At 52.8% G+C, this 121,008-nt stretch overlaps 5 protein-coding genes, 1 non-coding gene and 2 pseudogenes across 42 annotated transcripts; 5 read left to right on the top strand and 3 right to left on the bottom strand.

The window, feature by feature from the left end:
- Nucleotides 1-13,338: 13,338 nt before the first annotated feature.
- Nucleotides 13,339-23,155, top strand: BSG (basigin (Ok blood group)). 2 transcript variants are annotated; one of them, XM_059697485.1, is made up of 8 exons: nucleotides 13,339-13,497; nucleotides 19,753-19,909; nucleotides 20,564-20,649; nucleotides 20,809-20,945; nucleotides 21,020-21,293; nucleotides 22,010-22,034; nucleotides 22,194-22,262; nucleotides 22,350-23,155. In XM_059697485.1, the coding sequence occupies exons 1-7, from the start codon at nucleotides 13,434-13,436 to the stop codon at nucleotides 22,252-22,254; spliced, it is 804 nt and encodes a 267-aa protein (XP_059553468.1). In that variant the 5' UTR covers nucleotides 13,339-13,433; the 3' UTR covers nucleotides 22,255-22,262; nucleotides 22,350-23,155. The 2 variants fall into 2 exon arrangements, with proteins under 2 accessions (XP_059553468.1, XP_059553467.1); XM_059697484.1 differs by having other exon boundaries at nucleotides 22,194-22,271.
- A 6,126-nt stretch (nucleotides 23,156-29,281) lies between these two features.
- On the top strand, nucleotides 29,282-59,452 carry HCN2 (hyperpolarization activated cyclic nucleotide gated potassium and sodium channel 2). The gene is made up of 8 exons (XM_059697483.1): nucleotides 29,282-29,971; nucleotides 39,679-40,102; nucleotides 40,698-40,859; nucleotides 42,173-42,391; nucleotides 43,554-43,700; nucleotides 55,278-55,518; nucleotides 55,751-55,915; nucleotides 58,088-59,452. The coding sequence occupies exons 1-8, from the start codon at nucleotides 29,328-29,330 to the stop codon at nucleotides 58,780-58,782; spliced, it is 2,697 nt and encodes an 898-aa protein (XP_059553466.1). The 5' UTR covers nucleotides 29,282-29,327; the 3' UTR covers nucleotides 58,783-59,452.
- Nucleotides 59,453-59,532: 80 nt separating this feature from the next.
- POLRMT (RNA polymerase mitochondrial) lies at nucleotides 59,533-90,823 on the bottom strand. 3 transcript variants are annotated; one of them, XM_059697479.1, is made up of 21 exons: nucleotides 90,687-90,823; nucleotides 90,077-90,175; nucleotides 81,653-82,248; nucleotides 69,499-69,629; nucleotides 69,125-69,317; nucleotides 65,963-66,112; nucleotides 65,512-65,676; nucleotides 65,254-65,424; nucleotides 64,761-64,985; nucleotides 63,727-64,515; nucleotides 63,177-63,299; nucleotides 62,714-62,836; nucleotides 62,255-62,434; nucleotides 61,856-61,942; nucleotides 61,648-61,761; nucleotides 61,499-61,551; nucleotides 61,278-61,376; nucleotides 60,173-60,245; nucleotides 59,899-59,990; nucleotides 59,757-59,815; nucleotides 59,533-59,650 (listed from the first exon to the last, which is right to left on the bottom strand). In XM_059697479.1, exons 1-21 carry the CDS (start codon nucleotides 90,772-90,774, stop codon nucleotides 59,601-59,603), a joined length of 3,660 nt encoding a protein of 1,219 aa, XP_059553462.1. In that variant the 5' UTR covers nucleotides 90,775-90,823; the 3' UTR covers nucleotides 59,533-59,600. The 3 variants fall into 3 exon arrangements, with proteins under 3 accessions (XP_059553462.1, XP_059553464.1, XP_059553463.1); XM_059697481.1 differs by lacking the exon at nucleotides 62,255-62,434; XM_059697480.1 differs by lacking the exons at nucleotides 59,533-59,650; nucleotides 59,757-59,815; nucleotides 59,899-59,990; nucleotides 60,173-60,245 and adding an exon at nucleotides 60,364-60,597.
- Nucleotides 83,711-83,818, bottom strand: LOC132236227 (U6 spliceosomal RNA). Its single transcript, XR_009453192.1, has one exon. It is a non-coding gene; the product is annotated as a U6 spliceosomal RNA (small nuclear RNA).
- On the top strand, nucleotides 84,151-85,492 carry LOC132234412 (riboflavin kinase-like; annotated as a pseudogene).
- LOC132236093 (large ribosomal subunit protein P1-like) lies at nucleotides 90,773-96,364 on the top strand (annotated as a pseudogene).
- A 3,919-nt stretch (nucleotides 96,365-100,283) lies between these two features.
- On the top strand, nucleotides 100,284-104,892 carry FGF22 (fibroblast growth factor 22). Of its 2 annotated transcripts, none has more exons than XM_059697477.1 (3): nucleotides 100,284-100,639; nucleotides 103,202-103,308; nucleotides 103,395-104,892. In XM_059697477.1, the coding sequence occupies exons 1-3, from the start codon at nucleotides 100,426-100,428 to the stop codon at nucleotides 103,587-103,589; spliced, it is 516 nt and encodes a 171-aa protein (XP_059553460.1). In that variant the 5' UTR covers nucleotides 100,284-100,425; the 3' UTR covers nucleotides 103,590-104,892. The 2 variants fall into 2 exon arrangements, with proteins under 2 accessions (XP_059553460.1, XP_059553461.1); XM_059697478.1 differs by having other exon boundaries at nucleotides 100,295-100,639; nucleotides 103,205-103,308.
- A 759-nt stretch (nucleotides 104,893-105,651) lies between these two features.
- Nucleotides 105,652-116,808, bottom strand: RNF126 (ring finger protein 126). Of its 33 annotated transcripts, none has more exons than XM_059697443.1 (9): nucleotides 116,262-116,798; nucleotides 109,861-109,919; nucleotides 109,435-109,561; nucleotides 108,652-108,799; nucleotides 107,504-107,572; nucleotides 107,361-107,430; nucleotides 106,645-106,779; nucleotides 106,288-106,403; nucleotides 105,652-106,200 (listed from the first exon to the last, which is right to left on the bottom strand). In XM_059697443.1, the coding sequence occupies exons 1-9, from the start codon at nucleotides 116,426-116,428 to the stop codon at nucleotides 106,051-106,053; spliced, it is 1,041 nt and encodes a 346-aa protein (XP_059553426.1). In that variant the 5' UTR covers nucleotides 116,429-116,798; the 3' UTR covers nucleotides 105,652-106,050. The 33 variants fall into 33 exon arrangements, with proteins under 33 accessions (XP_059553426.1, XP_059553429.1, XP_059553427.1 ...); XM_059697446.1 differs by having other exon boundaries at nucleotides 109,435-109,537; XM_059697444.1 differs by having other exon boundaries at nucleotides 106,280-106,403; nucleotides 106,645-106,738; nucleotides 108,652-108,896; ... (1 more) ...; nucleotides 109,794-109,919; nucleotides 116,262-116,797.
- Nucleotides 116,809-121,008: the final 4,200 nt, after the last annotated feature.

The following is a 121,008-nucleotide window of genomic DNA, read 5'->3' as shown; positions in this document are numbered from 1 at the left end:
TACATATGCAAATTAACTGCCATCTTGTTGGCAGTTAACTGCCAATCATAGTTGGCAGTTAATTTGCATATAGCCCTGATTAGCCAATGAAAAGGGTATCGTCGTACGCCAATTACCATTTTTCTCTTTTATTAGTGTAGATTGATTTGAGAGAGAGAGAGAGAGAGAGAAACATCAATGATGAGAGAGAATCATTGATCAGCTGCCTCTTGCAGGTCCCCTACTGGGGACCAAGCCCGCAACCCGGGGCGTGTACCCTGTCGGGGAATCAAACCATGACCTCCTGGTGCATAAGTCAATGCTCAGCCACTGAGCCACGTGGCAGGGCGAGGTTGCACTTTTGAGGCGGCTGCAGGGAGCCCAGCAGCAGGTGAGGGCAGGCTTCTCCCAGGAGGGGCTCCAGGGTGAGGCCCAAAGGGTGGCGGGGGATGCCACTGGGCACAGCTGGGAGCCACAGCCAGAATTTGGCTGGCGGGGGGGGGGGTGCTGGTGCTGGGGAGCCGGGTGGAGGTCACTGAACAAGCATTCCAGAATATTCTTCTTTTCATTTTTTTAGTAATATCTTTACAGCATTGAGAAATAATTCACATGCCTTACAGTTCATCCATTTAAAGTGCATAATTCAGTGGTTTTTAGTATGTTCACTAAGTTATATAACCATCACCTCTAATTCCAGAACATCCCATTACCCCAAAAAGCAGCCCCGTCCCCATCAACAATCACCTCTAGCCCCTCCCCAACCCCTGACACCCCAAGTCCACTTCCTGTCCCTGTGGATGTGTCTGTTTTGGGGTTATCACATGATGGAATCACACACTGTGGCCTTTTCCACCCGCATTGTAGTGAGGGTCAGCGCTTCGCTCCTTTCCATGGCTGAGTGAGTGATGTGCCAGTGTGTGTGTTGTCCTTGAAGGACATTTGAGTGTGTCCACCATTTGACTGTTGTGAATTCACTGCCATGGACACGTGTGCACGAGTATTTGTGTGGACCCACCTTTCAGTTCTCCTGGGTGGGCACCGAAGGGGGAGATTGCTTGGCTGTAGCGGTTGTGGAACTGTTTGAGGCACTGCTGTTTTCCAGCAGAATCTTCGCATCATGAAAATCTGAAACACACAGCCAAATTGAAACAATGATACAGGGAGCACTTCGGTGCGTCACCACTTCCTGTCCCTCTGTCCCTCTGTCCCTCTGGCTCAGCTGTGGACGCTTTTCACGGCACAGTTCCCCAAACCCTTCAGCAGGGGTTTGAGTCCTTCCTCTTCCTCTGTCTCGCTCTGTGTCTTTGTCTCCATCTCTATCTCGCTCCCTCCCTTTCTCTCGAATACAGTAAAATGCATAAATCTAAGTGGATGGCTTGCTATTTTGACAAGAACTGACAATTGCTTGAAATCCCAATCCCAGCAGAGATGTGCATTAGTCACCCACAAAGACTCCACTGCCGCTCGCAGTCTTGCCTTAAATTTAGTTTTTAGCCGGGGAGCTCAGCTAGTTAGAGCATCGTCCTGCTACATGAAGGTTGCAGGTTTGATCCTTGATCAGGGCATAAATAAGATCAACCAATGAATGCAAACACTATCCACTTGGCTGGGCCTGGCTGTCAGCAAGCAGGCCTGCCCCAGCCCCAGGGCATGTACCAGGAGCCTGAGCTGTCACCTCCTTTCCTCCTGCCCCTCACTCACCTCACCGTCATGATGAACCTGCCAGCCCAGATGTGAGGATTGCTGCGAAGGCTGGTGCTTCTTTTTATTCTAGTCCCAAAATAGCAGTCATATTCACTGAGCACTTACTAAGTTTCAGTCCTCTGCAAAGTATCAGGAAACATCAGGAGACTCCTTCCTTCTTTATCTATTACAGAGCAAGGGTGAGAAGGAAGGACAGACACGGTGCAAGGACAGGACGGGGAGGATAGAAAGTGCAGGTTCTCTCTCCTTTAAAAAAATGGTTTTTATTTCAGAGAGAGGAAGGGAGAGGGAGAGAGGGATAGAAACATCAATGATGAGAGAGAATCATTGATTGGCTGCATCCTACACACCCCCTTCTGGGGATTGAGTCCAAAACCCGGGCATGTGCCCTTGACCGAAATCGAACCCAAGACCCTTAAGTCCACAGGCCGACGCTCTATCCACTGAGCCAAATTGGCTAGAACAGGGTTTTTTTGTGGGTTTTTCCCCCCATTTATTTTTAGAGAGTGGAGGGGAGAGAGAGAGAAACATTGATGTGAGACACATCGATTGGTTGCCTCCCAAACTTGCCCTGACTGGGCTGGGATCAAACCTGCAACCCAGGTACATGCCCTTGACTGGGAATTGAACCCGTGACCCTTTGGTGCATGGGCCAACACTCCAACCACTGAGCCACACCGGCCAGTGCTATAAGTGAATTTTTAATGTTTAACTTTCTACTAAAGCATCACCTTTGCAGATAACACACCCAGGTCACAACAGCCTGGTGACTTCTCACAAACCAAACAGTGATGCTGTGAGTTAATCAGAATGTATGTTTGGGCTTCACCCACATTCCTGGCACAGGGCTTCTAAAACCTTAGGAGTTTCCTAACTGATAAGACCAAAGGGGTCTTTTGTTGATAACCACATCTAGGACGGGGCTAAAAGTCAGAGAGACCCAGGGGTTAAAACAGCGATTTTCAACCTTTTCATCTCCCGGAACACACCTCTACTAATATTTGTGGCACACCAAAAACCATATTATATTTTTTGCCTATCTGACAGAAAACAAAAACAAAACAGGTGTAATTTTGATTCATTCACACTGGACAGCTATTGTGTGGGCTGTTGCCATTTTTTTTCTTTTTTTATATATATATATTTTTTATTGTTGCCATTTTTTAATTTGATACTCTAAGGCAGGGGTCCTCAAACTTTTTAAACAGGGGGCCAGTTCACTGTCCCTCAGACCGTTGGAGGGCCGGACTATAGTTTAAAAAAGAACTATGAACAAATTCCTATGCCCACTGCACATATCTTATTTTGAAGTAAAAAAGCAAAACGGGAATAAATACAATATTTGTATTTGCATGTGGCCCGCGGGCCGTAGTTTGAGGACCCCTGCTCTAAGGGAAAAGAGGTCAGTGCCCCTGACTGAACAGTCAGGTAGTGCATGTTTTAAAAGTTCTTGTAGCACACCGGTTGACAGTCGCTGGCTTAGAAGGTTGGAATTTTCAGTCCCAACCTGGGAAGGGAGGGTCTGCCAGTTGAGCGCAACCCAAACTCACACCCCTGTTCCTCGGAGACAGAAGCTCCTGCACTCGCGACCTTCTGGGTCTCACCCCGTGTGGCTCCTCTGCTGTCAGTCCGTGCCCTTCATCACCGCACTGCTTATTATTCTGTACTAGAGGAGATTCGTGCTCGGGGGAGGGGGTCCCCCTCAGGCGGGCCTGCACCCTCTTACAGTCCAGAAGCCCTCAGGGAGGCCTCGCAGGGAGCAGGCCTAAGCCAGCAGTCGGACATCGTTAGCGCTGCCACAGAGGCGGGAGAGGCTCCCACCACCACCACTGTGCTCCCACTGTGCTGGCCAGCCATGAACCCCGCTTCTGGCTGAGCAGCGCTCCCCCTATGGGAGCGCACTGACCACCAGGGGGCAGCTCCTGCATTGAGTGTCTGCCCCCTGGTGGTCAGTGTGTCTCATAGCGCCCGGTTGTTCTGCCGTTTGGTCAATTTGCATATTAGCCTTTTATTATATAGGATAATAAGCAGGTACCTACATGTAAGGAAGTCTTTCCCTGAGGTCTGTGAGCAGCTTGAGCAAATTAATCAAACCCAAGGAGGGGGCTGTGGAAACCTCTGACTGTAGTCTGTCCATCAGAAGCACAGGTGACAACCTGGACTCTTTTTTAAAAAATATGTTTTTATTGATTTTTAGAGAAAGAGAAAGGGAGAGGAATAGAGAGATAGAAACATCGATGAGAGAATGAGAGAAGAACATCATCGATCAACTGCCTCCTTCACAGCCCCACTGGCTCCCGCAGGGCCCCCACTGGGGATTGAGCAGGGATTGAGCCCACAACCCAGGCATGTGCCCTGATCAACTGAGCCACACCGGCCGGGCACAACCTGGACTCTTGACTGACACCTGAAGTGAGGGCAGTCTAGAGGGACCTGTCCTCCTCCCGCCCCACCTTTCATGGTGTGCATTTTCAAGCTGAAAAGTTGGAAGGTTTTATGGACAACAGTATATCCTGCCTCTGGATTGGGTAACATTTTGCCATATTTGCCTGACCAATTATCTATATATGTAAAAGCTAAGCGACCATAATGACTAGTTGCTATGATGCTCACTGTGGCTGGCCAACTGACTTGACTGGGGCCAGGCCGGCCAGACCCCACCTGTGCACGAATTCGTGCACTGGGCTTCTAGTGTGTATATATACTTTAGAGGCTGAAGCATTTTAAAGTGAGTTCTGGCCCTTCATCCCTACATTAATTTACTTGCCTCTTGTCCCAGGAGGAGTGAGCACCCCCCCCATCTCCCCATGAGGCCTTCACTAGGGGTCACCGGGAATCCCACCCAAATTCCAATTCCTTTGCACTTAAAAAAAATCTTGTTAAGCTCTAGCATTGGTTAGAGTGTTGCCCAATGTGCCAAGGTTGTAGGTTTGATCTCCTGTCAGGGTACATACAAGAAGCAACCAATGATGCATAAATAAGCAGAAAAGACTGGCCAGTGTGGCTCAGTCAGTTGATCATTGTTCCATGCACCAGAAGGCCCCCAGTTCAATTCCTGGTCAGGGCACATGCCCGGGTTGTGGGCTTGATCCCCAGTGTGTGGCGTGCAGGAGGCAGCCAACTGATGTTTCACATTGGTTTTTCTCCCTCTCTCTAAAATCAATAAAACAAACAAACAAATAAGCAGAGCAACAAATCGATAAAAACTTTAAATATCTTTTTAGCCCTTGCTGGTTGCTGAATGGTTAGTGTATTGGTCCGTTCACCAGAGGGTCATGGGTTCAATTCCTGGTCAAGGTCACATATGTGGGTTGCAGGTTTGATCCCTGGCCCTGGTCAGGGTGCGTTCAGAAGGCAACCAACAGATGCGTCTCTCTCACATGGATGTTCCTCTCTCTCTCCCTTCCTCTCTCTCTGTCTCTTCCCCTCCCTCCCACCCTTCCTTCTATTCTCTCTAAAAAAAAAAAAATCAATGGAAAAAATATTCTGGGGAAAGGATTAACAGAAAAAAGGAAAAAAAAAATTAAAAAACTGTGGTGATATTTACATAGCAAACTGTTGCGGATGGGGGACTATTTCCTGCTCTACCCTCCTTTAGGGCTTGTGGCTGAACTAGTAATAAAATAATAAATCTACACAAGACTAGATCAACAGGAGAAACATCAATTCAATACATGTGCATGGGAGAATCAGAATATGATGCTCGGATCATAAGATGAGGCTAAAAAAATGATCGAACCAGGCTCTTTTTACACTTTTTAGACAAAGAAGCAGTGCATTTGTGAGAAATCACAGGAAGGAATCAGAGCAGGGCGTACGCATGGTGGGAAGTCAGCGATGTGCTTATAGAAGCTCTTTGGTTCTGGACTCTTTGCTCTGGTAATGAGGGGAGAGTTACATACTGAGTTCAGGGGGACAGGGAGGTCAGGGTTCTCTTCTTGCGCAAGCAGTTTCTCAAGTAACTTTGATGCAAAATAATTAATGTGCCATTAATGTGGGACATCTTGGGGCAGCCCACCCAGGGCCCTGACAATAGTAGTTACTCATTTAAAGTATACAATTCAGTGGTATTTAGTTCATTCACAATGTTATGCAACCACCCCTCTATCTAATTCCAGAACATTCCATCACCCAAAAAAATGCCCCATCCCCATCTGCAGTCACTCCCTAGTCCCTGACAACTACTGATCCACTTCCTGTCTCTGGATGTGCCTGTTCTGGACATTTCACAGAAATTGAATCACACACTCTGTGGCCCTGTGTCTGGCTTCTCTCACTGAGCATCATGTGTTCAAGGTCCATCCACGCTGTATCGAGTGTCAGTGCCTTGTTCCTTTTCTTGGCTGAATAATATTCCACGGTGTGGATGGATATATTGTGTGTATCCATTCATCCACTGAGAGACACTTGGGCTGTTTCTCTACCTTTTGGCTGCTGTGTACACGGTGGCTTTTCCTCTGACTGCTGGTTTCCCCCCGTTAAGCTTCCAGAGACTGGCTGTCATCCCTGCCGGCCCCCCTCAGCCAGCACATGGTCCCTGACTGTCTTTGCAAGAAGCTTTGGTTTTTGTTGTTCTTCATCCTCCTCAAGTGAGACCGGATTTGGAGGCACCGCAGATCTGAGAGGCACTGGACCAAGATCAGTGGAGGCCAGGCCTGTGTTTGCAGGGCGGCAGCCACCCTAAGGGAGAAAGCTTATCTTGCCTTCTCAGCTGTTCCTTCCTGGCCCAGCTGGGTCCCTGCTCCACCCCCAGGTGTACAGGAGGTCTGGGGTTGCTTAAAGGGACAGAGGAAGCCACCAGCTCGATGAGATCCTGCAGCTCCCTCGTGCTGGCGGGCTGGGGGGCTGGCGGGCTGGCGGGCTGGGGGGCTGGGGGGCTGGCGGGCTGGGGGGCTGGGGGGCTGGCGGGCTGGCGGGCTGGGGGGCTGGGGGGCTGGCGGGCTGGGGGGCTGGGGGGCTGGCGGGCTGGCGGGCTGGGGGGCTGGGGGGCTGGGGGGCTGGCGGGCTGGGGGGCTGGCGGGCTGGGGGGCTGGCGGGCTGGCGGGCTGGGGGGCTGGGGGGCTGGCGGGCTGGGGGGCTGGCGGGCTGGCGGGCTGGGGGGCTGGCGGGCTGGGGGGCTGGCTGGTGGGCTGGGGGGCTGGTGTGGAGGGAAGGTGCTGAGCAAGGCCCTGCACCCGGTGCCCTGTCCTGCCTGGGGACTCAGAGCACCTCCCAGCTGGTTTCTGAAGGTGCCCACGGCTGAGTGCGCTGTGCTCCGGTTTCTGATGCTTCCAACTGGACAGCTAGAGAGGGGAGGGCGACAGTGCCACCCAGTGCTGCCCCTGGGGGGCCAGGCAAAGCACCACAGACCAGGTGGCCCAGAGCAACAGACATTTTCTCCCCACCTTTCCGGAGCCACACATTGGAAATCGAGGTGTCGGTGGGACCACACTCCCTCCCGCCTCCCGAAGCTCCAGGGGAGGGATGCTCTTGCCTCTTCCAGCTTCTGGGGGTTCCCCCACCCCTGGGCCTGTGGAAGCCTCACCCCAGTCTCTACCTTTTGGTGGCTTATCCCTGTGTCTGTGTCTCATTTGTTTCTTTAAATATGTTTGTATTGATTTCAGAGAGGAAAGGAGAGGGAGATAGAAACATCAGTGATGAGAGAATCATTGATTGGCTGCCTCCTGCACGAGCCCCCAGCTGCCACTGGAGATGGAGCCCACAACCCGGGCATGCGCCCTGACCGGGAATCAAACCGGGACCTCCTGGTTCATAGGTCGACGTTCAACCACTGAGCCACGCCGGCCAGGCTATGTCTCATCTTTGGTCTCCTATAAGGACACCAGTAACACTGGATTTAAGGCCCACCTAATCCAGGACGACCTCATCTCAAGACCCTAAACTTAATTACACCTGCAAAGACCATTTTACAAAATAAGCTGCCACAGGTTCTGGGGGCGACCATTCACCCACTGCACCATCCTGTCCCCTACCCCAGTCCACTCCCAGCGCTCCCGGCCCCTCTCCCCTCAGTGGTACATACAGATGACGACCCTCCCTTTCTCCAATCCCTCCCAGGGCTCCCCGGTGCCCAGAGAATAGAATCCACGCTCTCCCCCACCCCTGGAGTCACCACCTGGGGAGGGGTTGGATTTCAAAGTGCCACCCTTTCAGAAAAATACACAGAGTTAAGCTGGAACATTTTAGGATAAATGGATGGAGTGGGTGTGAAGAGAAGAAAAACCCTATGCCCTCTTCTCTCCCTGTGTCTGTGAGTACGAACGGTTTTATAAGAAAAAGTAGGAAGCAAACAAACCGAAGCCAACACACTGTGACGGAGCCGTGTCTGGTGTCCTGAGTATGAGGCACTTGAGCCAGGACCGGCAGGAGGGGCCTCTGCCAGGAGGTGGCCAGTACCACAACATAAGGAGGGAGCCAGGCTACAACTGGGGAGGGCATCCCTGGCGGCAGGCCAGCCCGGGCAAAGGCTTGGAGGCAGGAAGCGGTGCCAGTGAGGCGAGAGCCACGGCTTCGAAGAGACGGAGGGTGCTGGCACCCAAGGGGTCAGCAGGGGCCAGGCCTGTGGGCTGCGGAGAGAACCTTGGCTTTTCCTTTCCCTGCACGAGGAGCTGGAACAAAGAAGGAAGGGCTGCCTGCCTTCTTCCGTGGCCTCTCTAACCAGGGAGGCCTGTCGTCTGCCCAGAACAAGTTGGAGAGACAGGCTGAAGGAGAGAGTTGCTTGCCCAGCCAGCGAGGGTGGCTCCGTGGTAGAGCATCGACCTTTGAACCAGGAGGCCGCGGGTCGATTCCCGGTCAGGGGCATGCCCGGGTGTGGGGTGTGCAGGAGGCAGCTGAGCAATGACACTTTCTCTCATCATTGATGTTTCTATCTCTCCCTTTCCCTTCCTCTCTGAAATCAATAAAAATATATTTCTTTAAAAGAAGAAGAAGAGAGTTGCTTGTTTTGCCCCCTGTTGGAGGAAGAGGTCCAGATCTATCCCAGAGGGTGCAGGCATCAGAGGTGGGGCAGGAGCAGGGGGAGGGGGGGAGTGAGGACCACCCACAGCTACGCAGGGGCAGCTGTTGTGTGCAGATGCGTGCACAGCAGGAGCCCAGATGAGGTGGGGGTCTCTGACCTCACACTAGGTCAGAGCGTGACCGGTGCCATGAGGGCGATTACAAAGGGGGATGGAGCCAGGCTGCCTTCAAGTGGGTCAGAGATGCCAGGTGAAACACAGGGTGGCCAGTTAGATTTGAATTTCAGATATAGAGCCGATAACGTTTTTAGGGAAAGTACGTCCCAGATACTGTGTGGGATTTACTTATACTAAAAAAAATTACTGCTGTTTTAAAAATCTGAAAGGCAAATTTAACAGCGTGTCCTGTATTTTTACTTCCTAAGTCTGGCCACCCTGATGGGGGTCCTGAAGGCCTGTCCCTGGAAGCAGCAGGGGACTCAGACCCTCCTGCCCTGGGGTGGGGCCAGGACTGAGCCAGGCAGGGATCTGGGGAGAGGGGGGGAGGGGGCACGGCAGGCTTTCGAGGGAGAGGATCAGGAAACTGGGTCTTCAGGAGACTGAGCTTTATTTTGAAAACAAAAGCAAAGGCTGTCCTCAGCCCGGCCTAGGGAGGGCAAGGGCGCAGGCTAGGAGAAATTCCACCTCCCGGGCTGTAGGGGTTTTGAAGCCAGCTGGCCGTCTTCCTCCCTCATTCTGCACGTAGCTCTCGACCCCCATCTGTGTGGCCTCGTGGCCTTGTTAAGCCTGGGGCTTTCAGTTGGCTCTGAGGCTCCCAGGGCCTGAGAGTGGATCTGCCAGGAGTGAAATCCTCACCCTACAGTCCCATTATCAGCAAGTTGTGGCCTATCTGCTACATCCTCCCAGCCTTTTCCTTGAATGTCCGCTGTAGCTGGGACTCCACACGCTCTGCCCAGCCTCCTCTCTGGATGCTGCCTTCCCCACCTGACAGGCTGTTGTCAGACTACCACTCACTCCTTCCCATGGCTTCTGCCTCCTCCTCATTCTTATGTCACCTCGTATGTCATTGACAGCAAGAAGCTGCCTGACCCCTTCTGCAAAGCAGCCTCCCTTATATCACCCTATTATTTTTTTAATCTTCACCTAAAGATATGTTTTTATTGATTTCAGAGAGAGAGAGAGAGAAAGAGAAACATTGATGTGAGAGAGAAACATGGATGGGCTGCCAGGGCCACCCCTTTTTGTTGTTCATGTTCACTTGAGTATAGTTTTTCCATTTTTGAAATTATTATTATTATTGACCAGAGACCTGGTGCACGAAATTCATGCACGGGTATGGTCCCAAGCCTGGCTGGCGATCGAAGCGCGGGTGTCTGACGTGGAAAGGCAGGTCCCAGCTGACCTCTGGGCTCTGGGCAGCACCTGAGCCCCTGGGCCGCCATGCATCCCCCTCCGCCCGAGTCCCCACACGGAGATGTGGTGAGTGAGGCTGGACACCGCAGGCTGGTGAGCAGCGTGGGCCTCTGGGCCAACCAGCAGCGCCACATAGAAGCCGGGTCGGCCTCGCAGACTGGCTCCTGCATGAACTCACAGGGAGCCAAACTGGTCCCTGTGGTCCTCGCGGCTGCAGTCCGGCTCACCTGGAAGACGCAGCACGGGTGAGGGGTGGGTTCCTCGTGGGCACCCAGCAACTGAGCACAGGGGCTCCCCCTGGCATCCCGGGGGAAAGTAGCAGGGGGAGTGAGAGCGAGCTTGGCGGACACCCCAGATTCTCATGGCACCTCTGTCCCTGTCACCTGCCCCCCCAACCCCCAGGTAGCCAGGGAGAGGTTTCTGAGCCCACCATGTTCCGGGCCGTCCCCTGGTGGTCAGCACACGTCATACCAAGCTATCGAACTCTCATTCTCCCATCAAACTCCCAAGGGGACACTTTGCATATTAGCCTTTTATATATATAGATTTCAAAGAGGAAGGGAAAGGGGAGAGAGATAGAAACATCAATGATAAGAGAGAATCATTGCCAAAACCGGTTTGGCTCAGTGGATAGAGTGTCGGCCTGCGGACTGAAGGGTCCCCAGGTTCGATTCCGGTCAAGGGCGTGTACCTGGGTTGCGGGCACATCCCCAGTAGGAGATGTACAGGAGGCGGCTGATCGATGTTTCTCTCTCATCGATGTTTCTAACTTTCTATCTCTCCCCCTTCCTCTCTGTAAAAAAATCAATAAAAAAATATATTTAAAAGAGAGAATCATTGATTGGCTACCTCCTACATGCCCCACACTGGGGATCAAGCCCGCAACCCAGGCATGTGCCCTGACCAGAAATCAAACCGTGATCTACTGGTTCATAGGTTGAAGCTCAACCACTGAGCTATGCTGGCTTGGCTGCTTGTGTTTTAATACTTATCTGAGGGTATGTTTTATTGATTTTAGAGAGGGGAAGGGAGAGAGACATCAGTCATAGATTGCCTCTGGTACACTCCCTGACCGCGGATCGAACCAACACCTACACACCTAGGTATGTGTCCTGACTGGGAATCGAACCTGAAACCTTTTGGTGTACGGGATCATGCTCCAATAACTGAGCCACCTGGCACTGACAGGGCAATAATTGTGTGTTTAACTGTTGGGGTATTTTTCATCAGTTGCACCATTCTGCATTCCCACAGCAATGCATGAGGGCTCTAGTTTCTTCACCTTCTCCAACAATTATTATCTGCCTTTTATTTTTCTTTAAATATATTTTATTGATTTTTTACAGAGAGGAAGGGAGAGAGATAGAGAGTCAGAAACATCAATGAGAGAGAAACATCGATCAGCTGCCTCCTGCACATCCCCCACTGGGGATATGCCCGCAACCCAGGCACATGCCCTTGACCGGAATCGAACCCGGGACCTCTCAGTCCGCAGGCCGACGCTCTATCCACTGAGCCAAACCGGTTTCGGCTATTATCTGCCTTTTAAATTTTTTAAAATTTATTCTTTAAATCTCCACCTGAGGACATGGAGAGAGAGAGAGAGAGAGAGAGAGAGAGAGAGAGAGAGAGAGAGAAACATGTATCTGTTGCCTTCCATAGGTTCCCTGACAGGATCAAACACAAAACCCAGGTATGTGCCCTGAATCCAATCAGCAACGTTTTGGTGCACCGGACGACACTCAACCAACTGAGCCACTCATTATCTGTCTTTTTATTACAGTCATCCTCATGTTTGTGAAGTAGTGTCTCACTGTGGTTTTGATTTGCATTTCCCTGATGACTCATGATATTGAGCACTTTTCATGGTCTTATTGTCCACGTGCATGTTTTCTTTGTTGTTTTTTTTTTTAATATATTTTACTGATTTTTTACAGAGAGGAAGGGAGAGAGATAGAGAGTTAGAAACATCGATGAGAGAGAAACATCGATCAGCTGCCTCCTACACATCTCCTACTGGGGATGTGCCCGCAACCCAGGTATATGCCCTTGACCGGAATTGAACCTGGGACCTTTCAGTCCGCAGGCCGACACTCTACCCACTGAGCCAAACCAGTTTCGGCTGCATGTTTTCTTCAGAGAAATGTGTATTCAGAGTCTTTGTTCATTTTTAAATTGGGTTATTGTATTTTTAAATTAAGTTGTAAGTGTTCATTATATATACCCTAGATATAAGTTCCTTATCAGATACATGATTAACCAGTATTTTCTCTCATTCTATGAGTTGTGTTTTCACTTTCTTGGTGTTCTCTGAAGCACGAAAGGTTTTATTTTTTTAAAGTCCAACTTATTTTTTCTTTTGTTGTGTGTGCTTTGTCATATGTAAGAAATTGTTGCCTAATCCAAAGGTCACAAAGATTACATTACCCTGCTTTTGTTTTAAATTATTTTGTAGTTTTAAAAATATTTTTATTGATTTCAGAGAGGAAGGGAAAGGGACAGACAGAAACATCAATGATGATTTCAGAGAGAGGAAGGGAGAGGGAGAAAGAGAAACATCAATGACGAAAGAAAAGCATTGATCGGCTGCTTCCCACACGCCCCACACTGCGGATCAAGCCCCCAATCCGGGCATGTGCCCTGACTGGGAATTGAACCGTGACCAGTTCATAGGTTGATGCTCAACCACGGAGCCACACCAGCCTGGCTATTCTGTAATTTTTTAAAAGTGTTTGTTGAAAAACATTGGGAACTCAGGGTAGGTTTTCCAGAAAAAAATACAGGACTGACAGTTACATTTGAATTTCAAATAAATACTGATTATTAGATAAATAACGAATACTTTCTTTGCATCACTATGTCCAAATATTGCATGGCATAGTTTCATTAATAAATTACTCATTTTTTACCTAAAATTCAAATTTTAACTGCCTTCAAGGTGTTTTCACGAAATCTGGCAGTCCCAGCCAGAGGACTTACCCCACTTGTTCACAGGGATCCATATGGGCCTCCTTAGTGTTTTGTGTGTCTATTTTTGGAGTGTGGTAAAATACACATGATACAAATTGAGCATTTCAACGACAGTCACAGTTTAGTTGTCAACACAAGTCTGGACAAATGAAGGCCCCCCCCCCCCCCCCCCCCCCGTTTCCGAGCAAGGTAGCCGCACCCCCAGCTCGCGGGGCGTGGCCCAACGCGGTCACGTGACGCGGCCGCCCCGCCTTAAGCAGCGCAGGCCTGCGGGTGTGCCGGGGCTTGCGTGAGTACGTGCGTCTGCACGCGTGCGCAGACGGCTCCTCCCTGTGCACCCCGGCCCGGCCCGCCTTCCGGGTTCTTACAGCGCCGCGGGCGGCGGTTGGCGACGGGGACGACGGCGGCGACATGGCGGCGGCACTGCTCTTGGTTCTGGGGCTCGTCCTGAGCGTCGAGAGCGGCTCCGGGGCGGGTGAGGACTGGGAGGGGCGGGCAGGGGCCGCCGGTGGGCGCGGGCTCGGCCTCTGGGGCGCAGGGGGATACCGGAGAGCTCCGCGGGCGGGAGTGCCCGGGGTCAGGAGGCGCCCAGGTGTTCGGAGGCACCCACGGGACTCCCCGCCGAGGTAGTGTGTGGGGAAACCTTGCCTTAGGGGCCTGAGATCCGACAAGGGAGATCCCTGGAGGTGAAGTCCTAGATTTCCGACCGCCTGGAGGAGGGACGGGGCCCGGGAGGCGCCTGGCCCCTTGGGAGGGATTCAGGAGGCGGCCTCCCACCCTCTCCCTGCGGGAGAGGGATCCTGGGCTGGGTCTTGCTGCGTCTCCTTTGAACGGGAGCCCAGGAGCCTGGGGAGGTAGCTTGAGGGTGGGCCCCCGCCCGGGGTGTGCTGGGGCGAGGGGTGCGGCGGCGGAGGGCCCCCTGGACTCCCCGGACCCTTGGCTCGCGTCTGGGCAGCAGGCTGTTGTTCTTAAGTGGACGCTGGAAGCACATGCGTGTGAGTGTCCCTGAGGCAGGCGGCTCTGCAGCTGGCAGGGATTGTCATTCTTGCCGGGATTGAGGTCTGAGTCTTGCCCCGGCTATGCCCCTGCTCCTGGTATCCGCACGAACCTTTGAGCTTAAACCCTGGTAGAGAGCCAACAGGCTCTGCCGCCTGTTTTTCTGACTTCTCAGCACAGATAAAAGGTCTAGTCCACACCTCCCACCTTGTACAGGGGTGGAGTGGGCCGGGAGGGAGGGGGGATGTTCCAAGGTCACCGTAAGGTCGCCCTGGCCACTGGTAAAGAGCAGGAAGTGGAGAGAGTTTTTGCCGACTATCAACAGGCATTACATTTTGGAGCTCTTCTTGGGGGTGGACAGATGTGGTTTGAATGCTCCTGAGAAATGGACGGAGGTATCGTTTCCCAGGGGAAGGCCTGAGGGAGACGTTCCCCCCCGCCCCCCCATATGAAGACTTCCCATTTGGTTCAGGGTTAAAGATTTCTAGTGGCCAGAATGGAGGGAACAAAGTGCAGACCAGAATGGTCTGGGCCTCTTCTGGGGAGGCAGGACCTGTCGGGCTCTGAGAGGCTGGTCAACTGCCCTGGGCAGGAGCCCAGAGGGACTGCCTCTAGTGGAAGCTTCGCTGGGGTGTTCCTGATCTGTTTTATGATCTCAGTTCGCCTCTTTTGTCTTCATTATCATCAAAACAGCCATGTATTGAATGCTTCTGGGTAAGGGCCTGGCTTCCTGCCAGCCCTCTCTGGAAAGACTCAGGAACCTGTAGACAAGTGAATTAGGAGGCTACACAGCTGCGTTTGGCAGCTTGAGCCCTTCGGAGATGGAGCCCTCACGGCTGCGGACGGCCCGTGGGTGGAAGCCCCTGTGGTCTCCCTCTGCTGGGAGCACAGTTCCTGAGCATGTGCCTCTCTCCTTGGAGCAGAAGCACTGGGTGCTTCTGAGCCCCAGCCAGGAAGCCAAGAGGATCTGTGCCGTTTTGCATCTTTGGAGCTGTTCTTCACACTTGCCTGCGTCTGACTCCCCGGGGACTCCTCTGTGTTTTGTTCTCTTTCACTTTGGACAGCTCTCCTTTTCCCAGGGTATCTTGGAAAGATCTGAAAGTCTTTCTGAGGACGTCACCACATGTCCTTTTTCTGCCTAGAAGTGACTTAGTGACAGTGTTTGCCTCTCCGGGCCAGGTCAGCGCCCCAGAAATGCTTTGGGGGCCCTGCCAGGAACAGGTTCCTTGACCTGAGCATCAGCAATCAGCACCCTGTCCCCTGAGGCCCTGGGTCCATTCTCCTGCCAGAAGACCCTGGCTCTCCCTGAGATTACCCAGAATCCTGGCGTGTTGGCCAGAAAGGTTGGGAGGGCACGGGCTTTCCAGCTGATGACTTGGCCTCTCTGAGCCTCAGGTGAGGGGAGCAGGAGCTGCTTCCTGATGGGATGGAGGGAGAGGTGAGGAGCCACAGCTGGTTTCCCGGAAACATTCTTGGCTCCTATCTGAGCCCTGCAGTGAGGCCATGGGTGGGGAGAGGGCGGGTGCCTTCTGTCTCATCCTGCAAGCTCCTTGGCTGTTTACCACGAGGCCTGCCTGGCCCCACGCCCCGGCCTGGCTGCCGAGTGGGCACGGAGGAGGGGTAGCTGTTTTTAGATGAAGGTGACTTCACTTGAGAACGTGGGTTACAGTCACGGGGCCAGAATCACAGGATGGAGTTTTCACTTTTCTCCCCGTCTCCTGGTGTAGTGTCCTAAGGGTGGAGGCTCCTGCCTCTTCTCCCTGTGAATTCTAGGGGTGCTTCCCCCAAGTCACCTGGGCACTGGGTTTGGTCAGGGGTTGCCAGAGGATTTGCTTTTCAGCCTTTCTCCAACATTGCTCAATGCCCTCCACCACCACCCCCCCCCCAACCCCCGCCCAGGAGTCTTTTGAGACTATTTTTCCTAATGGCCCTGTCCCAGTGATATTTTAATATCACAGATTTTAACATCACTTACAGCAGCAAGTCTCTGTGTGTGGTGACCCTGGGTAGGGCCACAATCATTGTAATGCCTAAGACACCCCCCGCTTCCCCCTGGGAGTGATGTGGCCCTATTGAGGATGCATGAGAGAGATGTGGTGTCATGGTGGCCAGCTCATAGGAGACTCCATGGTGGGAAGGCTGGCAAGTGGCCCAGGTGGGGCCTTGGTCCCCTGCTGTACATGGCCCTCAGGTTGGAGCAGGGGGGGTGTCTGCCTAAGGGGCTTTAGGCTCACTTTTGAGCCACCTCATTCTCCCACAGGGAGGCAGGTGCAGCTGGGACAAGATCTGACTGACCTCCTTTCTAGCAGCGCCCGGGTGAGGGAATGAGAGCACAGACGGGGGTCCCAGGCTCTAGAGTAGAGAGAGACAGGCCTGTCGGAGTAGGGCTGCCTTGACCTCACTTCCTACCCTGACTGCTCCCAGCTTTTTATGTAGCTGCTGTTATGCAATCTTGGAAATTTTGATTCCTGAGAAGTGTGGATTACCAGGAGGCTTCCAGATCAAGCAGTGGAGCTTCTAGCTTCACACCCCTGTCTGGTTGTAACTGTGCCTGCCCTGAGTCCTGTGAGGTGCCTTCGGGCCACCGCAGGTGGGGAGACCTGAAGGTCCACTTGTTCCTGGGGCTTTGGGGCCACCTTGCCCCAGAACAGACAGCCTGAGGCCCCAGGACCTCCTGGCCAGCAGTCTGTGCTCTCCTACACGCAGCAAGGGAGCCATGTGCATGTATGCACACACATATGTATGTTGGGACACATACATGTGTGTGCCTGCCCCTATCACCCACATATGCACACATGTAATGGTGCATGTACGTACATGGCCTGGGATCAGATGGGTGCCCCAGCCCCAGAGGCCTCCTTCTATTTTCTGTCTGGCTGTTGAACTTTTTTTTTTTTTTAATATATTTTTATTGATTTCAGAGAGGAAGGGAAAGGGAGAGAAATAGAAACATCAATTATGAGAGAGAATCATCAATCTGCTGCCTCCTGCACATCCCCTCCTGGGGATCAAGCCCGCAACCTGGGCATGTGCCCTTGACTGGTATCAAACCTGGGACCCTTCAGCTCCCAGGTGGACGCTCTATCCACTGAGCCAAACCAGCTAGGGCTGGCTGTTGAACTTTTTGCTTCATCTCCTGCTTGCCTGGAATTCTGAGTCATCCTGTCCTCTTCTAAAGAAAGAGCCAGCAGGTGGCCAGTGGTGGGTCAGGAGGACTGGTCTGCTCAGGAAGAGGCCCTGCCCGGCTGTGCGTGTGTCCTGTTCACAGGCAGGCCACCATCCTCCCAGACCAGAAACACAGCTGGGCAGCTGGGTCTGCATGTGTCAAGTTCGCAGTGGCACAGGGTGGGGGTGCCAACAGCCCACTGAGGACATAGTGCCAGGCCCCTAGCTATTGCCCTGGGACCCAGTGCAGGTTTGGGGTTGGACTGCACCCTCAGGGCATGCTGATCTCAGCTGCCCATGGATCGTGCCAGATCCAGCTGTGATGTCTCTTGAATAAAGTTTTCCTGCTGCCCTTTGGGTTTTGAGGTTTAATTTTCTTTTGTTAATCATCTGGGGATATTTTTTCCATTGATTTTAGAGAGAAGGGAAGAGAGAGAAACATCAATGTAAGAAAGACACATCGATTGGTTGCCTCCCACACATGCGCCAATTGGGGTTGGTAATTGAACCTGTGACCCTTTGGTGCCCGGGCTGATGCTCTAACCCAGTGGTTCTCAACTTTCTGGCCCTTTAAATACAGTTCCTCACGTTGTGACCCAACCATAAAATTATTTTCGTTGCTACTTCATCACTGTAATGTTACTACTGTTATGAATCGTAATGTAAATATCTGATATGCAGGATGGTCTTAGGCGACCCCTGTGAAAGGGCCGTTCGACCGCCAAAGGGGTCGCGACCCACAGGTTGAAAACCGCTGAGAACACTGGCTTGAGGTTTAATTTTCTTAATGACTAACCCGGTCTCTCTGTGGATGGGTGAGACTGAGCAAGCTTTGATTACATAGTGAGAACCTGGTGTCCAGTGGATGCAGGATACCTTTCCTGTCATTTCCTCTGGATTGGCAGTATTAGGCCTGAGCCAGAGGTTTGCTGCCCAAGGAATCAATTTATACTGTTGCTGTGTTCCAGGCAGCTAAGATAATCATTCAGACAGGGGTCACTACCTCTAGCAATTCTGCCCAATTTCATGTGTTTTGTTCTGTGATTTCACAGTTTTGCTCTAAAAAGTCACTATGTGAGGAAGCAGGGGTCCAGGTGGGGCAGGCCTGCTGAATGGCTGCTAGACTGCTGGATTTCTTGTAGCTGCTTTTCTGGAATGGTTGACTCTGAACAGAAGTTGTTCAAATATAGTCTCGTATTCTGCTTTTTCACCTAACTTTATACCACAGGCTTCTCCCCACAAACTAAAAGGAAAAGAAGCTCATTGCAAACAGTTATGGCTGGATCTGTTTATGCTCAATCCTGTGGGCATAGCTTTTAGAAGGGATGCCTTGCCTTAAGCGTCATCCCAAGCATCAAAAGGTTGCTGGTTTGATTACCGGGTCACTGTGCAGGTTGAAGGCTTGATCCCCAGTAGGGGGCGTGCAGGAGACAGCTGATAGATGTTCTGCTCTCACATCGATGTTTCTCCTCTCCCTTTCTCTCTAAAAATAATTAAACCATTAAAACAAAAAAGCCCTAGCCAGTTTGGATCATTGGCCCGTGGACTGAAGGGTCTTGGGTTCGATTCTGGTCAAGGGCACATACTCAGTCACTGGCCCCAGTCGGGGTGCATGCGCGACATCTCCAGGGTTCTAGCCTGTGGGTGACCAACCTGGAAAAACAGACACTTCTGAGTAAAGCTCTGCTTTGGAGCCATCCCAAAGAAGGCAAATGGAGGCCAGTGTGGACAGCCCTGTGGTGCCTGGGACCCCATGGTGGTTGGGCAGGGCTCCGGTGTGGACATGGATGTGCTCACTGCCCCACCAATGGTGGTTAGCATCTGGCATGGCTGGGCGGTGGCAGACCCTGCCCTCAGCAGAGGTCTCCATTTCCCTCACCCTCAACTTCTGGTCCGTGGAACACCTGACTGACTTTATCTGAACACTGGGAGGGCTGGGTTCCACCTCCCATCCCTGGTCCCGAGGAGGAGTTCTCCCAGCCCACCTCCAGTCTCTTGTGCTTCTCACCTTCTGGTTCCTAGTGATTTTCACATTTCGATTCTTCAAGAGACCATCTGAAACTAACGGGACGATTTGCCTAATTGGAAATTGAGTTGAAGGGCCTTTACTGATTGAGTCCACCCTCAGTGTCCTGGGCAGGACAACATACTGTCTCCTGTACAGTGATTTTGGGGCAGTTGTGAGTGGTCTGTGGGAACTCTTGACCTTCAAGGAAATTAGGATCTGTGCTGGGCTGGACCCACGAGTTGGGACCCTGGGTGTGTGTTGTTCTCTGTCCCCACACCTGCGATCCATGTCTTCTTGACAAAACCTGCCTTGAGCCCTGCATCCTGCCCAGTAGCCCATCACACCCAAAGTCCATTAGTTCTGTAGGAGGTTTCCTTCCTGAACATGCCAGTGCGATTCGAGACTTGTTCACAAGGCCGTGGCTTCCCTGCCAGGAGGTTGCTGTGACTGTGTGGAGGAGCCACACTGGATTAGTTGCGGGACAAGTTGGCAGGTGGCTGTGGGGGTCACAGGCTTTGTCCCCCTCTGATCCCTTGGCTAATCTCTCGTTTGGCCACACAGGGAGCAATATCACAACTTCCAAACTTATTGTTGACTCCAAAACACGCCTCACCTGCACCTTGGATTCCAGTGACACTGCCATCCTGGGACACCGCTGGACGAAAGGGGACAAGGTGCTGCAGGAGGACTCGGAGCCCGATTTGACAACGCAGTATGAGTGCGTGAGGCCCATGGAAGCACCCAAACCCCATGTCCCGCTGGGCCTAGCAGGAGAGGGGTGGGCCTCATTTCAGGGAGCTGCTTTCACCCTGGGCCCCCTATTGCCCTGTTTGCTCTGATGTATTCTCACTGATAACAGCCATGTGGTCAGCAGGAATGAAGACTGTGATCCGTGGGCTCACTTTGGACAGACGTTAGGTACAAGCTCTGTTCATATCCCTCAGTTGTGAAAAGCTCAGGAACCAGGGAGGGACATCACGGCCTCCATGACCCTTTCTTTTTCTTCCAGGCGCTGAAGGGGAGGGGGCACTACATGAGTCCCCCTCAGCCTGGAATCCCTGTGTTCCCAATTTATTAAGGTCTTGGGCACTCAAGGCTGCCCAAGCTGAAGCCTTGTCTTAACTGAGCCCAAGCCAGCTCTGGAAACACAGAGCTCTGTGGTTTATGGGCTTCTAGGGTCACGGTACAGAAGCTCATTGGTTCGGGTGCCGGGTCAGGAGTGGGGCCAGACCCATCTGCCATCCCCAAAATCACCTTCTCCCTTCTTGATGGGACATGGACAGGATGTGCCCTCCTGCAGGATCTCCTGATCATGACCTTCGAGGCTTGCTCTGGCCCCGCAGGCTCAACTCAGGACTGCGTCTGCTTGCAGGGTAGACACACACGAGAGCGCAGGACAGTACTTCTGCACCTTCCTCTCGGAACCTACAGGCAGAACCGCTGGCGTGAATGTGGAGGGTGAGTGAGTGTGGAGGGTGAGCGGCTTTATGGCCCCCAGATCACGGAGGAAGGGGCAGGCTCATCCATCCCTGGGGTGAGGGGAGCCCGCACACTGAAGGGGGGTTGGCTCCTCCAGGCTGTGGGACTCAGGCTCCGCTGTGCTCTGCTCCCCACCAGGGCCCCCCAAGGTTAAGGCTGTGAAGAAGTCAGAGCATGCCACTGAAGGAGAGACAGTTGTGCTGGCCTGCAAGTCTGAGTCTTTCCCCCCGGTTACCGACTGGTTGTGGTACAAGATAAACGACAATGGGGTCCAGGTGAGGGCTGCACCTGCCTGGGGTGGGGCAAAGGCCTGGGCCTCCGCCCTACTACAAGGTCTGCCTGTCCCCAGATTTTCAACAACGCGTCCCAGAACAAGGTTGTGATGTCCTCGGAGACCAAGACGGAGTTGCACATCCAGAACCTAGACCTGGAGGCAGACCCTGGCAAGTATGCCTGCAATGGCACCAATGCAGAGGGCACTGACCAGGCCATCATCACGCTGCGTGTGCGCAACCGCCTCGCTGCCCTCTGGCCCTTCCTGGGTATCGTGGCTGAGGTGCTCGTGCTTGTCACCATCATCTTCATCTATGAGAAGCGGCGGAAGCCGGACGAGGTCCTGGATGGTGAGCTTGCCCCATGCCCTCTGCTCCCCACCTGTCGGGGACCTGAACACCGTCCTGGAATGCAGTATAGTGGAGGGCGCTTTGGGGTTGAGGGACAGCCCCCTTTTAAGGTCAGGTCAGGTCCCCAGGTTTCTCCTCAGGAGGTGCTCCACCTTTTTTATTTTTAAAATTTTTATTTATTTTAGAGAGAGAAACATCAATTTGTTGTTCTGCTTATTTATGATTGATTCTTGTATGTGACCTGACTGGGGATTGAACCTGCAACCTTGGCATATCAGACAGTGCTCTAACCAACTGATATACCCAGCAAGGGCCTCCTGCCCCACCTTCTGAGGCTGGGATCTGCTTGCCCCCACAGCCTCACTTGGCTGCTGGCAGGCGTCCTCTCGAGAGCATCTGCTCTCAGTTGCTCAGCCTCCCCTCACATCAGCTGCTTGGGTCCAAGGGCCAGAGCCAAGCAAGCCTGTGACTACCTGATGAAGCTCAGGAAACCTGAGCCGCCCTGGCCAGGTGAGGGCACCTGCATGCCTACCTGCAAGTGGACCAGGAGAGCAGGCAGGGCTCCCAGAGCCCCTTGGGCTGACCCCATAGCTCATTTTGAGGGTCCATGTCCCAGGGATGGGACTGCCTCCCCACATGACCAGTCCCTGCAGCACAGGAACCACCTCTGACACCTGTTCTTCTCTTGCACATGACTTGGCTGCGCGTCTGCACAGATGAGGACACGGGCTCTGCTCCACTGTGAGTCTTGGCCTCGCCGAGTGGGGTGGGGTGGGATGGGGTGGTGGTGTGGGCAGGATTGGAGGAGCTGCTGACCTGGATGCCCCTCCCTCTGTGACTGGGGGTGGGGGGCAGCTGTCTTGTCCTCCTGAGCACTGAAAAGCCCCCTCCTGTCCCCAGGAAGAGCAGCGGGCACATGAATGACAAAGACAAGAACGTCCGCCAGAGGAACGCCAACTGAGTGAGCAAGTGAGTGAGGTGAGGAGCGTGACAGGGTGGGAGTGGGGGCTCCTGCCCTGGCAGAGCTGGCGTCTGAGTGCCCCTTCCTTCCTGCAGGCAGTGAGGAGGAGTCTGCACAGGCCCGAGCTGCTGCCCAGAGGAGCTGTGTTCCAGGTGTTCCTGGTGTTCGCACCATTCCAAGTCCTCTCCTCTTAAAGGAAACCTACCCTGCAAAGTAGACCACACTGTTGATTCAAATCACATGTTTTCTCTTATTTTTAAAAGAAACTAAGCTAGGGTTTTCTCTATGTAGAATTCCATTCCTTAGGGGTTTTGCTTTTTTATTTTTAAGAGCACTCCAGGGGAGCTGCGAGGTTCTGTGGGGAGCCCCTGCTGTCCCCTGTCTATCCCCTCCATGTTCCTTCCTTGCACCCCCAAACCATACCCTTGGTGTCCCCTGGGCATTTAATTTAGCCTCTAGTCCATCATGCTGGGGGCTGTGGATGACAGACTGGCTTTTCCCTGAGACTCCTCCTTCCACAGCTCACCTCCTGAGGCTGCTTTCTGCTGCTTCACTGCCCTTTTCAGGAGGCCACAGGTCCCAATGCCTGGCGTCCTGCCTGCCTGAAGCAAGTCCTGTCACATCACCGCAGGTCTATGTGACCTAGTCCAGCCTGACTTCATGGCCACCCCTCAGAGTATCCCCCTCACTGCTCCTGCCCTCCCCACGCTGGGGAGGGGGGTCTGGATGACCATCATGGGGTGGGAGTTGCTGTAACAGCCCCACGCGCATCTGTGCTCATGGTGACTGAAGAAACCCCCTCCCCAGTGGGGCCTGAGGCTTCTTCCTTCACAGCATCGGACTGACATGGGAGCCCCCAACGCCACCCGCCTGCTCACCAATAAAGGCTGACCCACCTCCCCTCTCCTGGCTCCCGTCTGTGCCTGTCCTGAATCTTACCAGGAGAGTTCATAGGGCAAGCGCTAAGCTGTGCTGAGGCCCAGAGGTTGCAGTGCACGCAAGGGCCAGGGCAGGATAGGAATGAAGCGGAGCGCTTGGGTTGGGAGCTTTGTTCCTAGGATAAGGGGTAAAAGGAGGGGTGGGCAGGCCACAGGACCATGGGGGGCCTGTGCCAGGTCTGAATGGGATGAGTGGTCAGGTTTTTGAGGCCCTGGACAATGCCTGGGATCCTTCCCACTGGCTGCCCAGTAAAGGCTCGGCAGCCTCTATCCACCCATCCTGTGCGGCCGGGGACTCAAGAGCTGTGTAGGGGAAGGTGCAAGTGGGAGCACCTGGAGCCTGGCCTCTTGGGACTGTTCCAGCTGAGGAGGGCTGGGGCCTAGAAAGCAGGAAGGGGGTGCCTGCTCATCCAGACTGCACCCCGACAGGTAGGAAGTGTGGACAGGTTGAAGGGCCAGGGAGCATTCTGATGGAGCAGGAGGTCACAGGAGAGAGGGCCTCACTGAACCCTGGACTAGCAGGTACCATCTGGGCCTCCCACCTGGTACGGGGGGGGGAAACTGAGTCCAAGAGGGGAAAGAGCTTGTCCAGGGTAAGCCCATTTCTACACCGAGGGAACTCCTCCTCCTGGACACGCCTCAGACTGTAAGCAGGTCTGGGAGAGGGTCGTGGGGAGCATTGGACCAGCTCTTCCGGGATCTCCAGAGAAGCAAGCTTTTTCCGGTGTTGGGGACGGTGCGGCATAACTGCCACGAAGCTGAAACAATAGGCTGAGCCCACCAGGCACTTCACTGAGGCCTCTAAGGCCACACAGCCGTCAGCTACGAGTCTGAGTTCCCCAAGCTTCTGGGGGAGGATAGGGGGTTCACCCTGCTTATCCTGCACCCCACAGCCTGGGGAAAGCCACCCTTTATTTCACAGAAAGGAACCAAAGTTGCTCCATGCCAGAAATCCCAAGCCTGGTTATTGGGGACTGTCCCTGCCCGGCCCTACCCTCTGGCCGCCACCAGAGGGTGCCACATGCACACTGCTGAGTGGAATGGGCCAGGAAGTAAATTCACAGAGCCCCTTGTTTTTTATTTTATTAGAATCTTTTAAAAGTGTTTCTATTGATTTTGAGAGAAAGAGGAAGGGAGAGATAGAAACAGTGATGAGAGAGAAACATCATCTGTTGGCTGCCTCCTGCATGTCCCCCTGCTGGGCATCCAGCCCACAACCCAGGTATATGCCTTCATCTGGCATCCAGCCAGCAACCTCTGGATTCATGGGTTGACGCCCAACCATTTGAGCCACATCAGTCTGGTGAGAGCCCCTTGTTTTTACTGCCTGGCCCTGTGTGCCTTCCAGCTGGACACACCTGAGTGCCAACCTCCCTTAGCCCAGGGGTCCCTGAGAACACGCCACTAACTTTTCTGTGGCCCATAAGTTACACATGCCTACTCATGCTCAGCAACATTGATTGGACGCCAGTGATACACATGGGGCTGAGGAGTCTTTGGAGAGGCCCGAGGTCCAGTGGGAAGATCCACTGGTGACAATGAGGCTGACCCTTCACTAGGGATGGCTTGGCTAGGCCTCCTGGTCAGCCTATCCTCCAACTCGGGGGGCTTGAGTGGGTGTTTGCTTGCTCGGGGTCAGATGAGGCAGCTGCACTGGGTTCTTCATCAAGATGGGCCGTGCCGCCCTAATTGGGTGGCTCGGAGCATTGACCTATGCACCAGAGGGTTGTGGGTTTGGGGTACATACCTGGGTTGCAGGTTTGATCCCTGGTTGGGAGTATGGGAGGCAACCGATCAATGTTTCTCACATCAATGTTTCCCTCCCCCCCCCCTTCTTTCTAAAATCAATTAAAGTTATTTTTAGAAATAAAAGGTGGTCAGTGCTGTGGGGTCCGACGTGATTCTGTGGAGCACAGAGCAGCAGATGGAGGGTGTGGAATGGAGAGGTGAGCGGGACTCGGCCTCCAGGGAGAGATGCTGCTCATGGCGTGTAGATCGCCATCCAGTTCTTGTGCACATAGAAAATAAACATTAGCACCTGGGCTAGCAGCCTGGTCCCTTTTCCTCACGTTAGGTATCCTTGTCCCTTCACTCAGCAAGCAGCCCTGTGCCACTGGGAATGTTCTTGGTGACAACTCACTGAACCTACCTCCGTGTCCCCAGGGGTGAGAGGGAGCAGTCCAAGCAGCCAAGTCGATTTGTGAGAACATCTTTGGCAAGTGCTTGGAGGGTTCCGGAACCAAGGTCTCGGGGTCACGGCCTGCGGGGGCGGAGGGGCTGTCAGATGAACCAGGGCCCATCCCCCAGGCTGCTTGGGGATGCTCCACCTGCTTCCCTGGGACACCGTGAGGACGGGCTGTGGTGGAGGCCTCTGTGGGCCTCCCCGAGCCTCGGCATCAACCCCCGTCTGGTGCCATGACCCTCAGAGTCCCTCTACCTGAAACGAAGGGCTGTCACTGGTCCTCCCACCCCTCCCGACCCCACCAGAGGTTCTGGGGGCAGTGAGCTCAGCAGGGAAAGGAAACCCAGATGAGTCCTAAGTCTCCAACTGCAGGCCCCACCCCATGGTGCAGACGGAGGCCCCGGGGAGGGATGCTCTGCCTAAGGTCACTTGCCACTTGGGGTGGACACCAGGGCTCTGCCCTGCACAATGGTGTCTAGACATGCCACCCCCCTTCCTAGAGGTGAATGTGGGGTCCCGGTCCTGCCATGCGTAGCTGACTAGACATTCAGTATTTCCTGAGTGTGGACATGGACTTTCCAGGCAGCTCTTGAAGCTTCAACTCCAGGGCCCCTCACTGGTCCCCAAACTATGGACTCTAGAGCTTTGGATCTGGACCTGCCCCAACTGCTGAGAGGGGTGTGAAGTGGTGGCTGACAGGTCATGACCAGTGCTGTGGGGTGGCCTCCATGGAGGAGAACAATAGAGTAATGGCCTGGGGCCTACTGGAGGCTCAGTGTGGGGAGGCCTGTGTGCCCAGAGCTCGGGATGGTGGGAGAGACGGGTTCCTTTCAAAGGCACTGGGGAGTCAGGAGTTTTAGGCAACAGCATTATAAACTGACTTAGAGTGTTATACCTGTCTACACAGTCTAGCCCCATGCTGCCATCTCTGGGTGTCATCTACACTCATCCCCTAGGTCGTCAATATCCCTTCCCACACAGGCAGGCACAACTACCTCAGGGCATTTACACAGGCTGTTCCGTCTGCCAGACACTCTTCCTGCAGATGTCCATATAACACTGTCCCTCCCTCCCCCCAGGTCTTCATGCAGACATCACACCACACACCTTCCTTACCCCTTTCATGGCTCTGAATGGTTGTGTAGCACTTACCACCTTCTAAAAGACAATATGTTGCCCTAAGCTGTTTGGCTCAGTGGAGTGTTGGCCTGCAGACTGAAAGGTCTTGGGTTCAATTCTGGTCAAGGGCACATGCCCAGGTTTCAGGCTCAATTTCCAGTAGGGGGCATGCAGGAGGCACCGATCAATGATTCTATCATCATTGATGTTTCCATCGCTCCCTCTCCCTTCCTCTGAAATCATTTATATATATTATATTTAAAAAGGATGATATATGTTAAATATATATCAAAATATTTATTTTAAAAGGACAACATGTCTCCTAAACATAATGTTTGCAATATTGGTTATCTGTGTTCTCCACTCAACTGTCAGCCCTACCAGGGAGGGGTGGCCCATTAGGCTAACTTTTGAGTCCCAGCCCCTGATCAGATGCTTAATAAATATTTTGGAATGAATGAATGAGTGAGTGCATTCAGTGCAAAGAATCCTCTGACCTGGCCAGTAGTGAGAGTGAGTGGGAGAGATGGGGGAGGCTGGTGGCAGCCCAACCCAGGGTGGGACCTGTACTTTCTGGAGGAGTCACCTGGCTCTGGGGACAAAACTCCAAGGCTGAGAGAGAGGCTGGAACCCCGTAGGCCCCAGAGTCCTTTGACTTGCAGGCCCATCCCAGGCTCCTAGGAAGCAGTTGCAGGTCTGCCTTTCAGCTGCCAGGCGTGGTGGGTTCTCAGGCTGGTCGCACAAAGTTCACTTCCCCACTCTCAGCAACCAACCCCGGGGGTTCTGGCGGCTTGCCCAGACTGACATCTTCCCAGGGCGCACATAAAAGATCCCCCTTCAGCAGGAACACACATCTGCCTGGGGAGGGGGTGGGGGGCACAGCCTGGCACTGCCAAGTCTGCCCAGCCTCTCTTGCTGCCTCTGGACAGACAGTGGCCCTGCCTGCCTCCCCAGGGTCTGGCTGAGGGCAGCACAGAGGTGGTCCCGGGTGAAGGCGTAGGAATTCCTAGGGCTCAGGGCAGCCTGATGGAGGCAAGAGATGGCCTAGCTCAGCTCACCCGTTGTCCAAATGTGCAGGGACAAGTCACATCTCCACTCTCATGGCCCTGACAGCTGGTGGGTGGAGGCACCCAATATGACATCAGGCTGAAAAGTGCCATGAAGGCGGGAGGGTCCCAGGAGGTCAGGGCTCCTGTGTCCTAGGCTGAGGTGTTCCTCCCACTCTTTGAGACCCCTCCTTTCCTCTCCTCCCTCTGTCTTTCCTTTGTGTCCATCTCTAACTCTCCATCCCTCCATCCTCCTCTTGACACTCCCTGGTTGAGGGGGGCCGGGGGGGGGGGCAGAATAGGGGAGGGGAGAAGGACAGAGTCCTGTCACCTAACACCAACTTGGCTCCAGCCCCAGAAACAGAACCTCAGGTGCCTCCTCAGAGGTGGAGGCAGAGGGGCTGGAGGCTAGTGGCCTGTCTGGGGCAGAGTAATTGGGCTTCTGGTGAGAAGGGATGGCAGGCTCTGGGACTTCCGATTTTTTAAAATCTTTATTGATTTCAGAGAGGAAGGGAGAGGGGGAGAGATAGAAACATCAATGATGAGAGAAAATCATTGATTGGCTGCCTCCTGCACGCCCCCCACTGGGGACGGAGCCTGCAACCCCGGGGCATTTGCCCTTGATTGGAACTGAACCCGGGACCCTTCAGTCTGCAGGCTGACGCTCTATCCACTCAGCTAGGGCCCAATTTTTTTAATTATTTATTTCAGAGAGGAAAGGAGAGGGAGATAATGATGAGAGAATCACCAATCTGATGCCTACTGCACACCCCACACTGGGGATCAGGGATTGAACCTGCAACCTGGGTATACACCCCGACCAGGAATTGAACTGTGACCTCCTGGTCCATAGGTCGACGCCCAACCACTGAGCCACACTGATTTTAAAGCCCATTCATTTTGTCCTGGTTGGGTAGTCAGATGGTTGGTGCATTGTCCCAATACACCAAGGTTTCCGGTTTGATCCCTCATTAGGGCAAGAATCAACAAATTAATGCATAAATAAGTGGAACAACAAAGTGATGCTTCTCTCTCCTGTCCTCTCTCTAAAATCAACAAGTAAAAATTTTAAATGCCCACTAAACTTACACTGTGGTCCACTGTGGTTGAGGACCCTGTTGAGGGTGTGAGTCACCAGCACCCTTAGGTGGCTCTTCCTCTTGGCCTCAGTTTCCTTATATGCAGAAGGTGGGGGGGAGGGGCGACTGAGGAATGAGACCAGCGGCACTGACCCCACTTTGCCCCTCCCCCCATAACACATTCTCACTTGAGGGGGCGCTAAGTGAACCAGCAAGGCTCTCGCAGCCTTTAAAATCAGCCTTTTATTATGGAAATCTTCAAACCCAAAGGAAGGAAGGAGGCTGGCACGGGAACGCCCCCTCTCCGCGTCCCGCCGGGAATGGTTACCGCCCCGCAGGGTGCTCTGGAAAGAGGAGAAACCCAACGCCAAGGTCGCGTGCAGAGGTTCAGGCCCCGTGGCTGGGCTCGGTGACCTTGAGCGCGTCCTGCGGTTTCGTGGGCCTTGGGTTCCCCAACTTCTGGGAAGACACATGAGCGGGTCTCTCAGGTCCCAGGCCGCGTGACCTTGGGCTGTCCCCGACGCTCAGCCTCAGTTTCCCGGCGCGTACGCGGGCAGAGGCGGGACTCCCGCCCCTGCCCAGCCCCTGCGAACCAGGCTCCACCCCACGCGGCTCCGCCCCGCCCCGCCCCCGCCTCCCCCCCTCCCTCGGGCTCAGGCCAGCGGCGGCGGCGGCGGCTCCGCTCCGCACTGCCCGGCGCCGCCTCGCCATGGACGCGCGCGGGGGCGGCGGGCGGCCTGGGGAAAGCCCGGGCGCGACCCCCGCGCCGGGGCCGCCGCCGCCGCTGCCGCCCGCGCCCCCCCAGCAGCAGCCGGCGCCACCGCCGCCGCCCGCGCCCCCTCCTGGCCCCGGGCCCGCGCCCCTCCAGCAGCCGCCCCGTACTGAGGCGGCGCCCCCGGAGGCGGCGGACGAGAGCGGCCCTCGGGCCCGGCTCCGCAGCCGCGACAGCTCGTGCGGCCGCCCGGGCACCCCGGGCGCGGCAAGCACGGCCAAGGGCAGCCCGAACGGCGAGTGCGGGCGCGGCGAGCCGCAGTGCAGCCCCGCGGGGCCGGAGGGCCTGGCGCGGGGGCCCAAGGTGTCGTTCTCATGCCGTGGGGCAGCGGCGGGGCCCGCGGCGGGCCCGGCTCCGGGGCCCGGCCCGGCGGACGAGGCGGGCAGCGAGGAGGCGGGCCCGGCAGGCGAGCCGCGCGGCAGCCAGGCCAGCTTCATGCAGCGCCAGTTCGGCGCGCTCCTGCAGCCGGGCGTCAACAAGTTCTCGCTGCGGATGTTCGGCAGCCAGAAGGCTGTGGAACGCGAGCAAGAGCGCGTCAAGTCGGCGGGGGCCTGGATCATCCACCCGTACAGCGACTTCAGGTACCGCCACCGGGAGGGGCGGGCAGGCGCGGAGGGGTCGCAGCGAGCGGAAGCGCCGGGGCTGTCCTTGGAGCGTCTCCGGGAGGGCGGGGCTCTCGCCCCGCGGTTGACCTCGGGGCCCCTCGGTGACCTCGGGCGCGCCCAGGACCCGCCTGGAATGACCTGGGCGCGCGAGGCTCCGCCCTTGGAGGGGCACTGGGAGGTGCGCGCAGACTCCTGCCCTAACCCTGGCGCTCCCCCTCCCACGCACCCACACATCCCCAGCCCTGCCGGGAGGGCGCACGTCACGGCCGCAGAACTAGGGTCTGAGCGCGGAGGGACGGAGAGGACGAATAGAGGGGAACGTGAGCGCCAGGGAGGCGGCAGAGCGGAAGGAAGGAGGAAGTGCGCCCTGGAAGGACGCGCCTTGGAAAGGCTAGCAGAGAAAGGGTTAAGCGGCCACGGCCCGCTCCACGATTTCCACCTGCGCTTCACATCCCTGGGAGGTGCGTCCCGTCCCGAGCCTGGGAATTGTGCGAGGAGGGGGCGCTGAGCATCCCGGGGTCTCCCGCCGTGTCTTCTCTGAGCCTCTCAGTCTCTGGGTGGTATGCACATGTGTCAGTGGGTGTGTAGATGTTATGGATAAAACCGGTTGATTGATGCGTGGAAAGGCTCAGAGCGAGGTTAGGCTTAGGGTCACCACCGTGCCCCCGCGCCACCCCTTCTGCAGCCAAGAGGAAGCCTAGGGCCACCCAACAAGACCTATATTATTGCGGTTCTTGTTCCTTGGCTTGCGCTCTGTGGCCTGCGAGCATGGACACTGCAGACCGTGTGTGTGATCACGAGCATGTGACTGTGGGAGGCGGGGGTCCTGGGGGCTTGGGCTGAGTAATGGGGAGGAGCGTGTTCCTAGGTGTGTGTCTGTGTGGTGGGGGGAAATGGAGGTGTGTGTGCGTGTGCCAGGGTGGGTGTGCACCGGTGGGCAGTGTTTGTGAGTTGTATGCACGGTGTGTGTGAAGTTTTGTGTTCGCGAGTGGGGTCCGTGTGGGACACCTCCAGGCTTTTCAGCCCGGCTCTCAGGGCGGGCGATTTCAGCACCACGGACAGCACCCCAGCCGCGGCTCCCAGCCCGCCAGAACTCCTCACCCAGAGGTTCTCCATCTCCCCGCCATGTCCGAGGTTTCCACTTGACAGCTGGGGAAGCCCAGGGGCACACAAATCTGGAACAAGCCTGAAGAAAGCCTGGGATTTCAGCTCCTCAGCCCTCAGACCTTCCCTGGGAGGTGAATATAGCCTTAACCAGTGGCTTGAGTTTTGAGAGAGGCCGTGGAGGGGTGAGGGGTGGGGAGTGCAGGACCTAGGGGCAGTCCAGATGGTATGCATCTGGATGGTCTTGACCTGCGTGGAGGCTCAGCATTCCTTTGTAGATGGTACAGGCCGGGAGAGCTTGGGTCTCAGCTGTGAAGGGTCATGTTCCAGTCTATGAAAAGGGGGAGCTAGTGCCAACTGGCTGAGACAGTGCGCTGAGGACATGGTAGGCAGGGGGAGATGGCTGAGAAAGTAACCATCCCCTCAGCCCTCCAGCACTTAGGTGGTCCTAGGCTTCCTCTTCTTCGCAGAAGGGGTAGTGTGAGGCGTGGGTGAGGGGTGCTGGGGGGAGCAGTTGGGCTCCCCATCCTGTGTCCCTTGAGCACAGTTGCCTGTGGGATCCTGGGCAGGCCATGAGGTCTGGGCTGGTTAGATAATTGTAAAATAGGATGAGCAAGTGGGGGGTGGCCTGTAGTTGGGACTAGGGGAGCCACAGTCAAATTGAAAAACTTAGGCTGCTGCCAAGTTGAGGTGCAGCAGGACCTCTACAACCCCCATGCTTTCAGAACTGTGCCACATCTAGAACCTCTGATCCAACATGGAGACAGACTCCAAGCACATGACCAGAACAATGCTTCCTTAGCCCCTCCTGGGCCAGGTGTTGTAGGAGCACCTTGGGAATATTGATTTAGTTCTCACATCAGCTGTGAGGTGGTGCTGCAGCTACCTGCATTTTACATATGAGAAAGGTGGGGCACAGAGAGGTAAAGTCACTTGCCCAAAGCCACACAGCTAGTCAAGGGCAGATCAGGTATTTGCACCTAGGCAGGCTGGCCCCATCCATGTTCTTGACTACTGGGCAGCCTGGCCTCTGGCCATGTGCCATATAGGCCAAGAAGACATGGAAGGAAAAGGCATTCTGGGGATTGATCAAGATATTGGGAGCACCTGGATGTGTTGCTAAGTGGTTAGAGCGTTGTCCCTCACGAGGAAGGGCTGCAAGTTCAATTCCTGGTCACAGGCACGTACCTGGGTTGCAGATTTGAGCCCAGCCGGGTCAGGCAAGTATGAGAGGCAACCAACCAATGTGTCTCTCTCACTTCCATGTTTATGTCTATCGCTATCATCTCTATATCTGTCTCCCTCCCTTCCACTCTCTCTAAAAATCAATGGAAAATCCTCGGGTGAGGATTAACAAAACAAGAACAAACAGTTCACAGAGCAGGGGGAGGGGCCTTTCTGGATCCACTTTTCCACTTTGGCTTCCCTGTGTCCTCAAACCCCGAAGATGCAGATACCAGTTCCAGTGGTGTCCGTGTCTGCACACCATTCCTGATTGTAAATGGAAATTGGGGCGGTGAGGTGGACGTTCCCTCCTGAGCAGCCCCCAGGGTCCCACCTAGGGCCACAGTCTCCACTTCCTTGAGCTATGACTTCTTTGCTTGCCGTGGAGCCTGTCCCTGCACACTGGCCTGGCACTTGGCTGGCACCGAGAACAGGACAATGACTGTTTGGTACTGGAAGAGCCCTGGCTGTGCCTCATTCTGTGCGGGCTGCATGGCGTGTGCAGGGAGGAGGGCATTTACAGAGGCCCGTGGGCGGGACGCATCTCAGCCAAGACGGCACTGTGGAGGGTGTCTTCTGCAAGCCCCCGTGTCATCTATGACTGGTCTCGAGTCCTTTCTGGAACTCCCCGCTCAGTTTCCCAAATGTGAGATGGTGGTGGTATGAGCAGAAGGGGGTATTCTGGCTTTCACAGCTATGCCAGCATCACGCCAGGCCTCAAACCTCACACGGTTCTCCTCTCCTTCCTGTGGAATGATAGCCTTTGTACAAGCTGGTCCCCCTGCCACACATGTCCTCGCCCCAGCGCTTCTGATTTCCAGCTCCCATTTACAAGCCCCTTCCCCCAGGATCCCATTCAGCACGCGCGCCTGCTGTTCCCACCCGCGTTGTGCCTGCTGCCTTTTCACTTGGGGTTGTCTACTTGCCCATCAGTCCCCCACCATGGGCATGAGGGTCTATAGAGATCCCTGTCACGGTGGGTGCCCACGACATCTCTGAACTCCCTGAGGGGCATGCTTGGGTGCTGGGCAGGTTGAGGGGAGCTCTCACCTGGGGGTGGAGTCCTCCCAGAGAGAGTTTAGGCAAGTGGCTTCCTTGCTGCCTTTCATCTGTTCTTAAGTCTGTACGTGCCTCTGAGATCTGACTTGAGTCTTTCCTATTGCTGTTGATTTTCAGTATAATGTTCCTGAACTGTCTATTGCTGGGAGGCCTCATATGGGAGGAAAGAGATGAGTTGGTCCCTTTCCTGGCCCTCTGAGCAGTTTCTACAAAGCCAGGATCTGCGGATGCTGACTTGTTTTTGTGTCATGTCCTCTGCGGTCCCCCAGACTGGGGTAGCAGGGGAGGCTGACTTGAAGAAACTTACAGGACTGAACACCCTGTCCCCCCGCCCCCCGATGGCCCAAAGGATCAGCTGGAGATCAGGATGGGGGACTCTCTGCAAATCCCTACACTTTCTCATAGGAATAAACCCCACTTTATCCAGAGTGGGTGGGCCAAGGGCCAAGGGCCAAGGGCTAGCTAGGGTTTCCCTGGCTCCAGACCCAACATGAAGCACTTGGAGTTGGGAGCAGTGAAAAAACCCATTTCCCAGGTGGGAGGATTGAGGCCCGGCCCACCCTCCATCTGGGAGGAAGTTAACTCCATGATCCTTGTAAAGGGGTCAGGGCTGGAGTTAACCGAAGCCTCTCTCATCACTCCAGAGGCTTCCCGCTAGAATTTCAAACCTCTGGTCCCGGAATTCCCTGCTTTAAACTCTCACCTCCCCAGGCCTTCTCAAGGGGATGCTTGGGGTTGGGAGGGAGGCGCTTCCTCAGCCGCTTGCTTGCTTAGGCCAGACCCTGCCGCACTTCCCCCATCAGCAAACCCACTTCAAATCCAACAAACACAAGTTATCTCATCTGTCGAATGCCACCCTCTGCCCACTTCCTGGCCTCTGGCTGCCAGCAGAGGCGTCGCAAGGTACACGTAAGTCCATCTTTCCCTCACTTAAAGCCTCCCTGGCCCAAACTCCCAAGGCCCTTAAAGCCACCATCTGTCCCCTCCCATCATCTCCTCTCACCTCCTTTACTCCCCTCTGCTCAGCCCCAGGCCACCCAGCCAGCCTTGAAAGGGGAACCCACTGCAGCCACAGGACCTTTGCACTTCCTGCTCCCTCTGCCATGGTGCAGTGCCTCCCACACTCAACCAAGGGCTCCTTCTCCATAATCCGTTCAAATGCCACTTGCTGCAAGAAGTCCTCCCAGACCACCCTGGCTAAAGTGGTCCCTCTGAAGCACCCCTTTTATTTATCTGTTTTATGGAACACCTGTCTCCCCACCTGAGTTTGGGCCTTGAGGGAGGGCCAGGTCTGTTTGGTCACTGGGTGTCCTCATGGCCGGGCACACCTTCAACCCCACAGTCCGCCCTGTCTTGGGATAAGCTGGGAATCCGGCATCTTCCCTGGCAGGACTATCCCTTTCCTAATCCCTGACACTCGCCTCTCTTATAGCTCTACATCCGAGGGCTCAGGCCCCTAATCCTCCGTCCCCGCTCTCCCTTAATCACAGACCTGGCCCCTAATCCCTCAGATTTGCCAGATATGTAATTCCCACGGTTCTGGATTCTCGCATCCTGGAGGGAGGGAGGGAGCCGGCTGCCTCCACCAGTGGCTGTGGGGGCCTCAACCCAGTTCCTGCTGGGAAGTCTGGCTGCCTGGGTCCTGTCACTTAGCACCGGCCATGCCTCAGATTGTCTGAGCCAAGAGAATAGCTGGGCAGCTGCTAGAGGAGAACTGAGCTCAGGGTGGTGGCAGCCAGCAGGGCCCCACTGAGGTCACCAGCCTGTGTGGGTGCTCCTGGAAGAGGCTGCAGGCCCTCTCGCATCTATAGGGTGCAGGGGCTGAGGGGCCTGGGCCTGGGGCAGGGGTCATTGCTGATGAGCCTTCCCCTCCCTGTGCCTCTCTGGCCTGCTTTTCTCTGTGTGAACCGGCCAGTCCGTCCACTGCCCTCCTGGAAGGAGCAGCGGGATATGGGTGCTTCCACAGAAGCAAGGGCTCCACTGTTATTTGTTAGGAGACATTTTAAAATACAGGACTTAACTGTGGTCATTGGAGGTGCTGAGTAACTGAGGGCTGACCGTGCATCAGCTCCTGCTTGGCTGCCTGACAGTATCCCAGTGGTCCCTGTGCCCTGGTGGTACCTGGGGTGCCCGATGAGGAAGGGGCTGCTGGGATTGGGCGGATGAGGCATTGGGGCTCAGAGAAGGAGAGTGACTGGCCCCTGGCTGCACGGTTCAAGGGGGTGGGCAGGGTGCTGGGGCACATACCCTGGGTTCCTCTACCTTCCACCCAGTTCCTTTACCCCCAGTCTCAGTTTCCCCTTGGGGGGACCAGGCTGGCTGGAGAGGACAAGGGACAAGCCCCACGCCAACTTGGGGGCATCCAGTTGGAGCAGGTGAGATGTCCTGTGCATGGTACCAGGTCGTCCTGCCCATCAGCCCCTCTTCAGTCCCCTGCCTTCTGCTCTAGCACCTTAAAAGCCCAGGGGACACCACGCAGAATGGGAAGACAGTGCACAGCATGTGATCGGGCTGAGGCTCAGAGCCTGTGGGCAGAGTTCCAGACAGCGGGACAGTAGACAGAGGACAGGCCCTGGGGGTGGCAGTTCTGGGTTCCAATGCCTTGCCCCAATTCCCTGGCTGTGGCACCTCTCTCGTCTGTCAGTGGGGAAGTGTGGTGCCTGTCCCTACCTCCCCCACCCCAAGAATAAAAGGAGAGAATGTCTGGAGAGTCACATGTCAAGGATGCCCTCATGCTCTGTGGTCATTTAGATAGTTTCTAGGCCCCCTGGTGGTTTCTAGGCCGCCCTGGCCCTCTGTTACTCTTTCTTGCTTGCTCTGTAACAGGGTGTATGCCCCAAAATGGGGGTAGAAGTTCTCATTTCAGAGAGGGTGAGGATGGGATTAGGAACTCTATAGTGGATGCTCTGGGTATTGGGAGCAGGTGGGGCCCCTCAATCCCATTGGATGTTGAGGCCTTGGGGTCTCAAGGATGAGTAGGTGCCTCAGAGGGGGGGCCTGAGCCCCACACCTTGTCTAGATTCAGGTGAAAAAAGGTCTGGAATTTCTAGTAATCATTTGATTTTGCCCTTAACACCCACCCCCAGATCAAGTCAGCCCTTCAGTTCCCTCCAGGTCTTTAACCCACCCCAGATGGGTTTGTCCAGGGCTCTCCCATAGGACCGGTGCCCTCCCATCATGGCCAGAGCACCCACCACCATTGCGAGAAGGTTCCATCACATGTGGGCGGGCGGTTCCCTGGGAGGACCCTCAAAAGCTGCCACGCCCTGGGCTCCCCCGGGATGAATAGAAGAGACTGAGGCTCCCAAGGACTGGGAGGACTTGCCCAAGGTCACACCTGCCAGTGGGCAAAAGTGGGTGTCGGCCGGCTCTGGCCACTGCCACCACAGTGTTAGATGTTGGGTCTCTTCCAGCCTTTGGCTCTCCCAGGCCGAGCTATTGTGAATATGTTGGTGCAAATAACTTTTTAATTTTTTTCTGTTCCTCTTGGACAGTTTCCTTGGGATCAATTCCCTGGAGTGGAACACCAGCCGGTAGGCGTGGTGTTAATAGCTCTCACAGCGCCATCAGAAAGGAGCCAATTTACAGCAGCTACCAAAATAGGGAGCTCACTGCAGCCAAGCCAGTGCTAGGGCTTACGGCTTTTTATTTACGGGTGCTCGTTGGGGCGAGTCCCTCCAGCCACTGAGAAGCTCAGTCTCTTCTTCTGTCCATCCGGGAGGAGCCCAGGGAGTTGCAGGCTTTGAGGGTCCTTCCGGGCAATGCCCCACCTACATGTGACAGCGCCTTCCCTCAGTGAACGTGGGGTCTCCAGCCATGATGGGGCGAGTGCTGGTCCGACAGGAGAGCCCGCACAAACCCACTTGGGGATTGAAGACCCCAAGAGACACCTGAGAGGCCGACATGATGGGGGGGGTGCCTTTCCCTCCACATTAAAGGAAAAATCAAATAATTGTTCAAAATTCGAGACCCTCCTTTGCCTGAATCTAGGCAGCAGGTGTGGTTTCAGACCCATGATCTGGGGCAGCTGCTCATCACTGAGACCCCCAGCCTTCGTGTTTGTTTGTTTTTTATAATGTTAACATATGTATGTGTGTTAAAATTTGGCATTTACTCATTTGAAAGTGTACAATTGGCTCAGTGGATAGAGTGTTGGCCTGCGGACTGAAAGGTCCCAGGTTCGATTCCCGGTCAAGGGCACATGCCTGGGTTGCGGGCTTGATCCCTAGTGTGGGGCGTGCAGGAGGCAGCCAATCAATGATCCTCTCTCATCATTGATGTTTCTATCTCTCTCTCCCTCTCCCTTTCTCTTTGAAATCAATAAAAATTTATGTTTTTTAAAAAAAGCGTACAATTGAGTGGCATTAAGTACAATCACAGTGTGTTGTGCACCCCTCATCCCATCCATGTCCAAAACATTTTCATTTTCCAAAACGGAAACTCCCTATCCCCCTCCTCACCCCTGCAACCATGAACCTACTTCCTGTGTCTATGGATTTGCCTGTCCGGACATTTCACATAATTGGAATCACACGCTGAGTGGCCTTCTATGTCTGCTTCTCTCACTGAGCATCGTTTTTTCAAAGTTTACACGTGTTGTAGTGTCAGTGCTTCGTTCCTTTTCATAGCCAAGTAATATTCCTGTGTGTGGGTGGACCACAATCGCTCAGTGATGGACATTTGGGTTGTTTCCACCTTTTTGGTGTTATGAATCGTGATGCTGTGAACATGCGAGCACAGTACCTGTTTGAGTCTCTTCTTTCAATCTTTAATATATATATATATATATATATATATATATATATATATATTTCAGAGAGGAAGGAAGAGGGAGAGAGAGATAGAAACCTCAATGATGAGAGAGAATCAGTGATTGGCTGCCTCCTGCACGCCCCACACTGGGGATCGAGCCTGCAACCCGGACATGTGCCCTGACTGGGAATCGAACCGTGACCTCCTGGTTCATAGGTCGAAGCTCAACCACTGAGCCACTCCAGCCGGGCCCTTCTTTCAATCTTTTTTTTTTTAAATGTATATTTTATTGATTTTTTACAGAGAGGGAGGGAGAGAGATAGTTAGAAACATTGATCAGCTGCCTCCTGCACACCTCCTACTGGGGATGTGCCCGCAACCAAAGTACATGCCCTTGACTGGAATCGAACCTGGGACCTTTCAGTCCTCAGGCCGACGCTCTATCCACTGAGCAACCCCAGCCGGGCCCTTCTTTCAATCTTAAGATGGAATTGCTGCATCGTATGGCGACTCAGTTTAACTTTTTGAGGAACTGGCAGTTCTCCCTCCGAGTGGTTTTGATTCACATTTGCTTGATTGCTGCGAGCCGGCAGTTTGTCCGTGTGGCCTTTCGCTGTGTCTGTCTGTCCTCATGACCACTTTATTCAGGACACCGTGCTGGGCCAGCTGTAGCTGTTCCTCGAGGGGATGGGCCGTTCTGAGGGCGCTCTCCAGGTGGAATTTAGGAATTGACCTCGGGGTCTTGTATTTGGGAATGGAAGCAGCCCGTCATCCCTTTTCCAGGCGCATTTCTCGCACCAAATGTCCGTGCAGTTGCCAAGTCCTGTTGCTCAGCTTCCTCCCAGTCCCGGCCCTTGCCCCTGGCCCCACCTGGTCTTTGCCACCTTCCCCAGCTGGACTGGCACCCCTCCCTGTCTGTGGCACTCGGGGTGCTTCCTGCAATGGAAATACAAGCACCTGGACGCCCACCTGCTGGTGCTGGTGTCCTGGATCCCCAGGTCAAGCTGACATGTCCAGCTCCCACCCTGCACTCTCCAACCCTGGGCGCCCCCACTGAACCGGCCATCATGCTCCTTGCACTGCCACCACCACCCCCTCCCCACCACCCTGGCCTCCCTCTCCTTTCTTGTCCCTTGGACTCCACCCTTACGCCAGGCACATTGGGTGTTTTGGTCAAAGGAAAGTTTTAGTCAATTTTTGGGCGACCTCTTCCTTAGGCTTTGTGAGGCCTGGAGCTTCTTCAGGGAGGGAAGGTCAGAACTGAGCCAGCGAGAGGGCCTCGGGCTGGGGGGCTGGGGCAGCCAGCGGGCTGTGGGGTTCTGTAAGGAGTTCATTCTGCCCTGTAAGAGGAGGAATCCACTCCAGGAGGTCCCCCGCCTGGAGACAGAGTCCACATTGGCTGCACTGGCGCCACCGTCTCGGATTTGCTGGAGGAGGAGAGATCTGGGCTGGTCCTCGACGGCGCAGGTGCACAGCGGGGAGGGCAGGCCTCCCGAGCGCACGGCGTGGGCCGGGCTCCAGGGCTGACGCACGCCTCTCCCCAGGTTCTACTGGGACTTCACCATGCTGCTGTTCATGGTGGGCAACCTCATCATCATCCCGGTGGGCATCACCTTCTTCAAGGACGAGACCACGGCCCCGTGGATCGTGTTCAACGTGGTCTCGGACACGTTCTTCCTCATGGACCTGGTGCTGAACTTCCGCACGGGCATCGTGATCGAGGACAACACGGAGATCATCCTGGACCCTGAGAAGATCAAGAAGAAGTACCTGCGCACGTGGTTCGTGGTGGACTTCGTGTCCTCCATCCCCGTGGACTACATCTTCCTCATCGTGGAGAAAGGCATCGACTCCGAGGTCTATAAGACGGCGCGCGCCCTGCGCATCGTGCGCTTCACCAAAATCCTCAGCCTGCTGCGGCTGCTGCGCCTGTCGCGACTCATCCGCTACATCCACCAGTGGGAGGAGGTGAGGGCGCGGTGGGAGGGGCCGGTGCTGCAGGGGCGGGGCCACAGGAGAAGGCCGGCGGGGTTCCGGGGCGCAGCAGAGGGCGGGGGTGGGGTCACAAAGTCTGCCGTGAAGGGCCTGCACCACAGGGGATAGAACTTGGGCGTGGAGTGGGGCTCGGTGGGGTCCCAGGGGCCCCTGCAGGGCGGAGCCACGGGCTGTGGTCACAGGGAACACAGCGGACTCTTGACACATCTGCTCCCCTTTCCTTCATTCTGCCCTGTAAGAGGAGGAATCCACAGCTCCGTGTGGCAGTGGGGAAACTGAGGCCCAGGGAAGCGAAGTCATGTCCCTGTCCCCCAAGTCGGGACCGCCCATGCCCAGTGATGTCACCCCCAGTTTCCAAGGCAGCGACAGGCTCCGAGGGGGGAAGCAGGCAGGGACAGGGTAGCTGGAAGGGGCAGTGGTCCTGCCTACACGCCCTCCGGACATTTCACTAACCAGAGAGGTAGCAGGGCCTCCTGGGAGTGTGGGATGCTGGGAGGGGATTTGGGTCCTGCGGGGCGAGGGGCGGTGTGGGGGGGCTCCTTTCTACCTCACTGCGTCCCGCCCCCAGATTTTCCACATGACCTACGACCTGGCGAGCGCGGTCATGCGCATCTGCAACCTCATCAGCATGATGCTGCTGCTGTGCCACTGGGACGGCTGCCTGCAGTTCCTGGTGCCCATGCTGCAGGACTTCCCCCGCAACTGCTGGGTGTCGATCAACGGCATGGTGGTAAGCGCCCGCCCTGGGCCGCGCCCGCCCGGGCCTCGTCCTGGGGACCCAAAATAGCGCCCCTCTGGGGCCAGGAACAGGCAGCTCCTTGATCATTCCAGTGACTATAACAACTCCCCCCCCCCCCCAGTCTACTTTCTAATGTACATCATTTATTCAAAAGAAAAAAAAAAGAAAGAAATGAGAATGTGGTATCATGGCCCGGCCTATATAATAAAAGGCTAATATGCAAACTGACGAACGGCAAAACGACCGGTCGCTATGATGCACACTGACCACCAGGGGGCAGACGCTCAATGCAGGAGCTGCCCCCTGGTGGTCAGTGCGCTCCCACAGGGGGAGCTCCGCTCAGCCAGAAGCCAGGCTCAAGGCTGGCAAGTGTGGCGGTGGTGGCGGGAGCCTCTCCCGCCTTCGTGGCAGTCAGACATCCCCTGAGGGCTCCCAGACTGCAAAAGGCCCAGGCTGGGCTGAGGGACCCCCCCCCACACACACACCCAGTGCATGAATTTTGTGCTCCGGGCCACTAGTAAAATATAACAATCCATGGAGAGACCCAGTCACCAATTGCTGCCCAGCTGAGATGCCCACTGTTGAAAAGGGCGAGTCTTGGGTGCTCTTTAGCACCACAAGGAGCCTTTCTCCCACCCCTGGAGTGCTGAGCTGCTGGCACTGGTGGGGTGGGTAGCACTCGGAGCTGGGCAGGAGAGGGAGGAGGGATGGGGGCGTTGATGGGCGAGAGACAGAGAGGGCACATCCTCAGGCGCGCACCCAGCGCCTGGCACAGCTGCTGGCTGAGGCCTCTCATTGTCTGGCCGGACACCCGGGCATGCTGTCCTGTTTCCTGAATGGGCCCCACTGCCCCCTCCCACAGCCGGGTTAACTGAGGACGGGCGGGGGGCGGGGGGGAGAGCATCCTCCTGGCCCTGCCAGATGCCTCCACCCTCCTGCCCTCTGATCGGATTCTGGTGTCCCCAGCTCACCGTCCACAGGGTCCCTGAACTTTCACATCCTCTGACCCATCCTAAGCAGAGGCTGCACAGGGGGGTGGAGTGGGGCTCCTGAGCACCCAGGGCCGGACTCTGGCCCCCCTGATCCTCAGTTTCTCCGGGAGTGAAGTGAGGAAGCAGCTCCAGACCTGCTCCTGGTGCTGACTCACTGTGACACGCGCACACGTCACATCACCTGCCTGAGTCTAGTTTCTTAGTTGTCCCTGGACATGGGAAGCTCTCCACCTTGGATGCCGGGGGGAGGACAGGCAGCTGGGCCCTGGGGCTGTGAGCACCCGCCCACTGCCCACCTGTGTGGCTTTGCAGAATCACTCGTGGAGCGAGCTCTACTCCTTTGCGCTCTTCAAGGCCATGAGCCACATGCTCTGCATTGGGTACGGCCGGCAGGCACCTGAGAGCATGACGGACATCTGGCTGACGATGCTGAGCATGATCGTGGGTGCCACCTGCTACGCTATGTTCATCGGACACGCCACAGCCCTCATCCAGTCACTGGACTCCTCGAGGCGCCAGTACCAGGAGAAGGTCTGGGGGGCCCACCCCACTATTCCTCCAGCTCCTGGTGGGGGGTGTGGGGGCCCCAGAGGGAAGTCTGGAGCCCGGAAGGGACATATGCCGAGGAGGGGGATGGAAGTGAGGGGGTCCAAACAGGGCAGGGCCAGCCCATGAGGCATCAGGGAGCTCTCTGGGAGCAGGGAACACAGGGGGGCCTCTCTTGGAGGTGAAATTCTGGGGTTTCAGGCTGGCTTGGGGGAGGCTATGGCAGGGAAGGCACTGAGCAGGGTCTAAGAGGACTGGGGTCACTTGCGTACATGCTGGTCAGCCAGGTCTGTGGGGGGAGGCCACTGGGGGAGCAAATACGTTCAGCCACTTGGACCTGGCCTCAGGGTTGGGGGAGCCTCCATGCGACTAGTCCAAGGGCCCGGGGACTGGAAAAGCTGAGGGAAAGCAGGTGCTGGCCCCGTAGACCAGCCCTTTCTGGAATATGGCCTTGATGGCTGCCCTGTGCCTCAGTTTCTCTAAGGGCCAAGGGTGAGCTTGGCCCCCACCCCATTGCTGCCCCTATCTATCCTGCACTGCTGCCAGCTGGCTGACCCTGGCTGGGCAGCTGTGAGCACCCCCAGCAGTGCCAGTCGGGTTAGCCGGGTCAGCTGGGCCCAGTGCCAGGTGCCCTGGCTGTCCGGAAGCCACGGCCTCACACCCAAACATGAGCTGGTGCTGCCACCCGCCCACCATCACGGGTTCTGCTGAGCTCAGGGCAGCTGTGGCTGGGTGGGGCCGGAGTGGAAATGGAGCTGGGGCACCCCTGGGGGTGCCATCCTGGGGACAGCAGGGCCTGGCACCTCTGCCACATCCCCAGGGTTTATAGAAAGATCCTGGGGGAGGGGGCACCAGGGCCATAGGCAGAGTTGGGGGTCTCTGGAATGGGGGACCAGCATCTTGGGGGCCTGGGGTCAAGCTGTCAGGGATAGGACACAAGGAGTAACTTCTGTTAGCATCAGCGTAACCCAAGTATTGCACAGGATCCACTTACACGAAACATTTTTGCTGTTGATCTGAAACTCAGATGTAACTGGGTGTCCTGTGCCTGTTGTGGTTGTAGTTAAACTTGGGGGCCCATTTAGGCTGAGGCAGGGGTTCCCCGAACAGCAGCCACTGACCTCGGCCCCTCATGCCGCCCCTACAGTACAAGCAGGTGGAGCAGTACATGTCCTTCCACAAGCTGCCTGCGGACTTCCGACAGAAAATCCACGACTACTATGAGCACCGCTACCAGGGCAAGATGTTCGACGAGGACAGCATCCTGGGCGAGCTCAACGGGCCCCTGCGAGAGGTGAGGCGGGGCCACAGGGCCCTCGGGTTGGGTAAGGTTTGAGACTCCCCTGCTATCCAGCTCCCAGGCCCCAAGATGAGGAGGGACTGGCCCAGCTGCAATATGAAGGACTCGAGCTAAATTGTACACACACCAGTGTCCCTCCCTGGGCCTCTGCCTCCTGCACTCCCATGATGCCCCAGCCACCCTGGGTCCCTAACCCTGACCTAAGCCCATACTACTTACCTTGTTTGGGGCTGTTAGACAGCGGGAGAAGGCAGAGGAAGGAAGGCTGGAGCCAGTCAGCTTAGGAGGGTTGTGGAGTCAATTCCAGCTCTGCCCCTCAGCCGGTGCGACACTGGGCAAGATTCCTGGGGCAGCCGTGAGGGATGACCACCCACTGGACAGCTTAAAACAACAGAAATTTAGTGTCTCAGATTCTGGAGATCACAAGTCCGAGATCAAGGTGTCACAGGGCTGTTTCACTACGGAGCCTCCTGCCAGGGTCCTTTCTGCCTCTTCCTGCTTCTGGTGTAGCCAGCAGTCATGGGTGACCCTGGGCTTAGAGTTGTATCACCCGGATCTCCACCTCCGCTTCCTGTGTGTGTGTGTCTGTCCTCTTATAAGGATGTCAGTCATTCAGGGCCCACCTACTCCAGTGTGACCTCATCTTAACTAATGACAACTGCAAAGACCCTATTTCAACATAAGGTCACATTCCCAGGGACCCGGGGTTCAGGACTTCAGCGTACCTTCTGGGGAGACATGATTCAACCCACAGCACTCACCAAGCAGCTACTGAGCGAGTCTGTGAGCCCTGCACTGTGCGCTCAGGGAGGTCCAGAGGGCGGAGCTTTGGGAAGGACGGGATCACAGAGGGGAGAAGGAGGTGACATCTTGAGGTGTTGTGACCCTGTGGGTACCCCAGGTGGAGGGCACAGCTAGGAAAAGGCCTTGAGGAGGGAAGATGTTTTTTTCTAATGCTTGTATAGTTTCACTCATTTTTATTTTTTAATCTTTATTGTTGAGACTATTACAGATGTCCCTCTTTTCTCCCCCCATTGCCCCCCTCCACCCGCTTCCTGCCCCACCCCAGGCCTTCACCACCCTATTGTCTGTGTCCATAGCTAATGCATATATGCATATAAGATCTTTGGTTAATCTCTTCCCGTCCCCCTCCCCCCTTCCCTCTGAGATTCATCACTCTGTTCCATGTTTCCATGCTGCTGATTCTATTTTATTCACCAGTTTATTTTGTTCATTAGATTTCTTGTTCATTTGATTTTTAGATTCAGTTGTTGATAGATATGTATTTATTGCCATTTTATTATTAGCATTTTTTATCTTTATCTTTTTCTTCTTCTTAAAGAATACCCTTCAACATTTCATTGATACTGGTTTGGTGGTGATGAACTCCTTTAGCTCTTTCTTGTCTGTGAAGCTCTTTATCTGACCTTCTAAATGATAGCTTTGCTGGGCAGAATAATCTTAGTTGTAGGTCCTTGCTATTCATCACTTTGAATATTTATTGTCACTCCCTTCTGGCCTGCAGAGTTTCTATTGAGAAATCAGCTGACAGTCATATGGGTGTTCCCTTGTAGGTAACTAACTGCTTTTCTCTTGATGCTTTTTTCTTTTCTTTTCTTTTCTTAAATATATTTTTATTGCTCTGAGAGAGGAAGGAAGAGGGAGAGAGAGATAGAAACATCCATGATGAGAGAAATCATAGATCGGCTGCCTCCTACATGTCCCCCCCAGGGATCAAGCCCACAACCTTGACCGGAATCGAACCTGGGACCTGCAGGCCGACACTCTATCCCCTGAGCCAAGCCGGCCAGGGCTCTCTTGCTGCTTTTAAGACTTTCTCTTTGTCTTTAACCCTTGGCATTTTAATTATAACGTGTCTTGGTGTGGGCCTCTTTGGGTTCCTCTTGTTTGGGACTCTGCGCTTCCTGGACTTGTAAGTCTATTTCTTTCACGAGGTAGGGGGTTTTCTGTCATTATTTCTTCAAATAGGTTGTCAACATCTTGCTCTCTCTCTTCTCTTTCTAGCACCCACATAATGCAAATGTTGATACACTTGAAGTTGTCCCAGAGGCTCCTTACACTATCTTCATATTTTTTAATTTTTTCTCTTTTTAAAAAAATATATTTTATTGATTTCTTACAGAGAGGAAGGGAGAGGGGTAGAGAGTCAGAAACATCAATGAGAGAGAAACATCGGTCAGCTGCCTCCTGCATATTCCTTACTGGGGATGTGCCCGCAATCAAAGTACATGCCCTTGACTGGAATTGAACCTGGGACCCTTGAGTCCACAGGCCGATGCTCTATCCACTGAGCCAAACCGGTTAGGCAGTGGTTCTCAACGTTCTGGCCCTTTAAATACAGTTCCTCATGTTGTGACCCAACCATAAAATTATTTTCGTTGCTACTTCATAACTAATGTTGCTACTGTTATGAATGGTAATGTAAGTATCTGATATGCAGGATGGTCTTAGGCGGCCCCTGTGAAAGGGTCATTTGACCACCAAAGGGGTCGCGACCCACAGGTTGAGAACCGCTGGGTTAGGGCTTTGCTTTCTGATTGGATGGTTTTTGCTTCCTCATATTTCAAATTGTTTATTTGATTCTTGGAGTTCTCTGCTCTACTGTTGAATCCCTGTAAATTATTCTTTTATTTTTTAAATTATTTTATTTATTTTAAATATTTTTATTTATTTCAGAGAAGAAGGGAGAGGGAGAGATAGAAACATCAATGAAGAGAGATAATCACCGATCCGCTGCTTCCTGCATGTCCCCTACTGGGGATCGAGCCCACAACCCAGGCATGTGCTATTGACTGGAATCAAGCTTGGGACCCTTCAGTCCGCAGGCCAACGCTCTATCCACTGAACCAAATCAGCTAGAGCTGTAGATTATTCTTTATTTCAGTCAGTGCATGCTTAATTTCTGACTGGTCCTTTTTCATATCTTTGACATTCTCATTAAGATCCTTGAAAGTCTCACTAAGTCCCTTGAAGCTCCCATGAAGATCCTTGAGTAACCTTATAACTATGGTTTTAAACTCTATATCCAGTAGTTTGCTTTCTCCATTTCTTTCATTTGTGACATGTTTGTCTCCGCATTTTGGCTGCTTCCCTGTGTTTGTTTCTATGTATTAGGTAGAGCTGCTATGTCTCCTTGAGTTGATAGAGTGGCCTTGTGTCGCAGGTGTCCTGTAGGTCCAGTGGCTCAGCCTTCCCAGTCACCTGAGTTGGGCACTCTAGGTGCACCCCTGTGTGGGCTGCAAAGTCTTGTTGTAGTTGAGCCTTGATTGCTGCTGATGTCACTGGGAGGAATTGACCTCCAGGTCAGTTGGCTGTGAGCACCAGCTGTGACTACAGTGGGAGAGCTGCTGTGCAGGAGACACCCTATGAAGCAGGACTTGCTTCAGTGGGGCTTTGGTGGTTACTGAGTCTGCCCCCTGAGTGTGTTGTGTGTCGCTTGTGGGTGTGTAGAGCTGTAATCTGGTATGGTCTGACTGGCTCTAGAGCAGTGGTCCTCAACCTTGGCTGCACATTAGAATCACCTGGGGACCTTTATAAAATCCTGATTTCTGGGCCTTATCCTCCGGAAATTCTGTTTCTTTGTTACTAATGTTGTGACCCCAACCCATAACAAAGAAACAGAATTTCTGGAAGATGAGGCCCAGAAATCAGGATTTTAAAAAGATTCCCAAGTGATTCTAATGTGCAGCCAAGGTTGAGAACCAGTGCTCTAGAGTCTCCAGGGCGGTGCAAAGTCAGCCACTGCCTGGGGCCACCCGGCAGGAGCTACAGAGAAATCTGCAGATGCCTGCTATTTGTATTGGGCTAGGAAGTGCCCAGGCAAGACCTAGCTGTGAAGCAAAGCAGGCTGGTGCTAGTGCCGGGTCTTTGGCCTTTTATTGTTAAGTTTGGGGCATGCTGACCCCAGCTGCAGCTTATTTGAGAGGTTTTAACAAAGTCTGAAGCCTGAGCCAGGACAGGCCGTTCATATAGAAAAGCTGCTGCAAACAGCTTGGATGGGCGGGTTCTCCGGAACCACCAGGTGGAGCAAACAGTGTGTTCTAGGCCAGCGTTCACCAACCTCTCGGACCTCACGGGCCACCAGTGGCCCACCGACCACCGGTTGGCGACCATGCCAAGGCTGATTGAGACTCAGCTATGGCGCCTGCCAGTCAGCCCTGCGACAGGGGCGGTCTGCGCACAGGAAACAATCCCCATCTGGGAGAAAGCGCCCCGAGTTCCTGCCTCAATGCCAGACAATCCAGTTCTTCCCGGTATGTTTCTGGGTCCCCCAACACCTCCTGGCGCTGGAGCTCAGAGGGATAGAGTTCAACTAAGTTTGTGCACTGGCTCTTTAAGATTTGCACCTGGGTCTCCAGCAGCCTCCCTTGTCACTGAGCCCCAATCCCCACTGGTTGTTACAGCCCGAAGTTACCGGGAGCCTGGGCTGGGGTCTGGTGTGGGGCTGGGCCCTCCGCTCCTCACAGGCAGCCTCTGCAGGGACAGTCTCCCTGCCGACTGAGAAGAGCGGTCCACGGGGGGTGTCGGGCCCTCTGGTTCTGCCCCCCTTCCCTCCTGCCAGTCTCAGAGTGCTTTCTTCTCTGCTCCTCTAGTCGTAAGGCTTCATTCAGCCAGCTTTCAAGGTGGTTCTGAATGATAGGTGTTCTGTACTGCAGTTGTAATTGTGATGTGGTTGTGGGAGGCCACAAGTACCAGTGTTTTCCTATGCCACCATCTTCATTCTCCTCATTTATTTTTTTATTCCCTTTCCCATCCCCACCCCTCCGGCAACCATTAACTTGTTCTCAATATCTGTAGTTCTGTTTCTATTTTGTTTTGTTTATTCATTTATTTTTTATTTATTTTTTAGATTCCATATGCAAGTGAAGCAATACAGTATTTATCTGTATTGACTTATTTCACTTAGCATAATACCCATAATAACCATAGACATACATGTCCATTCATGTTGCAAATGGCAAGATTTCATTCTTTATATATATATTTAAAATTGATGTTAGCCCTAGCTGGTTTGGCTCAGTGGATAGAGCGTCGGACTGTGGACTGTGGGTCCCAGGTTGGATTCCAGTCAAGGGCACATGCCCTGATTGTGGGCTCGATCCCCAGTAGGGGGTGTGCAGGAGACAGCCGATCAGTGATTCTCTCTCATCCTTGATGTTTCTCTCTCCCTCTCCCTCTCTGAAGTCAATAAAATACACACACACACACACACACACACACACTAATAAAAGTGTAATATGCTAATTAGACCGGATCGACCAGACATCTTCCAGACGTCTGAATTCCTTCTGGACAAAGCCACGGGGCGGGGGCTGAAGCAGAGGTGGTCAGGGGAGATCAGTCCGGCAGGGGAGCAAGCAGTTAGGGGTGATCAGGCCGGTGCGGGGGAGCAAGCAGTTAGGGGAGATCAGTCCGGCAGGGGAGCAAGCAGTTAGGGGTGATCAGGCCGGTGCGGGGGAGCAAGCAGTTAGGGGTGATCAGGCCGGTGCGGGGGAGCAAGCAGTTAGGGGTGATCAGTCCGGCAGGGGAGCAAGCAGTCAGGGGAGATCAGGCCGGTGTGGGGGAGCAAGCAGTCAGGGGAGATCAGTCCGGCAGGGGAGCAAGCAGTTAGGGGTGATCAGGCCGGTGCGGGGGAGCAAGCAGTTAGGGGTGATCAGGCCGGTGCGGGGGAGCAAGCAGTTAGGGGGCGATGAGGCTGGCAAGGGAGGGCAGTTGGGGGTGATCAAGCAGGTAGGCAGGCAGGCAAGTGGTTAGGAGCCAGCGGTCCCGGATTGTGAGAGGGATCCCAGATTGGAGAGGGTACAGGCCGGGCTGAGGGACACCCCCTCCTCCATGCACAAATTGTTGTGCACCGGGCCTCTAGTTTTAATATAAAAAACATTAAAAAATAAGTAAAATAAAATTGATTTTAGAGAGAGGAAGGAAGAGAGAGAGAGAGAGAAACATCAATTGGTGACCTCCTGCCTGCGCTCTGACCGGGGATTGAACCTGCAACTTGGCTGTGTGCCCTGACTGGGAATCAAACCTGCTACCTTTTGATGTACAGGATGATGGCTCCAACCAACTGCGCCACACTGGCCAGGGCTCATTATTTTATTTTAAATATATTTTTATTGATTTCAGAGAGGAAGGAAGAGGGAGAGAAACATCAGTAATGAGAGAGAATCATTGATCGGCTGCCTCCTGCACGCCCCCTACTGGGGATCGAGCCTTCAACCCAGGTGTTGTGCCCTGACCAGGGATCAAACCATGACCTCCTGGTTCACAGGTCGATGCTCAGCTGCTGAGCCACGCCGGCCTGGCTCATTCTTTCATTTATTTATTTATTTTAAAATATATTTTATTGACTTTTTACAGAGGAATAGAGTTAGAAACATTGATCAGCTGCCTCCTGCACACCCCCTACTGGGGATGTGCCTGCAACCAAGGTACATGTCCTTGACTGGAATCGAACCCGGGACCCTTCAGTCCACAGGCCAATGCTCTATCCACTGAGCCAAACTGGTTAGGGCTCATTCTTTTTTTTCTTTTTTTTGCCAAGTAATATTCCATTGTATATGTAGGTGTCCCCCCAAAATGTATACACACTTTAACAGCTGATAACTCAACTGATGTTTCTTTTCAGATTTAACCCATTCGAATTAATAATTATTCAGAGTGTATACATTTTTTGGTACAATCTGTATATACCACTTCTTTTAAAAAATATTTTTTTTATTGATTTCAGAGAGGAAGGAAGAGGGAAAGATAGAAACATCAATGATGAGAGAGAGTCATTGATCAGCTGCCTCCTGCACATCCCACGCTGGAGATCAAGCCCAAAACCCGGGCATATGCCCTGACTGGGAATCCAACTGTGACCTCCTGGTTCATAGGTCAACCACTGAGCCACACTGGCTGGGCTACTTTTTTTATCCATTCACCTATGAATGAACACCTAGGTTGTTTCTATATCTTGGTTATTGTAAATAATGATGAAATAAACAGAGGTGCATATGCCTTTTCAAATTGGTATTTGTTGTTTTTTTTGGATAAATACCCAGAAGTGGGATTGCTGGGTCATATGGAAACTCTATTTTTAATTATTTGAGGAACCTCTATTTTCCACAGTGGCTGCGCCAGTCTGCAGTTTCACCAACAGGCACAGGGTCCCCTTCTCCACACCCTCACCAACCTCACTCTTCGTGTCTTTTTGTAAGAGCCATTGTGGTAGATGTGAGGCGAGGCCTCACTGTGGCTCTCATTTACACCTCTCTGATGACTAGTGACATTGGGCCTCTTCGTGTCGTTGGCCACCTGTGCGTCCTCTTTGGAGAAATGTCTCTTCAGGTCTTCTGCCCATCTTTTAACTGGATTGTTTTTTCTGGTGTTAGTTGCATAGATTCCTTATATATTTGTTTTGTTTTGTCTTGTTTTTGTTTCTTTTTCTGTTTATTTTCCCTTATATATTTTGGGATATCAATACCTTATCAGATGTATCATTGGTGAATACCTTTTCACCTTCAATAGGTTGTATTTTCATTTTGTGGTTTTCTTCAGTGTGCAAAAACTTTAGTTTGCTGCAGTTCCATTTGTTTGCCTTTTGTTTTCCTTGTCCAAGGAGACATACCCAAGGATTGCTTAGGCCCTGGCTGATGTGCTCAGTGGCTAGAACATCAGCCTGCCCACTGAACTGTCTCAGATTTGATTCCCTCTCAAGGGCACATACCTGGGTTATGGTTTCACTTCCCACCCCTGGTTGGAGCATGTGCAGGAGGCAACCAATTGATGTGTTTCTCTCACATCAGTGTTTCTCTCTCCCTCTTCCTCCTTCCCTCCTTTCCACTCTCTCCCTGAAAAGTAATGGAAAAAATATCCTCAGGCCCAGCCATTGTGGCTCAGTGGTTGAGCACTGACTCATAAATCAAGAGGTCACAAGTTCGATTTTCCATCAAGGGCACATGCTCTTGTTGTGGCCTTGGTCCCCAGTAGGGGGAGAGCAGGAGGCAGCCAATCTATGTTTCTCTCTCATCGATGTTTCTCTCTATCCTTTTCCCTTCCTCTCTCCCTAAAATCAATAAAAAACATATTTAAAATTAAATAAATAAATAAAATATTTAAAAAGGAAAAATATCCTTGGGTGAGAATTAACAACAAAAGATTGCTAAGACCCATGTCAAAGAGTTTACTGTTTTCCTCTAGTAATTTTTTGGTTTCAGGTCTTATGTTTAAGTCTTTAATCTGAGTTCATTTTTGTATATACTGTAAGATAGTGATCCAATTTATTTTTTTATTATTTAAATCCTCACCTGAGGATATTTTTCCATGATTTTTAGAGAGAGTAGAAGAGAGAAAAATCGATGTGAGAGAAACACATTGATTGGTTGCCTCCTGCATGCGCCTGACCAGGGTCTGGCCGGGGGAGAATTCTGCAACCAAGGTACATGCCCTTGACCAGAATTGAACTCAGGACCCTTTGGTCCGCAGGCTGACGCTTTATCCACTGAGCCAACGGGCCAGGGCAGAAAGTGATCCAAATTTAATTTTTTTTCATTTATCTGCCCAGTTTTCTCAATACCACCTATTGAAGAACCTATCTTTATCCCATTGTATATCCCTTTTCTTCTTTATCCTACATTAATTGGTCATATAAGCAAGGATTTCTCAGCTCTCTATTCTCTTCCATTGATCTACTAGTATATGTCTGTTTTTATGCCACTACCATGCTATTTTTAAAAAAATTAAATGTATTGGGGTAACATTGGTTAACATAATTACATAAATTTCAGGTGAACAGCTTTATTATATACATCTATCCTAGAGACCTAGTGCACGAATTTGTGCACTAGTGGGGTCCCTTGGCCTGGCCTGTGGGATCGGGCTGAAACCAGCTCTCCAACATCCCCTGGGGGTCCCAAATTGTGAGAGGGCGCAGGCCAGGCCGAAGGACCCCACTGGTGCACAATCAGGTACCTAACACGGGAGGTTAGCCAGCTGGGAAGGGACAGCAGGAGGGCTCCAGGGCATATCCAGCTCATCTCACTCAGTCCTAATTGGCCAGACCCCAGCAGCAAGCTGACCTACCGGTCTGAGTGTCTGCCCCCTGGTGGTCAATGCACATCATAGCAACTGGTTGACTGTCTGCCCCCTAGTGGTCAGTGCACATCATAGCGAGTGGTTGAGCGCCCTTAGCATATCATTAGCATATTATGCTTTGAACGGACAACCATATGACAGGTCGCTTAGTATATTAGGCTTTTATTATATAGTCTATTGTGTGCTCACCACCTGAAGCCTAGTCTCCCACCATCACCATATATTTTACCCTCTTTGTCCCCCCCCCCACCTCTTCCCTTCTGGTAACCACCTTCCTGTTGTCTGTATCAATTACTTTGTTTATTTGTTCATTTGTTGCTTTTTATTTTACATCCAACATGAATAAAATCATATGGTTCTTATCCTTTTCCATCTGACATATCTCACTTAGCAAGGTACTCTCAAGATCCATCCATGTTTTTGCAAATGGCCATACTTCATCCTTTTTATGGCCGAGTAGTATTCCATACCACCTCTTTATCCAATCACCCATCAAAGGACACTTAGGCTGTTGCCATATATGGCCACAGTCCACATAGGGATACCTATATTCTCATGACTAAATGCTTTCAAAATGTTTGGGTAGCCCTAGCTGGTTTGGCTCAGTGGATAGAGCATTGGCCTGCAGACTGAAAGGTCCCGGGTTCGATTATGGTCAAGGGCACATGCCCAGGTTGTGGGCTTGATCCCCAGTGTGGGGGCATGTAATGATTCTCTCTCATCATTGATGTGTCTATTTCTCTCTCCCTCTCCCTTCCTCTCTGATTAAAAAAAAATTTTTTTTTAAGTTATAAAAAAGATTTTGGGGGGGTAAATACCTGGAAGGATTGCTGGATCATGTGGTAGCTCTATTCTTTTTGAAAAATAGGTATTTTTATTGCTTTCATAGAGGGAGAGGGAGAGAGAAAAATGTCAATGATTGGCCACCTTCTGCACACCCCACACTGGGGAACTAGCCCCACCCTGGGCATGTGCCCTGTCCGGGAATCAAACCGTGACCTCCTGGTCCATAGTCTACAACCACTGAGCCATGCGGCTGGATGTCTTTCATCCTTAGGACAGTGAGGCTGTTAGGTTTTCTGTCTAAGAGCACACGGTATGTTCATGTTTCCTTTAGTGCCTTTCAGGAGCGTTCTCCAGTTTTCCTTATATAGGTTTGGACATGGCTTATTACCTTCAGGCCACATTTGTTTGTGTAGCTCTTTATGCTGGTGTAAATGGGATCTTCTCATCCATTATATTTTCTTTTTTTTTTTAATTAGAGAGGGAGAAAGAGAAACATTGATTTGTTGTTCACTTATTTATGCATTCATCGGTTGATTCTTGTATGTGCCCTGACTGGAGATTGAACCCGCAACCTTAGTGCATTGGGAAGATGCTCTAAGCAACTTCTAAGCCAGGGCTCATCCATTATGCCTTCCCTGAGAAGTTACTGTGTGTATACAAAAGCTGTTGATTTTCTTTTAAGGTGAGTTTTCCTTTTTATTGAAATACATCTTAGAGAAAACTCATGTCGTAAGGGCACTCGATGTTGTATAAAATGAAATCCCCATGTATCACCCAGTTCAAACAGGAAACATTTAAGTCTCCCAGCGTTTTTGTCAAGGTTAACTGTCAACCTGACTTCTTCCATGTTGGTTTATTTTAATGTTCTTAGTTTTTATGTTTATTTATTTTTACTGATTTCAGAGAGGAAGGGAGAGGGAGAGAAATCAATGATGAATCACTGATTGGCTGCCTTCTGCACACCCCCTTGTAGGGATCAAGTCTGCAACCCAGGCATGTGCCCTTGACTGGAATTGAACCCAGGACCCTTCAGTCCACAGGCTGACGCTCTATCCACTGAGCCAAACTGGATAGGGCTTCGTTTATTTTTCTATCACTTGCTAGTATGACTAACTTCCATTATAGCTTTCTATTGATTCCTGAGGGTTTTTTAGGCAGTCACATTAAAGGAGATAGTAAAGAGATAGTTTAATTTTTCCTTTCCAATTTTTATGTTTGCAATTGCTTTTTCTTGTCTCATGGCCACCATTGCCAATACAGTGGTAAATTATAGGGAATAGTGTATGTATTTTCTTGATCCATTCTTTTTTTAAAATATATTTTTGTTGATTTCAGAAAGGAAGAGATGAAAACATCAATGGTGAGAGAGAGAATCATTGGTTGCCTACTGCAGGTCCCACACTGGGGCTTGAGCTTGCAACCCGGGCATATGCACCAGGAATGGAACCCTGATCTCCTGGTTCATTGGTCAGTGCTCAACCACTGAGCCACACTAGCCTGGCTCTCGCTCCATTCTTTAGTGGCAAAACCTCTAGTATTTTTAAGTAAAAGGCTGGCTTTCAGACGTTAAGTGTTAAACCCATTTCACAGACGAAGAAACTGAGGTGAAACAAGCCCCAAAGGTAGATTGAGATGGAAGCAACAGCTCAAACTGTATCCAGATGCCAACCCTGCCTCCTGCCCCTACAGGAGATTGTGAACTTCAACTGCCGGAAGCTGGTGGCCTCAATGCCACTGTTTGCCAATGCTGACCCCAACTTTGTCACCGCCATGCTGACCAAACTCAAGTTCGAGGTCTTCCAGCCCGGTGACTACATCATCCGCGAAGGCACCATTGGCAAGAAGATGTACTTCATACAGCATGGCGTGGTCAGTGTGCTCACCAAGGGCAACAAGGAGATGAAGCTGTCCGATGGCTCCTATTTCGGGGGTTAGTGTCTGTGGGACCAGGGAACAGGCAGTACAAAGCTGGCCCCTTCCTGGGGAGGGAGGGCTATGTGGGGCGGCCTAGAGGTGTCGGCAGGAAGGACCTCTGACCAGAAGGGCCACATCAGCAGAGGGCGGGCTAGACCGTGTTCAGGGCAGCTGGGAGCGCCCTAGGGATGAATGGGTGCAGCTGGGTGTTGCCCAGCCCCTGAGGTGCCTCCCTTGACTATACACAGAGATCTGCCTGCTGACGCGCGGCCGGCGCACAGCAAGCGTGCGAGCTGACACCTACTGCCGCCTCTACTCACTGAGTGTGGACAACTTCAACGAGGTGCTGGAGGAGTACCCCATGATGCGGCGGGCTTTCGAGACCGTCGCCATCGACCGCCTGGACCGCATCGGTGAGTGGGCCTGCTGTGGGCCTAGGAGAAACTGCTGAGATGGGAGGTGGCGTGGCCTAGGTGACCTGCAGGAAACTGGATTCCGACTGGCTTTCTCCCCTGGTCAAACATAGCCCTGGTTTCCCAAGGAAGGAAGAGTGTGGGGTGTTGCCAGTTGTGCAGAACTCTGTTGATTTGGCAAACACTTGCTGAGCACCCACTGTGTGCCAGGAGGTGTGGCTGGTGGGCCGTGAGGACGCCTCCGGCGCTGCCCTCAGGAAGCTCGCACCATAGAGGGCATGTGGGAGGGGTGGGGCTTCCTGGAGGTGCTAAGTGGGACCCAGCGTTAGTAGGTGTTCCTAGGATGAGAAGGCCTGTCCTTTACACATGGATGCAGTATGTGAAAGGGCCCCGAGGTGAGAAAGAGCCTGGAGTCCAGAGAGCCAGGGAAGCTGAGAGGAGGGAGGCTGGGGAGGAAGGCAAGAACCCAGGCACACAGGGCCTAGTGGGCAGGGGGAGACATTTGCACTGTAAGTCAGGAGCAATAGGGAGCCACAGACAATTCTAGGCAGGGGAGGACCTGACCACATTTGTGTTCTACAGGGTAGACAGGTGGGTGGTACATAGTAGCCTTGGGTGTAAGGTGCAGTGGAGGGAATCTCAGGAATAGTTGGGATGTGGAGCCCTCAGGATGCTGCCAACTAGAGGCAGGGATAGTGGCCCTTGCTGCTATTTGTGGGAATAAAGACAATGGCTGAAAAGGCAGGACTGGATGGGGCAGAGAGGGGTTAGAGCAGCCGTGGGCAAACTACGGCCCACGGGCCGGATCCGGCCCGTTTGAAATGAATAAAACTAAAAAAAAAAAAGAAAAGACCGTACCCTTTTATGTAATGATGTTTACTTTGAATTTATATTAGTTCACACAAACACTCCATCCATGCTTTTGTTCCGGCCCTCTGGTCCAGTTTAAGAACCCATTGTGGCCCTCGAGTCAAAAAGTTTGCCCACCCCTGGGTTAGAAGGAGGACTTTTCTGTATACAGAAAGTGCTCGATACATGTTTATATACAAGGCACTCAACAATTTGCTCTATACAGGAGATATTTAACATAATGGTGACAGGTACCTGGACTTATTTGCTATATACAGCAGGCACTCAACACATGCCTATTATATGTTACACACTTGGCACTCTGGCTGTGAACAGGCAGGTATTCTGGGTATGTTGCTGTATACTACAGGTGCTCAATACATGATTGCTACATATAGGAAATGCTCCGTGTATGCTGGCAGTCTACATAGGTGTCTCATACCTGCTTTATGTATGCAGCAGGTGCTCTTCGCTTGCTACACACAATAGGTGCTTGATTCCTGTTTGTATATAGATCATGCATAGCTGCTATATACAGGGGTTCTCAATTTTTGCTTCCCATACACAGCGGACACTTGTACCATCCCTTTGTATACAGGAGGCTTTCAAATACACACAATAGACCAGGGGTCCTCAAACTTTTTAAACAGGGGGCCAGTTCACTGTCCCTCAGACGGTTGGAGGGCCGGACTATAGTTTAAAAAAAAACTATGAACAAATTCCTATGCACACTGCACGTATCTTATTTTGAAGTAAAAAAACAAATAATTTTAAGACTGAGTTACAAAAACAAAAAAACAAAACAAAATGGTAACAAATACAATATTTGTATTTGCATGTGGCCCGCGGGCCGTAGTTTGAGGACCCCTGCAATAGAGAGTAGGTGCCAATACCTGCTTGTTATATGCAGGAGGCACTCAATATACTTATCACTGTATGCAGGAGGTGCTCAGTAGTGCCTGCGGTATGCTTTGCATACAGGCTATAGAGTAGGTGCCCGATACATGATGCGTGGCGTACACAGGAGGCATTCGCTATACATCTGTGTAAGTACAGGCTGTAGAGAGGTGAGAATACCTGTTGGCTGTATGCAGGAGGCCCGCCATACACACAGGTGTATGTGTACTGGCTCTAAAGAGTAGGTGCCTTACCTGCTTGCTTTATGCAGGTGTTCTGTGCCTATTGGTTGTAGTGTTGGTGCCCAATACCTGGTTGATGTATGCAGGAGGTGCTCAGTACGTGCAGCAGTATGCCTACTGGACACACCCGCTCGCTGTATGCAGGAGGCGCTCCCCCGTGCACTGACAACTCCCCTGTCCCCAGGCAAGAAGAACTCGATCCTGCTGCACAAGGTACAACACGACCTCAACTCAGGCGTGTTCAACAACCAGGAGAACGCCATCATCCAGGAGATCGTCAAGTATGATCGGGAGATGGTGCAGCAGGCTGAGCTGGGCCAGCGTGTGGGCCTCTTCCCGCCGCCTCCACCGCCGCAGGTCACCTCGGCCATTGCCACGCTGCAGCAGGCCGTGGCCATGAGCTTCTGCCCACAGGTGGCACGCCCACTCGTGGGGCCACTGGCACTCAGCTCGCCCCGCCTTGTGCGGCGCCTGCCCCCGGGGCCTGTGCCTGCTGCCACTGCCTCACCAGGGCCCCCACCTGCTGCTAGTCCCCCGGGCGCACCTGCCAGTCCCCGGGCACCACGGACCTCGCCCTATGGCGGCGCACCCTGCTCTCCGGCTGCACCCCGAGCCGGGCCCGCACTTCCAGCGCGCCGCCTGAGCCGCGCCTCGCGCCCGCTGTCTGCCTCACAGCCCTCGCTGCCCCACGGCGCTCCGGGCCCCGGCCCCGCAGCTTCCGCGCGTCCAGCCAGCAGCTCCACGCCACGCCTGGGGCCCATATCCACCACACGGGCCGCTGGGCCCAGCCCGGACCGCAGGGACTCGGCCTTGCCCAGTGTCACAGGAGGCCTCGACCCGCTGGACTCGGCGCGCTCGCGCCTTTCGTCCAACTTGTGACCCTCGCTGCACCGCCCCACGGGCCCGGGTGGGCCAGGGGCGGGGCCTTCATCCAAACCAAAGCCATGCCATTGCGCTGCCCCGGCCACCCACCCCAGAAGCCATAGAGGAGACGTAGGTAGTTGTAGTCGGACGGACGGGCCCCTGCCGTCCCCCCTCATCACCCTGCGCCCACCCACATTGCCCCCGCATCCCGGTGGTAGCCTCACAGGCATGTGAGGGGGCTCCCTTCACCTCGGTGCCTCAGTTTCCCCAACTGTGAAACAGGGAGGGAGCCACCCCATGGCCGAAAGGAGATAGCTGTGGACTTCCGCCCACCCCCACCCTCGTAGCTGGCCCGCTGTCCGATGAGGATTCTGTTTAAGTGCAATACTTGGCCTGCTGGCTTCCCTGCTGCCCACATCGCACTCACGCAATAACCGGCCCCGCCCCGTCCATGCGCGCCCCGCGGTGACCTCCCTGGAGTGGGCACACGCAGCACCCTCCAGCACCCAGCGCCCGGGGGTCGGCAGTCCTGGCTACACCTGGGTGTGGGGGCAAGGCTGGGGATTCCCCGCCTTTGTGATGAATGTACTGACTAGCCGAGGCAGCAATGCTCCCACCACACCCCCCAGGCCCCACTAACCTCCACACCCCCATTCCGCGCAATAAACGACAGCATTGGCGCCCAGCCTGCCCGCATCTGCTTCCCGGGAGCCCACAGACGGCAGGGCAGCGCACACCCTCTCCCTGCAGAAGGCAGCGCTCCCCTAGGTAGCAACAGAGCTTTATTTACACTATGGTACAGAGGGCCCCAGGGACAGCCCGGTGGGCCTGCATCAGCTGAAGAAGTACGTTGAGTGCTTTACCTGGTCCAGGTCGAAGGTCCCTGCAGAACAGAGCAGGAAGACCATGAACCCTGGTCCTGGGATGGACTAGAAAGGCCCAGCCCCCAGCTGGCAATTGGGACAGCCCTCCCCTGCCCGTGGCCCTACCTGTCTTGGGTACTGACAGCAGCATTTCCTGCAACTTGGCGACTTGGGCATTGGTGGACCTGAAGCGGGGGGAGTGGAGAGTGAGGTCCAGGAAGGATGGGGGCGGGGGGCGTGGAAAGTACCGGGGGTGGGGGTGTCTCACCTGGGGCCAGAGCAGTACCGCTCCACCAGGAACCTGGACAGGTCGTGCAGGATGGGCTGGCTGTGCAGGCGAACAAACTGCTCACGGCACACCTTGGGGGATGAGGGGGTGTTTCAGGAGCTGGGAACAAGGGCCTGAGGGAAGGGGTCACCACCCCCTGCCCCAACACCTGAATGGGCACTGGGACCAAAAGCTTTGTGGTTCAAGGTCCCACATGGAGTGAGCCATGGGACCAGGGGTGTCCATTCTTGGGCAGGTGGGACCTGGCAGGCACCTGATTCATGATGGCGACATCAGCTGCGTGGGTCCAGAAACAGTCGTGCACGGAGACAAAGGTCAGGCCCTTCCTGCAGCAGAGGAGGGGCTTCCATGAGGCGGGGCCAGCTCCTGAACACGGGTCTGGGGGGCTCAGTCCAGTGATGTACCACCACCCTCTTCTCTCCTCACACGCCCCCCCCCCCCCACTTCCTGCAACTGTCCCCTCCGCATACAGATAAAAAGTTCTCATCTTAGAATGGAACTCTGCTCCCATCCTCTTCACCCTGCTCCCACTTGCGGCCTGGTTGATTCTCGGCTCCCTGCAGGCACCAGTGAGTGCTGTTCCCCAGCCCCATCACCCTCCACAGGGCTTCATCACGCACAGGGGAAGGATGGGAGCACAGAATTTGCCCTTGACCCCTAAGCTCAGCCCAGCCAACCCTCCAATTTAAAAAAAAATGGATTTTAGAGCGGGAAGAGAGGGGGAGGGAGGGGTGGAGAGAGAGAGAAGGAAATATCAATCAACTGCCTCACACATGCATCTCTATGGGGGATCGAACCTGCAACCCAGGTATGCGCATGGGATGATGCTACAAACGAGCCATGCCGGCCAAGGCTTTAATGGTCATTTCTAACAGAACTGTCCACACACCTGCCCCATTACCACAGGTTCACCGTCTCTGAGGGGCTCGGGGCAGGAAACCAGAAGCTCTGCAGCTGCCACAAGGCCCATGCACCTGACATGACGACGCAAGCCCCTAGACCTTGCCATGCAGTGTGTGGCTGCACTCACCTGGGTGGACGGGGTCACAGGGACCTCCAGGGCCAGCTTTCCACTCAGAGGAACTACCCCTTCCCTCCATGGCCCCACACTCCCCCCTCACTTAGACCTCACTGCCCCAGGGCCATGCACATGCTTGCACAATGATCTTCTGGGCACCAGGCCCAACAGACTCACAGGGCTGAGTTCCCCGCCTGCTGTAGGTCTCTGCCCCAACTCCCACCTGCAGGAATGGCTTCACAACCCGTCTCCCACACTCTAAGGGTCTCCCCCATGTCCCCAGCACCAGGCCTGCCTGCAGGTGGTTAATGAATGTGTGCTGTGCAGATGTAGGACCCACCTGTAACAGTGCAGGGCTGTAAGCATCATGTGTGAGGAGTCCAGGGAGTGGATGAAGTTGGGTGGGAAACCATTCTTCTGCTTCAGTGTGTTGGGCTTCCTATGTGTGGGGTTGGGGTCTGCTCAGGTAGAGGACCCAGTATCTCTACCCTGGTCAGCACCCCCGCCCCCCAGTCCTCACCCAGCTGTCTCAGTCCAGCTAACCCCCTCCTCTGCACTCACTGGTTGGTGTCCCCACTGCTGCAGAAGGTGAGACTCTGGATCCCTCCACTGATCTGTGGGATTGGGGTGGAAGGAGAATGGGGCATGAGGCCTGCCCTGGCAACTGGGGTGCAGGTGGGGGTGGGCATGGAGGTGGGGGCCGTACATACCGACACCTTGGAGTCGTGGTGATAGGGCTGAACGATGGGGATACCCAGGGGGGTGACCCACTCCACAGCCAAGCCGGATCGAGCTATGAGCCGGGCACTCTCCGTCAGCCAGCGCTGCAGGGATGGGCACAGGCTCAGTGTGGGGTCCGGTCTGGGAAGCCACCCTGGGAAGGGGGGGAGGAGGAGGAGGAGGAGGAGGAGGACATACCTGGATGGCCCGAGTGCTTGAGAACATTTCCTGGAGACTGTTGAACACCTGGCGCACAAGGTAGTGAGAGGCCTGCCACACGAACTCCTGGGGACGGCAGGGCACAGAAGTGTGGGGCAAGCTTGGAGGGAGGGGGCAGCCTCTATGCCTATGCCACAGCCCAGGGCCAGGTGATCTCACAAGGCTGTCCCAGATACCTGAAGTCCACGCCCCCATTTTTCAGGTGTAGAAACCAAGGCCTGAGGGCCCAAGAAGGTAGCTTGCTCCTCTGGATCCCTCCCCCTCCCCCCTCCCCCCACAGTGGGGGGAAACACGCCCCTCCCTCAGAGCTGCCTGCTGCCCAGCAGCCGATTTCCCAGCAGGGAAGCTGCAGGCTGGATGTGGGGTAAAACTGCACACCTGGGGGAAGTCGCTGAGCTCCCGGAGGCGCTTCTCGATCTGCAGGCGGCCCCCGTAGCGGGTGACCCCGTACACCACGGTCATCACCGTCTGCTTGACCACCTTGCGGCTGATGAAGCCCTCCAAAACCTTGGCCACCTGCACACCCCGCTCAGCGTCCTGCCTGCGGAACACCTCCACCTGGGCAGGTGCTGGCAGTCAGTAGGTCGACCCCAGGACCCTCTGCCTGCCTCCCTGTCTGGGCCCACCCACCCTACCAGCAGCACCCCCATGAGGTCCCTTCTCTGTTGGCCTCACAGTTCCCCCTTCTGACACCTCCCCTGGGAAGCCTACCCTGACTGCCCAGTCACATCACATACAACAGGAGAGGCCATGGGGTTGGCAACACACAGGTATTCACAGGACAGACCGCAGGTAGGCTTTGGGGATGAGAACAGGTTAGGGGGCCATGGTGCCCACCTGTGCTGCTACGCTGCTGTACACATCCTGTGGCACGTCTGAGGGCACCAGGTTGACAGAGGCAGCCCCCACGCTGTCCCGGCCCAGGGCAGCATAGTGTTGCAGGCCGTTACAGGAGCCATCCTGGATGAGGGAGAGATGGTGAGGGGTCTGGGCAGGGCTGGCAGGAGCATCCTTGGCAATGAACCACAGCTCTGTGCTCCCCCAGCACTCTGCTCGTATTGCCACCTTGCTGGACCCCAATTCTTAGGGGCAGGTGTTGTTAACCCACCACAAAGGGGAAACTGAGGCACGTGAAACAGGGAATGTGCCTGCATGAGGCCACAGTACAGGCCCCGGTGGACCCATTGGGGCTGGCCCCCACACAAAGACACCAGCTAGACGCCTACACTGTCCTGCGGAACCTCAGACTCGAGACAACTTTGGGTAGTCCCCCTCCACACCAGGGTCCCTACCAACTCACCTGGTGAACGGGGAAATGGGAGACGTAAGCGGCAGGGTTGGGGGCACGCACAGCCTGAGCAATCTCCATGCAGCAGGCCAGGGCTTGCCAGGGCTCATCTGCCTCCATCCACCACTTCCGGCCCTGCAGGAGGGCAGTGTGCTGGGTGAGGCTGGGTTGGGGTCAGTGGGATGGGGCTTCCTGAGCAAGGATGGAAGCTGGGCGGCCCTGGTGATGTGAGGACACAAGAAGGCTGAGACAGAGCCTCCGGGACAGCAAGGTGAGGACAGGAGTGATGGACACGGAGGGAGACTGGGCCCAGCCCTGAGTCAGCAGTCATGAGATGGGGATGGGAAGAGGCTACCACAGAGTGGGAGGTGGCCAGTGGACTGGGGCAAAGGAAAAGGCCAGAAAAAAAGGTTTGTCCCAAGGGGAAGACTCGGGGGGCTGGGGTTATTGATTCTGGCCTAGACGTGGGGCTGCCTGGAGGGTGTCCTAGGCGGGTGCTGAGGTGGCTGGAGCAGAGTGAGGACAGGCCAAGATACAGACAGAGGGAGGAGGCTGCCCCTACCGTCATGGGCTGGTCGGCTGAGTCCAGGATGTCGTCCATTATCTCATCAGCAAAGGCCAGGCGTGACTGCAGTGACTCACGCTTCTTAAGCCCGGTGAGGTTGACCAAGTGAATCTTGAGCCAGTTAAGGCCATGGGGGCCAAGAGGTCGGCCCTGGGCAAACTCCAGCAGGGCCCGTGCCAGGTCACTGCCCAGGTGGTTGAAGTGGGGTGGGCAGGGGTAGGTGCGTCCTCGGAAGTCCATGTTGTGAGGCAGCCAGAAGACACGGTGCCGCAGGTGCTGGGCCAACGAGAGGCGGTAGAGCGCATCGGTCCGCAGACTATGCATCTCCCGCGCCACCTTCAGGCAGCGGGCCAGCTCCCGCCGCAGTTCCGTCTTGCGCTCCGGAGAGGCATTGGCTGGCAGGCGGTGCTTGGATGGGCGGGGTGCCTCAGAGGCAGGGGATGGCACGCCCAGGCGGGGGCAGCCCTTGGCATTGAAGATGGTTAGCACCAGGTCCAGCACTCGCCCATTGACACGCCAGGCACAGTTGCCCAGCTGGGTGAGGGCATCCAGAGCACCATGCAGTTCACTGGGTGGGCAGCCCTCCAGCAGGCGCTGGTGCTGTATGGTGCCCTCCAAAGAGCGCATCAGCTTGGTGGGGCTCAGCAGGAAGGCACCTGAGTGTGGCGAAGTCCAGGGCAGTGGCGGGCACAGCATGGGCACTTCGGCTGACTCAAAGGTCATTGTGCGCTCGGCCGCAGTTTCCAGCAGCTGTATGAAGGCTGGATGTGGCTTCAGGATCCCAATCTGTGGGTCAGAAGGGGCAGACACCAATCAAGGAGTCAACTGCCCCAAAGGCAAGCAGCAGGCAGAGGGCCCCAAGCCCCCATCAGATGCCTTATCCTGAGATCAGGTCATGACAGAGGATTTCCATAGTACCCCACCACCCTGAGCCCCAGCCTCATCTCAGACCCCCACACTCTAAGTGCCTTCTGCCCCTGAATACAGGGGAGGGCTCGCTAGGCCCAGAAGCCAGTTTCCCTTCAGTTTACCTGGCGAAAGCTCTGGAAGGAGTACACATGGTAGAGGACGGGGATGAGCTTCTGGGTGTCCTGCAGCTGGGCCAGGTTGCTGGGCATCTTCACTGTCTGCACGAGCACCTCAGCCAGCTGTTTGCCCAGCTGCACCACCACAGTCAACGGCCAGGGCTGGTCTTGGGAGGCCTCAGTTGTCCCCAGTGCCTCCCAATGCTGCCGTGGCAAACGGGACATCACCACCTGTGGGCAGCATCATGGGTCAGGGGGCTGGGCAGAGAGCTCACTCCAGCCACCCCCACAGGTGCAAAGTTACAGATGAGGAACAAGGTGGGGCAGCCAGAAGTGGCAGGGGCTGGGGGGCATAACCAACTGCCCCAGGGTGGGAGGGAGGGGAGTAGGGGGACCTCAGTTTCCCCACCTGGAAACCCACTAGGCTCCCTACCCCTGAGGAACCCCCAAATCCCAGGCCCAGGAACAGCTCCTCATTCCACCCCCCTCCAGACCTTACCTGTGTGTCCGATGCCAGCAGGTGTAGGTACTTGAAATAGCGCTCCTGCAGTGCCTGCACCTCATCATTGAGCTGCTTCCTCTGCACCACATGTCGGTTGAAGATGCGCATGCCCAGCTCTTGTGCCAGGGAGAGAAGTGACTCTCCCTGCTGGGACAGCACCTGCAAGGTCTGATGGTGGTGCGGTAAGCCCCTTGCCCCACAGGTGCCCACACTCTACCCACCCCCCATTTCCTGTCCCATCCCCACACTGCCCACCTGCAGCATCAGCTGCGTAAGCTCCCCCTCGCTGAGCAGGCACAGGTACGGGAAGAGTGAGGGGCGGCCCTCGCGGGCAGCTTGGGCCTCTCTGGCCTTTGTCTGTTGCAGCGCCAGGCACAGCTCTGCCTCCCAACGGGTGCGTAGCTCCTGCAGGGTCTTTCGCTGTGGGGCAGGGGACAATGAGGGTCACCACAGTGCCCGATGAGCCCAGTGCTCCCAGGCTTCCAGGAGGAATCCACCAGGAGGTGGTGCCAAGGTGAACCAAGCAGCTGCTGAGCCCTCTGCTCTAGCAGTCAAGCACACGGTGACCTCAGCTCAGTGAAAGGGAAGGACAGGACAGCTGCAGGGTGGGGAGGAGGGGATGCGGCACAGCAGGCAGCACGCCCTGACCAGGGGACGGACGCCTGGTTTAGCCGAGCAGGAACCTGAGCATAGCTGGGTCCCTTACCGCTTGCAGGACCTCCTCGGTCAGCGACGGGGCCTTCTCCACGGAGTCCACAGTGACAATGGTGGCCATCTCCACACTGAGCTGCTGCTGAAACAGGTCCTTCAGTGTCTCCAAGGGTAGGTGCTGCTTTGGGAAGGATGCAGGGTGGTCCTGCCAGTGGGGACAGGCAGGTGGTGAGGCGCCGGATGCCTGCCCTGCAGACCCGCATCTCTCACAGGCAAAACTCGTCCACAGCCAAGGTAGAGATAAGCAGCTGCCCGCCCTGTGCTGCCCAGAATGCCCACCCTTGCAGATCACATCCGCTTCTCCAAGTCTCCTGAAAATCATCCATCCTGCACATCACAGGGAAAAGGCTGGTGCAGAACAGCGTGAACAATAACTACACTGGTTTAAAAGCAAAAAGCTCTGTATTTGCCTGGCCTCACTGGGCTAGGTGCTGGACAGCCCAGGAAGGCAACTCAAATTCCTGGATATCACTTTTTGCTTCTTAAACTTGGAACTGCCTGAATGTGTGACCTGCCTCAAAATAGATAAATTAAAAATAGCAAAACCCAACATGCTGAGAATAAAAAACACAAACACTTGCCCAGCTGGCATGGCTCAGTGGTTGAGCTTTAACCTATGAACCTGGAGGTCATGGTTAGATTCCTGGTCAGGGAACATGCCTGGGTTGCGGGCTCAAATCCTAGTAAGGGGCATGCAGGAGGCGGCCGATTAATGTTTCTCTCTCATCATTGATGTTTCCCTCTCATCATTGTTGTTTCCATCCATCTCTCTCTCCCTCTTCCTTCCTCTCTGAAATCACTATATATATATATATATATATATATATATATATATATATACACACACACACACACATATATATATATATATATAAATATTTTTTAAGAATCACTATATAGATAGATAGATAGATAGATAGATAGATAGATATAGATATAGGTATTTTTAAAAAACACGAACAGCCCTAACCGGTTTGGCTCAGTGGACAGAGCGTCGGCCTGTGGACTGAAGGGTCCCAGGTTCAATTCCAGTCAAGGGCATGTACCTTGGTTGCGGGCACATCCCCAGTAGGGGGTGTGCAAGAGGCAGCTGATTGATGTTTTTCTCTCATCAATGTTTCTAACTCTCTATCCCTCTCCCTTCCTCTCTGTAAAAAATCAATATATTAAAAAACAAACAAACAAATAAAAACGAACTGCCGGGGTCCAACCCCAGCAGGTCCAGGGGTTCCCAAAGGCGTAGACGGAGTCGGCGAAGAAGGAATGACACGGAGACAGCGTTCAGTTGATCAGCAGCCTAGCCAGGATCTCCAGCCAAGTTCTGGTCTCGATCTCCAGAGAGGTTCTGGTTCGGATCTCCAGCCAGGTTCTGTGGCCATGTTCCCTTGCTAGGTTCTCCAGCCAGGTTCTGTCCAGGTTCTCCAGCCAGGTTCAGTCACTAGGTTCTAGTCAGGCTCTCCTGCCAATCTCCGCAGTCAGGTTCAGTCCAGGATCCTTTGCCATGTTCTCTCCAGTGAAGTTCTTCTGTCTCCAGGTTCCGAGTAGGTTCTGTCTTCTGAATTCTCTTCTAAGCTCTGTCTCTTTCTGTCTTGTTACATCTGTATTTATACCAGTTGATTCAATCCCATCAATCTCTATTCCAAAGGTTAGGGCGTTTCTTATCTCCATTCCAGGGAGTAAAGATTATGTAGCTTAAGCATGATTGTTCGTAGTTAAAGTGATTAATTACCCGCCTGGCACTTAGTTAAGGGGTTTTATCCCCTCCCTAACTTCAGGGGAAAATCCCTACCTGGGGATTCAACCTTTCTCGGAGAGGTGACCTTGGTTAAAACACAGCGCCAAGAAGGTGAGCAAACATATTAAGAACCGTATGCTATATATGCCAGGTCCCTTGAAACAGCAAGGATGGACCGGCTCCCGGCAACGAACAAACCCATAAACACTTGTAAATGCACACCCACAGCAGTGTGATTCACAACAGCCAAATAGTGGACACAATCCAAGTGTCCATCAGCTAATGAATGGATAAACACAATGTGTCCATCCACACACTATAATACAGGGTAGGGCAAAAGTAGGTTTACAGTTGTGAATACAGATCTTATTCTTTTTCTTTTTTTAATATATTTTATTGATTTTTTACAGAGAGGAAGGGACGGAGATAGAGAGTTAGAAACATCAATGAGAGAGAAACATCGATCAGCTGCCTTCTGCACATCTCCCACTGGGGATGTGCCCGCAACCGAGGTACATGCCCTTGACCGGAATCGAACCTGGGACCCTTCAGTCCGCAGGCCGACGCTCTATCCACTGAGCCAAACCGGTTTCGGCCAGATTTCATTCTTGTATTCTTATTTATTATATTGTTCTCCATGCGAACAACTGAAAACCTACTTTTGCCCCACCCTGTATTACTCAGCCATGAAAAGGAGTGAGACACTGACACTCGCTACAACATGGATGAGCCTGGAAAACATGATGCTCAGTGAGAGAAGCCAGACACAAAAGCCCTCACAGTGTGAGTCCATTTATGTGAAATGTCCAGGACAGGCACATCCACAGGAACAGTGAGTGGGTTAATGGTTGCCAGGAGGCTGGGATTTCTTTTTGGGATGATCGAATGTTCTGGAATTAGAAGTAAACCGACTAAAAAATGCTGAATTATGCTTTAAAAGGTCAACTGTATGGTTGGTGAATTACATCCCAATAAAAACAAGTAAGAACCCAAGGCATCCCGGTGGTTATCCACCCTTAGTGCCGTCCTCTGTCCTGGGAAGCAGTGCTGAGGTCTTGCCCCACCAGCTGCCCCTGCTGCTTTAGAATGAGTTATACCTGCTCTGCTACCACTCCTGTGCTCAGCCTATGGCTGAGTCTCAAGTAGGACAGTGACTGCCATGGTGCCTGAAGTGCATGTGGCTTTTCCTCCTTCTGTCACCTTCCAGCTTCAACCCTGGGGTGATGGCCCTGCTGGGGGCCAGGAGCTTGCCAACTCTGAGCTGGTTCAACCTCTGAGGAGCAGGGAGGCAGTCTCACAGATGCGGGCGGCTCAGTGAGGAGAAATAAAGGGAGGGCTGAGGCTCCCGGTGCCCCCATAGGGACAGGATGACTGTCGCTCAGCCCGCACGTGATAGGACCCCACCTTCAGGCTGAAGCTCACCGTGCTGTAGATCTCCTTGAGCAGTGGGGAGGTATTGACCTCGAACGAGGGCAGGGGCGGCTGCAGAGGTAAGAAGGTGGGCTCAGCCTTGCGCACAGCCCTCAGGAGTACGGCCTTGTCCTCCTTGCACAGTGGCAAGCTCGTGAAGAGCTCCTGCAGCTGCAGTCCATCCTGGGCCATCTGCTTCAAACACCTGTGGGGGATACATGGTGAACCCCCAACTCACAGAGCCACCTCCAACCAACCGAGAGGTCTCAGCACCAGGCAGCCATCAGGTCCCGCAGAGAATCTGGGCCCCCAGCGCAGGCTACGCCACCCTCCCAGGCCCAACAAGTCACTGTGTTCCTGGCAGGACCACCAGGACACCCACCCACCTTTGGATGGTGCTGGCATCCTGGTCCAGCCGCCCCATGCACTGCAGGGCGGCCGCATAGGACAGCAGGTCTGGGGCGAGGCCGGCATCTTTCATCATGAAGAACACATAGACCAGCTCTTTGAAGGAGCCCTGGGGAGACCAAGCCAGGGTGAGGGTCTGGGTTGGCCCAGCCTGCTGCCCCCAGACCCCTCTCTGCAGTTACAGAATCAGGCAGTGGCGAACTCAGCAGACGGCCCATCTAAGGTTTGTGTGCAGCAGAAATGCTAGCACAGTGGTAAAATCATGGCTGGTCACAAAGGAAGCTTAGGCACCGGGGGGAGGGGTGTTAATACCTTTTGGTTTTGTGGCTATGAACGTGCACAATTTCAGGGCAGCTAAACAGGGAGCCCTTTCCAGGTCACTGAGCTGCAAGAAGTTCCTAAAGTTCTACTGTCTTTTCAGAAGACCCACTTTCAGGTTTGTTGGTTTCCTGCTGTTTCTTTTCTCTATCATGGTCTTTGTATTTCTCCCTGACCACCTGCTTTGGGTTTCATTTGCTTCTTTCCCCTAGTTTTCCAACGTGGAAGTTGTGTTACCAGTTGGAAACAGCTGCTGTCTTCCTGCCGAGCATGGCTCTACTGCACCTGTACAGTCACTTAGTTTACATTTCAATTAAATATTCAGTTCTTCACAGACTGATATAGAAAAAAACACACACTTCCACAGGGAGTCTGAGATGGGGCAATGCGGAATTTGCCCCCTCCCATTCCAAACGCAAATATACCAGTAAGTAGACAACAGTTATTTCTGTGAGACAACTGAGGACTATGAACAGCTTCTGACAACAAACAAGAGAAAGAGATGAAGAGAGAAGGCTGAGGGCCTCAGGAGCCCTCTGGGCAGAGGAGCCTGGAGCACCTTCGTACATGTCCCCTCCACCTCCACAGGGCCATGGGGATTAATTACCGCAACGGTTCCTAACTACGCTGCCTCTGCACAAAGGGACAGTAGGACATCACCACACCCACCCGGCCTCCCAACCTGAGGCCACTGTGGGCCAGTGGCTGTGGATGCCTATGAACTTCCAAAAACCACCCAGCACACCCAGCCATACAGGTCACTTGTATATCAGGCCACTTTTTCATGACTGGGAGAGAGCTATTTTCTTTAATTCATATAAACAATTATAGAAAGTCAACAAAATGAAAAGACAAAATCTCTCTTAAATGAAGAAACATGAAAAATCTTCAGGGAAAAAAGAAACCCTAAGAAAACAAAGATAAGTAATCTGATTAAATATTTAAAGAAATGGTTATGCCCTGGCCGGTGCTGCTCAGTGGTCAGAATGTCAGCCCACATCAAAGGGTCATGGGCTCGATTCCCAGTCAAGGGCATGTATCTGGGTTTCAGGTTCATCCCTGACCCCAGTAGGGGCATATGCGAAAGAACGAACCCAAAAACAATGAACCAAGTGGCAATAAGTAAACACTTCTCAATAATTACATTAAATGTAAATAGATTAAATGGTCCAATAAAAAGATATAGGGTATCGGAACGGACTCATCTATATGCTGCTTTTAAGAGACTCTACCTCAAATTGAAAGACACATAGGAACTCAAAGTGAAGGGATGGAGAAAAAAATATCCCATGCAAATAGAAACAAAAAGAAAGTTAGAGTAGCAATACTCATATCAGACAAAATAGACTTTAAAACAACAAAAAAATAACTGTAAAAAAGAACAATACATGGTTATAAAGGGGTCAATCCAAGAGGATATAATAATTGTGAATACCTATGCACCCAACACAGGGCCACCTAAATATATAAAGCAATGTTTAATGGACATAAGGGGAGAAATCCACAGTAATACAGTAGTAGGGGATTTTAATACCACACTCACATCAATGGACAAATCATCCAGACAGAAAATTACCAGGGAACATTGGCTTTAAATGTCACATTAGACGAGACTGACTTATAGTCATTTATAGATCGTTTAATCCCCAAACTGCAGTATACACATTTTTTCCAAGTGTACATGGAACATTCTCTAGGATAGATCACAAAATGTCACAAAACAAACATCAATAAATTCAGTAAGATTAAAATCATATCAAGCATCTTTTCCAACCACAATAGCATAAAATTAGGGGGGAAAAACTACAGGAAGACAACTGGAAAAACACAAATATGTGGAGGCTAAACAATATGCCAAACAACCAATGGGTCAAAGAGGATATCAAACAAGAAAGCAACAATAACCTTGAGACAAATGGAAATAAAAACACAACTTTACAAAATGTATGGGATGCAGCAAAAGCAATTCTAAGAGTGAAGTCTACAACTATACAGACCAACCTTAAGAAACAAGAAAAATACCAAATAAACAACCTAACTCTACACCTAAAGGAACTAGAAAAAGAACAAACAAAACCCAAAATAAACAGAAGGAAGAGAATAGCTAAGATCAGAGAAGAAATAAAGAAAACAGAAAATTACAAACGTTTAGCCAAACTAATCAAGAAAAAAAAGGAAGAGCCCAAATAAGTAAAATCATAAATGAAAGAGGAGTTTCAGCTTACACCAAGAAATGCAAAGAATAAATTAAAGAATACTACAATTATATGCCAACAAAAAATGGAAAAATTTCTAGAATTACCTTCTAAGACTGAACCAGGGAAAAAAATAAAATCTAAAGAGACCAATTACTAGCAATGAGATTGAAGCAGTAATCAAAAAACTCCAAACAGCCCAACCGGCATGGCTCAATGGTTGAGCATCCACCCATGAACCAAGAGGTCACCGGTTTGATTCCCAATCAGGGCACATGTCCAGGTTGTGGGCTCAATCCCCAGTCAGGGGCATGCAGGAGGCAGCCAATCGATGTTTCTCTCTCTCTATTCCTCTCCCTTCTCGCTAAGAAAAAAACAAAAACAAACAAAACAAAAAACAATAAAAACATATTAAAAGAATCAACCAATGAATGCATGAATCAGTGGAACAACAAATCAATGTTTCTCTCCCTCTAAAATCAATAAAATAAAAATTTAAAAATAAAGACCTGACAAAGGAATTTGGTAAAGTTGCAGGATACAGAAACAATACAGTAGGTCCTTGGGTTAGCCGGATATCCATTCCTACGGCGCCACGTAAGGCAATTTTCACTGTAAGTCGGAACCCACCTACATAAGCACCTACGTCACTCACATGGAGCACATACACAGCAGTAATGAAGTGAAACAGTAAAAAAAAATTTAAAAGAAAGATAACAATTCCTGATCTTTACTTGTGGTAAATAAATAATAAAAAACATAAAGCACATATGTACATACGTCGAAATGACAGAACTTTTTTTTTATAAACAAATGGGAGATGGCGACATATCCACAAAACGACGTACGGTGAATCCGACATAACCCAAGGACTGCTTCTATACAGAAATCAGTTGATTTTATGGACCAATAACGAACAATCAGAAGAAGAAATTAATAAAACAATCCCAGCCCTAGCCAGTTTGGCTCAGTGGCTCTGTGGACTGAAAGGTGCCAGGTTTGATTCCAGACAAGGGCACATGCCTGGGTTGTGGGCTCGATCCCCAGTAGGGGGCGTGCAGGAGGCAGCCAATCAATGATTATCATCATTAATAAAATAAAACAATCCCATTTACAACTGGAACAAATTTAACCAAAGAGGTGAATGAAAGACCTGGTCTCAGAAATCTACGACACTGAAGAAAGAAACTGAAGAAGATACAACTAAATGGAAGAATATAACTTGCTTGTGGATTGGAAGGACTAATATGGTAAAAATATCCTTACTACCTAAAGCAATATACAGATTTAGTGAAATCCCTATCAAAATACTAGTGCCATTCTCCTAAGAATTAGAACTAATCCTAAAATGTATGTGAAACCACAAAATACTCCCGAATAGTCAAAGTAATTTTGAGAAAGAACGAAGTGTGAGGTCTCTCGCTCCCTGTTATCAAACTACACTATGAAGTGTGAAGAGGCTGTTCCTCGAGCTGGATCCAGCCAGATCCGAGCTGAACAGAGACTGCCTTCCACAACCTCCGCAGACCGTCTGATCCATGTGCTTAGGAGTGGCCCCTAAGTTAGATACTGTGTACGTGTGGGGATGCCTGGAAGATGCTGGCTGGCCTTATACACTGGTTTCCCAGATATGCTGGTTCCTGAGACAGGCCCTCACCCTGCCCTGGGCAAGGCTGTAAGGAGCACCTGGGGGAGTTCATGCCCCAGGTACTCCATCCATCCTGCCCTGTCCCACATTCTCGCTTAGCACCTGCCATATAGTGCAGAGGAAATCCATCATCGCCACTGCCCCAGACGCACCTCGCATTAAGTTCCCTATTAGTTACCAGACTAGAGTGGCACCCTATTTCTTGGGTCTTAACCTGCCCCCCACGTATGGAGGTAGATTTCTAGTCTCGAGGCTTTCCCCTGGATCTGAGTGTACTGACAGTTGGTGAGCTGGCCAGGAGACTGAAGAAATGGGGTTTGGGAAAGAGGCATCCCCACAGGAAATCCCAGGCTGGCCATCAACCCCCATGTGGGGAGGGGAGGTCTGAATGCTAGATACCACGTGAGTATGGGGATGCCCTGAAGATGCAGGCTGGCCTTAGGCATTCGCTTAAGTACTCATACACCAGCAAGGAGGGGTGCGCTGGGCCACAGCTGTGGGCTGGCCCCTCTCACAGATGAGGCAGATGGCCACTGACACCTGGATGGAGGTAGAAGCCAGTGTAACAACTAGAGGAAGAACTGATACTAGAAAAGGATGTCAGACTGTCTACAATTTTGTTAGCATTGGAACTGGCTGATAAGAGGTAGGGAGCAAGGCAATAGCTGGAAATCTTGGCTTGTCACTTTGTGGAACTGGGAGAATGCAGGCTCCCATAGCCTCAGGTCCAAGCACTTGTGGCTAAGACAGGGTTGGGCCAAGTTTCAGCAAAAGACCAGAGAGTGTTTTTGTCTGGTTCATGCAGCTGTGGGACTCGGGGAGACAGCAATTCTAAAACTCAGCAGGAAGTAGAGAAGAGCAGCAGCATTACGAGCAGCTACATGGTGCCTGAGTATGCCGTAGTACCCACTCCCTTGTAGGGTGGCCTGGCCAGATGACCATGACCATGACCATCCTGGGCAATGCTGGCCCTGGGAGTCTACAGAAGTACAAGAGATCCTAGAGCGCTGGTCAAGTACCAGGGATCTATACCCTGGTGTTTCAGGGGTCTGATTGCACCATGGCTACAGTAGGAATGGAAACAGATTTTGCAGACAGACTCCAGCAAATGGTATGGGACACTCATCCCATAGTGAGACACCGTATCTATGATGTCAGGCAATCTGCAGGTCTGGGGGAAGCCATGTGGTCTCAAGACAGAGTTTAAGCTGTGAGGAAGAGAGAAAAGGAAGGAAGGTCCTTTGAACAGAACCCACTGTTTATGGAAGCTGAGGGCTCTGCATCTGTATGTTTATGTATGTCTACACATGTGTAGTATTTGTGTGGTATTTTCTACCTCTGATGGTATTGCTAACTTGTAAAAACAAACCAGAAACCTCTATTTAATTGATTTAACAATAAACAAGCACTTGTAAGGATTGGCTATTCTAAAATTCTCAGAATATAGTTCCAAGTAAGAAAAAATACTGAAACATTAATTACTGGACATAGGTTCACCTACTTTTGTTTCCTTCTTAGAAACCTCTATTTCTAATGAAAACTAAGGGTTAAGAATTCTAATTAAGATGAAAGCAAATTAATAGGTATGTTTTTGGTAATAGAAGGTATAAGGTATTTATATACATTTTTGAGGGAATTGAAGGAAAGTGGATTTGTCCTAAAATAAGGTTGGTTCTTTCTGAATGAGTAAGAGATAAATTACAAGGGAAAAAAGAAAGTTGTAGAAGGTTTGTAGAGAAGGAACCTTTGGAAAGACATGTTAATGTATAGTCAAACTAGTTAAGATTGGAATGAATTTAATTCAGTACATGAATTTAAATATCAAATCAAAAGTAAGCTAAGCCTTAGCCAGTTTGGTTTAGTGGATAAAATGTCAGCCTGCAGACCACAGGGTCCCAGGTTTGATTCTGGTCAAGGGCATATACCTTGGTTGCAAGCTCCTCCCCGGTCCAGGCCCCGGTTGGGGCTCCTGCAGGAGGCAACCAATTGATGCGTTTCCCTCACATCAATGTTGCTCTCGGTCTTTACCTCTCTCTTCTACTCTCCCTAAAAATCAATGGAAAAATATCCTCGGGTGAGAATTAACAAAACAAAACAAAAAAAAGCTGATGCAAAAATTAGAGTTCAGTTTTCCCTCTCCATGCTAAAAGTCTCCTGTGCTACTGGTCTGATTCTTATAAGATTTATGTGAAAAGTTTTCTGCCGAAATGCAAAAATTCTATGATTTATCAAAATAATTTACTGTGTTTTATACTGTCTTACTCAGGTCTTCGATTGCTTAAGAAATCTGAAACTTAACAGTAAGAGCTAAGCTGAAACCGGTTTGGCTCAGTGGATAGAGCAGGGGTCCTCAAACTAGGCCCGCGGGCCACATGCAAATACAAATATTGTATTTGTTCCCGTTTTGTTTTTTTTTACTTCAAAATAAGATATGTGCAGTGTGCATAGGAATTTGTTCATAGTTTTTTTTTTAAACTATAGTCCGGCCTTCCAACGGTCTGAGGGACAGTGAACTGGCCCCCTGTTTAAAAAGTTTGAGGACCCCTGGGATAGAGTGTTGGCCTGTGGACTGAAAGGTCCCGGGTTTGATTCCAGTCAAGGGCATGTACCTTGGTTGCGGGCACATCCCCAGTAGGAGATGTGCAGGAGGCAGCTGATTGATGTTTCTCTCTCATCGATGTTTCTAACTCTCTATCTCTCTCCCTTCCTCTCTGCAAAAAATCAATAAAATATATTAAAAAAAAATAGTAAGAGCTAAGTTTTACTAGCAATTAGGCTTATTTGGGAAGCACTATCAAATACATAATAATAACTTTATTTATTTGTATTTTAATAATACAAACTTTGTGTTGTATTTGTATAAGTGTAATTTATAAGTGTTCCAGAAAGTATATGAAATTCCGGAAATCTGAGATGTCCTAGTGTACGATGTCTATTATCAAAATTGAGGCACACACTAATAGGACTGAACTTGAGTATGAGCATGTGGCGCATGTGGCTAAAGTCTATTATCAACACTAATAAAAGAGAAAAATGGTAATTGGCGTATGTCGATACCCTTTTCATTGGCTAATCAGGGCTATATGCAAATTAACTGCCAACTAAGATTGGCAGTTAACTGTCAACAAGATGGCGGTTAATTTGCATATGTAGGCACAATGCATGGAGGCGAAAGGGAAAGCAGGAAGAAGCCCCCTGCCACTGACAGTGATCGGAAACCCAGGGGGGAGCTAAGAGCTGGGGGGCAGTGCAAAGGCGGCCCTGGGGCCGCCTTTGCACCGCCCCCCAGCCATGATCGGAGAATCAGGTGCCTTTTCCGCCCTGGCCAGTGATAGCAGGAAGTAGGGGTGGAGCCAGCGATGGGAGCTGGGCACGGTCGAAGCTGGCAGTCCCAGGAGCTAGGGGCCCCTTGCCTGGGCCTAAAGCGGAGCCCACGATCGCGGGGCCGCTGCAGCTGTGGGTCCCCGCTGCCCGGGCCGAACACCTCAGCCAGAGGCATCCTGCAGGGGCAGGGGCGGAGCCCGCGCAATCGCGGCGCCCCCTGCTGCCACTGCAGGTCCCCGCTGCCTGGGCCGGACGCCTAGGCCAGAGGCGTCAGGCCTGGGCAAGGGGCCGATCCTGCGATTGGAGGGTGATGGGGGTCAATGCCTGAGGGCTCCCAGTATGTGAGAGGGGGCAGGCTGGGCTGAGGGACACTCCCCCCCCCACACACCCAGTGAATGAATTTCGTGCACCGGGCCCCTAGTGCTTCAATAAAAATGGCCCCTCCCCTGGCCAGCTTGCTCAGTGGTTAGAGCATAGTTCTGTTCACTGAAGGGTCACGTGTTGGATTCCCAGTCAGGGCACATACCCAGGGTGCAGGTTCGATCTTTGGTCAGGGTGCATATGGGAGGCAGCTGATCAATGTTTACCTCTCATATCAATGTTTCTCTCTCTCTCTCTTGCCCTCTCCCTTCCTCTCTCTCTGGAATCAATGAAAAAAGCATGTCCTCGGTTGAGAATTTTTTAAAAAGGCCCCTCCTTGCCAGACTTTGCCATCCTGACATCCTTGTAACATGGCAGCAGTCTGCTCCTGAATGGGGATAACTAAGAGGAGTCAACAATGGCTGTAAATTGAACAAACACCCAGGTTCCCTGGAAGCTCCATTTCTGAGTTTGTTTTCCTTCATGCACCGCAGTGCATTTATGCCGGCCTTCATTCAACTGCCACTCATATTGTCCTCAGTCAAGGCTGATGCCCTCACAGTGACAAAGAGACTATTGGAAAATGTTTCCCACTTGGAGTATTCCTTCAAGTGCTCCTTCAAGACTATTTACCGCCCTGACCGGTTTGGCTCAGTGGATAGAGCGTTGGCCTGTGAACTGAAGGGTCCCAGCTTCGATTCTGGTCAAGGGCATGTACCTTGGTTGCGGGCACATCCCCAGTAGGGGGTGTGCAGGAGGCAGCTGATTGATGTTTCTCTCTCACTGATGTTTCTAACTCTCTATCCCTCTCCCTTCCTCTCTGTAAAAAATCAATAAAATATATTTTTTTTAAAAAAGACTATTTACCTAGCCCCACCTAGGAATGGTGGCTCAGCACAGTCATTGTTTTGCTTCCTGACCCCTGTGAAATGGACTCATTATGTCGATGACATGACGTTAACCTGTGAAAATTTGCCTCTGCTGCAGAGAACCTTGCAGCCTTTACTGGATCACTGACAACAGAAAGGATAAGCAGTGAATCTGCAGAGAATTCAAGGTCCAGACACCACAGTAAAGTTTCTGGAAGGTCTGTGTTGTACCCAAGGCCATCACTGAGAAAGTAAAGCCTACCCACACCAAAAAATGTAAAAGAGGTACAGGCTCTTGTAGGAATTTGGGGTACTAGTGAACATTTATATCCCATTTAGTACGAAGCCTTCTCCTAGTTAAGAAGGGGCATATATGGGGCTGGGGAGCTGAACAACAGTCTACCTTTGAGAAAGCAAAAACACTGGTCAAACAGACTGAAGTTCCTAGACTCTCCTGAACAGGACTGACATTTGAGTTAGATGTCTCAGTAACCCCAGAAGGTCTGGGTGGGGTTTGATAGCAAAAACAGCAAAGGGAGCCCTGGCCGGTGTGGCTCAGTTGGTTGGGTGCTGTACTCTGCACTGAAAGGTTGCTGGTCGATTCCAGATCGGGGCATAAGCCCAAGTTGCGGGCTTGATCCCTAGTAGAGGGTGTGTAGGAGGCAGCCGATCGCTGTTTTGCTCTCGCATTGATGTTTCTTTCTCTCTCTCTCCCTGTCCTTCTCCCTTCCTCTCTCTTTAAAAAAAAAAAAAAAAAAAAAAAAGCCCTACCTGATTTGGCTCGGTGAATAGAGCGTCAGCCCGCAGACAGAAAGGTCTCGGGTTCAATTCCGGTCAAGTACATATGCCCGGGTTTTGGGTTCGATCCCTAGTAGGCGTGCAGGAGGCAGCCGATCAATGATTCTCTCTCATCATGGATATTTCTATATTTCTCTCCCTCTTCCTTCCTCTCTGAAATCAATAAAAAAATATTTTTTAAAAAAAGCTAAAAAGTTTTTGCACAGCAAAGGAAACCACCAACAAAACAAAGAACAACCCACTAAATGGGAAAATGTATTAGTCAATGATACATCCAATAAAGGGTTAATATCCAAAATATATATGGAACTCATACAACTTAACACCCAAAACCAAACAATCCAATTAAAAATTTGGCAGAGGATCTGAATAGACATTTCTCCAAAGAGAATACACAGATGGCCAAGAGACATGAAAAGATGCTCAATGTCACTAATCATCAGCAAAATGCAAATTAACCAAAATGAGATCTCACCTCATACTTGATAGAATGGCTATCATCAATATACCAACAAATACCAAGTGTTGGCAAGGATGTGGAGAGAAAAAGAATGCTCGTGCACTGTTGGTGAGATTGCAAACTGGTGTAGCCACTATGGAAAACAGTATAAAGGTTCCTCGAAAAATGAAAATAGAATTGCCTTATGAACCAGCGATTCCACTTCTGGGTATTTATCTGAAGAAATCCAAAGACTACCAGTATATATGAGAAGACATATGCACCCCCATATTCATAGCGACATTATTTATAATAGCCAAGATATGGAAGCAACCTAAGTGTTCATCACTAGACAATTGGATAAAGATATGGCACATATATACCGTGGAGTATTACTTGGTCATTAAAAAAAGAAGAAATTTTATCATTTGTAACAACATGGATGGTCCTAGAGGGTATCATGCTAAGTGAAATTAGAGAAAAACAAATACTGCATGACCTTACTTATATGTGGACTCTAAAGAACAAAACAATTGGATAAACAAAACAAAGAAACCCATAAATGGAGAACAAGCTGATGGCTGCCAAAGGGGAAGATGGGAGTACAAAATAAACAAAAAAGAATATTTCCAATTGGATTGCACTGGTCTAGAGGAAGCATATCTATCCCATCTTCCAAAAACACTTAGTAGTATCATCGCCCACGTGAAAACACATTTTAAAATATCACTTAAAGAATTATTTAAAAAAATAAAATAAAAAGATAAAGATAAGAATTCACACATACACACACACACACACACACACACACATCTCACATACCCTCCCACCCCTCTCCTACACACATGGAGGAAGTCCTAGGTTCAGTGCCTCGCTCCTCCCAAGACACTAGCAGAACGGTTCCCCACCTTACAGATGAGAAAGCTAAGGCTCATAAAGAAGTGAGTAGCACGGCCGAAACCGGTTTGGCTAAGTGGATGGAGCATCGGCCTGCAGACTGAAGGGTCCCAGGTTCGATTCCGGTCAAGGGCATGTTTCTGGGTTGCGGGCACATCCCCAGTGGGAGATGTGCAGGAGGCAGTTGATCGATGTTTCTAACGCTCTATCTCTCTCCCTTCCTCTCTGTAAAAAATCAATAAAATATATTAAAAAAAAAAAAAAAAAGAAGTGAGTGGCATGACTGCCAAGTTCCATCCTACACATGCCGGCCACCCAGAAACATTACTTAGGAAGCCATGCAGCCCTGCCGTGTCATGGGCCCAGGCTAATCAAACGCATCCTGCTGTAACAGTGCTCTCTGCTGGGAATGCTGGAAGCTTCATGGACTCAGATTGGAGGATGACCCCTTCATCTCAACTAACTCAAGGAACTGAGTACATCTCCCACAGTGATGCAAGCAAAACACAGCTGACTGTCACCTGGGGGGATGTCGGCATCTCCACATCATAGCACAGTGAGGCAGATGGTAGTCACAAGGCTGCTCCTGGGCCTCGCTGTTAGTCCGTCAGTCAAGCACATGGACGTCTCCACCACAGATGCCCTCACATGTCGGTGCATGTATCTGCACACACTGGCTCCTTTGTCCCCTCAGCAGTAACAGATTTTCCTACAGTTCCTCAAATTGAAGCTGCATGTGAAGAACGTTCTCCTGAACAGCCAGAGTCAAAGAAGGAATCGCAGGGGGACTGGAAATACTCAGAGGTGAAGAAAAGGGAGAAACACGGAAGCCGGCTAAGGCAGCACCCAGAGGGAAGTCCATAGCTATGAACGCCTGTATTCAAAAAGGAGTCTTAAGACAATCGCCTAACCTTCCACCCCAGGAAACAAAGAAAAGGAGCAAACTAAACCCAAAGCAGGGAAGTCATTATCCTGGTGAGGGTCTGCAGGCTGCTCTAAACCCCTTGCCCTAGCCCAGTGGACCAGAAGGAAACGCACAAAAACATGAGCAGGATTTTGTCCTTCTTTTTTGGTTATTTCAAAACTTGTTTGGAGGGCCACATGAGATTGATCTCCGTCAAGCCTACAAGAATTAGAGTAGTAACAAAGCACTTGAAGTTTGGGTCTAAAAGACAAAAGCGTAAGAACCTAAGTGCAGCCACAGGCAAATTTCGCCCCCCAGCCTCACCTCCACCTGTGACAGGTGGTGACCCCGTTTCCCCTGGCCCACCTAGCCCCGCTCACCTTGCGAGCCCAGCCAAGCAGAAGGGTGTTGTACATGGGCAGGGTGAGTGCCCGCTGCTGCCGGGACTTGCTGTGATGCATGACCAGCACGTGGTGGGCAAGGGGCAGCTGGTCCGCAAGCACGCAGCACTCCAAGAAGGCCAGAAGCCTCTGCTGCTGCGCCTCGTACCGCATCCTGGAGAGTCTATTCGCCTGATCATGCTGCTCCTCTCGGCTCAGCCTCTTAGGGGCCTCCTGTAGCAGCTGGGCCAGCTGCTCCTCCCAGGGACTCCTGGGGGTGCTGCGTTCCCAACGCTGCAGCCAGCCTGCCAGCTGCCTATTCAGCAGTTGGGGCTCCACACGCAGCTGATGCTTGCGGGCCTGCTTCTGCAGGTTTTCCTCCAGCTTTTGCCTGCGCTTCTGCATCACGAGCTTCTCCTTGTGCAACTTCTGTGCCCAGCGGCTGGTGAGCCCCAGGGCAGCACCCTCGTTTCCTGCCTCCACCTTCCTGGGTGACTGGGAGCCATCGGCCTCTGGGATTCGAGCCACATCCAACAGCTTCGCCCTCATCTCTGAAACATTGTCGGCCTGCAGCTGCCGCACTCTGGCCTCCAGCACTGTGGGGAGGCAAAGGGCAAGGATGTCAGGGGAACCTGGTTCAAATCCCTCCAAACACCCTGCCAGCCAGGAGGTAGGAGGCAGCTGGTCTCACCTGCTCTTGAGGCCTCCCTTCTATGTATTTGCTGATAACTCCCACATGTCCCTGGACTTCTAAGCATATGCACCCCACTCACCTACTTAGCACCTCTCCACCCAATCCCCCGAGCACTAAACTTCCCATACACGCTCCTGATGTCCCCTCCGCATCTGTCACCACAGCTCTGTCTTCCAGATGCTCAGCCCAAAACCCCAGGGATGTCTACACCGCTCTCCCTCCAAGTCCATTCTGTTGGCACATCCCCAGGGCTCTGTTCTCAAAAGCTATCCGGGTGCCCCCATGGCCTCCCACTGCCCCTACCACTCACTCTGCTCCAGCCATAATGGCCTTGAGGCCTTTGCACTTGCTGCTTGTGCTGACTCGAAGGCTCTCACCAAGGATTCCCAGCCCAGCCCTGCTCTGCAGGACCAGCAGCTCTGTTCTCTGCAGTTCTGTTGTCACAGTTCCCAAGACACTGAACTAGCAAATACAGAGCCACGGCTCCTGGGGAAACACAAGGTTCCTGCGAGCTTCCAATCACATTTCTGCCAGCACCTCTAATTACATCAAGCCCCAGAGTAGGAGGCCAGCACACAGAAGGGGCTCTAGAAGGATTCATGGAAATGAAAAGACAAGCATAAACTTGGCCCTCAGAGTGGCTGAAATTCAGGAGAATCAAACACACAGGAGAGACTTGCAGGGTGGAACATGTCGAGGAAGAAATGAGGCAGATGTGAGAGGGAACGGGGACATCTAAGCTGAGCTGGAAGACTCGATCCCTGGCTCCTGCGGGAGGCAAACAATTAATGTGTCTCTCTCACATAGATGTTTCTCTCTCCTCCCCCTTCCTCCCATCCACACTCTCTAAAAATCCATGGATGCTGCCCTAGCTGGTTTGGCTCAGTAGATAGAACATTGGCCTGCAGACTGAAGGGTCCTGGGTTTGATTCCAGTCAAGGGCACATGCCTGGCTTGCGGCTCGATCCCCAGTAGGGGGCGTGTAGGAGGCAGCCGATCAATGATTCTCTCTCATCATTGATGTTTCTATCTCTTTCTCCCTCTCCCTTCCTCTCTGAAGTCAATAAAAATATTTTTAAAAATAAAAATAAAAAAATCAATGGATGCTGTATACCTGAAACTAATACAAAATAATACTGAACATAAACTGTAACTGAAAAAAAAATTAAAAAAAGTTAAAAATACTTAAATTTTAAAAAATCAATGGAAAAAAATATCCTTGGGTGAGAAAACAAAAACAAAAGAAAAAAGAAGTACCTGCAATAAACATACACAAAGCAGGTCTCTATCCAAGAGCCCTGATGGTCTGTCCTTGCCTTGCTTTCTGTATAGGATTCTATCTTCAGCTGTGGTATAATATTTTGTTTTGTTTCTGTTTTTTATTTTTATTTGCATGTCATCCTTGTGCAGGAGCCATGCTAATCTTCTCTGTATCATTACAATTTTAGTATATGTGCTGCCGAAGTGAGCACTGTTTGTTTTTTAAATTAAATTGTGTCCTTGTGGTGAATAAATTAAATACATTTTTGTTTTTGTTTGTTTTTACAAAAAACAATTAGGTGGGTAAGAAACAAAAGGTGTGTAAAGCTGCAGGTGTGTACAGTTGTAGGTGCATGGATGTTGCAGGTTTGTGTAAGCTGCAGAAGTTATATTCAAAAGGTGTATAAGTTGCGTAGGGAGTGTGGATGTTGTAGGGGTGTGTGGAGGAGGGATCTTAATAATGTTAGCCCCTCCGAGGCAGAGAGACAGCCTCTGAGTCACCCAGCGGCACCTGTTGGGTCAGCAGCATGAAGGGCTTGCTGTGATGCATCGCAGGTGCCTCTTGGCCCATTGTGCTCCCACAGGTTGAGCTCCCGCCATGTCCCCTCGCTGGTCTGGGGATCTAGACAGCACTCCAGCGGACCAAACGGTAGCCTGAGACCCAAGCGATGACATCAGGAAGCACATGCTTTACTTCTACTACAGCCAAGTGGTGCAGAACTTTGACTGCGGCTCCAAATAGCTGGGCATCCCCACAGCTAACTTTCCTCAAAAAATCCTATATAATAAAAGCCTAATATGCAAATTGACCAACCAGTGGAAAGACAGTGAAACAACTAGTCACTATGATGCACACTGACCACCAGGGGGCAGACGCTCAATGCAGGAGCTGTCCCCGCCTGCAGGCCCCAGGTCAGCCAAGGCAGGTGTCAGTGAGGGGGCCCCCTCCCCAATCACCCCACCAGTCGCCCCACAGATTGGCCCTGATTGCCAGCCAGGCCTAGGGACCCTACCCTGCACGAATTTCATGCACCAGGCCTCTAGTAGTAGATAATCTTCCAGTTAATGTATCCATCGGCATTTTTTATGGATGGGCCAGTGTTGTAAATGGAGAGGTCTATAAAATGGTGGTGAAAACAGGATGAAACTCATACTACAAGACTACAAAAAGTCCATGGAAACTCATATCATGCATACTTTCAAAGAGGACTTCATGGGGAAATCTTCAATGTGGCCACTGTTGGTTACCTCAGACCAGAAAAAAACTTTGATTCTCTAGAGCAGCGGTTCTCAACCTGTGGGTCGCGACCCCTTTGGGGGTCAAACGACCCTTTCACAGGGGTCACCTAAATACTACACCCTGCATATCAGATATTTACATTACGATTCATAACAGTAGCAAAATTACAGTTATGAAGTAGCAACGAAAATAATTTTATGGTTGGGGGTCACCACAACATGAGGAACTGTATTAAAGGATTGTGGCATTAGGAAGGTTGAGAACCACTGCTCTAGAGTCACTAATTTCAACAATTCAAGATGATATTGAGGAAGTTAAGAAACAACTAGATTGCCCTAGCCGGTTTGACTCAGTGGATAGAGCGTCAGCCTGCTGACTCAAGGGTCACTGGTTCGATTCCGGCCAAGGGCATGTACCTTGGTTGTGGGCACATCCCCAGTGGGGAATGTGCAGGAGGCAGCTGATCGATGTTTCTCTCTCATCAATGTTTCTAACTCTCTATCCCTCTCCCTTCCTCTCTGTAAAAAATCAATAAAATGTATTTAAAAAAAAAAAAAAGAAACAACTAGATTGACTAGAACATTTGAAACTCAAAGAAGACAATTTCTTATAGGTTCCTAAAAGTAAAATGATGAATGGTCACTGATGAAAAATCATATTTATTCATTCACTGTTTTCTACTATTTTACTACTCATAACTATTTCTTTTGTTGTTCTTTTTAATCCTCACCCAAGGATATGTTTTTATTGATTTTTAAAGAGAGAGAGCAAGGGGCCGGGGGAGGGGGGGGAGAGAAACACTGATGTGAAATACATAGATTGGTGCCTCCCATATGCGCCCCGACTGGGGATTGAATCCACAACCTAAGTATGTGCCCTGACTGGGAATCAAACCCACAACCTTTTGGTGTACGAGACGATGCTTCAACCAACTGAGCCACTGGCTAGGGCTCATCTTGGTTATATTTTAAAAATCATAAATTTCTGCCCTTCCTCTCTCTCTCTAAAATCAGTAAGTAAATAAATAAATTTTTTAAAGTAAATGTATTAAATAGAGGTTGGCTAAGTGGATAGAGTGTCAGCCTGTGAACTGAAAGGTCCCAGGTTCAATTCCTGGGCACACGCCCCACTTGCGGGCTCGATCCCCAGGAGGCCTGTAGGAGGCAGCCAATCAATGATTCTCTTTCATCACTGATGTTTCTATCTCTTTCTCCCTCTCTGAAATCAATAAAAATATATTTTAAAAAAAGTAAATGTATTAAGTAGAGGCTGGATAATTTATTATAAAACTAAGGGGGAAATTCATACATTGTATTTTCGGTATTTTGTTCATTAATATATTACAAACATGAAGACTTGTGAAATTTTATTTTAATTGGTCATTTCCTTTATAAGGTCAAATCATTATATTGTGTTCATTTTTGTTACTGCTGCCTTAGTTCTAATTGATTTAGACTCCCTCTGCCTATCATTTTTTGTCTGTCTTTTAAAACATTAAAATGAGTGTTTTTTGGGGGAGAGAGGAAAGAATTTTATATATGACCAAGCTAACTAAGATTGGAATGGATAACTAAGTCAGATGCATTATTTATATGTGTATAAGTATGTATGCAAACTCTCACCAGATCTTTAATCATGGTCAGTTAAAAATCTTTTGTCGCCCAACTGGTGTGGCTCAGTGGTTGAGTTGAACCAGGAGGTTGTGGTTCAATGCTCGGTCAGGCACCCACCTGGGTGGCGAGAAGCAGCCAATCAATGATTCTCTCTTATCATTGATGTTTCAATCCCTCTCCCCCTCTCCCTTCCTCTCTGAAATAAAAATATATATATATTGTCATTTATAGACAGTTACTGTTTTACTCTGACCGTTAAAATGTTCTAAAAATGTTCCTTCTTCAGATAAATTTATGGAGAAGACTGACACTCTAAGATACAGATTTCTAATTAACTTTCAGTTCACAACATTGAATACAGTGAAGATTTACAGAACTCTAAGAAAAACTGGATTCACAAAACTGCTAACAAAAAGATCAAGATCAATAAGAATAACATGGGAATAAATGAACTGATAAGGACTGGGTTTTTTTATCCTTGTTTTCCAGATATAAGAATTTTTTCCTTCTAAGGTAGCTATGACCAGCCCTCCCCCCACCCTGCAATTTAGTAAATTATAATTTTGTAAGCAGAATTAAAACATTTACCTTTCCTTCCTACTTGATTCCTCCAGAATTTCAGATACATACACACACACACACACACACACACACACACACACATATATAATTGATTTCAGAGAGGAAGGGAGAGGCAGAGAGATAGAAACATCAATGATGAGAGTGAATCACCGATTGCCTGTCTTCTGCACACCCCCTACTGAGGATGGAGCCTGCAACCCTGGCATGTGCCCCTGACCAGAATCAAATCTGGGACCCTTCAGTTCACAGGCCGACACTCTATCCACTGAGCCAAACTGGCTAGGGCCAGGTACTCTTAACTAATCCAAATTTAAAGGTGTTGACTTTTGGATTCATGTTTCCCAATTTAAAGAAAACTCTTGCACCTAACGACTACTCAACCAAGAGCATGTGAAATTTAAAATTACTAGGAAGTGAAGAAGACAACAACTGTTGTCGACAAATAACCCAAGATTCCAGATCAGGCCTGTATAACCTACACACCTTCCTTTTCCTTATTTCTCACAAATAATGAGAGGCCAAGCACTCATTATATATTTTGTTTCCCCTTAATTTCCGTCTGGGATGATAGCTCCACAAGGGACATCATCTTTAAACCTACTTCACAAGTCAAAACATGCAACTATTTACATACGTAGTCAGGTTTAATACCTGGCATGTCAGCCCTAATGAAGGTACCAGATTTGGAAGAATACTTTTCCTTGGGCAGGTATTACAATGAATAAATATACACTATTAGAAACGTATCCAGCCCTGACCGGTTTGGCTCAGTGGATAGAGCGTTGGCCTGCGGACTCAAGGGTCCTAGGTTCAATTCCGATCAAGGGCATGTACCTTGGCTGCGGGCACATCCCCAGTAGGGGGCGTGCAGGAGGCAGCTGATCGATGTTTCTCGCTCATCATGTTTCTAACTCTCTATCCCTCTCCCTTTCTCTCTGTAAAAAATCAATAAAAAATAAAAATTAAAAATAAAAAGAAATGTATCCAAAACCTTAGAGGAAATTGCTAGAGCTATCGCTAAAACAACAGCCAATCAGGAAAAAAAATCTTTAAGTTCCCTTGTGTGAACTGCTGTTGACCATATCCTAGCTGAGCAAGGTGGGGTTTCCTCTGGTAGTTGTACTTGGATAAAACACCTCTGGTAAAATAAAGGAAAAAACTAGATAAAATTCAGGCACAAGTCAAATGATTAAATACAGTGCCCACTGACACCTCACGGTTCTCTAACATCTTCAGCTGACTCCTCTCAGGTATCACCCCAGCTCAGACCTATTCTTCATATTGGACTTAGCATTTTGTTTGCACAGAAACTTTTCTGTTCTAGATCACTGTTTTGCACAGTTCGATGTTATAAAGGCACCATTTTGATAATGGTTGTTCAAAGTTTTGAAACTATCACTAAGACCTGAGACTTCATATGAGAAACTCAAGAAACTACAGATGTTTATCCTTAAAGAAATATGGGCGGGGAATATGACGGCAAAGCCTTCCTCTGTTCTGGCGCTCGTTGCTCAAATGTGTCCTGAGGCTCCTGAAACACTACCTTCCCTGCATGGGACATGCCATACCAGGAATGAGCCTTTCTGGTGATGAGGAAACAGCAATGGCATGACATATCCAAAATGAGCCACCTGACAACAAAGGACCAACGATACTTTTAATAACTGATCAGTGCTGCTTTTTGATGGTTGACCAGCAATGTTTTCAAGGAAAGATCTTGAACAAAAGGGAGGAAATGTCAAAAAAAAAAAAAAAAAGGAGCCACTTTAAAATGGAGCTGGAGCAGCCATCCCAAAGGAACTGCCTTGCACATCTCTCTCTCTTTTTTAAAAAATATATTTTATTGATTTTCCACAGAGAGGAAGGGAGAGGGATAGACAGTTAGAAACTTCGATGAGAGCAAAACATTGATCAGCTGCCTCCTACACACTCCCCACTGGGGATGTGCCTGCAACCAAGGTACATGCCCTTAACCAGAATCGAACCTGGGACCCTTGAGTCCGCAGGCTGACGCTCTATCCGCTGAGCCAAACCAGTCAGGGCTGCCTTGCACATCTCTTACCTCAAACCTTGGAATGTTGAAACAGAACAAGACTGCCTGGCCAGTATGGCTCAGTGGTTGACCATCAACCCATGAACTAGGGGGTCACAGTTCAATTCTCACGGCACATGCCCGGGTTGCAGGATCAATCCCCAGTTGGGGGCCTGAAGGAGGCAGCTGATCAATGATTCTCTCTCATCAATGATGTTTCTATCCCTCTCTCCCTTTCCCTTCCTTTCTCTGAAATCAATGAAAATATACTTAAAAAAGTAAACAGGGCAAGATAACCTTTGGACTGGGCCTAAGCAACTTTGTGTTTCAAAAAACTATTTGTAAAGGTAGTAAGAAAGCAGATAATTATGACTACTGGACTGATGGCCATCGGACTAAAAATTTAAAATGTTGTGTAGAATTAGCGCCACTTCGTTATGTAACCTGCACCAATAACAATGCCTTCCTTCTATGGATGTAACTGTTCCCCTTCGCTTTCTCATGAAAACCCTTTGCCTTTGTCTCCTAACTGAAACAATTTGGGTTTCTGCCTGAATTAATGACTCCCAAATAGCTATTCTTATTGGTCTCAAATAAACACTTGTTGCCTCTCACTTTGAAAGCCTTTCTTAGTTAACAATCCCACCAGGTGTCCACTCAGAAAGCCCAGCTGGGGCAACATGGATCAGGTCAGGGTTCTAATCCCGGCTCTGCCCGTACAGCTTCGTGTGGCCTTGGGCCAGTCTCTCCAGCCACAATTTCGGGTGCCGGCTGTCTGGAAAGTGGGAGCACCTGGTGGGTATGGGAAAGGAGGACATTACAAGTGGTCACTGCTTCATCAGCGTGGGGGGCCCTCAGGACCACCAGAGAGGTGGGACCACATTAGTTGCACCGTTTTACAAACTGACATCCCTACTTGCGGGGTCACTGTGAGAAACCAGGGAGGTGGCCCCTAGCAGAGGGGACAGTGAAGGGGCTGCAGGCCTCCAGCCTTCGGGCTCACCCTCCAGCAGCTCGGCGTGGCCCCAGTCCCTCCGGCGGTCCTGTTCACAAGGGCTGGCAGACGAGCTCCTTCTGCAGCCCCATAGGCCACCCAGGGTCCCTGCGGGAGAGAGGGGTAAGTTAAAGGGGGTCTGGAGCCGGGAGGGGTGGGGGAGCTCACATGGACAGATACTGCAGGATCCGGGGGCAAAGAAGCCCTAAATTTTCCGTGGAAGCTGTCAGTGATCAGAGGTCTCACATTGGAAAGAAAACAAAAGCTCAAAGTTAAAGGGGACCCCACGCGCTAAGAAAAATACGGTGAGGGATCAAGGATAGAGTTCCTGGGGCCGAAGGTACAGCGAATTCAAATGTCAAGAGGAAACTGGGGTTAAGAAGGCACCAAAAGAAACCAAGAGTCAACGGTCAAAGTCTCCTGCCGACCCCTGTCAGAAGAGCGTGCCAAGGGCAGGTGAAAGCGGGGTCACGTTAATGGGTTCCCCGGGACCTCAGAAGGCAAAGGTCGTGGCTTTGTAGCTAGATCCCAGGGCAGAAAAGCCAAAGGTCACGGCCGGGTGCTAAGGGTTGGGAGTGGCAGCGGCCGCGACGTCGCCCCTGGGACTCCCCTGTGTTACCTTCTTCGGCCAGGAGGCCCGGGCGGCCCGCCGGCCACAAGGCCCATCCGAGCCCAGCCGCGCCGCGGCCCCAGCGCAGCGCAGACATGCCGGACACACGAGGACCCAGCTACCCGCCCGCTCTGCGCCTGCGCTGCCCGTGCCTGCCGGGAGTTGTAGTTCCGAGGCCTACGGCGGCTGCGAAGGGACTCCAGGGCGGCAAAAGCGCCCTCGGAACCACAACTCCCAGGAGCAGCGAGGCCCCGGAGGCACAAGGACGGGCGCAGATACAGCTTTCTGATTGGCTCTTCCTCTGTCAAGAGAGGTGGGCAGAGCCGTTGTTAGGGCGACACTGGGCCGTCTTTGGGAGGATCCAGAACCTGGATTTCTTTTTGTAAATTGACATCGCGCAATAATTAGGACAGCGTTCTACAATTTAGAGATTTCTTTTTTTAAAAAAGTATGTTTTTATTGATTTGAGAGAGGGGAAGTGAGAGGGAGAGAGAAACAGTGATGAGAGAAAAGTCACTGAAGGCTGCCTCCTGCACGCCCCCTACTGGAGATCCAGCCCCCAACCCGGGCCTTTGCCCTGACGGAGTATAGAGTGGAGAGCTCCTGGTTCGTGGGTTGACGCTCAACCACTGAGCCACACCAGCCGGGCACAATTTAGATTTCTGTTCGCAGTCTTCATTAATCCAATAACATCTTTGGGGCAAGAACTATTATTATACCCAGTTTAGTGTGAAGGAAGCTGGGGTTCACGGAGATAAATCAAGTTGCCCAAAGGTACAGTGTGAACATTAATTAGGGAGACTGGAATGAAAGCCCAGATCTGTCTGACCCCCAGGCAGATGTGTTTGGGACACTTCCCTGGACATTATCCTCATCCATTCGTCTGGCCTTGATTTACCCACTAGTCCCCAAACGCCCAAGGACAGGAGCATAGTGGGCAGAAAGAGTGGACTAACATACTAAATTGACATGACAAATGCAAGGAAATAATCCCTGGAGCCTGGAACTTCCCAGCCCTGGCCTCCAGGGCCAGAGCTTTAGACTCAAACCTGAAGGTATCCCCACTGTTGACCAACTGAAGGTCACTGCTACCAATTCAATGTCAGGAGTCCCCAACTTGGGGGATGACATAGGAGAGACTTTATTCAGTAAAAACAGCTCCCCTGAGGGAATGGCTCAGATAAACCAGATCAAGCATTACAGCTCAGTTAAGAAACAGGGGGGGAAATAGCCAGGTACTCTGCTGAAACAGAGGTGAGGTGAAGCTGGCTTATATAGAGACAAATGTCCCCCACCCCCGCCCCGGTCTCCCTGATTGGTCCACTCCTATACAAATGAGCTCAGTTTTGATTGGTCTATATAGCACTGTCCTAATTGGTAGGCTGCATAGTTGGTCAATAAATATGCAAATACTAGGGGCCCAGTGCACGAATTAGTGTACCTTGAAAGGAACTGTGAGCCTTGAGGCTGCAGTGGGCACAGGGGCGGGTCTTGGCCCATCCTCCACGCCCGGCCTCTCCTGCAGTGGCCCCCAGGTCCCTCTCTGCCAGCAGCCCCGCTCCACCGCCACTGCTCCCACACACTGACAGCACCACCCGGCTTGCACCTGCTGCCAGCACAGAGCGATTGGGGCCAGCACCAGCAGCAGGCGCGAGCGGGGGCCTGTGCCGTCAGCAGGTGCGAGTGGTGGCTGCTGTGCCAATCACCCCTCAGGAGTAGGGGGAGGTGGAGAAGCTGTCAGGGGCAATCAGGACTGGCAGCCGCCACTCGCGCCCACTGATGGCGCAGAGCAATCGGGCCGGCGCTGGGTGCCAGCAGCAGGTGCAAGCAGCAGCTCTGGTGCCAGCAGCAGATGCGAGCAGGCCAGCACTGGCCGTAGGTGCAGGCACTGGGCGGGACCACGGCATGCAGGAGCAAAGAATTTTCAATAACCACCAGAGGCTCGCCCCGATGACAGCAACCGGCACCCTGCCTTGGTCTGGCGACCCCGCTCACCTGCTCTACCATCCCACCTCGGCCAACGCCTGCCATGTTCCGCACACACCCCCTGGTGGTTGGTGCACATCATAGCGACCAGTTGATCGGTTGTTCAGTTGTTCCGCCATTCAGTCTATTTGTATATTATGGTTATATGTATACTAGGGGCCCGGTGCACGAAATTCGTGCACTGGGTGTGGGGGGTGGGGGGGAGTGTCCCTCAGCCCAGCCTGCCCCCTCTCACATACTGGGAGCCCTCAGGCGTTGACCCCCATCACCCTCCAATCGCAGGATCGGCCCCTTGCCCAGGACTGACGCCTCTGACAGAGGTGTCAGGCCTGGGCAAGGGACCCTCATTTCCCCCCATCACTGGTTCTGCCCCCAGCCCAGGCCTGATGCCTCAGCCAGAGGCGTAGACCCCCATCACCCTCTGATCACCTGATCGGCCCCTTGCCCAGGCCTGACGCCTCCGCCAGAGGTGGCAGGCTTGGACAGGGGACTCCCATCTTCCCCTGATCACTGGCTCTGGCCCCCGCCCAGGCCTGAGGCCTCTGGCCCAGGAATCATGCCTGGGCAAGGGGACCCCCACCTCCCTCTGATCGCTTGCTCCACCCCCCGCCCAAGCCTGACGCCTCTGACCCAGGCTTCAGGCCTGGGCAAGGGGACCATCATATCCCCCCAATCCCTGGCTCAGCCCCCCGCCCAGGCCTGATGCCTCGGCCAGAGGAGTTGACCCTCATCACCCTCCGATCACCAATCACCGGATCGGCCCCTTGACCAGGCCTGAGGCCTCCGGCAGAGGTGTCAGGCCTGGGTAGGGGACCCCCAGCTCCCCGCGTTGCAGGCTCCACCCCTGCCCAGGCCTAACGCCTCTGGCCTAGGCGTCCGGCTCAGGCAGCGGGGACCCGCAGCTGCAGCGGCCCCGCGATCGTGGGCTCCGCTTTAGGCCCAGGCAAGGGACCCCTAGCTCCCGGGACTGCCAGCTTCGACCGTGCCCAGCTCCCATCGCTGGCTCCACCCCTACTTCCTGCTATCACTGGCCAGGGCGGCAAAGGCGCCTGATTCTCTGATCATGGCTGGGGGGCAGGGCAAAGGCGGCCCCAGGGCCGCCTTTGCCCTGCCCCCCAGCTCTTAGCTCCCCCCTGGGTTTCCGATCACTGTCAGTGGCAGGGGGCTTCTTCCTGCTTTCCCTTTCGCCTCCCTGCATTGTGCCTACATATGCAAATTAACCGCCATCTTGTTGGCAGTTAACTGCCAATCTTAGTTGGCAGTTAACTGTCAATCATAGTTGGCAGTTAATTTGCATATAGCCCTGATTAGCCAATGAAAAGGGTATCGTCGTACGCCAATTACCATTTTTCTCTTTTATTAGTTTAGATAGATTGGATGGGGCAGGTCTTCAGACCATTGGTCAAATTTCAATTCTAGGAGCTCTCTTGTAAGGGCCAGCTCAGGCAGTGGCAGGAGAATAATACAGGAGGCTGGCAGCGTAGTCTGTGGCTTTTCCCTGATATGCAGCTTGGGTGACAGACCTCTGTAGACAATGGCTGCTAGACTCTGGTTATGAATTTGAGCCCAATTAACCACAGAGTCCTTCTTGGAGGGTCTATTCCTTTGGGGAATTAACACCACCTATGGTTCAGTTGGGAAAACTGAGGCCAGGGGAGGGGAGCCCCTGGTCTGGGATCGGCTGGCAATGTGGAGGGTGAGAATATCTGGGGTAATGATGTTCCAGGCAGAGGTCATAGCAAGTGTAAGGGCCCTGAGGCTGGAACAAGCATGGATAGTTAGGGGCACTCAATCAGAGTGGGGGTGGAGAAAGGAAGCAGAAAGGACACTGGAGTGATACTCAGGAGCCTGACCACAGTGGGCCCAGGGGCCTCAGCTCAAGCTGCCACCAGTCCCCTTATGCTCCTACTTCCATTTCCCCACTAGCTCAGAGTGGAGGTTGAACCTGTGCTCTGGAAGGGCCAGACTCCTGGGCCTGGAGGCCTCCCGACAGCACATTCCAGATGCGACTGCCCACATGGGCAAGTGCGCTGTGAGGCACAGTGACATCACTGCTGGAAATGTCCTCACCGATGGCAGCACCCTCCCAAACCTAGCCCAGTGCACTCCAAGATGCCCCGAGGGGCAATGACTTCAGACAGGACTCAAACTGGGGTTGCCTTTCTGGCTCAGGGGGTGGTGGTGGCTGAATCAGCTGTGTCTGGTGCCCTAAGACCTAAAGACGCCCCCTTGTACCCCAAAAGTCTGGCAGAGCCAGGAACCTGGGCTGGAAGCCAAGACTTCTGAATTCTTTCATCTTTCCTCGTGCCTCCGTTTTTCTTCTATTCTGTGGGACATCAGATGCCCTAAACCAGTATTTCCCCAAGACCTGGATTCCTGGGTCTTAGCGTCAAGAAAGCTATTCTTCTTTCAGTCCCACTAAAACATGGGAAATCTCACTTGGTGCCCACCTAGTATATTTAACTCCTATCTCAGCTCTCTGGCTATGATCCTTTTGATATGAAAATGTATCACCTGTTCTTCTTCTTGTATTTCTATTTAAAGTCAATGTGTCGCTCTAGCCGATTTGGCTCAGTGGATAGAGTGTCGGCCTGTGGACTGAAAGGTCCTGGGTTTGATTCCGGTCAGGGGCACATGCCCGGGTTGGTGATTCTCTCTCATCATTGATGTTTCTCTCTCTCTCTCTTCCTCTCCCTTCCTTTCTGCAATCAATAAAAATATTAAAAAATAATAATAAAGTCAATATGTCAATATATGGCACTAGCTTTTCACTCCCGATGGCGATAACAAGTTAGTTTCCTGGTAAACTTAAGCAAGAAAAATATTAATAAGACACAAGGTAGGTGAAAACAAATGTAACTAAATGGGGAATATGGTATCAAGAGGTTGGAGTTTGGCCATAGGCAGCAAAATCTCAGACATTTCTCATAGCACTATGCTTACAGATACATCTCCTAGAGCAAAGGAAACTAAGGAGAAAATAAACAAATGGGACTACATCAAAACAAAAAGCTTTTGCACAGCAAGGAAACCATCAACAAAATGAAAAGGGAGCCCATTGTATGGGAGAACATATCTGGCAATGATACATCTGATAAAGGGTTAATATCCAAACTATATAAGGAACTCATACAACCTAAATAGACACCTCTCCAAAGAGGACAAACAGCCCCCTTCCCCAGCTACTGGTAAGGTGCTTGGTTCTTCCGAGGAAGCTAAGGCCGCGTGGGGGTGAGGCCCTCACTTCATCCAGCGACTAGCACCGCTCCTGGCAGCGCTCGCCCAGCACTCACCTTCACCGTGGCCTCAGTCTCAGAGCTCACCTGCATCTACTTGGCCTTTATCCTGCTCAACGGACGATAAAGTGGATGAAGTGACGGTGACGGAGGATAAGATCAACGCCCTCATTAAAGCAGCTGGTGTAAATGGTGAACCTTTCTGGGCAGGCTTGTTTGCAAAGGCTCTGGCCAATGTCAACGCTGGGAGTCTCATCTGCAACGTAGGGGCTGGGGGACCTGCCCCTGCAGCTAGTGCTGCACCGGCAGGAGGTCCTGCCCCCTCCACCGCTGCTGCCCCAGCTGAGGAGAAGAAAGTGGAAGCAAAGAGGAATCTGAGGAGTCTGATGATGACATGGACTTTGGTCTTTTTGACTAAACTAGCTCTTTTGTAACACATATAATAAAAGCTGACCTCTGTTGCTGTTGGGCTTTAAAAAAAAAAAAAAAAAAAAAAGGAGGACATACAGATGGCCAATGCTCAAAGTCACTGATCATCAGAGAGGTGCAAATTAAAATGACCGTATCACCTCACACCTGTCCAAATGGCTATCATCAACAAATCAACAAATGACAAGTGCTGGAGAGGATGTGGAGAAAAGGGAACTCTAGTACACTGCTGGTGGGAATGCAGACTGTGCAACCATTATGGAAAATAGTATGGAGTTTCCTCAAAAAATTAAATATGGAGCTGCCATTTGACCCAGTGATCCAACTTCTAGGAATATATCCTAAGAAACCCGAAACACCAATCAGAAAGAATGTATGCACCCCTATGTTCATAGCAGCACAATTTACAATAGCTAACATCTAGAAACAGCCCAAGTGTAGCTAGTTTGGTTCAATGGCAGTGGTTCTCAACCTTCTGGCCCTTTAAATACAGTTCCTCATGTTGTGACCCAACCATAAAATTATTTTCGTTGTTATTTCATAACTGTAATGTTGCTACTGTTATGAATTGTAATGTAAATATCTGATATGCAGGATGGTCTTAGGCGACCCCGGTGAAAGGGTTGTTGGACTGCCAAAGGGGTCACGACCCACAGGTTGAGAACCACTGGAATAGAGTTTTAGAGTTTCGGCCTGCGGACTGAAGGGTCCCGGTTGAGGGCATGTGCCCTGGTTTCCGGGTTGGATCCCCAGTGTGGGGTGTGCAGGAGGCAGCCGATCAATGATTCTCTCTCATCATTGATGTTTCTGTCTCTCCCTCTCCCTTCCTCTCTGAAATCAATTTAAAAATATTTTTTAAAAATCAAAAAGAAGCCCTAACCGGTTTGGCTCAGTGGATAGAGCATTGGCCTGTGGACTGAAGGGTCCCAGGTTCGATCCCGGTCAAGGGCATGTACCTGGGTTGCGGGCTCGATCCCCAATAGGGGGTGTGCAGGAGGCAGCTGATCGATGTTTCTAACTCTCTATCCCTCTCCCTTCCTCTCTGTAAAAAATCAATAAAATATATTTTAAAAAAAAATCAAAAAGAAGAATTTGAACATATCTTTGGGAGCTATTATTCAGCCAATCCCAGAGACTAGAGAAATGAATGTACTTCATGGTTTGGGAACAGAAAAAAAGCCATTCAAGGACACTATGGGAACAGTAGGGGGCATTTGAGCATGGATGGTGAATTAGATTGCAGCGTGGTTATGACAAAGGACTGAGCCTTTAGACCAGCCATGGGCAAACTACGGCCTGCGGGCCGGATCCAGCCCGTTTGAAATGAATAAAACTAAAAAAAAAAAAAAAAAAAAAAAAAAAAGACCGTACCCTTTTATGTAATGATGTTTACTTTGAATTTATATTAGTTCACACAAACACTCCATCCATGCTTTTGTTCTGGCCCTCCGGTCCAGTTTAAGAACCCATTGTGGCCCTCGAGTCAAAAAGTTTGCCCACCCCTGCTTTAGACATTACATGTGTGCATTTTTTTGAGCTGCCCAAATCCCCTCATGCCCCACCCTGTCACTGCCCCTGCGGGTGGCACACCCCTATTCTTATGCCTCACACCATATATTGACTTTCCTGTTCTAGACTGTCACAGAAATGGACCTCATTTGTGCCTGGCTGCTTCTACTTTATTTTTTTTTAATATATTTTATTGATTTTTCACAGAGAGGAAGGGAGAGAGAGAGTTAGAAACATCGATGAGGGAGAAACATCGATCAGCTGCCTCCTGCACATCTCCTACTGGGGATGTGCCCGCAACCCAGTTACATGCCCCTGACCGGAATCGAACCTGGGACCCTTCAGTCCGCAGGCCGACGCTCTATCCACTGAGCCAAACCGGTTTCGGCGTGCTTCTACTTTAATATGATGCCTGAGAGTCCTCCATGTTGTGTGTTTCAGGAGGTTATTCCTTTCACGGCGGCACTGTACTCTCTTGTGTGTACCCACACACTGAAATATTATTACTCCGCTGTGAACAGGAATGAAGCGCTGACCCATGCTACAACGTGGACGGGCCTTAGACACGCAAGACTCCGTGAGAGAAGTCAGACACAAGAGGCCACGCAGAGTGATTCCATTCACGTGAAATATCCAGAATAGGCAAGTCCATAGGCAGAAAGTGGGTTAGTGGGTGCCGGGGGCTGGGGAAAGCGGTGGGGAGTAGGTGCTAAAGGGGAAGCAGTTTCATTTTGGGGTGACAGAATGTTCTGGAACTAGATAGCGGTGGTTGAAAACTCTGCCTGTACTGCAAACACTGTGTGGTATGTGAATTGTATTTTAATGGAACTGTCATTAAACTCCAACGACACTTGGGGCAGGGCCAGCTTCCCAGGGGTGGTCCCATCCGTCACACAAGGCCCCCTAATTATCTTCCTGGGGAGGGGGTTGGAAACACTCAAGGAAGCGAAGACCAAGTTTCTGGCTGGCTGGCAAGTGGGGAATGTTATTCCGAGCCTGTGCGCTGTGCCTCTGCCCAACAAGGTGTAGAGTATCTCATTCCATCCTTCTAGCCTTTCCTCTTCTGGCACATTTTACAGAGAAGGAACTGAGGCTTGGGGACGTGCTGAATGCATGCAGGAGCCTCAGGTGCTGGCCCCAGGGCCCCCAGTGTGGCAAGACAGGCTGAATGGACCAGGCCATAGGAACAGCCTCCCCCATCTGGAGTCCTGGGGCCTGGGCAGCCCCTGTGTGGCCCTCCTGGGGCCAGGAAGAGGGATCATGGAATCCCCCAGAGCCTCCAGGAAGACGACTCAGCTTCCAGCTGGATCAGTTACTCCTCCAGCGTTCCAGTAGGGTGGGCTTGTCACCTTTTCTTCCCGCCCCCCCCCCCCCCGTGCTATTTAAAGGTGCCACCTGGGGCTATGGCTATAGGACTGGGCTGGTGGGAGCAGAGGGTCAAGGATTGGAACCCTGGGATGCGTCCTCTGAGGGGCTGTGGGGAAGGCGCTGCCCCTCCCGGGCCTCAGTTTCCCCACCTATCAATGGCGCCTCTTGGCTTGAGTCTGTGAGGTTCATTGTATTCACCACGCAGGACCAAGGGCCCAGGATGGCTCCCAGTGGGGCTTGGACGTCTCGTAAATGATGAGCAGGTGTGGGTATAAAAGGCCCCCCCCCCCCATTCCTAATGCTTAGGACATGCAGCTCCAGACGCTGGGGAGGCGGTGCTGGCCTCGGTCACCATCCACTGGCCACAGATATGTCCATGAGTCCCCCCCCCAATACCCCATCCACCCACCTGCTCAAATGCCTGTGTGCACCCCACCCCCATGCCCACCCCTCAGCAAAGCCTCCTGCCCAGAGGCCTGGCTCTCAGGAAGCTCCAGTTTGGAGGGCAGACACGTTCTGTCTGAACATGCTCAGTCCGGGGGCCTGGCTCGCACAGACAACACTCAGGCCAGACCTTCCCACCCAGTCTCTGACCCCTAATCAACCCCACTTGTCTCTCTGTCCGACTTACCCTCTGTCTCTCCCTATCTGTCTCTCTGTCTCTTTTAGCCATCTTCCCCTGTGTCTCACACTCTCCATCCCTCCAGCTTAGTCTGTTTCCCGTTGGAGCTCTGCGTCTTAGTGTCTTTGCCTCTCAGTCTTCGTATTTCGCTCTTTCCATGTCTCTCGGTCTTTCTCTGCCTCATTCTCACCGTCTCTGTCTCAAGTCCTTGTCTCTGTCCTTCAGTCTCTTATCTCTGTGTTTGTCTCTATCTCTCTGTCTCTATCTATCTCTCTGTCTCTGCCCTGCCTGTCTCACACTCACACCCCGCAGCCCTTGCCGGCCAGCCCGGTGATTCACAGACACGCACCACCCTCCCCACAGCGCAAGACAAACACACGCCGAGGCCCCAGCAGGTTTTCCTAAGTGGACCGCCCCCGCCCCTCGCCCACTGCGTCCTGGCGCCGCTCCAGGTGCCCCGCCTGGTGCCCAGCCCGGAGGCTCCCCATTGGCCCAGCCGGGGCGGCCCCTTTCGGACTCTCCGCCCCTGACTCGGCAATGGCAGAGCCGCGGACTTGCTCCGGGAGGCAAAAGCGGGCGGAGAGCGGGCGGCGAGGCCATGCGCTGCCGCCTGTGGCTGGGCCTGGCATGGCTGCTGCTGGCACGGGCTCCCGGCGCTGCGAGGACCTCAGGCGGCCCCCGGAGACCACGCAGCTACCCGCACCTAGAGGGCGACGTGCGCTGGCGGCGCCTTTTCTCCTCCACCCATTTCTTTCTGCGCGTCGACCCCAGCGGCCTCGTGCAAGGCACCCGCTGGTGCCACAGCCCTGACAGTGAGTCGCGTGGGGCTGCCGGGTGACAGGGGTGGGAGGGAGGTTCTGGACCAATGGGCGGGCAGTGACAACTGCAGCGGAAAACCTAACGATGAGCTGGGCCCTCCCTCACGCGACCGTCGGGTCCTGGGGGCTCCTGTGGTTGCATGGCACTGGCCAAGTAATTTACCCTTTTGGCTTCATTTTCCTCCGCAAACCTAAAGGGTCACAGAGGAAGCTCCCAGCTCCAGGCCTGGCTCACTAGCAGAGAAAGGGTGTTGACAGATAGTTGGGTTTGGGGTCACTGGGCCCCTTTGTAGAGGGGAAACTGAGACTCTAGAAAGTTACATCATGCAGTGGGGCCGAGCTGGGCTCTGAACTTGACTCCCACAAGGCAAAACAAACCTCAGGATCTGCCTGGGTGAGGGACCCCTCTGTTTCTTTCTAGGAAACTGAGCCAGAGGGGGGAGATGACATGCCCAGGGTCACGCTGCTGGGGGGGCTGTGTTGCTGGGTTCCTTGATGCTCAAGAACCTCATCGAGTTGGAGTCACTGTCCCTGTTGCCCCACCCAGTAAACAATAGGCACTCAATAAGTATCTGTGGAATGTATGAGGCAAGAGGAGATGCAGGGGCCAAGAGAAGGGGGTTGGGGACAGTTGGGAGGCCAGGGCTGTTGGTGATGCCATGGGCCTGCCTCAGTCTCCCCACAACTCTGAGCCCTGGGCGGGGGTGGGTGGGGGGCTGGGGGAATGAAGCTAATCGCTGGCCACTGCCTGAATCACCACCATTAGGGCAGATAATCACCCCTGCCCTTCCCAGCTGCTTTCATCTGGGGCTCCCAAGGCCCTCATTAGATTCACTAGACCAGGGCAATGACAGGGGACTGGCTGGGCCGGTTGACTGGTGGTGGACACAGCCAGGCAGGGTGGCCTCAGGCTGGGGTTGAGGCCTGGCTCTGCTGCGTGACCTGAGACAGTTGCTGCTTCTATCTGGGCCTCAGTTTCCTCATCTGGGCGGTGATGGAGTGACAGATGGTTGGTTGATGGCTCTGTGTGGGTTGGACTTGGAGGTCTTCTGTCCATTAATTCAGTGGTTGTTGGGCAACTCTTGAATGCTGTACTGGGCACAAGGGACACAGGGTGACCAGGACAGCTCACCTTCATGGGGTTCCAGAAGAGAGGGTAAAGCGGTTAAACATGTAATATAATTTCAGAGGGGACCACATGCGGTGCAAAGAAAATGAAAACAGGGCAATGTACAAGAGGTGACTGGGGGACTGCTTTATCTGGGAGGTCTTGGGGGCCTCTCCAAGGAGGTGGGCTTGGTTGAGCCTATTATCAAGAAAAGGAGCTGACCATGCACAAGAGGAGCCAGGGGCCTGGCTGAGGGAGCAGCAGGTACAAGGCCCCAGGGGGTGGGGTGAGCTTGTTATCTCAGGTATCCAAGTACAAACTGAAAACTAGAGGGCAAAACCTTGACTCCAGATTAGACCTCCATGCACAGATTTGACCCCATGAAGGTGAGCCGTCTCTGGTCACCAGTATGTCCCTAATGCCCAGCACAGCATATAAGAGGTGCCCAGATGAGACCCCAGTGCATGGCTGAGGGTGTGTGTGGCTCATCCTGAAGTCCTGCTTCACTGGACAGGAAACATTGGCTCAGAGCCGGGCAGAGCTCGCCCAGGGTCACCCACCGACGGATGGGGCCTGAAGCTGCCTCTGCTCCTTCCCAGGCCTGTTTCCCCCCTTGGGAAGTGGGCACAGTCAGCACCCAGGATCATCACAAAGGCCCTCATAAGAGGAAAGCAGGAGGGTCAGAGTCAGAGATGGAAGAGGCTGTGCTGCTGGCTGTGAAGGTAGAGGAAGGGGCCAGGGATGTGGCGCCTCTAGAAGATAGAAAAGGCCAGAAATGGTTCTCCCGAGAGCCTAAGGAAGGACCAGTCCTGCCCACACCTGGCCTTACCCCCCAAGATTATGTAAGACGCCCAACCCCAGAACTGCTGTGTGGGCTTAGTGGGGTATAGTGCTTGGCATAGAGTTGGCACTGAAACAGTGTAAGTGGGTACCAAGTTGAATGCACTGCGCTATAAACACCCCTGTCCCACCTTCAGGCCTTTGCCTGGGCAGTGCCTCCCTTCTGGGGTTTCATCTCCCTATAACCAAGTGGCTGCAGCTGGCTGAGTTGTCAGGGCCGGACATGGCAAAGGCCATGAGAACTGTGGGGGAAGCTGCACGGCCCATGGTCACTGTTACACTCAATACTTGTTCTTACTGAAATCAACAGCTCACTCAGGCAAGCACCTAACTCCTCTGGCTTGGTTTTCTCATCCCTGACCTAACCAGGACTCTCCCCTGCTCCACAGCTTGCTCTGGTTCCCCAGTACCCTTTGGGGAAAGCCCGGCTATTCCCCACTTACATCCAATGTGTCAGGGGCACATCCTGGGGTCAGGCCGTGTGGGCCCCGGTGTATTCCCATACCAAGCACAGGGCCAGGCACACAGGTGGTGCCTGGTGAATGTCTGAATGAGGGAGCACATGGGAAGCAGACGGTGGCTGAGGGCCCTGACCGAGCCCTTCCCAGCAGGCATCATTGAGATCCGCTCCATCCGCGTGGGCGTCGTGGCCCTCAAGGCTGTGCACACCGGCTTCTTCGTGGCCATGAGCCGCCGGGGCCACCTCTATGGGTCGGTGAGTGCATGGTGGGGGTGGCTGGTGGTGGGCAGGCACTGGCAGGAAACGGGGTCCAGTGGCCTCATGTTCCCGACCCCCCGCAGCGGATCTACACTGCTCACTGTAGGTTCCAGGAGCGCATTGAGGAGAACGGCTACAACACCTACGCCTCACTTCGCTGGCGTCACCGAGGCCGGCCCATGTTCCTGGCGCTGGACAGGCGGGGGGTCCCTCGACGCGGTGGCCGGACACGGCGGCACCACCTTTCCACTCATTTCCTGCCCGTCATGGTCTCCTGAGGCCCCAAGGGGCCATGAGGCACAGCTAGACAAGATCCAAAAGACATCTGGGCAGGTGGCCAGGGACCAGAGGCCAGAGGAGGCCCAGGCTGTGGCCAAACCATGTCTGGTCACTCATTCTTTTCACAAGCATTGAATGCCTGCTATCTGCAGGGCTCTGGGGACCCTGCAGGAACACCATCCCCACCCTTGTCTGAATCTGAGGCAGGTGAACACTGAGCTGAGTAGGGGCTGTAGGTGTTAAGTCATGAGCTGGGGAGCGAGGAGTCCCCATAAGGCACCTCCTGGACTAGAGACTGAAGGTCACCAGGTTTTGGAAGAGTATTCTGGGTCGGGATACAGCCTATCAGACTCAGCAGTGGGAACCCATTGGAGTGTTGAGGTAAAGAGAAGGGAAGCTAGGGACCAGGGAGTCTGGGGGCCAGTGTGGAGAGGACAACATGGACATGCAATGGGTGATAGGTCCCGACCTGTGGACATGTTGCCTCACATTGTAAAGGGACTTTGCAGGTAGGATTAAGTCAAGGCCCTGAGATGGGGATGATCCTGGATTATGGGAGGGAGGGGGGAGCTTTATCATTACAAGGGTCCTCCTAAGAGGGAGGTCTGAGCATCTGAGTCAGAGATGGAAGAGGCTGTGCTGCTGGCTGTGAAGATGGAGGGAGGGGCCATGAGCCAGGGATGTGGCGCCTCTAGAAGCTGGAAAAGGCCAGAAATGGTTCTTCCTGGAGCCTAAGGAAGGACCAGTCTTGCCCACACCTGTGGTTAGCCCCTGAGACTTAGGCAAGACTCCTGATCCCAGAAGTTTAGAGAATAAATGCGTGTGGTCACAGCAGATGTAGAAACGCACATACAGGGTCTGAAATTGAGTAATGTCTTCAAAGCTTCTCAGTTCTTCAGGAGGAGAGGTGCCATGTGCAGACCGAGGGGCTTCATGTCAGTGTCCTCCATAGGCTGGGGATGGAGGGGAGTACATGGGAAGTGCTGTGCCTGGGTGAGTGCCCACCACTCTCCCAGAACCCCAGAAACCCCCCACCACAGGGCTGAGTTCTGGAGCCTTGGGCCAGGCAATTCCATTCTGGGCCTCAGTTTCTCTCCTACAAAGTGAGAATAATGATTGCCCAACTGGTGTGGCTCAGTGGTTGAGCGTCCACCTATGAACCAGGAAGTTACAGTTTGATTCCACATCAGGGCACATGCCAGGGTTGCAGGCTCGATCCCCAGTAGGGGGCATGCAGGAGGCAGCCGAATGAGGATTCTCATTATTGATGTTTCTATCTCTCCCTCTCCCTTCCTCTCTGAAATTAATAAAAATATATTTCAAAAAATATAAAGTGAGAATGATGATGCCATTTACCCCATGGGGTTTTAAGGGGGAAGGGGGGCTAACGTGGGAGCTCCTCCTAAACTAAGGTGGGACGTTCTGCTTGGGGCAGGTAATCCCTGGGGAGTGGGGTGAGGGCTCCCACCCATCCCAGCCTCCTGCCACTTAACATACAGAACACAAAGCCGGGGTCACTTACTGGGGTGGGGGGTGGGGTGATAGTACAGAGTGGACACTCACTGTGGTCAGGGCCAGTGGTTTCACCCTGGTGACCCTCACTCCAGAACAGCCTTCGTACATGAACACCATCAGCTGCAGTAAGCACGGGCTGGGGAGGCCCGCCTGACAGCTCAGCACATTGGGGTTTCCTGTTTCATGTTTCCAACGCAGTGACCCTCTGCACCTGCTGGTCGAACGTCACCAGTCCACTTCCAGGGTTCTGGTTTGGGACAGCGGTGTTGGCTGGTGCCCAAGAGGCACAACCCAGGGTCCGGCGCAGAAGGAAAACGCCAACCACCTGCTTCTTTAAGTAGGTGTATTTTTAAATAACTTCCAAGATACACATATTTTTTCCTTTAAAAAACATCTGTCAGAGCAGTTTAGTTCTGTTTTGCTGGTCATTCTTGTGGTCCCGAGCCCCCTGCACTCAAGGTGGGGACTGTTGGCCTGTCTGGTGGGGCCAAGACCCCAGCTGAGTGGCTCTACCCCATCTTTCCACAGATCATGCAGGGCCGCATGTGAGCTAACGTCCATTTATTTCAAAGCAGTAATAATTTAAAATTATAAAAACCTTTCCACTGTTGAACATGTAGAGGGTGAGGTTAGAGACAAATGGGACAGGGGATGTTGGGGACGCCTGGGGGCGACATATGCCCTGCGTCCCTCTGTGCCCAGCCCCTCAAGGGACATCCCTGGGGGAGGGCCGGGCTTCCTCCACAGCCTGGAGGGGGTGGGTCCTCCGAGCCTCTGCCCACAGCTGGGGGCACAGCTGGCACCGGAGTCCATGGGAGCCATGGTGGTGTGAGAGCTGAGGCAGGTGGGGGCACCTCCTGGGCTCTGGGATGTCCATGTCCCCCTGCCCACAGGGCCTGGTGCTGGCCGGGGTCCTGTGCTTACTCTGGGGACTGGTGGGGGGACTCAGGAGTTGCTTGCTGGGTTCTCATTGCTGGGCGAGCTGGAGGAGGAGGACGATGATGATGATGAGAAGTTCACGGGGGTCATGACTGGGGGGTTGGTGGCCGTGTTCTGTCCTGTGAGGCTTTTTCGGCAGACAGGGCAGCTGTCATGCTTTGTGGGGAGAGAGGGAAGCAATTCAGAGGCTGGCAGGGGGCAGGGGTGGAGAGGGCCCGTGGCCATGGCCACCCACCTGCTCACCTGCTCCAGCCAGGGCACAATGCAGCCGTCATGGAAGAGGTGGTTGCAAGGCAGCTGCCGCACACGCTCACCCAGCTCGTAGTCGTCTTTGCACACAGGGCACTCCAGCCCAGAGCCTGCGGGGAGCGGGGATCCCGTGACACATCCAATCAAAGGTGTCCCATTGGGGAGACTGCCCATCCAGAGCCACCTTGGACCCAGGGGAGGGAAAGAGGCTATGTCCTGAGTCCTGTGTCCCAGGGGAACAGAGAAGACACTGATAAAGCCTCCCCTTCAAACCGACCTTTGGTCTCACATACAAGTCCTAGGGAAAATACCTTGAAAATAAAAGAAGCTGGGTGACTGAGGGCCACGTACCTACGTGTTCCTCGGTGACAGTGACGGTGGGGAGGGCCTGGATTTTCTCTTTGTCTGCGGGTGGGGGGCCTGTGTTTTCAAACTGATTGAGGAGCTGAAAGACAAGAGGCCAGAGTGCAGGAGCCCTGCCCGACTCTGAAATGCAAGGCTAGGTTACCTGCAAAAGCACTGAGGCCACTTTTGTCCTGGTCCCCCAGACCCTCCATTTAGGGGTTAGAGGTCAGTCACCCCATGAGGCCCAGCCACCGGCTCTTTCCCACTCCTCTGCTCATCTAGTTAGTGTCACCTCACAGCCAGAGCAGGAAGACAGGGCCCTGGGGCTCATGTGGTCCTGTGTCCTGTGAGGCATCAGCTAGAACCAGAGGGCCAGATCCCGTCAGAGACAAAATACTCAAAAGGGTCACTGGTGAGCAGCCCTGAAAGTGGCAATGTTCCTGCCTCACAAGTGCCACAGAGGTCATGGTGAACACCCATCCTTGGCACGTGGTTTCCTGCTCTACAGTGGTGCCAGGCCAGGAGGAAGCATTTTGGCTGGTGTGCCCTAGCCTCAGGAGGGAAGTTCTGGGCGCTCGGAACTGAGCGTCCACGCCAGGGATGTAACCCACCAGAACACTCCTACAATCCTCTCACCCTCTCAGTGCTGGGGGCTGGGGGGAATGGGCCGGTTGAAACGATGGTGATGACCCTAGTGCCACCTGGGGAGGCCCACCCTGTACCTGCGTGATGATCGCATCCAGCCCGTTGGCCCCCCAGGCGTAGTCCATCGGGTTTGAGTGCAGGACACCCCTGGGCAGAGACGTGTGGGGTTCAAGTGGCAGAGGGGCTGGGGGGCATTTAGGGAACCCGCCCACCTACTCACCAGGGGCCCAGGCCCAGGTTGGGGATTGTGGCAGGAGTGATGATGCCATTGACCAGCTGCTGGATGATTCTGGAACAGAGCAAGGCCAGGCCTGTGGTCAGTGCCTTCCCAGGGTCAGGGGCCCCTTGGGGAGGACACAGAACCCTGGAGCCCAGCTTCTAAATCCACAACATTGAAAGGCTGTGCTTTCGACCAGTAAGATTTCTGATGAGGAAGAATGAAACATGAGAGGGACCCAGAGAAGCATCTCCCTCACCGAGTTCTAGGCCAGGTTTCCCCAAGGCCCGGATGGTACCTATGGCTGTGACACCACATCCAACCCCCATTATACAACCTGGGGGAACATCCTGGAGGTCATGAGAGCCATGGGGTCAACCCTGCTGTGTGCAGCGGGCCCAAAACATCCAGTCCAGATCCTGCTGTCTCCAGAGCTCAAGGTCTGTGGGGTGTGGGTGCTGCTCAGACATGAGACAGCAGGGGCATCAGGGACTGGCTGGGCCGAGCTAGAAATGCCTCCAGCTCAGTGAGGGAAACGGATGGGCTCTATGTAGGTTTAAACCCATTTTAAGGGACACGGGGGCTTCATGTACAATCAAGTCTATCTCAGAGATGTGTGAGAAGCCTAGCCTCGCCTCCTCTGGAGAGATGGGGCCTGCAAGGAACAATGTTTTTATTCTCAGTCCTTCTGAGTGCCTTTCCCCTTCCTGTGCAGTCATCAAGCCAAAAAGCCGTTTGGGTATCTGCACAGAGAAGGGGGCAAGGGGCCCTGTTACAGGACAGGGATATCAGGAACTACCAGCTCGATGCTGCCCTGGGACAAAGACCTGAAGGTGAATCAGCCACACCCAATGAAGCCCTGCTCAGAAGGACAATGGGGACACTCAGTGGACATGAGGTTCTCCCAGCCCTGTCCAGGTCCTTGAGCCACACTTCAGCCCCCCCAGTCCCCTAGCGAGGGCCCGACCCCTACCTGCACCACCCCATTTTGCATGGTGGGCTTGGGTGGCTCTGCCAGAACTCATGGGAGAACTGCCCTGCCCAGAGGCAACATCCACACCATCTTCCGGACGGGCAGATGGTCTGAGCGGGGTGGGCAGGCTGGAAGCCCTCAAGAGCAACCCACCCACCTGCCCCCACAGCCCCCTCACCCTTCCAACGTGGGGACGCCTTCGTGCCGGCCGGTGGCCCTCCTTGCAGTGAGGCGGGCTCGGGGCTGCCGGGCGCCATACCGGTGCCGGGATTGCTGCTCTCTCTCCCGCCGGCTCTCGGGGTCCCTGCCATTGTCGGCCAGCGCCCCTGGGGGGAACGTGGGGATCTCAAAGCTGTCGTCAAAGATGCCGAAAGCAAACTGCCCGTAGCCCTGCGGCAGCGTGAAGAGGTGTTGGTCCACATTCTGCGGGAGGAAGGCCGTGACCGTGGGCCCCTTGCGTGGGCGCACAGCTCCTCCCCACTGGGGCTACTGTTCTAGGCTCAGGGCTTCAAGGGGACAGGAAGACGCCAGAGGAATCTTGGTGCACATGCAGGATGCAGGAGGCTCTCGGAGGAGGGGCCAAGGATGGGGAGTTCAAGAGGTCCCAGGGCTCTGGCCAGATACTCAGTTGGTTAGAGTATCATCCTGATACACCAAGGTTTCAGGTTTGATCCATGGTCATAGCACATACAACTATCAACCAATAAATGCATAACTAAGAGGAAAAACAAGTTGATGCTTCTCTTTCTATCCATCCCCCTTCTTCTCTCTCTCAAGTCAATTTTAAAAAATTATTTTTTAAGTTAAAAAAAAAAAAAAAATAGGCCCCGGGAGTCAGGGAGAAGGACAACCCTGCCTGTTGGGGAGCAGGGTGAGCAACCACCTGCAGGACGAGGGGCTGAGTCTGTTTCCTCAGCCATGCAGGGCATGATCCGTTGTCAGGGGAGGCCAGTCAACTCACCTCAAATGGCTGCCTGCTTTGGTCTGTGGGGGCTGTGGAGGGAGCGGAACCGTTCTCTGTACTCCTGGGTGGACACGGTGCAAGTCAGCAGTGGGGCGACCCGCTGGAGAAGAGGCAGGACCCCCGCCTGACCCCCATGGGCCTCAGGGTCACTCTCCACCCTCAGCAGCCCCTGCCCTCATCCCAAGTCAGGGGAGTGAAGACCATCTTAATCTCTGGCTGCCCAGGGACTTCAGGGCACTGCCCCAAGCCCACCCCCTGCCCACCATCACCCTCCCAGGCTCTTCCACCAAAACGGCTCTGAACCAGCACTGGGTGCAGCACCCACATGTCCCCTTGGCACAGCTCTGCCCTCTCACCCCAGAAGCCTGGATCCTACCAGCATGCACCTGGGCCCGAGACCTCTGTGACCAAGGGGCTGCATACCTGGTTTCTTCCGGAAGCTCCTCGATGAAACCAGACTCACATCGTGGGCAGATGTAATCCTGTGGAAGGAGAGAGCAGGTGAGTGTAATCTCAGGATCCTGGCCCCCATGTCATCTGCCTCTGTGGGCTCACTGGACATCCCTGCCCGGGGCAGGACACACCTTGGCCCCTGGTCTCAGGCCCCAGCAAGCAGAAGAGGACAGGAGTGAGGCCCAGGATGGGTGTCATCTCAAGAAACCCATCTGTGAAACTGCTGCAGTCCAGGGTCAGACCCAGCAGAGACCCAGGCGGTGGGTATGGACAGCTCAGGGCACATGTCAACCAGAGCTACAACTGCTGTATCTTGACCTGCTCCTCTGCAGGTGATCTCCCCACCCACCCACATCCCAGTCACAGAGTTTCAGTGTGTCCACTCGGCATATTAGCTGATGAAGGCTCTGACAAGGCCTGTAGCAACCACGGGCCGGCTAATGCGGGTCCAGTAAAGCTGTTCAAGAGAATGTTCGAGTGACCCCCCTAGACGCACATAAAGGAGATGTGGTCCTGGGCAGGCGCCTGACCCTATACTCCTAGATGGCTGCACAAGGGACTGTGTATGGGACTCCAGGGCTATGTGTGCCTCAGAGGTCAGCTCCCAGGAAAGTGGCCACTGACAGCAGAGGGACCGGCCTGTGGATGCCCCACAATGGCATTTCTGGAACATACTGGCAGCCCTGGCAGAGGATCTGTGACCCTAAGCTGGAGTGTGACCCCATCACACTGGCCACGCCCCCTGCATCCCTCCCTCCCGCAGCCAGGTGGCAGAGACTGTGATGTCCTGAGGGGAGAGCAAGGACCAGCCTCAGGCACAATGTGTATGAGCCCGGAGACCATGCTGATGTCCCTCAAACAAGCCCAGCCTACATCGTGCTTGTTGCGTGTGTGCAGATTTCAGGGTTATCACAGGTGTCCCTAAAGCCACAGACAGGACACAAGATGTGTGCAAGACCTGCTTCTGCCCAAGGTGACATTTCAGAAGCACGGCCCATGTGCTGTGAGAGAAGGTGAGGCTGTTTACCGTCCCATGGGACACCGCCTTCTGTAGGAGTAGCCCGATGGTGGGGTGCCGGACACCTGCATCTGGGCAGCGGGCACTCCACAGCGCACACCTGGTCCCTCTCACCTGCCTGGCTGCCAAAAGCAAAGCTGCCAGAGCCAAGTGGGGAGGGCAGGTGGGAGCTGCACAGGTCACTGGGCCTTGTATCCAAAATATATAAAGAATCCTTATAATTCAACATTAAAAAGACAAACAACCCAGTTAAAAAATGACCAAAGGATCATTTCTTCAGATACACAAATGGCCATTACCCATAAAAAGACGCTTGACACCACAGTAACAGGGAAATGCAGGCTACAACCAGTGAGACAAACTGCACACCCATGGGAGGACTACACTCAAACAGACGACAGTGACAAGTGCTGGCGAGGACATGGAGGAATCAGAACCTCCAACATGCTGTTGGGATGTGCAACGGGCAGTCTCTCTATAACAGTGAGCAGTTCCTCTGAAGGTCAGTTACCACATGACCTTGAAATGCCACTGCTAGGTGTCCAACCAGAGAAATAAAAACACACCTACAAAGAATCCTATCCAACCATGTCCATGTCTCGAGTCACAATGTGGGCCACAACAACCCAAGTGTCCATCAACGCTTGAATGTGGTCATCCTCGTCCTGGAACATGACTCAGCCATGAAAAGGAGCGATGCACTGACACTCGCTATAACACAAATGGGACCCCGGACACAGGAAGGCTACACACAGAGCATGATTCCATCTGTGCGCTCTCCAGAACAGGCAAATCCACAGGGACAGGCAGTGGGTTGGTGGTTGTCAGGGGAGGGAGATGAGGTGACTGTTGATGAGGACAGGTTTCTTTTGGGGCGATGGAATATTCAGAAATTGGATGGAGGGGTTTGGTGCAGGACTCCGAGTATACTAACCACACTGAAGTGTACATTCTAAATGAGTCACATCTCAGTAAATTGTTATAAGAAATGGTGAGGAGAGCAGCCCTCTGCCCTCCTGAGAAGGGGTGTGAGGGCAAGGGGCAGCTCTACCACAGCGAGTGACCACCACAATCATACCCCAACACGGGGTTCCCAGCCAGTGGAGTGTCACTCAGGTGCTCCTCCTAGCACCCACCTGCCAGCCCTCAGCCTGTTGTTTACTTCAAGGTTTCACATGAGCTACAGGAGGCTTGGTGAACAGGCCCACGGGGAAATGTGGCTGCAGGGGGGTCTGCATTGGCCACAGTTAGGATGCAGGGAACCAGTCACCCCATGAACATGGTAAGGTCAGACAAACCTGCCCATCACCAGGAGTCTGCCCAGGGAACCCCTCAGCTCCAGGTTCACAGGAAGGTCCCAATCCTAGTACAGCCCTCACCCTAGACTTGTAGATGTGCCATGTGGCCTCAGAATGAACATCAGGTGGACCTGCGGGAAATGGGCAACCTATTTTCCCACTTTTAAGGCTCATGGCAGCTCCTGGGCGCTCACTTCTCTCAGCCTGTCCCATTGTCCTTGTCCTCCAAGGTCCCAACACCCCCCTGAACCAACCACTCTGTGCAGGTCACCATGGAGCCCCATCTCAGCACTAAGCACAGTCAGCACACGGTTAGGTCCAGAACCATCTGGCCAGGCCACTCCCACAGCTCCGCCCCCTCCAGACCCAAGTCCAGGCTACCTCTGCCCTCCCCCTTGCCCTCTCACCCTGGCAGCCTCACGCTGGTCCTGCCCATCTCAAGTCCTACACACCATCCCCTCTGGAGGAGCACTTTTCCCATATATCTACCTGGCTGGCCCCCTCACGGAAGCTGGGTCTCTGCTCAAACGTCACCTCCCGGCTGCAATCCTCGGTCTCCTCACCTGTAAACGGAGGATGGCCTCAACCCCAGGGCTCTGAAATCCAGCAGCTGAGGACGCAAGGGCTGTGGTTTGACACTGGGTCGTGGTCAGGCCCTGCCTCTGTCCAGAGTCCAGAGCGGCCCTTCTGAGCCATAGGCTGCCCCAGTCTTGAGGCAGGGTTCTAGCCTGCTTGCAGGCGGTGGGAAGGAGCCAGAACCAGGAGTCTCCCATGCTCTCCTCCTCAGAGAGCATATCCCAGAGATTTTTATTAAATCAGAGTGGCCAATGGTAGAAACCCACATCCCAGCAAGGGGACTGTGAGATGGAATGTAGCCCTCCCACAGGGCAGAACTTATCTCCAGTGACAGGGCCAAGGTGGCAAGTGCTCCTCTTCTAGGTGGGGACAACAGTCCGCTTGCGGGGACCTAACTTGTGAGCACCTATCCTTAGCCAATGACTTGTCATGAATTAGTTACTTTTCCCCTCAGAGGAAGGGTAACAGGGGACCACCCGAGCATCATCACCATAGCAACAGCAGTGGCCAGAGCACCAAGGATGACACACAGATGCTAAATGCACTGAGCACTCACTCCATACACTGGGCCCCTAGGACACGGTCAGAAGGGACTACGGTATTTGGCCCCTCGTTGGTGACAGGAAGGACATGTGGGCTTTAACATGGGGACCCATGTCCCCTGGACCAGCCCTCAGGATAGACACCATCCTTTGTCCAAGACTCCTTCACATCACACATAAGCAGAGGGCCCACAGTGAAGTTGGGGAAACTGAGGCAAGAGCTGGAGAGATGCCTGTCTCATATGATTGCCCACTACAGTGACAGTGCCTTAGTGGCCCAGGCCTCCCAGGGTCCCTCGGGAATCAGCAGAGCTCCAGGTGCAGCACAGACCCAAGAGGGCTGGTGCAGGGGTGTAGCAGGGGTACATGGGCTCAGACCCAAACACAGACAAAATGAGACCTCTACAGCCCAAACCCCTGGGTGCACTTGCTGCTCCTTCCACCCCATGTAAACCGCCTCAATGTCATTGGGAGAACTGTCCCAATCCCATCCCTGTCCCTCACACCCCAGTCATGCCCCATCTGTCTCCGTTAGCCCTACCTGGCATCATCTAAGGCCCACTTCACGCCAGCCACACACCCATCAGACACACAGACCTCAGCAGATGGTTTAATTCAGGGGCACCTACCTAACCCAACCCTCCTAAATCTTCCCAGGCTGCTTTTGACACCATCATAGGGACTGAGACTCCCATCTCCTACGGACACAACTGGTGTGCAAGAACCTGCACTGAAGAACTGACCTCTGCACAAGCCCCAAGGATGTCAGGCGCAGCAGGTCCACATCCAGGACCCTGCAGTCATGCACATGCACCATGTCCCCAGCACTCGTTTCCACGTAAGGATCGAGTCTGGGCCTGTGCATCAGCCTCAAGGCCTCCAAGCCAGCTGGCCTGTCTGGTTCCTGCTCTCACATGCCACACTCCAGCTAGGCGACCCACCTTTCCCTTTGCGTTCTGGGAGTCAGGTGCTGGGCTCCTTTGTGCAAAGATACTCCCAGTGGACCTCATCGAGCGAGTGTGGATTATCTCATCAAACCCATCGGACAGCGAGGAGACCTGAAGCCCAGGGAGGTTGAACACCTCACCCACACACAGCGGAGAAGAGGTGCAGCTGGTGCAGCCTCAGCAGGATCCTAGATTCGAGCCCAGCTGATAGAGAGAAGCCCATGAGTCCAGGGTACCTGAGAAAGAGCTACTGTGACAACAGCCATTTCCTGTCACTACTGCAGTAGGAGCTGCATAAAAACCAGCCCAAGTGTCTTACAGCAGACACAGTGGGGCTAGTTTCCCACAAACAGAAGTCCCCGTTTCTGAGGGCGAGTGCTGGCTGGGACCTTCTGCTGTTACCAAGAACCAACTTTCCCTCCCTAAGAACACCAGGTGTTCCCCTTAGTGATAAACATCCCCCTGTCTACTGAGCCTCTGCATCCCACACCAAGCACCCTCCCACTCACCCAGGTACCCGCTCCCCACCATACTTTCTCTTAGGATATTTACCAACATTCCTGACTAAATACCTGACAATCAGTGTTCAAGGTTGGCTCCCTGACCAACCAGTTTATAAACCCTGAGGGCAAAGGTGATGGCTATCTTGACACCACTGGGTTCTGTGACTAGGAAGGTCCTCACCAGCCCAGAAGAGGTCAGAGTCTGCCTGGTCCGAGGCCATAAAGCCAGGAAGTGGCCAGGCCAGGCCAGGACCCAGGCCCTGTGCTGGCCCCAGGATGGGAAAACCGAGGACAGCTAACTGTGCAGAGATGCCCAGCTGCAGGCTCAGCCTCAGCCTCCACCCAGGGCCTACCCTGGGGCTCACACCAACTGTGAGGGACTGCATCCAACTCATCCAGGCCGGTGGGCTGTCAGGCGGCCAGCCCCTTCCTGCCACGGTGGAGAAGGAAAGAACCAAGAGCTGGGGCGCAGGAGGCCAGAAGAGACAGAAGCAAGACTCCCCACGTCTGTGCTCACCCACCCGAGGTTTCGGTTTCATACTATTTTCCCCTTTCCCTAGGAAGGGGAGGAAGGCCCTTGCTTCTGGAAGCCACACCACTCCTACTCCCTCTCTCCTCCTGGACCCTAGGCACCACTCTCCAAACCCCGGCTCCAGTTCCTCGTCTTCTCTGTGGCTGGGATCATCTGAACAGACTCCTTCCCCTGGCTCTTCCTGGCCCCCTCCCAGCAGCAATCCCTCTTCCCAGGGAACCCCGGGGCTGGAAAGGAAGGACTAAGTGTGGCTTTGAAATCAAAACAGGCTCTTCCACCCACCAGCCAGGTGACGGTGGGGAGATGAAGCCCAAGGAGCGCACCCTGTAGATGCTCGGTAAACCCTGGCCACTTCCAGATCCCACGCCCGCTCCCGGGGAACTGGCCCAGCAGCGAATGTCAGGTCCGTGGCCGGCATGGGCCGCCGAGGGCCTGTTTTTCCACCTGTGAAATGGGACCGGGTCAGCCAAGAGCAGGGGAACCTACTGACTCAGAATCTCCGGGCTGAGGGGCCTGGAAAACTGTCTGTATCCAGCAGCCCCCTCCTGGACCACACGGCGCGACCAGGCCACCTTGGGAAATCCGGCCTCAAAGAGCCAGACGCTGGGTGGGCTCAAGCCTCAAGGGAGCGCAGGATCGCGGGCGCGGGCCAGCTGTCAGACCGGCGCAGGGCCACAGCCGCTCGTCCCGACGGCGGAGCGCAGGTGGGGGGCTTCCACCCGGCGAGGCGCGGCGCCGCCGACGCGCTCCGGGAACGGCCCCGGTCACCTTTCCTCCGAGGCCCCGCTTCCTCCTGGGCGGCGCGCCGGAGCAGGTCACGCGGCCTCTACGAACCTCCGTTTCCCCGTCGGGGACCCAGCGGCTTCCCGGGGCGGGAGGCCGCGGATCGGGATCACCGGCCCCGCGGCGCCACCGGGGACAGGCCCCGCCTCGGAAACCCCCGCAGGGCCCATACCGCCGCCGCCGGGGCTCAGTTTCCTCGTCTGGGCCAGCTCGCCGCAGGACGCAGGAGAGAGCCCGCCGCCCAACGCCCGGCTCGGGGCTCACCGGCAGACGCGGCACGATCTCGACCGAGCAGCAGTGGCAAAAGTACCGTCCGGGCTGCGGCGACGCCTCAGCCATGGCCGCCGCCGCCTCCTCCGCGCCGCCCGCCCACCGCGCGGCGTCCGCCGCCGGCCGTTTGCTGCTCTCTCGCCGGCCGACGAGCCCGCGCACGCTCACGCACGGCACGCACGGCGCACGGGGCGGAGTGGAGAGCGCGGGAGCCGGTCTGGCGGCGCGCACAGCGGGCGGTGGCCCGGTCGACGGTGGCCGCCGAGGGGCAAACTAGGTGCAGGCTCCTCCCGAGCTCAGCGTTGCACAGAGGGGCGGGCCTGAACGGGGCGAGGTCGAGCTGCTTCTCCAGACCTAACCTGCAAAGGCTCCCCACTGCCCCTCACGATTCCTCCGACCTCAAGTCCCGCTATCTCCCCTCACCGTCCTGATTGCTCCTGGAACGTAACAGGCGCGCTCTCACCTCCGGGCCCTTGCACTGGCTGTGCTTCTGCTGGGTGCACCGTTCTCCTAGACACGGGGGCGTTCTTCCTCATGTCTTTCAATTCTTTCAAAATGTCTAATCTATTGAGATGCCCTCCTCACTAGCACTATTTTCACCTAATAAACTGTTGGGTCAGCTCTACAGCAGATGAGATGTTTGTATTTTGTTTCCGGCTAGAGTAGACTCATAACAGTGCCTGGCACACGGGCATTCCCTAAACAACTGTTGAATGAATACAGACAAGAGACCCATTCCTGGATCAAAGGAGGTCCCGGCCCAATCATGCATTTCTTTGTTTCTCTACTCAACAAATATCCATTGAGCACCTGGCTGCAAGGACACAGCATGGGAAACGACAGTGAAAAGGGTGGTCTGAAATACTACTCTCTGGCTGGAGCAAACACAGATGGGTTCAGACACCGCTAGTTGCTTAAGGTTGAGCCAGAGGATGGAACCCTAAGGTGGCCCTGGCTCTTCCTGGGGACACAGTCAGAGCTTCCGAGGGGAGAGGGCATTAGCCAGGGTGTTGAGGAAATAAAAAGTGCCGCTCATGTGTAAACGGTCTTGAGTGGCCCTGACCGATTTGGCTCAGTAGATGGAACGATGGCCTGCGGACTGAGAGGTCCCAGGTTCGATTCTGGTCAAGGGCATGTACCTTGGTTGCGGGCACATCCCCAGTGGGAAGTGTGCAGGAGTCAGCTGATTGATGTTTCTCTCTCATAGATGTTTCTGACTCTCTATCTCTCTCCCTTCCTCTCTGTAAAAAATCAATAATATTATATATATATATATGTACATATATATATTATTTATATATATATATATATATATATATATATATATATATATATATATATTTTTTTTTTTTTTTTAAAAAGGTCTTGAATGTCAAGAGGCTAAGGAGAGGGATTTGTTTGCCAGCCAGTGTCTTGTCTCCCGCAAGGCTCAGGGGCGATTCTTGTTCTGACCACCAGAGTGCGCACTGGCCCCATCACTGGGAATCCAGGAACTCAGATCCAGGGAGGAGTAGATCCTTTGCCTAAGAGACCTCTCATGCTCAGCTACTGGCTCACTTCACCCGCCGACATTCATTCTTTAATTCTGCAGAAGTGTATGAAGTACCACCCAAGAGGCCTTGGAGCCAGTAGGCTCATGTTCAAATCTCACAAACCACACTGGCTGTGTGACCCTGGACAAGTTGCTTAACCTCTCTGGGCAGGTGGCAGAAATTGCCTCCCAGAGCTTAGATGAGACTTAGGACACACGTGGGTAGCCACAGCACCTCCTTGGTCTTCAGTGGGCCCTGCTGCCTGCCCTGGGGTCCTCTGCCTCTCACCCATCCCCTCTCCAGCTCAGCCTCATTGGCCCCTTTGGGGTACGCCCAGCTGGCTTTCACCTCAAGGCCTTTGCATGGGCATGCCTTCTGTTGGGAGTGCCCTTTCCACTGTCCCTTCTCTTTTTCTGCTTCTCAGGAGATTGTCCCCACCCCTTCATGGGGGAGCCCCACCCCCCAATGCATCCTGCTGCTCAGCACCCTGATCTCTTCCACTACAGCCATCCCCTAATCCGGGAGTTAGCAATGGTGTCTCCCAATATGTGAGGCCAACACCCAACATACAGTGCATGGTCAAGAGTCTTGAGTAACTGAACATTAATGAGTACCTGCTGGGTGCCAGACCCAGGCAAAGCTCTGGCCATGCAGTGGGAACAAGAACACAGGTTTCCATGTTCTAAAACTACGAGTTCAGGCCCTGGCTGGGTGGCTCAGTTGGTTGGAGCATTGTCCCGTACACCAAAAGGTTGTGGGCCTGGCCAAGGTGGCACAGTCTGGACTGGGCTTCTACAGACACCTCCAGGCCTCAGGGTCACCTCTTCAGAGACCCCACAACCTTCCTGTTCCCAGAGTCTCCATATTGCCACCTGTCTTCACACCTTGTTCACTCCCTTGTTTGTTTCCAGCCTGGCAGGGACTGTATCGTTGTGTCAACACACTGAACCCAAAGGTCCACCTGTATTGGCCTATTGCTGCTGTAACAAATCACCACCACTTACTTGGTGGCATAAAAAACCACAAGTCTTTCTCTTCCAGTTCTGGAGGTCAGAAGTTCAACATGGTTTTTGCAGAGCTAAAATCAAGGTATCAGCAGAGTTGCATTCCTTCCCATAAGCTCCAGGGAAGAATCTGTTTCCAACCCTTTTTAGCTCCTAGAACTTGCCCACATTCCTTGGCTCTTGGCCCCTTCCTCTATCTTCACAGCCAGCAATGGCAGGTCATGTCCTTTTTTTAAAAAAAAATATATTTCTGCCGAAACCGGTTTGGCTCAGTGGATAGAGCGTCGGCCTGCGGACTGAAAGGTCCCAGGTTTGATTCCGGTCAAGGGCATGTACCTGGGTTGCGGGCACATCCCGGGTAGAGGATGTGCAGGAGGCGGCTGATCGATGTTTCTCTCTCATCGATGTTTCTGACTCTCTATCTCTCTCCCTTCCTCTCTGTAAAAAAATCAATAAAAATATATATATTTAAAATATATATATATATATATATATATATATATATATATATATATATATATTTCTTTATTGATTTCAGAGAGGAAGGAAGAGGGAGAGAGAGATAGAAACATTAATGATGAGAGAGAATCATTGATCGGCTGCCTCCTGCATGCCCCCTACTGGGGATTGAGCCCACAACCCAGGTATGTGCCCTTGGCCAGAATCGAACCTGGGACCATTCAGTCCACAGGCTGACGCTCTATCCACTGAGCCAAACAGGCTAGGGCAGGTCATGTCCTTCTTATGTAGCATCTCTCTGAATACAGAGGGAAAGGTATTCACTTTTTTTTGTCTCAACTTTTTTTAAAAAATATATTTTTATTGATTTTTTTACAGAGAGAAAGGGAGAGGGATAGAAAGTTAGAAACATCAATGAGAGAGAAACATCCATCAGCTGCCTCCTGCACATCTCCCACTGGGGATGTGCCCACAACCAAGGTACATGCCCTTGACCAGAATCGAACCTGAGACCCTTCAGTCCGCAGGCCAATGCTCTATCCACTAAGCCAAACCGATCCTGTGATGACACTGGGCTCACCAGGGAATCCAGGATTGTCTCCCCATCCGAAGGTCCTTAAAATGCAGTGTCTCTGCCATCGAAGGTGACATAGTTACAGGGTCCAGGGATTAGGATCAGATGTCTCTGGTTGAGTTGGGCTTTCTCTTACTTAGAGCATAAACATCCCATTACTGTGAATTTGTTCCCACCCCCCTCTTCCCCATGGTTCAGTCCAACTCCCAAGTCTCAATTTAAATGTCCTGTTCCTCTGAAAAGTCTTTCTTGGTCTCTCCCAGGCTGGGACAGGTATGGCCTTGGGGTGTTCATCACAGCTCTGATCACAATCAATTGTTACGCCAATTTTCCTGTGGGGTCGGGGGAGAGAGAAGCCTGGAATGGTAAGCATGGGCCATGGGGAGTCATGGTGGGTGTTTGAGCTGGGAGTAGCAGGTAAGGCTGAGGCTGGGTCAGGGTAGAGAAGAAAGTACAAATGGAAAAGACTTTAATGGGAAGGGAGAGGCTCCCCAGAGAGGACCAGTGACTTGCTTGAGGTCACCCAGCACATGGCCTCTGGGGTGAGGAGACACACCAGGCTAGGGAGCAAGAGGCCACTGGCAGCTGGCCTGTTTGGAATCCACACTGGGCTGACAATGACCTTTTGATTTGCACAGCCCAGGCCAGGGTGTCTGAGATCAGGTCTCGGCCAAGGTCGCACTGTCCAGCCCCCACACATCCTTGGTGAGAACACAGAGTTTTATCCCTGCTCCATTCCCCAACCAAGGGAGAATCTCCTCAGCCTGTTAGAGGCCAAGGCCAAGTCCAAACAAATGGGCATCTTCCCTCAGTGCCTCTGGGCAGTAACGTAGCCCTTGGCCACTGGCTAGAGGATATGGGTCAGGCTGGCAGCTAAGGTGGAGGAAGAGGTCTGGACTTGGCATCTGATGGCAGAAAGTATTGAGCATGCAGGACAGGTGCTGTGCTATGTGGCCACAGGGACGCTCGATGTCCACACCTGAAGAGGAGGCAGATGCAGGAATGGGGGGTGATGAGGCAGGTGTGGCCCTGGGAGATACCCAGTCGTTCTCCATTTTTAAATTTTTCCTGAAAGCATTT

The sequence above is a fragment of the Myotis daubentonii genome, chromosome 5, assembly GCF_963259705.1.
Source record: "Myotis daubentonii chromosome 5, mMyoDau2.1, whole genome shotgun sequence".
Taxonomy (NCBI): Eukaryota; Metazoa; Chordata; class Mammalia; order Chiroptera; family Vespertilionidae; genus Myotis; species Myotis daubentonii.
Note: the sequence above shows the minus strand (reverse complement) of the source record. Positions and strands in the feature narration are given on the sequence as shown.

Excerpts from the sequence above, each read along its gene's own strand:
- BSG (XM_059697485.1), top strand. The coding sequence starts at position 13,434 with ATGGCGGCGGCACTGCTCTTGGTTCTGGGGCTCGTCCTGAGCGTCGAG. Across the intron at positions 13,498-19,752 it reads CGAGAGCGGCTCCGGGGCGG|GGAGCAATATCACAACTTCC; the intron begins GTGAGGACTGGG and ends TTGGCCACACAG. Across the intron at positions 22,035-22,193 it reads GACACGGGCTCTGCTCCACT|GAAGAGCAGCGGGCACATGA; the intron begins GTGAGTCTTGGC and ends TCCTGTCCCCAG.
- HCN2 (XM_059697483.1), top strand. The coding sequence starts at position 29,328 with ATGGACGCGCGCGGGGGCGGCGGGCGGCCTGGGGAAAGCCCGGGCGCG. Across the intron at positions 29,972-39,678 it reads CACCCGTACAGCGACTTCAG|GTTCTACTGGGACTTCACCA; the intron begins GTACCGCCACCG and ends GCCTCTCCCCAG. Across the intron at positions 55,916-58,087 it reads CGACCGCCTGGACCGCATCG|GCAAGAAGAACTCGATCCTG; the intron begins GTGAGTGGGCCT and ends CCCTGTCCCCAG.
- POLRMT (XM_059697479.1), bottom strand. The coding sequence starts at position 90,774 with ATGTCTGCGCTGCGCTGGGGCCGCGGCGCGGCTGGGCTCGGATGGGCC. Across the intron at positions 64,986-65,253 it reads TGCTGGCATCGGACACACAG|GTGGTGATGTCCCGTTTGCC; the intron begins GTAAGGTCTGGA and ends TGCTGCCCACAG. Across the intron at positions 61,943-62,254 it reads AGCTCAGCGACTTCCCCCAG|GAGTTCGTGTGGCAGGCCTC; the intron begins GTGTGCAGTTTT and ends TGCCGTCCCCAG.
- FGF22 (XM_059697477.1), top strand. The coding sequence starts at position 100,426 with ATGCGCTGCCGCCTGTGGCTGGGCCTGGCATGGCTGCTGCTGGCACGG. Across the intron at positions 100,640-103,201 it reads CTGGTGCCACAGCCCTGACA|CAGGCATCATTGAGATCCGC; the intron begins GTGAGTCGCGTG and ends AGCCCTTCCCAG. Across the intron at positions 103,309-103,394 it reads GGGGCCACCTCTATGGGTCG|CGGATCTACACTGCTCACTG; the intron begins GTGAGTGCATGG and ends GACCCCCCGCAG.
- RNF126 (XM_059697441.1), bottom strand. The coding sequence starts at position 116,428 with ATGGCTGAGGCGTCGCCGCAGCCCGGACGGTACTTTTGCCACTGCTGC. Across the intron at positions 106,404-106,644 it reads TGTCACCGAGGAACACGTAG|GCTCTGGGCTGGAGTGCCCT; the intron begins GTACGTGGCCCT and ends CGCTCCCCGCAG. Across the intron at positions 106,201-106,287 it reads TTGTGCCCTGGCTGGAGCAG|CATGACAGCTGCCCTGTCTG; the intron begins GTGAGCAGGTGG and ends CTCCCCACAAAG.